This window comes from Ornithodoros turicata, chromosome 5 (genome assembly GCF_037126465.1).
Source record: "Ornithodoros turicata isolate Travis chromosome 5, ASM3712646v1, whole genome shotgun sequence".
Classification (NCBI taxonomy): Eukaryota; Metazoa; Arthropoda; class Arachnida; order Ixodida; family Argasidae; genus Ornithodoros; species Ornithodoros turicata.
In genome coordinates, this window is record NC_088205.1 from 49558644 (window position 1) to 49702822 (window position 144179).

The 144179-nt window shown below is 45.5% G+C and overlaps 2 protein-coding genes and 1 long non-coding RNA gene across 5 annotated transcripts; all 3 read right to left on the reverse strand.

The window, feature by feature from the left end:
- Positions 1-4075: 4075 nt before the first annotated feature.
- Positions 4076-87502, reverse strand: LOC135394454 (lysosomal-associated transmembrane protein 4A-like). Of its 3 annotated transcripts, XR_010422910.1 has the most exons (8): positions 87323-87502; positions 50636-50735; positions 49478-49563; positions 45362-45463; positions 37311-37355; positions 36184-36246; positions 27241-27373; positions 25664-26997 (listed from the first exon to the last, which is right to left on the reverse strand). XR_010422910.1 is itself a non-coding variant. In XM_064625186.1 (7 exons), exons 1-7 carry the CDS (start codon positions 87398-87400, stop codon positions 7326-7328), a joined length of 693 nt encoding a protein of 230 aa, XP_064481256.1. In that variant the 5' UTR covers positions 87401-87502; the 3' UTR covers positions 4076-7325. The 3 variants fall into 3 exon arrangements, 2 of the variants coding, with proteins under 2 accessions (XP_064481256.1, XP_064481257.1); XM_064625186.1 differs by lacking the exons at positions 25664-26997; positions 27241-27373 and adding an exon at positions 4076-7544; XM_064625187.1 differs by lacking the exons at positions 25664-26997; positions 27241-27373; positions 87323-87502 and adding exons at positions 4076-7544; positions 75766-75876.
- A 21523-nt stretch (positions 87503-109025) lies between these two features.
- LOC135395833 (uncharacterized) lies at positions 109026-109910 on the reverse strand. The gene has a single exon (XM_064626922.1). It carries the CDS (start codon positions 109908-109910, stop codon positions 109026-109028), a length of 885 nt encoding a protein of 294 aa, XP_064482992.1.
- A 12111-nt stretch (positions 109911-122021) lies between these two features.
- Positions 122022-122649, reverse strand: LOC135396010 (uncharacterized). The gene is made up of 3 exons (XR_010423245.1): positions 122516-122649; positions 122226-122363; positions 122022-122101 (listed from the first exon to the last, which is right to left on the reverse strand). It is a non-coding gene; the product is annotated as an uncharacterized LOC135396010 (long non-coding RNA).
- Positions 122650-144179: the final 21530 nt, after the last annotated feature.

The following is a 144179-nucleotide window of genomic DNA, read 5'->3' on the forward strand; positions in this document are numbered from 1 at the left end:
TCCACCTCAGCAAGTGTCACCTCTTCTGAGCGCTCTGCTGCGGAACTTCATATCCTACTTCCACAATTTTGGCTGACATACGTTCCCGTCCGTGACGTATAGGACCACTTTGGCAACTCCGGAGCACGCACCGCGAATGTGGTTGAGGGTTGGCACAATGGACTCCATGACCAACTCCCGAACCAGCACCCGAGTCTCGCGGAACTTCTTGTATTTTTCCATAAGGTGCAGCACGCCGCAAAGTACCAGCTGTGGCTTCTGCTGTGCGACCCTGTAGCGCTGCCCAAGCCACAAACGTCACGAATCCGGGAGAGGAACGCCCGGCATGCCGAAGAGATGGAACTATTCCGCCACTATTTTTTGTGTGCCCCCGTTCAATATAAAGACGTCGCAACGTACCTGAAACGCGTGATAGATGTTGGGGTTCTGCCATGTACATAATGTTACAGTCCGCGAATGAAGCACTGTTTGTAACTGATGTACCTACTAAAATATAGTATGCACTTTGCTATTATCAATTATGGCCGCGCTGCTCAAGAAACTGTGATCTTTTGCTGTTAAGTCACTGCTATACCTTTGGTAATCGTAGCGCTGTGCAACTATATAGCGAGAGCAGCACACAGATAAGATCATTAAAGACACGTTCATGCTTAGTTCATTTTATGTATTTTATTTTCAATGTCTGCCACACGCTGTGGACGTGAGGCTGGCAGGTCAAGTTAGTGCTTGAGCAGCTTCCCGTCGTGACGGGCCACCTTATGCTTGTAAAAGCTTTATTCTGTGTGCGTGTTTCTTTTCTTTTTGAGACTGTCTGCGGTTAGTTTGTACTGGTTTACGTTTCAAGTTCGTCCGGGAAAGAATGAGGTGAAAATGAAAGCCACAATTTGATAAAGTTTTCGCATCGAATTTGGATGCAGACGTCTGCGCGTCCCATGCCAGCGTATGTTTATTGAAAAAAAAAGCGGGAAAAGGTTAGTCAGGCATAGGCAGACTTGCTATTCCTTCCATAAAAAGAAAACGAAAAAAAGAAAGAAAGAAAGGAAACACACACACACAGCAACCGCCTGCGGGTTGTAGTCGTCTTGAACACAGGCAGGTTACCTGTTCACTCCTGTCATTCCTAATCCGGGCTTCTCCTCCCGTCGACCTTCTTACCTCCCATCGCCCCCATGGCGACCCAGATTTTTTGGCCGTTACGTCCATCGTGTCGTTATATCCATCGTGTCATTACATCCATCATGCTGTTACGTCCAACGCGTCGCTACATCCGTACCGTGCTGTTACGTCCATCAATGGACGTAACGACACGATGGATGTAACAGCTCGTTGGATGTAATGGCCCCGTACCCCCTGGAAGTATATCCGGTGGACATCCGTGGGACATAATTTTCTAACTGGGAGAACCAGGGGTAATTTTTTCCTACACCGAACAGGCTTATAGCATTTGTATTATGTTTACAGTTACGAGAGGATACAGAGGTAGCAAGCGAGCTGGTGGTATAGATCCATAACTTAAAAACCCGAGACTAGGGGACAAAAAAACGAAAACACAGACAAGGTCTCAAACACAGCTGAAAGTTTACTTAATAGCACAAACATATAAGGAGTTCAAGTGGGCGAGAATGAAGGGTGAGGAGAACGTAAGAACATCCCCAAAACCAACGGGAAGGTCAGGGAAGGCTTGCTGACACCACGGTCCCTCAATACTCTTTCTGGTCAGGAAACTCCCGCGAAAAGTTCGCATAGGGCGCCCCGACGACACGTGGCGGTGCATCGTCGCTCGGGAGGAGACTTTCGTGTTCGCCGCTGCCTGCGCGTATCGATTGCATGCGTTTCTGCGGGTGCTTTTTTGGTGCTTGCGTTTTGCGTGCGTAAACAGAGGTTCATTTTTTTTAAATATCCTTGAAATTTACTTCAATTTTTGCACTCTGTTCGTGTGTAAGAATGATCTACACAGATGAAGGAGACTGATACGAGCACGCAGCATTTTGGAATGACTATATTCCTCGGAGCCTTAACTTCACGAGAAGTGAATGAAAGTATTTTTTTCTTTGTCTACAAAACAGCGATGACTTGGTATACGGGAATAAATACAAACCTAATAGCCTTATTGGAGGTGTACTGCGATGAGCGTGATTTGTGGAGCATCAAACACTATAAGATCCGTAAAATTTTCAAACGATAGGTCTTTGAACATGATGTCAATACAATAACATTTCTTACGGTACAACTTACGAGGAAAGATGCAGCAGTAAACGAAGTTAGCTAATACCCATTTAATCGTTTACGCACCCGTTTACATACCGGCTTATATATTCATTTTTGCTGAATCGGAAGCGGGGAGAGGGAGGGATGTTGTTTTCACTTTTTACCTTTTCATTTTTCTTTTTCCTTTCTGATCTGCAATACGTGAAATTTTTCTGCGGCATATACACAACAGACTCTAGAGCTCGTTCATGGCCGTGTATAGTGCTACAAAATATCGTTTCTTTGGCTTCATCATTAGTTTCAAGCGAAAGACTGACTCATTAAATTTTCTGCATTTCTCCTTACTTATCTTTTTGCGGTTATTATATTTATTTGGCACCAGATACTGCAACGTTTTTCTTGTAAATGTAATTCTTGGCCAGTCGTAAAATTTATTTCCGAGCTATGAGAACAGTGGCCGCTCCCACATAAAACTTCATTCTGTAGCAGCACACGCCGCTACAATTTTATCATTTTAAATAGTTTGTTCATTGGAACGTCCTGGAACTGATCTGACTGATACACCGAGGCTATCTCCAACGCGATGAATTTGACACCTGTATCTCGTCAACCAATTTCTATAGCTGAAAAGTGCTATTAGGGCCACACTTCAGTAAGCGGAAATTCTATCCTGTTAATTTAGTAACCCGGCTTAAATCTTGTTGGAATCTCCTTATTACAACTGGTTGGTTAGTCAGTCCAAGCCGCAAAAATAGTAGGAATACTTGAAGGGTTCTTCAGATATATTATCATGGGATGATCATGTGCATTATGTTTAAAGGGAACGCATGAGAGCCGTTGCTATCTGAAGTCGATACATCTTCCCAAAGTGTGCAAAGATATCTACAATACGTTAATAGTGTAATATAGATCAGTTATTGTCAACCACATCGAAAAACAACATAAGATTATTTCTTCACCGAAAACGATCGAGTCATGCGATTTATAGCATGTGTATCCCCCGTCTCTCATACCACCAGAGACGACTTTCAGATGATCATGATTACAACGCAGGATTTCTATAAGTACTTCTCCTGAAGTCTTATGTCTTCTCTGAAATAGAATCACCTCGTAATTTTATCTCTGCTCAGATTGCAACAAACTGCATGCTACGAGGAAACCACGCGTTTGGAAAGTTTCGCCCTCACGAAATAACTACCGAAAGCGGCATTACTTTATAACACACCACTATAGTTTGTGTGACTGTGTAATGAATTAATATGTTTCTCAACCTTCATTGAGAGATATGAGTGAGAGTAAAATCAACATTTTCCGTGCCAGAAAAAGACAACAACGAAAGTTGCAATCTACGCGGCACATCTGCAAATTTACGCTAACTGAACTAAAATGTGCGGGCTGAACTCATGAACCTATTCGAGAATTATTTCTGCTCTAAACCCGAAATGAACTTTAAAAAGTAGCTGATCAAATCTTCCCTAAAAACAGGCAGCGCTATGGAAACGTCGTCTGCTCCACGAGGGTGTCTACTCCCAAACGATTGTGGGTGGAGGAGAACGAGGAGACGGGTGTCTCCTCTGGGTTCCGGAACAAATGGTCCCGAAAAATTTGGTCCCCGAAAAAATCCTTCCTGGTTGTGAGGGCGGAAATAATAATACCGCGGGGTTCCGTGCGCCGAAGTATTTTTCGTGGCTGGCGGCGAAAGGACCTATTATACGTAGGCCATGACGGCACGGCAAATCGCTGATTCCAGCCCTATGCAATGTCCACTTGTTTGAACGTACCCGTAGCCTATTGCTACGTGCCCCAAGGTTGGGGCATACTGAAACACTCTGCCTCCTGTTGCATATTAAAAGTTTCTGGGCACATCGTCAGGAAATATTCGCGTCATTTTTATTCCACAGTATCCAGAGGGATCAACTGTGCAGCTAGTGCAATCACACGCCCCCCCCCCCCCCCCCCCCAGGCACGTCTCGAATTAGGACGGTTTTCGAAGAAAAGAAAAAGTTGAAACTTTCCCGTAGAAAGCAATCGCCCAGAATATGTTCAACAGTTGTCACCTTTATGTGTACTTTCGCAATGACAGTGGAGCAAAAACAATAGAGACGTAAATTTTCCTTATATCCATAGGCTGATCAAACAGTACGTCAGCAACAAATTTTCATAACCTTGCACAACAGACTACACCCGAACCCGGTAAGGTTAACAGACTCGTAACACCTGAACAGCGAATGTAATTAGCCAAAGAGAACGGGGGCTCAGGAAAATACATAGGGCCCTCAGTTTTCGGGGTTTATTTTTTGTGAAAATCGGGGGTAAATATCGGGTTGAAAACCAGGACCTGCCAAACAGGGTAAAATCGGGTGATATACTGAGAAGTGATGTATTTTCGGGTGAAAAAAAAATACTTTTATGTGTTGAAATTAATTAATTAATAATTGGGGGTTTACGTCGCGAGACAACTGAGATCATGAGCGACGCCACAGCGGTCGGTCTGTGGAGTGTTGAAATTAAGTGAAAGAATATTTATTAAGAGACTGGATCATAATTCACTGTATAACCACTAAGGCTTGGACTGGCCCCTGTTTATGAAAAGAATAAGTGGCATGTTCAGTCTCATCCCTCGATGCATCATCCATCGATGAGTGTTGAGAGCATGCTCGCGGTCGCGTTGGTATGCCTCGTACATCGTTGGCTGTTGCTGCATCCTATATACTACTCCGCGTACTTTGCTGATACAAAAGACTCCCTACAAAATTTGAAAGTTGGCTTCACCTAACACTGCCGTGTATTGCGGGCAAACCCACTTCAAGGAACGCCGAGCGTTGCTTAACTCTTTGTTTCTTGTTTAGCGTGATTTTTCCTGAATCCTTTGCTATTTTGGTAACAGCACAAGAAAGGGTCTCATCAACGTCCACGGAAAGCACTAACAGTACAAAAATCCAACAGTGAAGTTTTCAACTTACTTATTGACACAAGCTTTCATGTAGCAGACTACATTTCTTTGGGTGTGAAAAACACAGGGCATTTTTGGTACGAAACCAGGGTATTATGCATAATGTAAAATTGTAATGTAAAAATAATGTATTATGCATCTTCACCAGCTCGCTTGCTTCTTAGCCATTTTTTCAGGGTATTACTTTGGTTGGCGTTGCCATGTTGCAAGGCGGCTTCACCTCATTATTTAAACGGATTTTGAGGGACAAGAGAAGCTGTCATGGCCCGATCTAACTTATCACTAAACTAACCGAGTTGATGATGTCTTAGGTTAGTTTAGTGAAGTTAGATTAAATTAATATGACCATGGCCGCTTTGATAATGAAGTTGGGAGTGCGAGGCAAGCTGCCACAGCCGCACTAATCTAACCTAATATATCACTAAACAAAGTGTATGATGTCATAGGTTAAAGATGGCGTTCTCGTAATACAAATATATGAATCGAAAAGTTCCGCTAAATATACAAACGTGCACTTAAAGCAACACTAAACATTCGTTGAAGTGGGCTTGACCGCTATACACGGAAGTGTTAGGTGAAGCCAACTTTCAAATGGTGACGCCTACCAAAGGAACTTTTTCACGCTAGAAATCGGACCTGCATGCAAGCGTCCACAAATCCAAACATGACGTGTTTTGTTTACTTCACCAGCAAGACGCGGCGCGGTCAGGAGCAAGCCGGGAGCGGTCGCGCGTGTGCGGATCAAGTCCTTGGTTCGCACTTTCGCATGCCCGGTTTACGGGTTTTATCGGGTTAAACCCGAACTATTTTGATGTAAATCGGGGGGTAAAGACGGGCTTTATCAGGTTTTACCCGAAAACTGAAGGCCCTAAAAATACAGCATTTCGTTAGAAAAAATATGCATTTTACTTAATTCTGCTAAGCATTGGGCAAGGGCTACAAATATAAGGCAAGTAGCAACGGTTAGGCAAACAATGTTTCTTCAACAGCACAACAAGTGAAGTATCATGCATGAGACATGCACTGCAGCAGTTTCATACATAGCATGAAAAGTTGTAAGGCAGTGACAAGCACGGTTTCCAAACCAGCAGCGACAGTCGGATGAGTCTGCTCAGCTGACGAGGTGGCTGTGTAGTTTCACAAGCGCATATTACTAGGATAGTGACAGCTATGGTGTTTGGTGAAACCATGGTGAATGACAGCGCTCGTGTCGGGGCTCTGTGTAGCTTCACCAAGGCTGGATGGAACCAACACTGGTACCGGCCCATATACATGCGGGCATTAGCAATATACGCAGACAACGGTACCTTTGTGTGGAATTCCACATTAATCCGTACGCGTAAAGCTTTGTGAAAGACGAGGACCAAAAATGTCATATGCAACGGATTGCAGCACCCGAGGAATACTTTGTCGTTCCATTACCGGAGCCATCAGTGCGTGTCCTCGTGTTAACTTGCAGGTGTACAAGAACTGTGCATAAACTGCAGCCTATTGGATGGCATTGCAAAAGCTGAACCTTCCTTAATAGCTTCAGTTATTTGTGCAGCGAACATGCGTGGAAAATGGCACAGAGTTGCAAAGATGGGGACGATGACTTGCTATCGACGGCGAACATGGGAGTATCTGCAAGAGTATGCTATAAGGGTATGTGTACTATTAGGTGACTTATCACAAGTGCTGTCAAAATGTTGAATTTGCTTCTCGTAGGTTACTGCGTCCCTTTTTCAGTTTCTCAGGCTATCCTAGACTAATATCCGCATCAGTATTCCTAATATCTCCCTTGTTTGTAAAATTTTAAACTTTCCTTAAGGTCACCAGAGAAGGAATGTCCGATTCGTAATCCTCTATCAACGTTTTTCAACGACACATAAAAGGAATAACCTAAACGTTTTAAGCGTGTTATCCAATACACTTTCCTCAGCAGATACAGATAATCGAAGAAGAATAGCATTACTGCATGCCACCACCAAAAAAATGAATGTCACTATTTGAAACATTCAAAACATGAGGAGAGAAAAAGTAGGCTCAGCATAAGACGTTCGCATCTCAAGGCAACGAAAAATAAATTCGAGGAACACTTATGCATATGCACACTTATAGAAGTACGCAATCACACTTGCTCACGCAGATAACCATATAACAGACAAAGCAAATATTCTTCTCTTTACACAACATCTCCCTTATGCTCAGGAAGAGGATGGCAGAAACCACCTTGGGGACCATAACCTGGAGGAGGACCTCCGCCAGGCTCTGGGTATCCTAGAGGTTGATAGCCAGGAGGGACATTGCCAGGCACACTGCAGTACGCTACAGAAGGCTGCGGGTTGCGTTCGGATGCCTCGATCTCCTTGTAGAATGACAGGACCACAATGAAATAATAGATCTGCAATTAATTGTGTAAACTGATTTACAGTCGTTTCTGAGACAACCAGAACTTGTAAGTGAACGCATGGACACTCAAAGGATCCGATGAAAAAAAAACGACGTCAGTAGAAGTAGGAATTAGGATTACAAGCTTCGCGATACACATTCGCACAAAAAGCACTCACTGCATGCATCGCGCAATCCTGATGCACCAGAGAGCCTTCAGTCTGACGGGTCAGAAGTCCCTCGGCTGCCTGTCTGCTACGTCATGTCAGTTGCCCAATGGACGATCTGCGCCTCTACATCATTGATTACGTAACACCACCGTGCAAAGCATTCTGGTATAGGCTGTATCAGCTTTATCAACCTATCAGCCAATGAGTCTTTCCCGCTTCTTGCCCACCACAGCGAAATCTAACTTCGAACCCGTCTTCTCGTGCGCCACATGTTTGTAAACACAGGATCGTCTATAGTGAAGCGCTCGCCTTCTTCTTTAACTTTTCTTTCTTCTTTTCGTGGATGTATTTCGCGCCACCAGTCTCGCGTGTGAAGCAGTGCAGTGGATCCGTCGTCTTGTTTTCTTTCGCGTCAATAAACGTGGTCAGACGTCACAAGACGCCAGAAGGACGTGAGAGAGATCGCCGCAGCTGCGCCCACTGTTGTGTAACCAATTTTCTCAGAAAACGCGCGCTTCTCAATAGACAGTTCCTGAGTATGTTCATAATGATCCATAAATACATACAAGGTGTCTTTTTTTATGCGATACATATTTTTCATAAAAAACTATAACGGTTATTGACATGCTGTTTTTACTTCTATCATCTCTGGGCCGGCGGACGTTCTTGGCCATGTGTTGCTCGACCGTCAAAAGCACACGTGTCGCCTCTTGCGTCCTTCAAAAAAGATTAACAGAAAATGCAACACAAGATAAGGGAAGTTCCGATAGTGTCACCCGATACGTGTGTTTTTGTTTTGTTTCCGCAAATTAAAGCTAATCTTCGACGCATGAGGCGGCACTGTGGCGGCATCTTCGACGCATGAGGCTCCTTCACCATCTCACATTGGGGGTGAAGGAAAGATGCGTCTCCGAATAAGCTTGTAAACGGCTGGACGTCAGCATTTAAACGTATCAAATCGTTAACGTATTGAATTGTTTGCTAGCACATTAACCTCTGTTGCACAACGCATCGCTCAATTACTGGTCGCCAGCATTTGCCAATCCGACCACGCTGGCATCCGCTTTCCGACGACTTCCCTGGGGGCCTCATTTGACTAGACACGCATTCGCTTTCACATTCTCTTCTACAGTTCTCATTTCATACGATGCAACGAAGACCTTGTCGTGTTACTCTCAAACCACTATCTCCGTGCGCTCCTTAGTCTTCTTCCCGGGGACGACACAACAGGAGTGGACTGCCTTCGTCGGTTTGGACTACGAATGGGTGAATGAAATTGACATCGAGTGCTCTGAAGTCATGTCATGGATACTTTACAGGGGTTACGGTTACGGTAGAATGCTTGTCGGTATACTATGACCCCTTTGTAACATTTTATCGTTCGCGCACATAAACTTAGAGACACATGTGACAGGTTGTGACTCTCTACAAATGTGCCGTATAGTGTTTCATCCGCCCAAACTCTCCTCAACTAAACAGCGACCCAAGGGGGCTGCGCAACGGCGCCTCTATCGGTAATGTAGCGCAACGCGTCCCTTGTTTGAAGGCAGCAAAGTTGAATACATTTACGTATTCGCGAGGGCAAGCGAAGTGGCGTCTCTTTTGTGGACAGGACACGAAGAACAGAAAACGGAGCCGTCGAGCGCGTTTGTGAGTGAAGGTGTTCCTCGATTTGCGTTGTACTCGTGCGGTGGTGCTTGCTGGCTAGGAAGCAGCAACAGGCATTCGGATGGGACGCGATCGCAGCAATCCAGCAAGAAAGTACTTTACTTATGACATCACGACAAACAAGTCCGTCTGTATCATGCGCTTCAAGACGAGAAAGCCTATTTGAACAGACAGACACCAACAGGAACCAGGAGCTATCAATTTCACAGCTGCCCATTAATATTAAATAGCATGTATGTGGAATAAACGGGTTTACATTTTGCAACATTGATTTTTTTTCTGGGAATGGATATGTCCACCAGAAGCGGAACCGGTTAAAACCGGTATGAACCGTCATTTTTTGCTCCGGAGCAGAACCGGTACTGGACCGTTTATGATAGAACCAGAACGAAAAACGTTTCGGTTCGACACCCTGGTCATTCCAGTGCCAGTCCTGGCGCAGGTAGCTCAAGGGACGAGAAATGCTAAGACTGCAAATATTGAGGGTCACATTCGTTTTGCTTTCTGGGCCGTCAGAAGAGACCCTCCCCTCCGAAAAGGCACCTTGATACTTTGAGCATTTACCGTGGAAAAGACAGAAAAGCGAGATTCTGTAGCACTGCTTTTGACTTTTGAAGGTCCTATACCCGTATGTCTCAAACCAAAGGAGTAACAAACGTTGCTCCGTAATGCTTGCGATTTGATACTTCAAGGAATTCGTCGCTTGAGTAGTGTGTGTTTGCTAAATGAAATTAAACTTCAATATCTCACCCTTCGTTTTGTGTCGGAGGCGAGCAGTACACTCGAGCCTACGGAGAATCGCACAGCAAGCAATGAACAATGTAAGACTTTTCTTTGGAAGGGAGTTCCAGTACCTTTCGAAGTGGGTTTGTCGGCCTTTGTGTGCTTCCGGCAAGCATTTTTCTCTCTCTCTTTTTTTTTTTTTTTGTCTTCTAGATTTCTGTCTTTTTAGGTCGCCGCGCTTATTTCCGTTATGGAAAGTACTACACATTGCGCGGCAGTTTGTCAATATGAATCAGTGAAATCAAACATGTTTGATTTCACTGATGTGTGGTTTCTGACGACAAAAAAATAAGGTACAACAAAATGATGCTACATTATGTCCCTGCTGCGTCATCACACTCCCCTACATCGGTCCTTGATGACCTCCTAGGGACAACCAAAAGAATATCGTAATGACATGTGGGAGTCCCATTTTCACACTTGAGGGATACTCTGAGGACCGATTTCGCCCTCCTGTGGACGTCCTGCCTGTCGTGGTATGATGACCGCAGGATATCCCAGGGACGACAGTGTGTTCTTAGGGTAGGACTTAGGCCGTATACAACCATCATCCCCACCTGCAAGTTTGAAGTGTTTGTCTGCATCGATGCATTTTTCAAAGTGAGTGGCAATACAGTCCGGTTGCTCCAATACAATCTAGCAATATGTAAGATCATTAATTCAGCCCTACACAGGAACATATGTTTCCTCGTATTTGAGCGAGCAAGCACTGTCTTTCTCTCTGTGTCACGTCCACCCGTCACCCACATTCCATTTCGCAGGAGCCTTTCCCTTTCCCACTACTTCACCTCCTCTCCCCCAGCCGGTATTTTTTATTGTGAAAAGTGGCAACCCTAGGTAGCATACAAAGGCCTTGGGTTTGGGAGGTTTGGGGACACGCAGGAAGAACATGAGGTCCTCAACGGTATGCGGGTAAACTATCCAAACCCTATCAGACAGGACTGATGTCCAGCCCCGAAACGTGACTTCAAACTATATAGAAAGTAACGCATTACTTTTAAAAGTCCTGAAGGTGGTGCGTCAGTTCTGCGGCGTCAAAGTTACGGCTACAAACAACTCTGGTAGCTGTAGCTTGCCAGTCGCGACAGTTGATTGCCTTCTCCTACCGCCGACGTTCCCGTTTGTCTTTTGGAACACGGAAGACAGATACTCCATCCAAGTGTCCATAACACGTATTTATCACAACACGTACACCACAACACGTATTTACTATTTCGTCGCTTAAAAACGATGTAAAACACCAGAACCTCACGGCGTGAATGCGACCGATCCAGCTTGTTTACATTTTCCGCTGCTCGCACGTGGTGCAATGGGCTTCTCCACGAATAGGAGCACATGATGGAACGTAATTGTTCTGAATCTAGAACATACAAAGAGAACACAAGCCTCAAGGTACCTGGGGATATAAAAAGTTTGTATATGGCAGTCCTCGAAAAAGCCAGACAGCTGGGGGATTTGAACCACGCATCTTTCAATTACCGGTCGAGTGCCTTCAAGTCGTCGGAAAGTGGATGCCATCTGTTAGCACGTCGCATGTTAGGGGTTCCTCGCTATGTCGGAAGGGCTCCCCGAGCTCAGAAAGTTTTGGAATCCCTGTTAGACCACCTTGCTTGCTGAAGGAATACGAGAAGAAGGTGTACCCAACGTAAACAACAACAATTGGCCGAGGCAGACCACAGTTAGGGATGACACAGACATGTATCATCCCCCAGACTACAAACGCCGAGAAGTTAACAAATTCACCCAACTGAGTTGTTTGAATTCGTTTCCTTCAGCTATTTGAAGGTGTACCCACTAGCAGTTATCGATCTCCTCGACAACTTTGTATCCGACGAGGAGTACCTTATACAACGGGTGATCCATAAAAGCAGAGCTCTTGCCCAACTCCCGAAGGGAGTTGAGTATCTACAACAATTCAAGAAGTCCAAGCAAGCATGCCTTTGCTATTCAAAACAGGTATGTTTCCCGCCATAAAGCTGCGGCAGCAGAGACGTCACCCACACATGTAGAAGTCGCGGATGTCCTTTTAGTATCTGCAACAAATTTTCATAAAACGACGATAAAACCTGAGACACAGAACAGAAAAAGACAACACGAACATGTCGTGTTGTCTTTTTTCTTCCGTGTCTCAGGTTTTATCGTCGTTTTACAATGTATCAGCTCGCCTGCACCCTTGCACTTCTATAAAATTTTCATACAAAGGGGAGTTGCCTTAGGGCGCGGTTTTACTTTTGGCATTGGATTACTTGACGGGTCTACTAGTAGGAAACCATTTTTTTTTGTCAATTAGGGAACAAATTAACATAGATATCTTAATCAACTTTTTAATTATTGACTTTAGGGAGTACATTGCAATTGCAATATTAAAGCCTGGTCACCACATGGTCCGCTCGATCCACTGATGGAGCACTAGTAGTCTGAGCACGTGTTATAGACCTCAGTATTTCACCTCGGCCGTCCGCTGGAAACAAAGTGATCGCTAAAAGAGCAAAGGTGATGTCGATATCTCCGCCCTCACTTACCATCACAGAAAACCGTAATGCTTCACGAGCTTTGTTTTCCTTGCAAAGAACTCTGCGCATTACCACTACATATCAGCGCTTATCGTACTGGGAAAGGGCAAGAGCTGTGTCCGGCCGAATGATACGGTAAGCGACTGCGAATACATGAAAGAACGAAAGGAAGAAGAAAAAGAAAACAAAGATTGTGAAACATACCGCTAAGATACCGCGATAAGGGTTTACCAACATCGCGTATGACGTTTTTCTGAGGGCGGAGATATTGACGTCATCATCGCTCTTTTTGTGATCACTGTCTGTTTCCAGAGGACGGCCGAGGTGAAATACTTGTGTCTATAGCACGCGCTGACATTACTTTAGTGCTTCATCAGTGGTTCGAGCGGATGATGTGGTGATCAGGCTTTAACACTACAAATGCAATGTGCTCCCTAAAGCCAATACATAATTAGAAAGTTGACTTTGTTAATTAGTACCCCAACTGAGGCAAAAAATGGACTCCTAGTAGCAGCTTCGTTGAGTAGTCCAATGACAAAAGTAAAATCGCCCTAAACACCCAGTATAAGAATATGCCTACCAAGAACTACAACGCCTAAAAGGTCTATAAAATATATAACGCCCCAATTTTTAACCTAACCTATCCCAACCCACTTGTTGACATACGTTATAGTTGGCAATGTTGCTTAAAGCAAGGTTGCTAGAGCTTAAGTAAAAGTTGCGCACGAACCCGAGTTTTAACTAGATCTAGACTATACTACTCTAGTTACACTAGCTTTCTCAACCACGGTTGAGTCAACTGCAGTCGAATGGCTCAACCACGGTCGAGTGAACTGAGCAACGAAACGCAAAACACGGACTTCCGTGAGCTCAGTTGAGATCAGCGCTAGCAGCGTCGCCTGATGAGCAAACAGAGAAACCCCAAAACATATAACAATTTCGAATATTACGTCGTCAGGAAAAGATAACGCTTTGGACGCTTTCCAGAGGTGTATAATGCCCCAAGAATGTGTGTTATTGTGTATTGGAAGGATTTCGTACGCAACTCGACATTTTTACGACTGTTTCGCATTTCCAAATTTACATTTCAGCCGAATCGCGAACTATGTTCACAACACTCATTCGCACGAACTCTTCTGCTGTACTACAGTGCCCCTAGAAGAGTGCAGTGCAGTGGTGTCGTGGAAAGAGCGGAACCGGTTTCAGCCCGATAGATGAGGAAGGACGAGCGGACGGCCGCTGTTGGATATCCTGGCGCTGCTGTCGAATTCCCGAGGAGAAACTGTGAAGCAGAGGAGGCACCATGGAGGAAGGAAACACAAGGAGCGGCCCCTCCGACAGTTATCTGTCGGGACGAGCGTAGCGTAGCCGGCATCGCATTACATTCTGATGGCGATTTCGGGTGATGCACCTGGTAATCCGAGCGAGAGCGCCCAGGTCCAGTGCACGCTCTACACGAGAGTCGCTCTGGGGCAGTCATCACCTGAATTTGTCGGACGCTCTACCGCTCTTCTACGAGGGTCGCTGCGCTCGCTAGCATTGTGCGTTCGTCGTGTTCGTGAACTTCCGGCAGCGTCGTTGGCGTCGTCGCGCACTTTCACCTGAAAAAAAGCATAGCTTGCGAGAAGCAGGTCACATCATCCTCTTTGTCATTCACATTATCGGTGTCAATTGAACTTTCATCGCTACTACTTTCGTAAAGATCCGTGCCGTCAATGGTGAACGCAACAAAGAGACAGATGACAAGACATGTGACAGGCAGACAGCCGCAGGAGCAATACGTAGCAGACGACACTTGTGAGGCGCATATATGCGCATGCTCGCCGTCGAGAGCGGAAGAAGAGAGTTGAGGGCGGTTTTGGCTCGGCCTCTCGCAGCAAGAGCCAAAAAAGTGCTCTTGGGGCGAGCAAACTGCTCCGTAGTGCATCATCCGAACACGCGGCTCTTGCTCGGACTGCACCACCCGAATTTACCGCTCGGGTTCGGGGCAGAAAAAAGTGCCCCAAATGCATCACCCGAAATCGCCATGAGATGCTCCTGTCTACCACGTGACCGCTCACGTGACCCTACAGACAGCATGGCTCCAGCAAAGCAGACGACGCGAGCTGTAGTTGTGTCGCAGTTCAGATGGCAGTATTACGTTGAACGCGTGCTTGCACTTCATTTCTGTGTGTTCGAACGTTTACTGTTCTATTAGAAGACAAGTCACAGTGTGCAGAACGCAAAGGAGTATGCGGGACCGGAAACATCACGTGTGGCAACTGTTACTTCCAACGTATGTACTTTTCTTGACTAAGTGGTAAAGAATGCCGTCTCATTAATCAGATTTGTACAACAACAGAAGATATCTGCGGCAGAGTTTGAGGTCCGAAATGAATAATTCAAGATGACTCGGAAGACACACGGGCGACTAAAGCAAGTTACCGTGTACGAACAAAACGCGTTCCCGTGACAGAGCCGCTTTCAGTTCAACGAGAGCCGCAGCCGGGACAGGAACACATTACCATACGTCGTTTCTACGACGGTGCTCACATTTTCACAATAAATTACTTTCAACAAGCAAAATCATACGGAGAGCTGCGCGAGAAACAAAGCCTTACAAAACCGAAACTTTAGAGGGGATCACGTGGTGGACAGGAAGCAATGGAGATTTTGACTCGAGCGACCGCTAGAGGGTGGCTACGCTAGTCTGGAGCAGAGCCGTATATTAAAAGAGTCAGGCCATTGGGAGGAGTCACAAAAAGAGGCTCGACCTGTCAATCACAGTTTCGCTCCTCTGATTGGTTTGCTTTTTACCAAGGAGGTCGCCATGACACCATACTGCCACCCAAAATGGCGACGAAAACAAACACAGTGAAGCGGGGATTTCGTGACAAAAAATTTTCACAGACTAACCTGATTTTACGCTGCAAATGTACATCCTAATATAAATTTCTCGGAAATCAGTTTCAACTTATGCTCATCCATCAATATCTAACTGAAAATAATACGTTTTGTCGCCGGTGTTAGGCCTAGTGAACACGGCGATCACGACGAAATCGTAACAAAAACGGCGCTGTGCTGTACAATCTTATTTTTAACAGCTGGATTTCATGGATATAAACATTCTTGCCTCTTATATTCCAACTATTCATGTAGATTTGTTTAAAAATCATACCGACAACAGAATGTGTCCCAGCAGGTGGTTCTGCCGGCAGCGGTACAACGACGGAAGCAGACGACAATTCCCGACGTGCCTTACGCTCCCTAGGTGTCGCTTATCAAATTTGCACCAACAATCCACTACTTTTGCAGATTGCGAGAGGTATCTATTTCAATCCTATCCAATCCATTTGCCACCCAAAATGGCGCTGCCCATGTTGGATAGGGGGGGGGGGGCAAATAGTGAGGATAGGCTGATTGATAGCGCCCCATATTTCAAGACTTCATTGGTCGGAAAGCTGAAAAAGTGGGTGGAGCTTCAGGTATAGGCATGACCCATTAATGGCCAGACTCCCTTTTAATATACGGCTCTGGTCTGGAGTAGAGTCACTGTACCTGGGGGAAGAGTATCGCATTCGCTTTCCCCGTGCCGCCGCCTTGCTCATTCGCCGAGGCGCGTCACGTGGTGCGTTTTCCTCCTCTTTGCTTCCAACCTCCCGCCGGGTCTACGGGGAATGCATTAGCTGGGACGCATGTGCGCGTAGTTCGTGTGCCGTAGTTGTGTGTTGAATGTGTCTGATGTTTAATACACTGGTGTGCATGAAAAGGAATTTTGTCATCAGTCGACATTAGGCGCGTAACGATAGCGTGTCTTACAGAGCGTATTCAGCCAATTAACGTTGCCTGTGCTCGGGTTTACCATATCATTAAGAGGTTCTTTTTTTTTTTTCATTCAGACACCGACAGCTGTTCGTGGCCTTGCGATCCGCGAGCATGTGGCCCCTGTCACCAGAAAATTCGACAGTTGTGCTGGGATGAAGCGGATGGCTTCAGCGACTCATCACGTGCTATACAGGGTGTCCACGCTAACTGTGAACATATTTTTCAAAAATATGTATACCACTTTTTTCCAAGATGAAATCATTGCAATATAGCATATGCTAAAGGGCACTCCGTAGTAGGGCATTAGCAAAGTCCAAAGGCAATGTCTTAATTAACTTTCATTAATTAAGTTTTTAATTATAAAAGCTACAAAGTTGTTTCAATGAGAACATCTGTTCCTTTCGGTCACCTGATATCGTAGCCGTTTTCAGAACAAAAATCCGTTCGATAGATCGCCCGCAAAAAAATCGTGAAGGAACGCCATTTCTTTCTTTATTTTGTTCATTGCGCTTCTTAGAAGACGCGTCTTTCTTTCACCCCCAATGTGAGAGGGAGAAAGAGCACACTGTCGCCTCCCGCATCCTGTAAAAAGATTAAAAGGAAACAGAAAATGCAACTTAAGATAAGGCCAGTTCCGATAGAGTCACCCGATACATTTGTTTTTGTTTTGTTTCCGCAAGTTAAAGCTCATCTTCGACGCATGAGGCGGCACTGTCCCGAGCAGCACAATGTACTGAAAGTCGAGTGCAATAGGGGTGGACGGGTAGGTGGAAGACCTTGAACAGACTCTTGAAACTAAGGAACATTGATAAGACACATACCGTCCACCCCTATTGCACTCGACTTTCAGTACATTATGCTGCTTGGGGTGCTCCTTCCCACTCTTCCGTTGGGGATGAAGGAAATACGCGTCTCCGAAGATGCGCAATGAACAAAATAAAGCAAAAAAAGGTGTTCCTTCACTAATTTTTTGCTGGCGATCTATCGAACGGATTTTTGTTCTGAAAACGGCTACGATATCAGGTGACCGAAAGGAACAGATGTTCTCATTGGGACAACTTTGTAGCTTTTATAATTAAAAACTTAATTAATGACAGTTAATTAATACATTGCCTTTGGACTTTGCTAATGCCCTGCTAGTGAGTGCCCTTCAGCATATGCTATATTGCAATGATTTCATCTTGGAAAAGTGTTATACATGTTCTTAAAAAAATATGTTCACAGTTAGCGTGGACACCCTGTATATGTGTATAATAATATCTACTTTCTCCAAGCCGAATAGGTTCCCTTAAGGATTGTACAATATGATAGTCACGCTTTCTGTTGCTCGGCACTATTTATTCTTTATTTATTCTGCAGTATTCTGTAATAATCGCGTAGATTTACTTGCATTCAAATGTTGCTTCTTGTTTATATGTTTACCGTGTCAATAAATTTGTACATGTGAATTCCTTCCTCTTCTGGATTTTCATTTTCTGCTTCCCGATAATATTAGCAGATGGCCTGGCGAAGCGCTCGGAACAGGAAGGGGGGGGGGGGTACAGAATTCGAGTGAGAGGGTGTGGAGAGGGCACGTAGCGCACATGCGCAGTTCGATCAGCTAGCGCGCGCTTTTTGGCGCCGTTTTCCGGCTACTTTGTCGTGATTCGTTACGGATGATCACGTGGTCAAGGGGGGGGGGGCGGTGGTTTTCGTGGCGAAACTGTGGAAGCTACAGCTGCACTCCACTGCTGTGAAGCGCTTATGACCGCTGCAGTGTTTTTGCTGCGTTCGCGTGGTTTGCGTGATGCTTAAGGTGGCTCAGAAAGAATGCGATGTGTGACGCATCAAAATAGAGAACCTTTCTGTAAATTTTGCCGGTTTTTAAGTGTGTTAGTCCTCAATGGAGAAGAAGAGGGTAGAGAAGCATTGCTTCGTGCCCTGCTGCAATGCTGGCCCGATGTTGCCGGAAAATTGTTGTCTAAATCAAAGTGTGACCTGCATAGAAAGTTGTTGCTTAGTGACAAGAATGATGTACAGAACCTGCAGGCAGCTCAGCTGAAAGATAAGCGGGGCAGGGATTTCCCTATGTACACCCTTTCTGCATTTTTGCGACACCCCCCCCCCCCTGAAATTTCTCAGGTGACCCCACCCAGCTCGGCCACCAACACGTTCTGGTATAGCGAGTCCCGCGCAGCGAATTACATCATGTACTGTCAAACTTATGCTGTAGGACCACAGTCATGCAGGTGATCGTACCATGCATTTGTCCAAAATCATTTGAAAATGACTGTTCAATGCATATATTGCGCACATATACGAGCAAAAATGCGTGCGGGCACGCAAACTCAATGTGGATCATGAAGAACCATTTGCGCTCAATCAAGCAAGGTATTCTGCTTTTTTCGTAAGCGGAACCTTCACCAGGCATACCCCCCCCCCCCCCCGGCAGTGAGTTTCTGGGGAAATCATTGAAGGGGTGCCTGTTATACCCACTAGGCGTTATGCTTAGGTTCGTGGAAATTTTGGAAAACGTGTTTACGAGCTGCTTCAGTACGCAGGAACTTTTCAGGAACAGGATTTTCCCGAGGGGTGGGGTCCGCTATGGACAAGTGCCAGGTGCATGCTGGGATTGAGCCCCGTGTTCAAGTGCGGAATTGAGGGGGTCCGGACCCTTGGACCCCCCCAGATCCGCGCCTGATGGATGTCATTGCCCTTCTTCGTAGACCTCGATAGGATGCCATTGGTTGCACTGAATATTGCAAGCAAATGAGTGCTGAAGTAATGGCATTTTATGTTACCACTAAGCTTCATTTTTTTGTTGAGTCGCTGAATCGAGCCAAAGCACAGAAACGTGACTGTGCAAAATCTCTGAAGCTCAGTCGCTGCACATAACTTGTCTTTTTTACCTGCCGGTAATTAATGTTTATTGTGCTTTTTATATTCATGCTCTGTGGAGGTTATAATCTTGTGTCTTATACTTCTTGCCAGCCCACGTTACAGCTTCGGCACAGCTCTGCGCTCTGGGAAATGTGTCGTGTGGGAACTTCTCAACGACGATGATTTGGTCACGTAGATTTGGTACTGTGAGTGTGTCTATGTTGTGTGCCTGCTCGAATGCGGATCGATTTCGCTTGTGGATCTTGTCATCATAATGAACGAAAGGGAAATGGCAAAAGCAAGACTCCCCCCCGCCTTCTTATTCTTTCTTTTCATACCTCAAACGGCGAAACTCGACTTTTTCTCTCTCTCTCTGGAGTGAGGAGGTGGCAGGGCTAGCTTATAGACCTAGGCTGTACTTCTGCTCTTTCGTGCGTCGCCGTGCATTTTTCTTATCCGAGTTACTTAGTCTTTTATTTTGTTGTACATGTCATTGTCCTCGTTGAGTTCTACATATTTCGTGTAAATATTTCTTGTGCTGCCGTGTCTGTACTGTGCGTGTACGTTCTGTTGGACAAGCGAAACCGAAGTACGATGTGGTGTGAGAGAGGGTCAGGAATATTTTTCTGTGCCTCCCCTACTTCCAGTCTCGACTGAGGAAAACACAGTGTGAGCTGGATGCTGTGCGCGCGCGATAGATGATAAGCGACGAAAGCGGAAACCAGCACGGCAACAGGTGAAAATTCTGACAGCAACAGCCCTGCGATTGTGCACAAGGGAGAAGCAACTGCGCAGCTACCGACGGCCAGCGTCTTGGTCGGAAACCACACTGCCCAACCTCGCTGACGAGTTCTTTAAACCGAAACGGGACTATCGAGTCACCGTGCAACGTTCAGCTACATGGTGGACGTTTGCCAAAGCATGGCTAGGAGAGACACGGACATGAGGCAGGCTGTGCCTTTGCAAAAGAGTGGCAGGTGCCCTTTATCGCTTATCAGCATCCGCAGAAGAACCTTTTTGCAGGCATTTTGTGAATTAGGTGTACCGGGAGTTTTGCTTAGTGATTGGACAAACTACAATCCCAGTTTGTGAAGCTCACAACACAAGCAGAACCACCTACGTCGGTTTGACGGAGTAACAGGACTCTCTCAAGATTCTGGACGGACGCCACATTGAGATGTGCCCTCAAGGCACCAAGACTCAGACTATTACATCTACAAGGGCTGGTACATGAGACAGTGCAAGGGTTTATCGGGGGTCTAGTCATCCTATGTGACCAAGTGTTTCCTTTGCAGCAGTATATGATGAAGCCATACTCTGACAGCAGTTTAATGCTTGACTGTCAGATGCAAGACACGTGGTTGAAAATGCCTTTGGGAGACTGAAGGCACAGCTCTGCATCCTTCTAAAGGGGATTGAATGCGCCATCAATAACCGTGACACGATAATTATGATAATTAGAGGTTGCAGCATTCTACATAACATGTGCAAAGACATGAATGACAGTGCGTAGGTAACTGAATGCAGGACTACCGCCATCATGTCAGGAAAATGCCACAACATTCGACACCAGTTTCCACTGAAGGTGGGGCATGTGTACGGGATGCCATCGCATACGGAGCAACACCTTCATGCAGTTGACATCTAGCATGTCACCCCCGCGTAGAAAAAGGGTCCCGAAAAGGCCAACAGAATTGTCTCCACCAAAGGACATGTCAGCATTAAACAAACCCTGCTTAAATGCTAAGCATTTGCTTGTGAAGTAAATTATTAAAATGCCCATAAACCAATGAGATTGATTTGCATAGCAAAGCAGTGCAGTCCTATTGAAAATTTTTCCCATAGCAAATAATCATGATTTTAAATGAGAGGTGCTGAAAGCGCCCATCATGCTTCAATAACATGGACGATTCCCCCCCTCCCCCTCGTCAGGAAAAAACACCGTAGCTTTACGAGTTGGGAAATTTTGTACAGGTAGTTGTTAAAGTTTGTTGGGTTTGTAAACATTGACTTATCTCGCGGCGGGTGCAGCCGCTTATCGTCCGTTGATATCATACACGTGTAGTAGTAGGGGGCGCTGAAGACTGTCATCGGTACCCTTAAAAAGGCGGGCGTGTTTGCATTGTGACACTTCCCGGGGGATCCTCGAGCTGGTCACGGATCGTTGGCATCGCAGGGTATGCAAGTATGGTAATAAATTGTTGTGTCTCTGCTATTTGAATGGTCGTTTCGTACTACCTCCGGCGAGGCGAACGGACGCGGAAGGCCCCGGGAGTGGGAGCCCTGTGCCCAGTTGGGCAGGGGCGGTAGTTTTCCCACAATGGCGCCCAACGTGGGGCCCGAGTCCGTTCGGTGGAGGGTTCCCGTATGTCATGTGCCACGTATGTTGGCGGTTTGGGCTGGCAAGTTGTTTCCGGCGTTGCTAATTGTTTTATGTTTGTTCTCCGTGACCAGCTCCTCCCTCCCGGTCAGTTGTAGCACGGTCCCTTGATAGCTTCCTGGTCACGCAGCTTCTCCGTAACTCTATGGGGAAGCTTTGCCCAGGGACCTGAGCGCCCGCGTGGCGGCGCTGCCATCGGAACGCGGGAGAGAGACGCCTGCGTCTCCCATTGCAGTACACGTTTTTCGGCTGTTGTCGCGTTATAACCGTGTGCTAGCAGCATGCCAGAGACATGCTGTGTTACCAAATGTCGCTCTGGGTATTCGGGGGGTGGCAAGGGGGTGTACATGCTCGCTTTTCCTGCGAATTCTGACAAGCATGAGAAGTGGAAACGTGCCATCCATCGCATTGATGGTGGGCAGTTCAGTTTTGACTCTCCACACACACGCGTCTGCGAGGAGCACTTTGACCACAGCGATGTCGTATGGCACGACGAACTCGTCATCAACGGCGATAAAGTGCTGCACAAGCGTGGAAAGTCAAAGCTTCGAGAAGATGCAGTGCCGCGCATATTCGACGGCTGCCGTCGTATCTGAGCACGCCGAAACTGCGAAGCCGTTCCGTCAGACAACGATGCCCGGGAAACAACCCCGTAAAAAGAAGGCGTCTGCCGTAGACACCAACAACGAACTCAGTGCTGTTATGGATAGAACCTGAAAGAAAATTGCTATGGAACTGGGGCTTTTGAGCTGATTTGGCTCCCAGGGATGTCAACATTTGTAATAATCATGTAATCGCGGTCGAGCGATCGCGTCAAATACTAAGGCAGCGTTCACACGGAGCAGCTTTTCCCACCAACTCTGAGCAACTTTGGAGTTATTGGCAGTCGGTCGACACCGGCAACCTCCAGCAACTCAAGTTGCTCGTAATCGCTCCTCGAACGAAAACTTGAAAAGTTGCTCGCGCGCTGGCCAATCGGCGAGAGGAGTACTGTCATGTTGCTCCCGAGGGCGTGGATTCACGTGTTCAAATCCTGCACGTGCAGCTCAGAAATAGCTTGATTTTTCTTTCTTTTTTTTACGAACGTCACAAAAATATGTCAATTGCCATTCTAGAAGGTAATAATGATCTATTCGCGCAAAAAAAAAAAGACTGTAATTTGACAAACGGTTGATAAGGAAAAGACTCCACCAGTTGGATTCGAACCCACACTCTCCGGTTGCCGTAAGGTTGCTTGTGGGTGGAACTGCCGAGTTGCTACATGTGAACGCTCCCTCTCAGCGGTCATGCAACTGTCTGCGATTAACTGTAGTAAGTCCTTTACACGCTAAATAAAGTACGCATTATTAAAGTCTTTTAGCATGGCAGGATAAAAAGGCCGCTCGAGATTGATTCACGGAAGCATGTCGGATACATGGCGGTTCCTTTCAGTCTCGTAAAAGAAATGAGGTCCAGACGATAGATGACTAAAACAAGAGATGACGGGACAAGGGCACAGCGGTTAAATTTCGTGACATGTCTGTCAGTCGGGATCTTTTTAGACGCTATACTTTTGTCTTCATCAGCTTCGTGGCAACAATTGAGAGTAACTCATCTGGTACCTCGTGAAAGGACTGGTATGATTGCGATCGGCCGATCGCGTCAATTAGTACGCCGTCATGGGCGCAGCAACTGTCCGCAATTAACTGTAAAATGTACTGTACCCGCTAAGTAAAGTACACCTTACCACCGTGCCCTATGCACATAAACTGCGCTAGGATCTCCGGTTGAGGGTTTGAAGATAGGAGACTCGCGACAATACATCCGTGCCACTCGAAGTGGTCGGCAGCAGCTTTACGCATAAAATAATGCCGAACAGAAAACGATTATTCGATTATAGTTGCTGCAACGTAGCAGAAAACCATTGCAACAAATAATTTTCTCGTAGGATGTCTGGAAAAGCGCAAAAACAACACTGAATCTGCCGTTCCCATGACTGGCCCGAGCGAGAGATTCTACCGCGTTCCGATCGCGGCGCCACCACGCGGCTCCCGTTGTCCCTAGGCCAACTTTTTAACGGAGCTGCATGACCAGAAAGCTATCAAGGGACCGTGGTTGTAGGCTGCTACGTGGCTGCGACTCTGGAGCAAGACTGAGGCACTCGCACTTCCCCGGCCCTGCTCTAGTAGGACGCCTGACTTGGTCGCAGTAGTACCCGCAGGGCTCGCGCGGCAGTCCGACGTATCAATGGCGTCTCATCCACGACTCCGCGCAGGTTAGCGTCCGCTGTGCACGCGCTACCGCTACCTGACGCCGCGTCAGCTGCGCTGGCGGCACGATCGGAGAGGCCGTTCGCGGGCATCGGCTGCAGCCGAGTTACACGTCATTCCATGACTCCCAGCACGGTTCATGAACGAATTTCTCCTGCCGGATTACGAACGCCGTTTCCGAAAGGAGCTGCATAAGCGTTCTCAGCTTTGCGACGAAAGCCATGTAGAATTCGTTCGGGCTTCACTTCGGCCGTTCAGTAGGGTTGCTTCCTCTGCGACTGAAGCGCGGAAGGTCGCATCGGCTATCCGTCAGTGCCACTCACGCGTTCGCCCAATTTTCGAGCCCGTCACTTCACCAGCCGGGAAGGATGGCGTAGGAGGTTCGTGCTATACAAGGCGACCTCTTCGCTGAACTCGAATACCATCCCCGCCTACGCCGGATCAGGCGTTAGAACCGCGTTCTATGTGTTCGACGGGGATTAATTTCGGTTGAGCGCCGACACGCAGACGGACTCGCGACCGATACAGTGCTGCCTACAGTATGCGACCTTACAGGCCATGTAGGTGGCCGCCGAAACGTCGGTCACTAGGACCTAGTGCTCCTGACTCGTCCTGGCATCCAGTTCGCTGTCATTCACACGACCGCGACTTCACAGTGATTAGAGGGTCCAACAACGCCTCTTCGCCAGGAGATTCCTTCTGGTCACTTTCCTGTATTACCTTTCCTTTTTATTTTAGGCGTCCCAGCAAACTCGGGATCCAGCAAGTTCTCGTCGCAGGAGGTCCCTACCCCCAGGTCCCGACACCGTCCGTAGGAACCCCCCGGAGGCGAGCTCCGCCCAGTCTTCCGCAGGTAGTGCCCGGTAGTGCCGTATTCAGAAGAGGAGCGTCGAGTCCTGTGCCCCACTTGTGACACTTCCCGGGGGATCCTCGAGCTGGTCACGGATCGTTGGCATCGCAGGGTTTGCAAGTATGGTAATAAATTGTTGTTTCTCTGCTATTTGAATGGTTGTTTCGTACTACCTCCGGCGAGGCGAACGGACGCGGAAGGCCCCGGGAGTGGGAGCCCTGTGCCTACTTGGGCAGGGGCGGTAGTTTTCCCACAAGTTGTAGCCAAGGGCAACTGTGTGCCCTGCTGTATGGTGTTCGGTCATGTCCTTTGCACTTAGCTGAAACTTTAGCAAGCAAAAACTGTCCATCATAAAAAAAAAAAAAAAAAAAACGTGTCCACATTATCAAATAGAACATAATGAGGAAAGCAAAACCAATGACATTTTAGTCTATGTTCATTTGAACTCTTATTTCATTTACTGGACACATCCATCAGGTGGACCCTGTTCGTTTTTTGTTTGTTTGTTTTGCATTTTCTTCTGTGCCTCTTCGTCATCTTGAGGTTGGTTTTGCTACTGTTTTCTATCACGAGTTCTGGAGTAGCTGACCTGAACACCTCCATATTTTTTAAAATCTCAATCAATCAAACGTTCATGGCAGCATATTTATTGCAGGCAAGTACATTCCTCGAAAGTGGATAATTTTACTGTCATGTTTCCATATATATGTAGATTTTATAACAATACGGTAATATGCCTATGTGTTTTTTTTTATTTTGTTTTTCACGCAACGACCCTTTTTCAACTTTAGTAACAAAAGCCGAGAATCACTGACACAATACATTACACATATACATTTAATGAGGCGTTGCAAGGACAATGCACTGTTATAAAGCTAAACAAACTATGCAAGATTTCTTTGTTATGGGAAAAAGAATGAATAAAGGAAATAAAGAATATGGGAAGAAGAAAGAATATGTGGTGGTGATGATGGAAAATAAGTCTGCATCGAATGAAACATTTATTTGAAGGTGGAAACATTTCCTTGAGTTTTGAGGAACACACAATATGAACTGTGTGTTCCTCAAACTGAAGGAAATGTTAGCTCTTTCCACAGTACACCATCTCGCTTGCACCATTTTAATTTGCTTATCGAAGTAGTATTTCTTGTAGCATTCTGTTTACTCCTTCCTGCAGCCTCAGTACTTTTCTTTGAAACCTTTGTTCCTTTTTTCAGCTTTTGTAGCTCTCATTTCCACAGCTTTTTAGAGCTCTAGGACCTGCATCATCACAGTCTGGTTTTTGGGCTACTTTCTCTGTGAGGTCTGTGCAGGTTCCAAACTTGTCTCTTGTTGCTCAGTTGTTTGTTCTTTAGTCTGGGAAGCTGCAGCAATGGTTTCTGCACCATCCTGCTGTTCCTGTACAATTGGAACCTTGAAGATACACAAGAATGTGTGAAGCATGCAGTGAGACGACACATCACTGAGGAAGATGCCTCGATGTTTCCTCTGCAGTTGCTTGCAACTTTTTTATTTGTTTTGTGCCTCCTTCGAAGTTTATCGGGACTACTTCCAACATAGCATGCTTATACATCACATGCACATACACAGGGGATAAACAGTATGCATAACAAATGATATACAATATACACAAGCTACTGTTATTGTCTTTCCTCGTTGCGCATGAATGTCCTGACTATGAATCCCCATTCATTAGTTGCCTTGCTATGCTTAGTTAGTAATATGCATGATTACATGCAGCATTGCCAGCACTGATCCTCATTTCCAGCTTAGTAAATGTCGTCCCTCCGATCATCCATATTTATCATTTTAGTGACTTCAGAATTGTTGCTCTTTTTTTTTTTTACCGCTTAATAATGCCTTTACAAACTATTACATGTTTTAAGCACATGCTTCGTTCACATGAGTTCAGAACAAGCAGTGATATACTAACTGCAACACATATTCTGGCGAAGAAGACATACAACACCCCATTTCCATATCCCCTCATCATCCTGAAGCAGATCAGTCAGATGCAGAGTTCCACACATCATATCAGCACACAGATTCAGATTGCAGCTGTGGTTATGCTTAGAGTCGCTAAATAGTGACTCTAGTTATGCTCACCAGTCACGACTCCACCGTTTCTGAAGTAGGCGTTTTGTAGCAGTGCGAAACTGTGCAGTGTAGCTGTAGTTGTCATAGGTGAAGCTGGAAATTCAAGTACGACATGTCATCAGTTATACTAAATACTATGAAACATCGAAAAGGACACTAAACAGCATGTACATCATACGCGCTCGCTGGAATGCGACGAAAACGCCACTGATCGCACGCGGGATCATCTACCAGCATGTTGTGGTAGCTTGATAAAATAGGCCTAAGTAGCTATGATATACACAACAAGCAAGCAGAAGCAAGAAATTTACTACTACTACAAACTGTGTTTCGTACCTGTATTCCGACGAAAACCGCAGTAGCTGTCTCGATGCGGTCGTAATCGGCGGCGTTTCCCTTCCGGCTTCTTTGGTCCTCGATACACCGACACTGTCTTCCCAGGGGTTTATCAACTGCATCGTCATGGCATCTGACCAAACGAAGTGTTTTTTACTGCACGGCAGCTCACTTATTGCCTCCGACTACACTACAGTAGCTGAAGTGGAGTCCGCCATCTTGCTTTTCAGTTGACCCGACTGTGGTTGAGGAGCTCAGTCGAAAACTCAACCGTGGTTGAGAGCGCTAGTGTAACTAGGGTACAGGCCTGTCGATGTCACGACCATCTCTATAATACACGACCATAACACTCGCCCGTTCGCCTATGGGACTTCCGTCTGCGCCTCAAGGAGCGGAAGTGCCGTATTTACGCGCGAAGCGCCCGCCAGGGGCGCCACTTGTGGGACGCAGAAGAGCGCCTGTAGCAGGCCCCCATAGCTCCCCCTCTTCGCGGCTCTAAAAAAATGTTTATGTCGTAAACACGTGGTATTACTCCGTCAGGCATCATAGTTGACACCCATTGGCAGAAGGACGTTGCGCGCTCTGCTATTGGTTGGCAAAGTTTCAAAAGAGCATTCTTTCGCGGGCTGCCTGTCTGGCGGGCAGTTACGATAAGAGAAGGGAGAGAAGTGGCAGCGGCGTCTCGACGATGTCAGTTGACACCACCGTATGATGACATTGTTCAAAGAGAAGTCCCAGATTTGTTAGTGTGTCAGAGTGACTCCGCGCGTGTTGTGATGTTTCCCGACACAAATATCTTACGTAGGAACAGTCTCTCGAGTTCAGAACTGGAATGCAGCGGTGAGCTGACGCCTGAGGAACACTTGTGAGCGCCGTCGCATTTTCAAATGCAGTCACAACGGAGACAGGATTCGGTATCCGTGCGACAAGCATTGCCCGCTTCGTTGAGACCTTCGCACTGCAATTAAGGAAAGGAGATGCCCACCGTGAAATCGCATGCGCTCGTGTCAGCGTCGCTCACTTCTGGCAGTAGAGTGTGTGTGTGTTTTTCGAGTTCGAACTTGGTCAACGAACGCAACGATTTGGACTCTGTACGCACGGTGAATATTTGTGTCAGACTATTGAATCAGTACGATGTTTCAAATAAATGTGTATTTTGTCAAAAATTTGCCTAGTTGTTCTGGAATATGGAATAACAGGCGTCGGGCATGAAAACCAGTCAAAGTAAAAGCCGATGGTAGCCAGTACCGGGCCGAAAGGCGAGCCAAACTGAGAGACTCCTGATTGGCCGAATGGTAGGCATCATAGTTCATTTTCATTCGTTGCATGTCCAGTGTTGCCTGAATTATCTCAAACTATGGGCTCTATGGGAGCTGTGGGAGCCTGCCTGTAGTAGCTCGAATGTGTGCAATATGAGTGGTCCTTGTGGTTAATTCTTCGTGCGTACACGTTTGTGTATTGTCGCAGGTTCTGTGTTCGTGTAGAGCTAAGGGTTCTGAAACTAAATACTCAGAAAGAAGCTGTGCTCTGAAGCGTAGGTGGCATGTAAAACTGTGAAACTCGCGCACTATGTGCCGTACATCGTACACATAAACTTGGCAGCAGCACCTTGTGTATTGGGCCAGTTATCATGCGTTTATGATTGTCAGACGCAAGCGGGTTCAGACTTTACGTTTCACATGAGAGGCGTTCCGTGTTAACGTACAGGGCAGTTACAGAGAATGGGTGAATGCGACCGTAAGAAGAAACTGTTCCTGGCAAAGAGATGACTGACACCTGTTACGACGTCCAACAGAATTTGTTGTATAAGCAAGCACTTCAGTTTTAAATCAGCAGTTGCTTGTTTTGTTTTCCTACTTATTGGTCCCTTTTTATTTTACTTTTACACTTTTTTTTTCTTCTTTTGCGGCTTTCCATTACAGTGCTCTGCTAACCTTTGTTATGCTGTTCGCATAGAAGCCAGTCTGCGAATTTTTCTTGATGGTGGCTGCGACGCTACCTTTTGGTGCCTTTTTTGTGTTCGTTTGGCACTCCTGGGAGATGTAAGGCTGTGTAAACATCGTGATCACTAAACGTAGGTACCGTAGCCACGGTGCCACGTCTGAGAATTTTGCGCTTTGCGCCAATGCTAAAGTCTTCGGACTTAAAACGCCGAGAACACGCAGAGTTCGAGCTAGCACGCAGGCGAAAAACGATTTTAGATGGAGAGTTTTTCGCTGTTGTTGCAGAGAATGGTCGCGGCTGATTACTTTGTTGTACGAAGCATCTTCATCAAATTTAATGCAAGCCTTTGCTCATCGGCACCAGTGAAGATGCTGTTCTCCTTTGCGAATCTGATTGTACGGTGGAACACAAAAATCCTAAGTGATGCAGTCAAAAACTTCTAATATTAAAATTATTGTGATAATCTAACAAATAAATGCTATTTTTCCTTGCTGACTTATGTTCATCGTTATTTCTGTAATTCCAGATGACATCTTCATCACAGTATTTATGGTACTAGTTACAGCATTTACATACTGTATATTTTATATTTAAATACTCCTATCGAAGAGTATTTATGAAGAGTATTTAAACACCCCTTTCAACAAAGTATTTTGTATTTATATTTAAATACTAAAAAAAATGCATTTATGTCCACCTCTGGTCGGAGGCCACGGTTCATTATTCGTTTTTTTCATATTTCAGAGAGAGTTGCGTAAAAGGTACTCAGCTATATTAGATAAAACTATTTATGGTACACACTCCCATCCAAAAAGTGCACCCTATATGAAATGAAACAATAGCAATTCGCAATGAAGTTACTGGTGTCAAGACGCCGCAATATATTTCGAGCCACTTCTCCCGTAAGACAGCATGTGAGCGCGGAACTCGTGGAATGAAATACTTGTGTTCAACACTGCTTTCTTCGCCTTGCAAAGCGGGACGGTGCAGTACACCATCACGTCTGCACCATGCACAAACCATGCACTGCAGACAAACACTGTCCACCGCGTGAAAACTAGCAAAAACCAAACGCGAATGACGGCAGCAACGGTATCCGCATAGCATGCGTCGTCTGCCGAGGGTCCCGTATTCAGCGCCACAAACGTGCGGCGGCCACTTGGCAAAACCACATCAGTGGCGCTGGGGCTAGGTGCAAGTGTGATGGTCGTGTATTATAGAGATGGTCGTGGTCGATGTACAGACCCCGGCCCGGCCCACAGGGTCAAGCCCGCATCTGACCTACAGGCGCGCCAAAAGATGCTTTACTCGGCCCTCTGGCTGGATCGGGCTAGGGCATTCGGGTAATCCTTAGCCCGTGCAGTGTTCTACGAAGAGGTGATAGCAAGGGGATGAGACTCACGAGTTCACTTGCGGACTAAAGTGAGGCACTGCGAGCTTTTCGCGTCATCAAACGTCATGAAACGTCAGAATTTTTACGTCGAAGCGCGAGTTCTCAACCATTACGAGCCCATTGGCTCCCGAGGCCGCTCCCCCGGTATGCGAGCGCACATTGGTTGGTTTGAAATTATGAACTTTCCTTGGCGCAATCATGCCGGCGACACCGTGTCCCGTGTCGGCAGTGCCGGAGCCACCGGAGCTACTCGCCGCAAAGTTTCGAAATGTGTTGGGTGTAGCAGGGACGCAAGCAAAGCATTTATGCCGGTACCGCTTTGGATGGTTTTTAGTGTCTTTCCCTAACATGTTGTTGATACGGACTCTGAAAAACTCGGTGCCTCATGGATACTTCTGCAAGTCAATTGAGTGGTAGATAAGTGGAAGGCAAGTCCGCTTCGCTTGCTTGGTGCGACAACGATTCAAGAAGGACGAATACTGTGTTTTTCCGCTACTCACTCGATGACCGGTAAGTCACTTCCTATTCAATTTTGCCGCTTAGGATAACGTAGCGCCGCACCTGTGGCATATACGCAGCATTTTGACAGGTAGAATTTTTGGTTTTCACGTTTCTGAACCCTATCTTTCTTGTTCAGGTATAAGCACGCAACTCATATCTGCTTCAGAATAGCATCTGCATGGCTACAGTAGAATGGATAAGACACTCCACTGGATGGATGGAGTGGTTGGATCATCATCTTTCGGCATAGCAGCTTCACAATTTCCTTTGTGACGGGTCAACCAGGCGCCTATACACAAGCAGCAAAGGGATATGGACATGTTCTCTGTCATGCTGGATCTGTGAATGTGTGTGTCTGTGCAGCCAATATAATGTTGTTCTACTGTGAAATCTTCCACGTGAGACATCAGCTAACAGTGAATGCAAAGTTGCTTCGGCATTTCATTCGAACTTCAGAAACAATGTTTATATCATGTTCGTGTTCTGCACAGCTACAGCAGACTTCATATTTGTTTCTCTCTTGTTCATATTTGTGCTTTGGAAATACCTATCCCGGAAAATAAAGCACTTTGTGTAACAGAAACAGCCAACGCTTCCGCATTTTGTTATTTATTTCACTCGACGCGAACGGAGATGCACAACCACCCAGAACTGCCCAGAACCGCCAAAGCGGGGGAGAGGGAGAGAACAGATGGGAAAGGGAAAGCCTCGCCAGCGATCACGGTCACCCAGGGAGACAAAAAAAAGCAAAGCAAAAAGCTACTCAACCGACGTCCAACGATTGGCCCAACGCTTGAGGTCACGTGAGTTTTTCCCAACAATAGAATTATACTACACGTTCATTCCCCTGGTGATAGTATTGCCTTATCAAAGGAGCCTCATATCTGGCTTTCTGCAAGGATCAGTTTTGGGACTGCTCTTATTTGTGATTTTCATCAATGATATCACCAATGACATTCCAGTGCACTTTCGCATATTTGCAGACGATTGTGTTATCTACACTGAGGTTCGTTCCATACATGACCAAATCATGTTAAATGAGTGTCTGCAAAAAAAAATGTCTCTAGTGTGATGGATGGCAAATGGTATTCAATGAGAAAAAGTGCGTATGCACGAAGATTACTAGAAGGAAAGACGCTTTTAAATTCCACTAGAGGATCATGTACTTTCAACAGTGGACTATTATAAATATCTTGGAGTCACAATTTCAAGAGGTCTGAGTTGGACTTTGTATGTCAACAACATCGTTCGCGAGGCTTTGGGAAAATTATGATTTTTAAGGTGGACTCATGTGGTCTAGTTAACGTTCGCTTTCGAAGAGAGTTGGCTGCACTGTCGCAAAATTGTTTTCTTCACTTTGCTTTCGTCCCGCGCTTTGAGAAAGTAATGTAATTGGAGGCAGCTTGCAGAACATATGTGATAGCAAACGACAAAGCCATTATTTTCATTCGCAGGGATATGGAAAACTGCAGTAAGCTTGTCCAATTCGGTGATTGCAAGATATTCCGCGACTGTTACTCTAGGGAAGGACACCATTTTGGCCAAAATATCGCGGCCCATATACAGGGTGTCCCACCGAAAAAGGGCCAGGGGCTAATGAAAAAACAGAGTGATCTACACAAATGGAACCAACTGTACGTGCTTGGCTGTTGTGTGGTCTATCCAAAAATATATTTTTCATTGCCACTTGTCAATTAATTAGCGGTAATTAATTTTCCAACTTTTTAATTATCGGTTTTAGCTCTCAGATGTCAATGAGGAAGTTGTAGTACATGTTGAAAAAGACGCAACTGAAGTGGTTCGAGGATGCTATGGCTTGTGATTTAGTTTTTTCCCGGGTTTAAAAATTGGTTTCTGAAGCCGCGCGCACCACAGAGCGCTTCCCATAATTCGGCGCCCGCATGCGACGATTGCAGTGCACTCTGATAGGTGTGCCGTGAAACAGGTGAAATATCTTCCTCTTGTGTGAAGTGGCCCAAGGATGGCCTCCAAGTGCTAATATCAAAGTCAATGTACGCCGGAGGGCGCTGGAATCGTCGCGCGCGGGTGCCGGATTGCCGGACTTTTAAGCTCGGGAAAAAAAGAAACCACAAGCCATAGCGACCTTGAACCACTTCAGTTGTGTCTCTTTCGACATCTACTACAACCTCCTCATTGACATCTGAGAGCTAAAACTGATGATTAAAAAGTTGGAAAATTAATTACCGCTAATTAATTGACAAGGGGCGATGAAAAAAAAATTTTTTGGATAGACCACACAATTGCCAAGCACGTACAGTTGGTGGCATTTGTGTAAAGCACTCCGTTCGTTTTTTAGCCCCTGGCCCTCTTTCAGCGGGACACCCTGTATATGCAGAGAGAAGCGATTTTGATGAATCTCCCATAGACCCCCACGTATTGAAAGTTTGACAAAATCAGTGGATCGCAACAGGCCTTCAAAAAGAGGCCTCGAGGAGAACACGCCTGTACCTGTTTCCCGCAGAAACTTAGCGGAGTTTACGAGAACCCTGCGAACAAAAATTCTCCATAGACTTCTTAAGAAGTGAGTCCCCCTTTAAACGTAATTTGAAAAATGCCACGTGGAAAAGAACTTCCCAATGCTGTCACAGCGGTGCTGTAGAAGATCTAGAGCATATTCTTCTCCTGTGTCCACACTGCCAATCTTCCCGAACCATACTCTCTGGATCCCTGAATCCTTTAATGAGCTGGACTCTTGCCTCCTCTCTCTTACAAAATTCCTCAATCCCTGGCCACACCCAGCCTAGCAACGCTCTGCCCTCAAAGCTCTCTTCACCATTCTGGATGCCATAGGACTTCGATCCTTATTGTGAAGGGGCTCATTATTTCATTCTCCGCATCACCACCGACAACGGGGTAGAGTATCGTCCCTGGCGATGAAACTCCCCATTCATCATCTCACAACAAAGTTGTTGTTATAGCTAGGGCCTGACTTTTTCGGGATTTATTTTTGGCCAAATTTGGGGGGTAAATATCGGGTGATATTTTTCATTTCAAAATTCGGGTGTAAATCCCGTTACGGCATATTCTGTTGTCAGGAATTCGGGTGTATTCGGGTGATTTTTTTTGTTTAATAAAAATTTGTCTTAACATGGAACTAATGTTTAGCAATGTTATCAAACTTTATTTTAATGCACGCTTATGAGTGTGCCACGCGACCCGGATGTTTTCGGGTAGATTCGGGTTAAACCCGAATTTTACAGATTTCGTTCGGGGGGTAAATATCGGGCGGATACGGGTTTAACCCTAAAAAGTCAGGCCCTAGTTATAGCCTACAAGACATATGTCCGTCCGGTCTGAGTGTATGCAAGCATTGCCTAGGGTGTTTTTACAACTCGTAACACCACGAAGATCGAGGCAGTGCGAAAATAAATTGCTGCAATTTATATTTAATAAGTACAGATGAACCAGTTAAATTTCTGATTTCTATAATAAAGTGGTGTGGACATGCCAGATAGAAGACACTAACAAGCCCGGCTAAAAACTTAACATATACAGTAAAACCCGCGTATAGCGATATCGCGTATAACGATATCCCTCATAAAACGGTGGTTCATGATTTTACCGTCAAAATATACATTGGTTCTATGGAGAAACGACCCGCGTATAGCGATGGAGACCGCGGTTCCGAGTATTCGTTTAACGATGTTGGACGCTGTCCCGTGCGCGTAACTACGCGGCGATTTTCGCAGCGATAAGATACAGTAGAGTCTCGATGCTATGAATCTCACGGGGTAGCAAAAAAAATTCACATCAAAAGAATTAAACCAAGATAAAAATTGAGGCAAGAAGATAGACAGCGACTGTTCATTTTCCAATACTGTCAGTGAGAGAGGTAGGTGGTATCGCTTTTATGTCTTCGTATTTGGCTAATGCTGCTCAAATTCGCGAGATGATTCAAAAGGCCTAGCACGTGCTTTCCACCCGGGAGTCGCGCGACACTGTTCTAAAGCGAGCTTCTCCTAGAGCACGCAGGCGTTAGGTGAAGCCGACTTGCGGAGTGGTGACGTGTAGTGTTGCCAGAAGTTGTCCTGCTATGTTGTCTGGTTCCCTCCACGAGTTCTGATCGCTGTTTTCCGAAACCACTGCGATGTCACACAGCTTCGCGTGTGACATTTTTTAGCATCTGTTTCTGTTTCTTTTGCTACACGCGGGGTGGCACGCGACTTTTCAGGGACGCGCTATTTAGGTCAGCCCTCGTTTACCGATGTACCCTGTATAGCGATGGAATTCGCGATTACCGTCAATATCGTTATACGCGGGTTTCACTGTACAAGGACTGATATATAGCTTTACCTGACAGACGTCCGACAGGTAATTCAAATTCACAGTATATCGAGACAGTACAGTTCGAGGGCTGATTCCTTTACATCATCTTTTTTTTTCCGCGAACCATCATGGAATGGAACTCTCTACCAGACAACGTTGTGACAGCGAAAAGTGTTGGGCATTTCATGTAAAAAAATTTAGCCACACTTGTGATTGTTGAAGTGTTGGGTGTTTATTTAAGTGTGTTGGTGCTTATTCCAGTTTTTTCTCTTTCTTTTTTGTAGTGTGCTTGTACTTTGTACTTCTGTACACTTTACTCCTATACTTGGGCCTCTATATAGAGGCCAGTAGTATTTGAAAATACAATAAATAAAAATAAATAAAACGTTAATACCTGTAGCTCACTCTGTTGTGTCTGAGAAACGATATTGTCATTCTACTACTAATAACATTGTTAATGTGTTGAAGGCGACATTCATATGAGCATTTTTTGCGTACGCGAAGACAGGCAGCAGGCGGACCACTAAAATCTGTGGGCTCTTCAGACGCGATCTGTATACGCTGTCCATTAAAAAATGCGGTGAGGGTACTGATAAGGGAAACTTTCTTTTTTATCCGCGCTAAGTAAGATGAAGGAAATAAAGTAGGAAGTGAAATCGCATTGGTTCTTGTTAGTCCTAACAACACAAGGACATTCTCGGTTTAGCTGTATCATGTAATAAGACAGTAGAAGAAGAAATGTGTCAGAAGGCACACATGCAATAAGATATCGAAAATGCCTACAGGAGGCGCAAATCAAATAATCCACAGATACTTACGGCCATGAATAATGTGATGAGTAGTGAAATAGCCAACGATGCCACGAACGCAATAGTAACCGACTGTGGAAACATAAGTAAATAATGTTAAAAGTGCACAGCGACGTTGGTGGAGGTTATTATAAAGCATATCACAAGAACAAAGTAGGTATTCAGGCTTATTATCTACCGCTATCACGACTGACTAAATACTACGCAACCATGTCATTTCCACCCCACCCCAGCACTGTAATTTTGAAGCCATGCAGCCGCAGCGACGCCTATCTTTGTTCAGCGTGCCTATTCTTTAGTTCTTATAATGTGGCGTAATTAAGCCTAGGCTAGGAATTTCATACCATCAATACACGTCTAGGGAGTGACTTTTTCGGGTTAAATGCCTTTCTCAGATTCGGGGGGTAAAAATCGGACGCTATTTTTAAATCTGTAATTCGGGGAGAAATCGGGCGATAATTGTGCATTCGGGTGTTATCGGGTGTTTTTGTTTCTCCTCTTGTCTATTAAGTCCTTTCCTAATCTCTTTTTGTTTTGTTTTGTTTTGTTGTTTTTTGTGGGATCGTGACCTTCCAGCGCTAATCCCCGAAGGCATAGACAAGTGACCCATTCTTACATGTGTTACACGTGGTGACCGTTGTTCGTCTTCAGTGGAAACGTTACGGGACGATTTCATAGTGACAGGAATTCGGGGAGAAATCGGGTTTAACCCGAATTGGTCGGAGGTCAGTTCGGGGGGGAATAATCGGGCGGAATCGGGTTTAACCCGAAAAAGTCACTCCCTATACATGTCCCATGAGACACGGGTTCTATCAAACGATGATGCCCACTTGAGTGCGGCCAACAACGGCAAGCTACTTCGACATCCCTCACCCAACCCACCCCGGTTCTAGCAAAAGTCGTACATTGATAATCATCTTCATTCTCGTTGCTGTCATCTGCTACCACTGTGTGTCCGCATTTGCCCGTTCATATTTGGAATTTCAACACTCCAGTAACGATGGACATCCCCCGAGCCAATGCATAGAGGCCCTGTCGGATCGTACTGAAGCGTATTCTGCATAGGAGCTGCTGATTATGACATGGCCGCTATAATATCATAGGCTGTGACTGTTACAAGTGTCGAAGTTACGTACCTTTGTGAACGTGGCACCCTCATCGCCTTCCGTATCGACTGCAGCCTGAGAGGGAAAATGGACTTAACAAGAGCCATTCAAAATTTGTATGAAGAAAGTCAGAGCTGGTCAGTGACTAAGAATAATTGCTCCCCAAAAAAATCAATTTCTTCAGATTGAATGCCTCGCTGGAATTTTACGCATGAAGTTTCCGGTAACCCAGCGTAAGAGTAAATACGAACGCCAGCTTTTCATCGCTGTCTCAATCTTGCTGCCACATTAGTGACCTGAAGAAACTTCTGAGCCCGGTAAATAACTTCCAAATTCATACCAAACTCGTTGCGACTTTTGAACTATCTTCCGATCACTGGAGGTTCTCCTTCAACTGTGGAGCCGCTATACGGGGAGGCACGCATCTAGCGAAGCCAGCACCTCACAGTTCGTTTACCGCCCCGTACAGGTAGTACGTGGTAACATTCATAGTGTCATTTGTAATATAGCCTCTTAGAAAAACGGCAAGGCCAGTGTTGGCGGAAGTGAGCACAACATTCGGTATGAAATACCAGAATTAGAGCCAGCCATTATTTAAACCATTCTCTTTTCTCCGAAAAAAAAGAAAAACTAAAACGCACCCGCACTGTGAGTTATTCATTGCCAAAGTTTGCTATATAAGTGCGGTGAAACTGAAACCATGAGCCTCGTTTGAGCGCAGGAAGAAAAACATGTATTCCGTGTCGGATGGCCACGAGCTTTGAAGCAGTGCAGCTGTGGAGTAGGCACAGTTCTCATATAAACCATTCTGCGGTCTAGATACGACGTTAATGCCTCTCTACCTCCTGCGCCCCTGAAGCTGGTGGTTTCGGTTTCAGCTATTCACATAGCAAAAGTTGTCGGTGGATATCTCCAAGTAGTCGCGCCTTTCAGGGAAGTGCCTCAGAACGAGAGCCACCAGTATTTCGAACATAGACTGTTCTTCTTCTGGGCTCCGTCCTCGTCATTGGCATGAAATTTAAAGGGTTATGGATTCATAGGACTCAAGGGTTCATGGGTACTGTAGGTCAATAACTCGGAGGAGACTGAAATCCCATCCAGTATTTTATGACAGAAGTGAACAAACTATTTCTGTAAGGTGCTTTGTTGGCGTGCTTAAGGACATTATGGGAATGAATGAATACTTTGCACTAGAATATGAACTTGTATATGGGATAAGAATGCTGTCTGTCGCATGTTGATCTAAACACGGTTCCCAGTATGTATAGTTTAATGTTGTCAAAACTGTGACCAGGGACGTCAAAGTGTTCGAAAACTGCTTTGGGGAGTTGTTGCAGGTGCTCTGTGACCGATAAGACGGTTGTTCTTTGTTGGCCGATTTCACCGATATCTTAAATCGAGCAGTCGTCACATTCAATGCAGTATATGACATTGGACCCTGTGCATATGAAAACGTGGTTAACAAAGCGGGTGTAGTTGTTGGCTGTGCTTTTGACAGAATTAGCCTGTAGAACGTGCCTGCATTTTTTGCAGCGTGGGAGACTGGGGCATCTTCCATTGTACTGGGTGTCATTTTCGCTGATTTTGGCGTTGACAAAGACGCCTGCTAGGTATTTTGCGCGTCAGTATGCAACCTGTATGGGATGGGTGAATACACTATTAAGTGTGTTGTTGCTTTGGAGGAGCGGCTTGTGTTTATGAAGGGTGGCTTTGGTCCTTTTTGCAAGTGTGCTGCGGAGTTTGTGAACCTTTTCAGCATAATCTGAGTCGTTCGAAAAAATCCTGTGCAGTTTTCACGTTGTCCATTAGGAAGCCCAACCTTACAGTGGTGGGGGTGAGGCCTGCTAAAGAGAAGGTATTGTTCTTCCTCAGTTGGATTGTTGTAGAGGGTTGCGGTAAAACTGTCGATGTCTAGCAATACTGTAGTGCCAAGGAAGTTGATTGAGCGGTTGACTTCTGTGATGTGAAGCTTATAGCCTGATCTGTGGTGAAATTTTTAAATTTGAGTTCCCGCATTCCTAGATTATAAGTATAGCATCGATGTGTCGAAGGCACACAGTGGGATTTAATGTGAGGGCGCTAACGTCACTGTATACAAACATCCCACACAAAGACGGAATCACGGCTCCCTGCAGTAACAGTACATCCCATACCATGAAGGACTGAGAAACCCCCCCCCCCCCCCCCTCACTGTAACAGACTTAGCTCGTATACTAAACTAGTAGCTAAATCACTCGCTAAATGAACTTCCTCGGCACGACAATATCGCTAGAAAACGGCAACCTTACCACAACGCTCTACAAAAACCCAACTAAAACCACAATACCTCCCACACATGCCACTGTAAGATTCGAATTCATAATGGACAAAGTGTAAGACTGCCCAGAATTTGTTCGAAGGACTCACATTATCCTGAGAATCTTGACAAACCCTGCAGTGCACTTCCCCAATGGGACCATCCAGACCCCATTCTAGGGCCCTCACACTGGACAGAAACAATGTTCTTGAACGGTGAAAATATCCTGACAGATGTCAGATAAACTTGATCACTAGAGTAACTCCAAAGGACTTCCGAACATCAAAGCCATCACGAGCCCCTCCTCCTAGCAGATCTAGAAACCTAGTCAACATCTTGGTCAATGACAAAACCACCAAAAACAACACCCAGTGCAATGGAACACGCCCATGCAACCTCTCGCACTGCAAAACATGCAGGCACGTTCAACACGCTCATTCCACCAAAAGCACAGCCACCAACTACGCACACTTTGTTAACCACGCATTCACATGCACAAGCTCCGATGTCATATACTGCACTGAATGTGGCAACTGCTCAATGCAATAGATTCGTGAAATCGGCCAACAAATGAACTCCCCAACCGCCTTACCGGCCACAAAACCGACACCTCCAACAACTCCCGCAAAACAGTTGCCGAACATTTTGAAGTCCCTGGTCACAGTATTGACAACATTAACCATACATGCTGGCAACCGGGTTCAGATCCACATGCAACGAACGTGACAGGGAGTCTTATCTCATCTACAAATGCAACATTATTCACCCACCCGGCATTAACAAGCCACAAGGCACTCAGAAACACTCCACAAATAAAACACCTCAGGCCAGTTCCTTCCTGTTCTTTCTCTGGCGTTCATCGTTTACAGACGTTGTTACGCTTTGCATGGCCACTACACTCTTTATTGCATGGCACAATTATACAGGGTGCCTTTTTTTTTCGATACAGATTTTTCATTAAAAAACTATAAGGGCTGTAAACATCCTGTTTTCACTTCTGTCATCTCTGGGCTGGCGGATGTTCTTGGCCATCTCTTGCTCAACCATCGAATGACTAGTTACCTAAAAATCTTTCATTAACTTTTTCATTATAAAAGCTATGAAGTTGTCCCAATGAGAACATCTGTTCTTTTCTGTCACCTAATACCGTAGCCGTTTTCAGAACAAAAATCCGTTCGCGAGATCGCCCTAAAAAATTTGTGAAACAACACCATTTTTTTCTTCATTTTGTTCACTGCGCATCTTCGGAGACACGTCTTTCCTTCACCTCCAATGTGATAGGGTGAAGGAGCACAGTGCTGCCTCACGTGTCGAAGATGAGCTTTAGCTTGCGGAGACAAAACAAAAACACATGTATCGGGTGACGCTATCAGAACTGCCCTTATCTTGGGTTGCATTTTCTGTTCTCTTTTAATCTTTTTCCAGGACGCAAGAGGCGACAGTGTGCTCTTTCACCCTCTCACATTAGGGGTGAAGGAAAGGCACGTCTCCGAAGATGCACAGTGAACAAAATGAAAAAAAAAAAAAAGGTGTTCCATCACAAATTTTTTGCGGACGATCTAGCAAAGGGATTTTTGTTCTGAAAACGGCTACGGTATCAGGTGACAGAAGAGAACAGATGTTCTCGTTGGGACAACTTCGTAGCTTTTATAATGAAAAGGTTAATTAAAGATTTTTACGTAACTAGTCATTCGATGGTTGAGTAAGAGATAGCCAAGAACATCCGCCAGCCCAGAGATGATAGAAGTGAAAACAGGATGGCTATGGGCCTGTAGCTCTCGGCCAGGCGGCGTTGCGATCAGCGGACGACAGCGCCGCATGTGGAAGCAAATCGAAACAATGGTCCGCACTCAAGAGTGTTTCGGTTTCGCGGGTTTTGCTCTGGCGCAAGCAAGCAATGTATCGCATCCTGCGTGGCTTTGAAAAGCTGGAGGCCAGTGACGATTGGACCAGTTACTAGTCAATGTTTTCGGCGTCGACGAAGCATCCGGGACGGTAACGAAATCATCGTTAAAGCGAAGTGCATTTCGGAAGAAGTGAAGGACAGCGTGGTTTATAGCGTCCGGTTCGAGGTGAGTCGGCGTGATCGTACGTAATATTTGTTAACTGTACATCAAAATGATATACCTGATCAGTTAAACATTGAATGCACATTTTACCCACACTGAAAGTTGATTTAACTCGATTTCGGTACCTCTCCATCACAGGTGTCCAAGTGTCCGTGAACAGTTTATGTTGCGTCGTGTACCTGTAAAGCGCGAATTGCGGGAAAATGTAAGCACGCGGCAGCAGTCTGCTGCTACCTGAACAAGGAAGAAGACGACACATGTACGGGCAGCCACAAAAGAGGGGCAAGCCAAGCTCAAAGCCGCAGGCGTGACTTGACAAAGGGTGTATGTATGTATAATGTTGACAACGTGCTTTCCTTTAGACAGGAGCTCGGGTGCAGACCTTTCATATTGTATTTTTAGAGCTGATGAGGCTACAGTCATCTCTGCTGCATCGTTGATCATTTGCCAATGATCTTTCTCTACGGAATGGTGCTGCTGTACACTGCTGCATCGTTGGCTATTCTGTTAATGGTAATTCTTCAGCATTTTATATGTTTCATCAACCGGTATTGTACAGTGTACTTTATTGCTCTTGGTAATAAACAGCTTGCATCTGATATATTTCTCCTTATTTGTGTAATGTTTACCTGTACAGGTATATCAACCAAATCTCTCCCCGCTGCAAAAAGAAAACAGCCTGGTGATATCATTCACGCGTACCCAAGCATAGTTTGTCCAGGTCCTTGAGTATGAAGAGAGGGGAGCCTTAAAGTGGGACTGTAAAGAGGTTCTGAGGCATTTTCGACAATGTAGTAACGGGAGAGCAAACGGAGAATCTATTTCATCTCCTAAAGGTCATGAGAGGGACACGCACGGTGTTCCATTATAGCATTCCAACAAAAATGCCAGGGGGTAGCTTCATAGCGGGTCTCTTGGAGAACATAAGTAATAAGTAAGTAAGGTGATTGCTTTTTTCGAAGTAAACATCACACTGCACGAAGACCCTCGAACAATGCAGTAAGAAGAACCGGCGGGAGTCGATGCCCACAGTAAGCCTTTCATATTTCCCACATGCGTTATGTTAGAAAGTAATAACTGTTTGGCAGAATTTGTGATATATCCAAGTAAATTTCTACCGTAAGTTGTTTGGATATAACTCTACATTATCTCCAGGTAGAATGCAGAGCGGAAACTTCGAGGCGTTTTTACGGTGTACGGACGCAATTAACGCTTTCCGCCTTTCTGTCTCTCTCAAGGGTTTCCGATGAAGCGATAAAACCTTTTTTCTTTTACGTTTTGGAATCTGTTATGGTAGCAAACGACACAACAATACTGTGTGCCTGATTTGTGTTGTGGTTTGCCGTGCGTTGGCGATCTGAAAGGCGGCATATTTAACCACGATACATATGCTTGGCTGCCTGACTGTCCGGACCAGTCAATGCTCCCGCTCCCGCTTGGGTCCCGATTGGCGCCCGCGTCGCCGGGCAAACTTGAGCGCAACAGGCCCATAGCCCTTATAGTTTTTTAATGAAAAATCTCAATAAAAAAAGACACCCTGTATGTTACAAATATATACTGGGTCTCAGAGCTAATCTGCACCGGGATCCAAAAAAAGGGCAAAAATGCAAAGTATAGGCCCAGTGCGCTAACCAGAGGGCGCAGCGAAAATTCGACACGCACACCACTTGCGCGCAGCACAAATTTGCGTCTGTCACCGATTTGCCACAGTGGAGGATCAATCCTAGCTTCGAAAGGAACTAACAGAAGCCTTAATGTTTTCAACACCAGCATTTTTTGCTAAGATGAAACTTTTGTGCAAACAATATGTACAGCAGATCACATGTGTAAAGAGGTTTTACCTCGATGCTTTTGATACACTGTAGGAAAATAAATGACATGCAGACTGCAGAAATTAAGACGTTCACAATTACTGTAGAACAGGACACTTGTATCACAGGAGTAGAATTTGCACTATAGATTGGGCCAAATGACATCTATACAGCATTACCTGCGGCCGCGCTTGTACAGCCGGGCAGGGAAACGATAAAACCTCATACTTTCCTTGGTTCTTGGAACTGCAAAGATGCAGCAACATGGGCCATCCTGATTTGGGTACCCGAAACGTACTAGCCATTGCAAAAGTAAAAAAAAAAATCAACAGCTGCGACATACGGCAGGAAGGAGAGAGCGGATTCACCTTCAGTGCCATTTCGCACCTCCGCGCCGCTTGGGGCGCTGCCTTCGCCTCCTCGAAACACTAGCGCACGGAGCCTATTGTAAGGAATCGCGTGTTCTACTCGCCTGTATTTTTTCACGGGGGCTGATGAAAGGCACACATAATTAGATTTGCGCTTTAAAATTATTCGTCTTAAAGGTGATGTCCGTGAGGAATCCGAAATTCTAAAGTTAATGTGATATCCACTTGGAGCTGCCTTTTTTGTTTTTTTCATAAAACATTAACAACATCGAATTCGAAACCAACTGCCAGCTTCTAGCTGAAACGGTCCTTCCCTGTTTCGCCTCTTCCAGTGATGTAAGTGGCATTGCCGTCGAGAATCCCAATTGCTCACCTGACGGTGTCATCAGGTTGGTTGAGACTTGATACCACCGAAAGCATGAACATAGATGTTTCTAGCAACTGTTCGGTATTGCGAGTCCGAAGACCACATTTTGTGACGGACAGCCTGCCTTGATGAGACTCCAGTGACATAAGTCCACACACTGTTGCCTGAATTCAGCCAGGAGCACGCAGCCGGCTGCAAAATCCAATTCAATTCAATTTCCAATGTTCGACTGTTTCACAACGAAATATTCCAGTTACATGTATTTCAGGCACCCACTATTCCCGTTGCGGCTTCAGTTCAACTGCGTCTTTTGTCCGGACACCACCATTAAGGCCGAGATGTGAACTATGTATGTAGAAAGTTGCAGAGTGTGCAGAAAAACACCCACCGCAATTGAACCCCTGTATGCAATAAGGGGATAAGTCGAAAGATCCCAAACCGAGAAAATGGGCCTGATCTGATTGTCGGTCCCACTGACCCACGTGTATTTCCCGTTTCCAACCCTCCTATAGCAGGTCAATAAATTGCAATAAAGTCTGAAATTCTCTTTGGCAGGTTCGTACTGGTATGTAGATGTCATTGCAGCAAAAATAGTAAAAAGGGGAGAAGTTGACTTATCCTCTTATTGCATACAGAGGTTCAATTGTCCCCTCTACAACATACGCCTTGCGTGGAGTTTTTTTTCCTGGTAAGAAAGAACGCACATGAAATCAGAAAGTGTACCATGTAGTACCATGAAAGTGTACCTCGATTTCAGAGTTCTCGAGTGCACAGAGGAACTACTACATCCGTTATGTGCCGAGAAGCGACCTTCAGGTCAGAGCTCACATCAAGACTTGCTTTAAAGAAATGGCTTTCAACAAGGGCTCTCTCTCATTGTGCTATCATTTTTTCTTGGAAGCACCTAATTAAAGAATTCATTAATGAATTTTAGGGAATTATTCAGTGTACGAAGTGTTAGTCAGTAGTGTGTGAAGTGTGTCAGTGCCCAGCTGCTAAATTACCTGCCAACCAGTGCAACTTAAAAGAAGAAAAAAAAAACAAAACTAGATTCGTAACATTTACTATTCTACGATACATTAAATATCAACAGAATAAGTAGAATGGAACCACCACATAGCCGTCTTGGTAAAACAACAAACTCTTTTGTAAGTAAAAAGTTTCACTTACGACCACGCCACAAAGGAGACTGAGCAAAATGATGACGATTCCAAGTTCAACGAGGATGATCGCTTCAACCACCAAATAAGGAATGATGAAGTGGCGCCGCCTCTGGGAAGGAGACATGAGAAGGATGAAAATCTAAAATGCATTTAAACTTGGTCTTAAAAGCGATAAAACCCCGGTGCAGGGGACACAGAGAGACAAAACAGACGAAGCACTGTCTCTACTTGGTCTAAACTTGGTCTCTACAGGTTGCATTGTACACTGTTTCACCCCATGAGAAAGTGTGGACTACCAGACCAAACCATACTGACTGCACGTGTTCTGCAATGCCTGAGGGATAATCCCATAAGTTCCCATAATCCCATAAGTTATTGGCCTGACCCAGAAAGACTCACCTGATGTAAATGAGATAATTTTTAATGTGTTGGCATCAGAAGTGTCAAAATGGAAAAAGCTGTATGTACGTGTGCATGTCCGTGTACGAGATCGTGAAGCCTCACCGAGGCAGCGGTATAAGTGGGCATGTAAACGGGATATCAGGGAGTAAATGTAAATGAAGGTAAATGGTTTGAAATTCAATTAGTTGAGGGTAATTAAGAGTAAGAGGTAAGGCAACTGAAGATAATTAGAGGTAATTGAAGGCAATTAAAGTAATACAGTTGAGCTTAAAGGTAATGAATGTAAGATAAGAATGTAATGTAAGATTAATGATAAGATAAAGGTAATGATCTTCGTCGTCAGCAACGATCTTCGCTCGTCTTCGAGTTCCGTCGCCTGCTAACCCATGCGAACGTGGACGTGCGGGCCAAGGAGGGTCCTCTACACCCTTGCAGTGAGGATGCGACGACACCGGATATAGCTGGGCAATCCGCTGCGCGGTCACGTCGAGGCCGGGCGGAAAACGTCCTAGCTGGCAAATTCCTGGCGATCGCAAAACCCCACAAGAACACAGGAGATTGCTAAGTTTTGAGCAAATGAAAGCAATTGCTTGGAATATGGCAAAAAAATCTGCCAGGAAATGGCCACGAGAATTCGCCATTTCACAGAGGTGTGACTTGTTGGGTAAAAACAATAACGCATAAAATATCAACCAAGGCACTGGAAGGGTATACTCGACGTTTCAGAGCCTGCTCGGATTCTTTCTCAGGGGTGACTGTGGTGGCCACTGCAACATCACCTAGACAGAGAAAGCTGGCATACTTGTCGATGTGACGTAACAACTAAGAGTCAGCCAATCAGGATCATGTTTTCAACGGCGGTAGCCAAGCACGAACATAGTTTCAGTGGCCGTCGCCATGGAGACCACCATTCTCCATTACACCGTCGTCTGTGGGTAGCGAGTGAACGTCCCTGCGTACTAAATTGGAAACCTTAAAATAAAGCGCAGAAAGGTCCCATATCTTTCTGAAGACTTATTTTCTGGGAAGGGTGTTGCACTTTTTGTCTACAGATTCAGGTCTACAGGCTCAAAGTTAACTGCAACCATTTGCAAACACTTGAATTCGCAGAACAGCAAAACACAGTAGCAGATGAATTCTGACTTCATACGTCCACGTAGCAAAGGAGGCAATAAGCAGGCCTTCTCTGTCTAGGTGGCGTTGGCCGTTAGCAGGAGCATTCTTGTCGTGGTTCATGGGATTGTCTTTCAGTCACGTGACAGAGGCCGCTGACATATAGGTGGGGTGCTATAGGTACTGAGGTCAGCCAGGGTCCAAGCATCCACAGGCAAATTTGAAAGCGCTGCAACGAAGCAGGCATACAATGTTATACTGTTGGCTCATTTGAGAGCCTGGGTGCTCCGTATAAAAACGTCACAAAGTTCGTTCAAATCCACCTCATAGTTTTTTAAAACATTCAGATATAATATTACGGGCAACCCTGTGCCTAGGACCCGACACGAACTGCGCAATTCCCGCATTGTAGGGCGGAAAATATAAACATATCAATAACAATGGGACCGTATAGCGAAATCTGTGGTTGGCTACCAACACTACGCAAGCCCGCCAGACGCGGTGCATTTTTGCGCAGGTGACTCCCACGGTGATTCTCGTGGCAGTTCCGTTACTCATTTCCATGTACCAATGTTCTTGCATTTTGAAGGAATATATGCCAGGAACTATCTCGTTTGAACTAACTTTTCAAGGAAAGTTTGAGAAGCCAGCTACTTAGCTCGTGCCTTCGCCAATAGAGGGTTGCGGACATCTAGCACTGTTGCTCGACAGATGGGCGATTGTTTCCCACCAGGCATCGCCCCGCGTCTTTCCACCACAATTTCAGTCGTGATTAAAAAATATTTAGAGTTTTCAGTTGCACATAAAATTAGCAGTGTGGGTTTCTTATGGAATAAGCTTTCTAATGCCGCTGCCAATATTAACAACTTGCCTGCAGCTTTACAATACCTTTAAGCATCTGGGCATGTCCCATGAACGTGCTTTGTGGGTGATCCTGGTGGCTACCGGGGGTGATGCTCAACATATATACACATCCGGGCAGTATGTACACCTTTTGTGTCACCACGTCAAAGACGGGGAAGGAAGAATCTAGAACTGAAACCATGCTCTCTGGTCCTTTCACGCAATAGGACAGCCCCAGCCCCATCGCCACAGCGTCGATAAGATGAGAATTTCAGATTTGAAACACCAACGTCGTCGTCGTCATTGCGTCGACATAGAACTGTAACAGAACTGTTTTGCCAATGTCTCAAAGACCATGCAGGTATTTCCAGGGTGAGCAGTACGAGGACAGCTTCGATTTTGTGAAACGTTCAAAGAGTATGCCTCTTGGGGAATGAATACTCTGCTAGTAAACACCAGTGAGCCACGAAGATGCAGGTAAACTGCGGAGGGACTTTTGTGGGAGTGTCTTCATTTTGGACTTGTTCTCCTGGTCACCTGGACAAAATTGACTCACGGTGTGCTTTACATATTCTTTCAGGTCTCTCGCTTTCAACATCCACCATGGAAGTGTCAGAGGCTTTGCAGTTCTTGGTGTCAGTGTGGAATTATCTACAGTCTAATGCGTTATAGGCTTGAAAGCAACATATGGGTGGATTTGTGTCTCATGTTTATGTGCAATTGGTGTATCGCTTTTAACTACAGAACTTCAGCGCTGGTGGCAGAACTGCAATTTGCCAGACACAGAAAAAGATGTGACAGGGCTATGGTTATCCTTTCACAGTGCGAAAAGGGATGACAATCTCAGCTGCATTTCCATCGATTCAATGAGCTAATACTATAGGTCAGCAACATCGTTATGTTGCCTACTCCGCAATAACATATGGACCGGAGACTTCATCTTCATGGAGGGTGTGCTGTTTGGAAAACTAACAAACTTGCAGGTCTTTCGCTTTCAACGTCCTCGCCGGCGAGGGGCTTCGCAGCTTTTCGTGTCATTGTGAAGTTAGTTACTGTCTAATACTGGTTACAGTGTCTTGGCTGGTTCGAGCTGTTCTGTGTCCGTCTGTCTTCTGTGTGCCCACACTCCTGCTTCTTCTACCCTAGATAACCACAAAACGCTGATTTGCTTCTTCTTTATCCATGACACTGTATTAGATACTGTAACTTTCACATCAGAGGTTAGGCTTGTTTGGCTAGCCATATAAAAACATATCTCTCTTTATATTACGTGCCTTTTTTTTTTTCAGAGATGTGTGTTGGTTATCTATATATCCATTCGATCCTGAGTGTTCCTATATATTGAGGCTATACAGTAGAACCCCTCTATAGTGAAGTCGTCCGGACCATGAAAAATGTTCACCATATCAGGGTCTTCACTGCTCGAGACGAAGGCCACCATTTTTCTATTTATTACGCAAGCGATACGTAGACACAAAATAAGAATTGGTCAGTGTCATTAGAACTGAGGATTTGCCGAGAAAAAAAGAGCTGATGAGGCGAGGCGTTTGATCGGGTCCATCGCCTCAATGCCCATCAGACTCTCAGGTCTAATCTACAAATGCTGCGTGACTGCTTACTATGATGCATATAGTAATGGCATTGCACTACAGTGCTTGTCCTCACAACCAGACGATATACTATGGGAATGTGAACCGCAGACTCCGATTAAACTGTGCGGCACCGTGACTTCGGTGAGTACAGTTACAGTACTAATCTATCTCACCTGGAAAGCTCCCACAGTGCAGAGGATGCACACAAGGAGACCAATTGCAGAGAAGACAGCGTGGGTCACAACGAAGTCATGAAGTTCTGAAAAAGAATCAGAGAACTTTGGGTTATATAGGGAGACCTCATACTGCCAGTCATGAATCTTCATGCAGGCAATTTACCGGTAATTATATATCCAGCAAAAATCCCTACCATAATCTTTTTTGATCACGTGCCATTTCAGTTCTGGTGGCAATGAAAATGGGATTGAGTCCACTGCTCTGTGGAGGCTTAACTGTTTACTCATCTAATGAGCTAACGAGGGGGAGGGCGCTCATCAAGACAGGCACGTGACACATTGCAACTGATTCATGACGCGCCCCTCAGGTTACAGCTCTGCATGGGCCGACTTTTCAGCGCCCAACCTGCCCGGGCGCATCGAAAAATGGCCCGGTCCGGCCCAGGCCTTCCAGCTTTTATGCGGCTCGGCGCGGTGGCCCGGGGAGATAGAGCCTGGTGTAGAATATGCAGCAGTGACTCGTGCCTTTCTAGCACTAATCAAACAAATTTATAGATTTATAAGAAGAGAACACAAGATTGCAAACTTGTTATAACTGGCGGTTGAACACCTCAACGGCACGAGACTAAAGCCCAGAACACACGCAGGCAAGCGCGTTAACGTTACACTACAAGTTTTTGAGGAGTTAGAGGATGTTGTCAACAGACTCCTTCTTTCAACCCTCTCACCAAGTTTTGCAAACGTGATTGTGAAATATGTAAGGAGCAGTGAGCAAGGCGAAGTGGCATTGGTGATGTTCTACAGGGTCGAACCGTAATGCAGTGGCCATTGTTCGTTTTTACAAATATATTCGTAAGAATGACGCAAGCACGTGATCATATCAACGAATAGTCCTGTACTGTGAACCATTAGCTGCGTGAGCATGTCCGGTTGGGCTCACGGAAATATGTTTGTCGGCCCAGAGCGCACTGCAAATAAGATGCCCGACTCGGGCATGGGCCGGGATCGTGCAGGGCTCTACCTCAGGTATCCATATCACGCGCCGTTCTTGACGAGTGTCCTGCCTCTCGTTGGCCGTGCAAGCGAATATCTGGACTACTTATTTAGTTTATTTAATATTTACTTATGTAATTTAATTTAATTAAGGAAACTTACTAAAAGGCATCTTCTCAACTGAGACGAACTGTGTCAACGATCTGTAGTGATCGTCCATCGCACCGGAGATTGTGCCGAATAGTTGTGAAGTGAATGATATCTGAAAAGAAAGAACCCGCACTGATACAGCTTCGAGGGGCGCTCCCACAGATCCTGAGCTACTGAGAAGGCACATGTATTATCACATCAGAGCTCCCAAAAGAAAGACAAAACAACGTTTCGAATTCTCTTGAGCTTTCTTGAGGGTACTACCTTCAAAACATGCATAGAAGAATGCCTAGGCTCGAACAAAAGCAACTGTCTCGCTCAACTTGGAAGACCAGGACCCAGCAGACACGTCATATATGACCTTTCGCCTCAAGTTTGGTCGAGCGACCACGTTTCTCTCCTGGTCTGTCGTGGTACGTGAAGGAGAAGTTTTCAAATGAATTCATCGATCAAAGTACGCAAATGCAACGTGGATGCACTAAGTCATGCGCTGTGCACAGTGTCCCGCCCGTTTCCATGCAATGCATGATAATGTGCACATCAGAAGCGAGGGCCAGTTCACCGTTGTGTCCTAAAGAAAAAAAAAAAAAAAGCAAAAAAAAGAAAAACAGAGTGTCAGCTATTCAAAGTAGAACTGCGTCTGGGATAATACTCGTTTATTTAATACCTATGCCCTTCTTGGGAGACAAAATTCGCCTAATTATACTGATGAACAAGTTCGAACATTGAGGTACTTATTTCATACATGCGTTTCTGTGAATGTCACTTTAAATATGGCGGCGTTGCAGAGTCGACAGAGCTCGCTACCAAGAATAGCACTTTTGGACCCTGCGCTATTTCTTGTCCGATATCAGTTCTCCAACTTTCTTGGGTTACTCTTCGGTTACTATTTCCGGTAATGAAACTGCTCATGAGGAGCTGGGCACCCCTTTCAGTTCTGTAATCTCACCTCATCAGCACCGATTTAAGTACCTGACATGTGTACAACTCGTACATATAATTTAGATTCAAAATTTGTGTAACTTTGTGCTCCCTCCCCAGCACCGTTGACGGTGATGCGTGTATTACCAGATTGAACTTTTATATGTTATGCACACAACAGCACCTCACTCATTCCCATAGCTTCGACAGTTTTGAAATATGAACGTTTTACATTTCTCCCAATTTCCTGATATGGCCTCGCCGGTCTGAATACGTAGAATAGACGTAGTTCTGCGTCCAAAATGTTAAATATTAAGCCACAGCATATGTCAAATGCAAACCCATGCTATGCACCACGCGGTTCTATTGCAGTGTGTAGCGTGCATATGCGTGTTTTCGTGTTTCCAACTTTTCACGGTTGAACACATCAAAGTACCACGTCATATTAAATTTTCCGCTGACAGCTACTACAGTTCTTATGACCTGCTAACAGTGTAATTTTCTTTTTAAAGGGACGGTCGCACTAGGAAACCTATCTATGAAACCGATAACATAATGCTCACATCGGCCAACAATCTACCTGGGTATATGCATAATGTAAAACCCCGAGACTAGGGAACACGAAAGGACAGACACAAACACGAAGTCTCAAACACAGCTGAAAATTTTACTTCACATACAAGAATTATATACAACCAGAGGGAAGGGAACAACCAGGTGAGGACAAAAAGGGTCAGTTCGGGGGAACAAGAGGTCTGCTCAAGGCCGGACCGAGGATTACGGATGGGTTGCTGACACAGTTCCCACAAGAGGTTATGCATAGGTAGACAATGGTTGTATATAATTCTTGTACGTGAAGTAAAATTTTCAGCTGTGTTTGAGACTTCGTGTTTGTGTCTGTCCTTTCGTGTTCCCTAGTCTCGGGGTTTTACATTATGCATCATCTTCACCAGCTCGCTTGCTTCCTAGCCGTTTTTTCATTGTCTACCTGGGTAATTTTTTCATCCGAAGAGTGCTCCAATATTAAATAAACAAATTTTAAAGATCAGCAGCTGCAGAAGCTCCAGCAGTGCGATGTCACTCCCAATTCTTATTCTCTCTATTCATTAACGATCTTTCTTTTATAATTAAACTTCATTGTCGAAAGTTAATATATCGCGCGTTTGAGTATAGAAAAAATTAAAATTGCAATACTGCAAATATTAAATTAAAAAATTTAATATTGCAATATTGCAAAGTAAATACTACGATATAAGCCTATTAAGATATTGCCTTAGGAGTTTGCTGGTGCCCTCCTAAGAACTGCACTTCAGCATATATTTTTGCAATGCCTTAAAGGCTCTATTTCCACTCCCTTACGCGGAAGACACACGTTTCTTCTACTCTACTGTTCGTTAAAAATTTAGACCAGATTAGTAAAACTATAGCCATAATGATAACAATATATTTTCTAATATATATAACAAGATATATATATCAGAAAAGTGGTTATATATATATATATATAATTATATATAAACATACCTTAAACACATCCAAACACACATACATTATATTTCACACTCCTTCGCCCAGAGAGATGCAAATACTTTGTTCTGTGACTTTATGCAATACCGTAATACTACAATCATATCAAGTCGAGTTCCTTGGTATTATTTTTGATAATACACTATTATGGAGGCCACAAGTAGCATCAGTACAAAATAAAATTGCATACGACTGCCATGTATTGATTAAATTAAAAATAAAAATATATCCCACTCAGGTAATGAGAATATTGTATTATATTTCAGTTATGTTCAAAGTCACATCACATACTGTCTGGAAGCATGGGGTTGCACATATATGTCCTGTCTGACTTACCTTGTACGTTCACAAAAGCGGTCTGTAAGAATCATCATGTTCGCCAAATATTCTTCTTAATCCAAGATATTTACGCAGTGAAACATCTTAACAATTGAACAACTGATAGCAGAAAAGTGGGCACATCTCATGTACAGCATTGTCAGAAATAACAAACCTATTCATGTATCATTGCTGCATCATCACAACGGATCAATCCGTACACAAACGGAACGCAACTTCAACCTCCCAAAAGTAAGGAATGTTTATGGTACTTGTATTATTCGATACTTCAGAGTTCGAATATGGAATCAACTGCCCCTCCAGGGAAACTGCACCCCCAGAAGAAGAACAGTCTCTGTTCGAAATATCGGCGGCTTCTGTCCTGGGGCAACTCCCTTCCTACATTCTACCGGTTCGCTCGATTTCTACCCATCTACCTCTAGGGAAAAGATAGTCAACAATTTTTAGCGGCATGCCGCCAATACACTATTAGTGATCATTTCAGTGCATTGTAGCAATACTGTATATGTTGTCATGGGTTTCGCTGCCACAGGTTTGTAGTCTTTGGCTTACACTTCTGAAAGAGCTCTTGATGTATGCAAAACTATGTATTTTGTGAATTTCCTTCTTTCAGTACAAGATGATAACCGTGTACTTATAGTCTCGTGTTTGTAAACAAACATTTTTCCTATTGTTGTTGTGGCTTCTGAGGCATTACTGTAATACTCTATTTATTATATGGTAGTTGCAACTAATTCCTGAAATTATCTGCCCGACTGCCTTTACTACACAATGTACGAACTTAGTGGACCCGTCACTAGCATTACCTAAGGGACCACACAGTTTTCGGCAATTGTCAATTGTAATATGATGAAATAAAAGAAGAAGAAGAGGAGTGAGCTCTTATTGTTATTCATCCGAATAACAGACAAACTATGCGGGTCACCCTTTCGCGTAGAATTTTCAATATAGTGGTAACAGTACAGGAGGAATAAACTGACACTAGAGTTTCAAAATCGACAAGAAAGGAAAATCTCTCCCCCTTGCAGGTGAAAATTATCTATTCGTTATTATGGTTTCCAACAACAACATGAATGACGATGGGATGAGGTGTTTCACAGCCGCAATTGCGATACCAGACCGCAGTGCACATGGGTTAGTCAATGGGATGGCGATGAAAAAGTTACTCTTTTGCATTACCAGTTCGGTATACTGGTATATATACTGAAAATATACTGATATAGTTAGAGACATTCCAAAACTGTAATCAGTGCTTTTGCATTTACTTTCATCCAGCCTCTCCTAAAGCTCATTAAATTAAGGCATGTTCTCGGGTCACCAGGTGTTCAGAACAGTGCCTTTCTTGTTTGTATAGGAACATTTGAAAAATCAAAATGTTCCACATCTATCTCAGTAATTAATTATGGCAACATTTTTATCGACATAAGGATGACTTGATAAACTAACATTAAATCACGGTCCTGTGACCGTGACTAGACTAAGAAATTAGAGGTTGTGTTCAGTTATTGGACTTGAGCAACTTGAGAGTCCAGAGAATCGACACTACGCTTTATTCATTAGCGCTGCCATCCCCCTGTCCCTTTGTCAAAGGCGAAGTACAATGTCACCTTGAGTGTTCGCAAAAATCACCCAGGGTGCACTATTCCACGCGCAAAACATGCCGCTAAAATAAGCAGGCAACTGCACAGAATGATGCATGTCTGCGAGCATTTCCTTAAAGGAAGGAAAAAAAGCTCAAAAGGCACGCTTCTGGCAATGTATTAAGTTTCTGTACAGGTACGCCGCCATAATTTGCAAGAAGTCAAGAGAACATTGACACAACACGATTATATGTGCTAGGTCCCAGTTGTATGGGACGCATTTAAGTGAGTTGAACATAGAGGCATATGCCTTACTTAGATGACATACACATTTTGTTCGTGAATGACGCTCCCCCACAGCACAGGTGGAACAGCTCGCCATGCACAGTTGAAACATGGTGTCGCCGAGACAAGTGTATGCATGAAGAAAAGAAAAAGAGAACTTGCCTTGCCTTTGCTTCTCCTAAATAGCGGTACATAACGTCGTCAGACAAAATATACGATTTTACAGCCCCCCCCATTAAGGTACCCATCAAATTTCATACTGGTGGCAACCAAGCTTCCCCGTGGTGCTGCGAGGCAAAATTAAGAAAGAGTGTGAAACATAAAAGTAAGCATACACTGTATACATACAAAAAACATGACAGTCACAGATAAGATAAGATAAAGATAGAAAGGACATCATCGGCGGGCAGACCACAATGCAATAGCGGTACACTACAGCCGTAAGAATTTTTGTACATCTTTTTAACATCATAACTACAATGTCAGAAAGAGTTTAAGAAACTGATACTAAGAAGAAGAGAGCGTCCGATTTCCCAAAACGTGAACCTCATGGGAACGCAGTATGTGCAGCCTTGTCTTTTCTGTTGTTAAAGCAGAAGTCACCAGAAATGTTCTTCAGCGTCTTTGGCTGTGAAAGCACACCTTTATTTTGTAGATGTTTTTATCAAACCCGTGCTGGTTATCAGTGGAGAATGCGTGCCCTGAACTCTGATAATTCCCCTCCCTATTCAGTTTTATTCCTCCTCCCATTTACACGTGCTCAAACGTACCGTCGGTTTTCCTACATGCGAAAGTGTCGATAGGCTAAGCCCTCATTAAGTGTGATGTCGCACATTTTAGTCGCAGTTTGATGCCTTTGGGAACAAAATTGGCTCGCTACAAAACCAAGACATTCACTTTAGGTTCCAGACATCGTCCCCCTAATTGTGAAACTGCATCGGAAAATTACCTGAAGTGCATGTATTTTGGTGTATAAGACTGAAATTACGATGGAGCGCGAATTTTACATCTGTCCCATTGGGTACAATGTGTAAGATTTCAAACGCCGGGGGAACAAAAGACTTTATAGATGTACGGATAATTCCGTTTCGGCATAATTTCTTGTATATAGATCTCACAGGATCCAGTGGCGAACCAGTGAAAAGTGTCGGCGTTCTCCGTCAAAATGAAATTACAGTCGTGCCTCGTTAATATGGACACTTTCGTTCCGAACCAAAATCGTCCATAACGTGAATCGTCCATATTATCGAATACCAAGGAAATCACAAGAACAATTATGAAGGTTTATGGAAAATGCTTGCAGGTATACTTGGCTGCACACCGATTTAAGCGTAGCAAAACGTCGGCAACACGTAGAGGCTGCAACTCATCACCATTGTCTTCAAAGCATTCAGGAGCTATTTCTAGTCCTGCATGAGCCATAGCAGATGTGACCGCACGCTTGGTGTTGCTCATGTCGTCGACGGCACAGCCTGACAACTTACCTAGACAACTGTACCGCTTTTGTTCTCGTAAGCTGTGAAGAGATTGCACTATGTTTAACTAAAAACACAACTCCTTGCACGAGGGTCAATTCCTTGTGCACATGTTTGGAACAGTCATGACGTCATACGGGATTTTCCAGGCCTTTCATGTCGAGAGATAACCCCTTTTCCTCCTACAGTTCTTGTGGACAGCCGCGAAGGGAGGACCTAGCTCCCTAAGCAACGGGACATCATTCTATCAAAAGTTCTCCTGTAGAACGTGGGGCGAGGGTTGCCCTCCATACAGATATCGCACATATAAACGAGACAAAAATACATGGACGACGTATGGTTCGTACCTCGCTGGACAGTCCATTGTCCGAAAAACGAGTTTCCATATTAACGGGACGAAAATGCATTGAAAAAGTTTGGTCCACACAAAAATCGTCCATAATTCGAGTTGTCCGTATTAACGGGGTCCATATTAACGAGGCATGACTGTATATGTTTCTTATGCATCGCGTCTCTGGGTGTAATGCAGGTAAAGCACGCTTTAAGTTTTTGTCCGCGAATCTTGGGCATGCAATTGGAATAATGCAGTCGTCGAAAAAGCCAGACAGCGGCGGCTTGTGTTGGGTTCGTTCGTTCATGTTTCAGCCTCAGAACAGCTACTTTCCATCTTTCTCTTGTTATATATACTATTCCATTTCTGGTCTTATAGAAATGTGGACCAGCTGCTAAAGGCAGCTGGACCAACACAACATGCAAGCAAAAATGAATAATATAAGTAGCAATCAGTGACTATTTACAGCAATATGCATTGCAGAAAGGGTATTACTGTTTCCGAACAATACATATATACATCAAGTGTACTGCATACAACAAGCACCATAGTGAGCTCTGAATCATTCGGAACCAAGGTTTTATCAATCATAGATGATAGCTTTACTGTTGACGATGGTGATAGTATAAAGGCAGTTTAAAGAGAAGTGTTGACATTTCCTTCAAAGTAAACGCGCAACATGCGTTTAAAGTGTGCATCCGTATAGTGTTGTGTTAGAAGGTGGTTAAGCTTATGCTGAAAGAGTGGTATCAGATATGACATGATATGTTTACCGTAGTTAGTCCTTAGGACTGGAGTCTTGAATTTTCTTGCTCTTCGAATGGGACATGGGGTCGTCCTATGTGTGAGGCATATAAGTCCTTCCCGTACTTCCTTATAAATGCGTATACCCAACTTTGGTATATAAACGTCTCCAATCGTAAGGACATGAGCATTCCAAAAAAGTTCGGTAGAGGACCTAAAGTTGTCAGGATTCATCATAAAGTGGATAGCCCTTCTTCGGAGAACGTGTAGTTTGTTCAAATTAATTAGTCGTATTACTCCATATTAGCAGACGATAATATAACTTTGTACATCAAAGCATACTAAATGTCTCCTAACAAAGGCATTCATGTACATTACTTCCCATGTTTCAAATGAATTAATTTCTAAACCCTGTGTTGTGCTCCGATGCCGTAGTGCCGTAGTGCCAGGTTAACTTTTCTCTTCTTTTTGCCATAATAAACATACCCCCCCACCCCACCCCCATGTTCCAATCTTCGGTGTGGTGCAAAGACAGTATCAGAGATGGCGTTCATTATAGGGCTAAGCATTACTTTGCCATAGGTCTTGATTAGGGCTTTGGCAGTTGCTTAGCAGACTGCGCGGTGTCAACATCTGATTTACGAGAAGACAGCGTGGGAACTCCACCATCAAATGTGTGGTAGGACTTTATGCGTTGAATCCCGCGCTCGACATGGATGCAATCTTCTGTGTTGCAAGGACTACTTCTTTTGCAAGTTTGCACCCTGTAGTGAGTGGAGGTATGCTGAGACTGATTTTTAGGAACCCGAGGAGCTTGTAGAGAAAGTGTTGTCCCTCTACACCACTCATAACCGGCGATGATGGCATGTCCAAGTGGGACAAAAAAAGTAGAAAGCTCCGACTTAACATAACAAAATAACAAAGTTTACTCAGACGTTTCGTCCGTCATGCGACCGACATCATCAGTGCCAAACTGAATGAGAGATTCCACAACCGGTCCTTATTTAAGGAGATGGGAGTATTGTTCGGGAAGGGGCCACGGTTTTTGTTACAAACCGAGGGGTCACCACGTATGTGCCAAGACTCTAGAAGCTTTCTGGGTCCCCATCTTTGTTCTCGAGCCAAGGTCACCACGTTGTCGAAGCCAAAACAGTGTCCCGTGTCCCAACAATGTTCAGTAAGCTCTGTCTTAAACCGTGTGTCATGCGTCGCACTCGTTATGTCCTGCTTATGTTCTTTGAAACGAGTGTTTCATTTCCTGCCTGTCTGGCCAATGTAGTTTTCTCCTCGGACGGCGCCACACCCAAACTCTACAGTCTCCCCAAGATACATAAGCCAGGGTGCCCCTTGAGGCCTCTTGTCTCATTTGTTGGACCATCGACATACAATTTGTCGAAATGCTTGGTGGAACTCGTAGCTCCAGTCACCGGTAACAACAGCCTGATGGTTCGTGACTCGAAGGAGTTTGTAGAGTTGGTGCGTTACGCAAGTTTTCAATGAAAATGAGGTTATGGTGACCTTGGCACTTGTTGACCTTTACATGCTGTTGTGACCTTTGATTTGGTGTGTCTGTTCACCAACATTCCTAAAGATCTTGCAGTACAGGTGGCAGAGGCACGACTACGCCAGCACAGCAGCCTGCCAGCTCGAACGTCACTCAGAGTTGAAGAGGTGGTTATACTTTTGAGGCTTTGCTTCAACCAGATACACTTCACCTTCAATGGCAGGACTTACAACCAGATCGAAGGTTGCACCATGGGTAGCCCCGTGTCAGTCATGTTGGCAAATCTTGTCATGGAGCATACTGAAGAAACTGCCATGGAACGATTTTGCCACACAGTCAAGTTTTCGACGCTATGACGACAACACGTCCGTGATTGTGAACAGTGACCACGTTGCTGAGTTTCACTCGGTCCTAAACAGCATTGAGACATCGCTCAATTTCACTTACGATATGGAACAAAATGGCAAGCTTCCTTTCTTGGATGTGTGTGTGCACCGATGTAGCTCGGGAGGCATTCAAACGTGTGCTAACTGAAAGCCTTGCGATACCGGCAGGTTCGTTGGTTTTGACTCACCCCACCCCATGGAGCACAAACGGAGTGTGGTTCGAACGTTATTTCACCGATCTGAACAGTTATCATCCTGCACCGAGTTATGGGCTTCTGAGGACACGACTATCGCAGATTACTTGGACAAACGTGGCTACCCACGCAGGTTGATTGAGAACACTCGCAAACGCATGCAAGCATCTGGACCACAAGACGGGAACTGCACCCGTCAGACACGCGTTGTCATCCCCTATGTCAAAGGCGTTTCTGAATGTATCTACCGGGCTTTGCTTCCGTCGGACATCAACTAGGATCGACGCAAGCGGCAACTGTTGAATAAGAGAGAACTGATGTTCTGAGGCTCTCTCTCTCTTGTTCAACAGTTGCCACTTGCATCCATCCCGTCGTATGAATGTGTGTATGAGTAAGAAAAATGTGAGAGTGAAAGGAGGATGAGTGGGAGAGAGTGGTTGGTTTGTCCCTTCAGACGTACCCATGGAAGTCGCTGATGATGCGTGTTAGCTTAGCTCAATTGGTAGAGCCCTGGACCGGTAATCCAGAAGATGTGGGTTTGAGTCCTACAGCTGGCTAACATTTTCAGTGACCTTCATCTTTCATCGTTCATTTCTTAGACAGTTTGAGGCTCTGTATGTATTTGTCCTTTCTATGTTGTTAAGCCTCAGAACATCACTTCTCTCTTGGTCATTTCTGATGTAGTACTGGCGTCAAAACTCCTGGCAGCGGTGCAGTACGTCTTTTGGAGGCCTTGGATGGCTATCGAGCTAACTTCGGCGTCTTCAATAGTACACACAGCTGTTCTGCCAAGTATCGAATCAGCTGCATGTATTCTGCGCCTGCTTCTCCATTCCTCCACTTGGTACGACTGAGATCACGCTTCGATGTGTGATTCTGTCCGAGGACATTTCCCTTGTTAGCGTCTTCTAGCTTTCTCCAGACAATTTTCACAGTTACTTGATTGGTGACGTAAATTGTCTGATTTGTCCCGAGTGACTGTACGATGATGTTGAGTGCTTCTGCATCGTCCTTCTGCTTCTGCATCCTTGTACAGTCCTTTGGTCTTCAGGTAAACCGTTAGCTTGAAGCGCCGTACAGGGTAGTTGCTCTTTTCTAGATTCTTCAGCTGACTCAGCGCTTGAGCCATTTTCGGGATGTTGTGAATGCCTGTCACAGGGCACCAAGTTGTTGTGCGAATTGGTGTTTAATTCTTTTTTTTTTTTTTCAAGTTAATTTAAAGAAGAGACACTGACTGGGTTGGCCATGACAGCTTCGAGATCCCCAAATTGGGTGCTTCGAGATGTTTTGTCGGATGCGTTGGAGGGACAGTCGGAGTGTGTTCCATTTGTTCTCGGCCCCCTGTGGCTAGACCAGGCATGCCATTGTCGGGTCGTTTGGAATGTTTAACGGTAACCCAACGCCACGTGTTTTTCGTCCAGAACCTTTTGGCCCACAAATCCTGGGGATTGTCTTTGCACTCTGACATTTGAAACTCAAAAGCAAACCATTGTTTTTATGTAACGCGGTCAGCCGTCTTTTGTGTCACGTGTTTCGTGTGGTGACACTTTTTCCGCCCAAGAAAAACAGGGATGCTCCGTGGAGTTACGTGTGTGAGCCCAGTTTCCTTGGGTTGTATAAGGGATGGTTGGATGAGACGGAGTTGGATGAGACCTTCCGTGGTTATGCTGGAAGACTGAAGAATGTGAACACGAAGGGGGTAGTCGCGGTTTTCACCCCGGGGAACTTTGAGATGAGTGGCGGTGACGATAGATTGTTTTAAGTAGCAGTATGGCTCAACGATCGGTCTAAATTGTCTAGTCCAGGTTGCTGCACAGCCAATTTGTTCATTTGTGTGACATGTGCAAGTGTGTGTGCTACAGGGTGACGGCGAAGAAAACACCGGAAGACAACCCTCCGACGTCAACCAAGACAACCAAGAAGACGTCTCAGGCCTATTCGAAGAATCTTCAGACTTTCTCACCACTAGAGCAAGGTTTTCTTTTTCATCCGTGTTAGCACCGCGAAGCAACTGTGGCCATGAACGGCATACAGACTTGGACAGATGGAGAGAGGACAGCAGGAAGGAGTGGGGCACAGTGGGGTTAGTATGCATTCTGGGCTACCACCAACGAACGGGACACCTTAACCCGCTCGGCCATGCTGCTGGTCTAGAGCTAAGTGATTTTTGACGATACTGACACGCAACTTATTTTAGGGTAGGGACACTGAGTAAGTGTAGTAGGGCATGAAACATGTGCAACGGTGACCAGAATGCTTCTTTGTAATTATCCTAAGTCTGCATCAACACCTAATTAATGCTTTAACATTTCTGACATCTCGGACCATCACATACTGTTTTTTTAATTCAAGCTATCCTCTACAATGTGATTATCTGCTGGATCCAGAGAGAGCTTCTGTAATGCCGAGAGCTTTCCTCGTTTGCTTGAAGCATTTATGTAAACATTTCGTACAGACAGCAGCACGCGAATGACAGAAATATGTAATGCTTTTCCTTTTCCCCCATACTGTATAAGTGGTCAAATTCGCGGGCTTAATAATTCGCGAATTTGTGAGAAGCGAGGATCAGGCTATTATGCACGGAACCTTAGATTCACCGTACTGCGGTGCGTCGACCCTGTCTCTTTGGGGCCCTCCACCAAAGGTATCACTACTGGGTAGCTCGTTCAAATTGTCTTCCTTTTGAGAATTTCTGAATGAAAGGGCTGTGATTAGAGGGTCCTAATCGGCTTATATCTGTATCATTGCCGAATTGCCCTGTTTCCTGTCATTCTTGTCATCGCATCGAGCAGGTGCGATTGGCACTCGATAGTGATGCGGCAACTTCTACAAAGGGTATCCGCGTGGCAGAGTGCATATATATCCTACCGCCGGCTGTGCTGTCTGAGGTTTTCCCTGGGTTTTCCGAAGACTTTCCAGACGAATGTCGGCACAGTTCCCCCTGAAGTCGGCCCAGGACGCATACTAATCCCTCTGTCCCCCACTCCTTCCTGCTGTCCTCTCTCCGTCTGTCCACATCTGTACGCCGCTCATAGCCACAGTTGCTTCGCAGCGCTAACACGCAATCAAAAAAAAAAAAAGAGTGCATATATACACGCTTGATGGACGATCCAGGCTTACAAGGAACTGGTATCACGGCACGCCTGCATTCGCGTGGGATTCATACGTGAAGGCTGAACTACTGTCTCCAGTTGCAGCGGCGAACTTAAGTGCGAGGCGATGCAGTCTAATAGCGTAAGAAACCCCGTGTACATAAGTTGCCTCAGCGTCCTAGATAACATTTCTTACATATTTCGTTCTCATATTTTTCTGTCATTGGTTGAAATATTTCGCGGGACTCTAAATTCGCGAAAAAAAGTACGTTCGCGAATTTCGCGGAAAATAGGTCCTCGTGAAAATTACTACTCATACAGTATTTCATGCTCTTACAAACTAAAGTTTTCGCTTGCTATTATTTCACACACACTTAAGCCCATTACTCTAAACTGAAAGGTACTGTTAGACTCATAAACCACCACATACATTACATTACTTGCTTACATACATTACTCCCTTACATACACCACGTATAGGATCATTTAAAAATCAACTGAATCAAAATTATTAAACTTATTTCCTTATAACTGATTTATTCTTCTTATTTTGACGTATCCTGTGCTCAATGTCCCTTATTTAGTGACTCTACATGTTACTACCTACTACTCCACCTTGTTAGCTAGAGAATGTCCGCTTGTGATTAGCTGTTCCTGCGTCATGCACACCGCAGGCGCAGTGCGTCTATTTTGGTAACCTCCTTTTCCCTTACAAACCAAACTGAAGAAGAAGAAAGCAAACAACAACTAACTCGAATTGATGCTTGAGTGCGCTAACATGATCATGTTATGTGCTTTTTAGACACAATGCAGCCCATCCTGTACAAGATCTATTAACGCCTTCCCACCCACCAGCACTTCCGTAACAAGACGCTTGCCTCAATGCGTCCTCGATGGGAGACCGACATCATCGAACCTCATCGACCAGTTACCTACTCTCATGTGGTACAACCTTGTCACGTGAACTGCCCTCCTCGGGCGTAGGTTCAAGAACGGGAGGCTCAGCTTCTCGAGTTGCTCCCCGAAGTACCCTTTACTATTCGTCGTGGCGCAAGCATGTTCACATAGCAAGTTCGCATACGCAGGGGAGTAGGTGTATCCCACATCTAAATGCTGCTTTCTGGAGAAAAATGGCACCTTGTTGGCACTTTTAACGATAAGGCTGCGTACAGTGCCCACCACCAATGTCCAGTTTAGATGCAGCATGTACATTGAAGTTTTCATTTAATGCAGCAAAGGTGAAACGGCCCAGATGAAGGACTAGCAAAATGTTCGGCTCTGGTCAAAAGCGGCATCTTTTATTTACAGAGACGAAAAAAAGAGGGACCCACCCAAGTCTGCCCACTAGAATGGCACGCTTAAAATAGAACACAGCATTGCTGACTGACATGGACCAACCGGGGATAAAATATTGGATGCATGTCAGCGGCCACCAAGTCAGATATATCCTACGGCAAACGCAGTAAAGACACGCTATCTGACGCGGCAGCACAGAGAAATGATAATAGCACTAAATGAGGAGCTTCCATGTCCACTGCTGCGGAGGCTCACGCGATAAGTGCACTTGAACCTGAAACACTAAGTTCCGATTTCGGGAAAGTAGGCACTGCGATATTTCTCTTCCATGTAGGAATCCCCGTTAAAACTATGGGGAAGAACGCACGGGTCATCTGCTTCTAGTCAGTGTAGTTTTATGAAACTACACACAGGAAACAAACAGACTAAGAATCACGTACACAATGCAGCACCGACTCACAACTGAACAGATTATTTTCATGGAAAACCAGCTGATTAGATGTCATTTTCTACAATTCGTTTTCACCTGCTTTAGTTGCAGTGCATTTGTATACTCTCTTCTTTATTGATTTACGAATAGCGAGTCGACAGACGTTGGGACAATCATTCTTATTTGATCGTAAAGCTATCCCTATCGAATTATCTCTTGAATGAGCATATTATTTTTCAAAGACAACATCATCTTGGCCTTAGATTGTGTATTTGATGCTGCATTCCGTCGGCTTGAACAAATTTCTGTACACCGTTTTTAGATATACGTATTTTGTAAAATGTGCCTGAACGACGGCTTCACTGCAGCTAAGAAATTCCGGAAACGTATTTCCGTTGCTTTTACGTGGTAGCAGTACCGCGCTAGCATTTTCAATTTGTAGCTACACTAATACAGTGTTTGTTTTGGGTGGAGTGGCGCTTTGCCGCTACAATGTATTCCCCGAATTACTTTACTTCGCCGCTATCCTGCTGCTTAATTTTGGTGACGGGTAAAACACTGTCCCACATCCTCTAGTCTGCTTGTGTTTCATCTAAAAGAGACCTTCATATATTATTTCCAGACCCCCTAAACTTTCATGTCTGCATGTTTTCCTGTTTTTGTTTCACTTCGGTGGACTTCATAATGTACCGTAATTTCGCGCGTATTAGCTGCGGCTTATGTGAATTTTTTTTTTTTTTTTTCACCGGCGCTCTGCGGCTTATCTACCGGTGCGGCATATCTGATGACGAGTTTTCCCTTGTTTTTTTCCCCACACGACGGTTTTAACGAAAGGGCCGACACTGTCTCTGAACAGCATCGCCCTGCCAATGCACAAACAATGTGTAACAGGGCCTCGCCCACATTCCAGTAGACCTGGTGCCTTACGCCAAGCAGCTTTAACGAAAGTGGTTACAGTGATACATGTCTTCGGGAAGGCCAGTGGCTCGTCGATCCATGAAACACACACAACAACGGCACAATCCGATCTTGATACAACACTAGAACTGGCCTCCTTTATTGTACACCATGCCGACCCCAGAGTATGGACCCCAGGGTTTATGGCCTTCTCTGTGGTCTCCTTTGTCGCACAATCGGTGGTGTTGTATTGCCCGCGGCTGATCTGCGAGCGCGGCTGATCTGCCCGAAAATTTTCCGACTATCCTTGACTTTGCTGACCAAGAGCGAGGGAGGCTCCGCCCCCAAATGGCGCGCCAATAGGGGGACTCGGGAGGCGGAGCGCTGCGGCCTCTGCTCTTGCCTAATAGATGGCGCATCGGTAGCGCTCGGATCGGGATATGTGAGCCGCTGTCGTCTGCTTCTTCCGGTAGAGCTACGACCTTGAAGCCTCTGCTCTCGCGTAAGAGATGGCGCTACATTGGCGCTCGGTAAGGGCACGTGTGGTCGTCCCAACTTTGAGCCTCGACCTTGAGACTGGCCGGTAACCTAAATTCCGATGACGCGGCGATTGCAAACCATAGTGCGTAGTTTTGACGATTATGCTTCATGGATGTATTATTTTGGCCAGTTCGACGTTTATGAAAACGGAAAGAAATGAAATAAATCATTTAAAATAATTGTACAGTGTGCTTCTCTTTTTTTCTTTTTGTAAGTAGTTACGCAAGTGTACTGCGTAGTTTTGACGATTATGCTTGATGGATGTGTCATTACATTACCAAATTTTTGGCCAGTTCGACGTTTCGCTCCGCTCTTCATTTAAAATAATTGTACTGTGTTTTTCTTTCTTTTTTTTTCTTTTTGTAAGTAGTTACGCAAGTGTACTGCGTAGTTTTGACGATTATGCTTCATGGATGTGTCATTACATTACCAAATTTTTGGCCAGTTCGACGTTTCGCTCCGCTCTTCATTTAAAATAATTGTACTGTGTTTTTCTTTCTTTTTTTTCTTTTTGTAAGTAGTTACGCAAGTGTACTGCGTAGTTTTGACGATTATGCTTCATGGATGTGTCATTACATTACCAAATTTTTGGCCAGTTCGACGTTTCGCTCCGCTCTTCATTTAAAATAATTGTACTGTGTTTTTCTTTCTTTTTTTTTCTTTTTGTAAGTAGTTACGCAAGTGTACTGCGTAGTTTTGACGATTATGCTTCATGGATGTGTCATTACATTACCAAATTTTTGGCCAGTTCGACGTTTCGCTCCGCTCTTCATTTAAAATAATTGTACTGTGTTTTTCTTTCTTTTTTTTCTTTTTGTAAGTAGTTACGCAAGTGTACTGCGTAGTTTTGACGATTATGCTTCATGGATGTGTCATTACATTACCAAATTTTTGGCCAGTTCGACGTTTCGCTCCGCTCTTATGCGTGAACATTGTCTCAGCTCATGAAAAAGGAAAGAAATGTTGCTGCTTTTGTTCTACTCCTCACACTGAAATAAATCATTTAAAATAATTGTACTGTGTGCTTCTTTTTTTTCTTTTTGTAAGTAGTTACGCAAGTGTACTGCGTAGTTTTGACGATTATGCTTCATGGATGTGTCATTACATTACCAAATTTTTGGCCAGTTCGACGTTTCGCTCCGCTCTTATGCGTGAATATTGTCTCAGCTCATGAAAAAGGAAAGAAACGTTGCTGCTTTTGTTCTACTCCTCACACTGAAATAAATCATTTAAAATAATTGTACTGTGTGTGTGCCTCTTTCTTTTTTGCTATTTATTTGCATTAACTGCTAAACCTGCGTAAGTTGTTACGGAAGTATGCAAAAAGTAAAGAAATGTTGCTGCTTGTTCTACTCCTCGTACAGAAATAAATAATTTGAAATAATTGTACTGTGTCTGTTTCTTTTTCTTCTTTCTTTTTTGTAAGTAGTTACGGAAGTACGCCAAGTTACCAACGCCTTTCTTTTTTCTTTTTCTTCCCTGTTGTCCGCGCACCGACATGTTGCACCGACATGCTGCGCACCGACATGCACCGAAATGTCCGTGCACCGTAATGTTCGTCGCCCGGTTGTAATGAAAATGCTGCTCTTGCCCTTCGGAGATAATGATTGAAGCGAAAAGAAACAAACCACAAAGAGTAGGTAGTTAAACATCCGTTTATTGACTAGCAGCTTGGGCACATCCATGTCTTAATGTTGTTACTTGCTACTGTACAATGAAACTGGTGTTTTGCAGGGGGAAAGCCACACCGCCATGAGGGACGTTAAAACCCAGGGGTAGTGGGTGTTGGTATCCGAACCCGGGATGCAAAAGAATTATGGGCGTCGGCATTACCTGCACTGGGAAAGGTGCGGTGGCCAAACTTACAATGACGGGAACGTTGTTTCTATTGCTTAGAGTCGCCGTAACAGCTGGAGCCGCGCTTGACGCGTTTGGTCGCGAGTAAGGTGAGACCTGCTGCATCCGATGTCTTCGTGCAGTTTGTACCCGTCGAACTGCCTGCGCGTTCGAACCTGGGCGTGCAGAAACCGTTACAGCTGTAGTCGCGGCGTTGGTCTGTGGCGGAGAAGGACCCGCACGCTCTGATGGTTGAAAAATAGGAATGATGTGAGATGCCGGCGGTCAGATTTGCTTACTGAACAATTGAACAAACAAATAGCGACGAAAATGAAAAACATACCTGTAGTACCGACGACGCCTGCCATGGAAGTTGGCACACGTGGTATGACAGCCGTAATAGTACGCCTGTGGCTAGGTACAGTACTGTGTCGTCGTTGAGAGCGTGCTGGATGATGGCCCAAGTTCTGGTTGCGAGAGACGGGACGTGTTTGGTATCGGAGCCCCTCTGTTCCCGAGAAGACGCGACTTTTTGCTGTACCAACACACTCCAAGAAGTTGATGAACGGGTCAAGTCCCATCCTCTGAACATGCCTCCGCCACAGCTGTTCGTCCAAATAGCGTTGAATGCAGTTCTCGAACACTCCAGGGTTAAATACTTGTACGTGTGCCGGTCATGAGCGAAGATATGCATCAGCTTCAGGGCGAGTCTCAGTGGAATCTTATACTTCCTGAACATGGAATCATGAAAGACAGATTCCCCCCAGTTGTGGCCGTGGTTCCTGCACCTCCATCTTGCCGTACCCGTAGCCGGGCTGAACAGCGTCGCAGGACGATTGCATAGTCTGCAACGCATGTCGCTACGCAGTGCACCTTGCTCCATGAGCCATCTGATGACCTCAGGTTGACCTAATGCAAATAAATTTGCAATTTCATAAAAATGCAATTTCATAAAAACCGGGAGGAATAGATGAGTATCACTCAACAATATCAGTGACCATTTTCACGACTTTTCATTTAAGAAATGATGAAACTGATTATCTTACTTTGGGCAGCGATATCCTGCAGCACGTCTGAGCTGATCTCCATGACAGTTAAGCAGCAACGAGACTCTTCGGATGAAACATGTTCCAAGACAAGAGTGACACTATATGCGGTCACGTACGGTCTTTATAGTGCATATCCAGACGGAGTCTTCGACCTCTTCGGGAGGACGCTTGAAAGAAAGCGTCCTCCCGAAGAGGTCGAAGACTCCGGCTGAGAAGACACCGGAGACATTCGGTTTCCTTGTGCACAATGGTCAATGTCGGCATGTAGTCCAGACAGTATACAAATGGGTGAAAGAAAAAGAGAGCAATGAAGGAAGGTTCCTAAACGGTCTTACCCCTTTAGGAACCTACTGTCTGGACTACATGCCCACATTTACCATTGTGCACAAAGAAACCAAGTACGAAGGGAGTCGTCGGCATACGAAGAACTAGGGCGTAAGTTAAAAAGAAAGAAGGAAAAAATATACCATATTTTCCGGTGTATAACGCACGCGTAATACAGCAAAAAAAGTGCTCGGAAGAAGTCCTGCGCGTTATCTAACGGTGCGCGTAACACGCGGAAATATTTTCCTGCAGAGTTCCTTTTCAGAACGGTGCCGTACTAGCGTCTTCAAGGGTGTGCTGTGAGTTTCTCACAAATCTCTTACGGTCAGTTGACAAAACCGGCGAAAGGGCACTGGACTTCATAAACGGTTAAAAGTGTGTGAGATCTGGTTGAACTGAACTCACCAACAAAGAATATAAAACGCTGCTCAGTTTTGTAAACGCACTGGCCGCATTTGTTTTTGAATTGGGTTTTTCACGTTCTTGGACTTCGCGCATGGCATGATTGAGAAGTGGCGCGAAACGGAAAGCGGAGAGAAGACTGAAGTATACTATGACACCGACTCTGTTGCATCGGTGTGTTTCAAATAAAGCATATCCATCAATGATACACCGCCTTCTTTTATTGTGCATGCTGGTGGCAGTAAACTTGTAGCAGCATTGCGGTGCGCGTCATGCACTCGTGCGCGTTATACATCGAACGTTTTCCAAATTCGGCCCATTGCAACCGGTAAGCATTGTTGCTTGAACGTATATTGTTGGAAACAAACTCAGAAAACAAAGTGTTTTCTTTTACTTTTTCCGGTTTCAACTCCGATGTCAACTGCGTATTTAGAGATCTTTGGCCGTGAGACATGGATCGAAGCGCTTTTTATTGCGTCTTGTCAGAGGATAATAAGTATATGCGGTCATAAGAACATTTTTAAAATCGAACCTTGTACTGCTTCTTGAAGCTGCTGCTTCTCGGTAAAGTAACCGAAATATCTTTAGGATTATAGACAAGACAAGAGTATGGACTTTGCGACAGGTCATTACCACATGGCTGTCGCGCGTAGTTACTTTTCCGGAAAATTTTAAAGTGCATACAGGGAAACACGCACACACACACATATATACAAAACAACACAAAGTTTAATCAGCGTATCTTAGTAACTCTTCGTCCCAGAATGGTGAGGACGCTATCGTTCGATAGTACGAAAAAGACCTTTCATGTGGCAATACCCAATATTGCAGATGTGCCTCGTTTCTTTCTAAGCGTTAGATCGTGCAGGGTAAACAAAATTTCAACATATGTATGACAACACTAATCTTATAAATACGACTTAATTTACACAAAAAATGGATGAAACAAAGTCCACTTGAATCAGAAGCAGACAAAAGGGGGGGGGGGGGGGGGGGACCGCAGCAGCGGCGGGTTCCGAAAAAAATGATCCCGCGTCCGAAGAGAGGCTCGATAGCTAAATGGTACTTAATTAAGTATCTTTGCTTGAACTGATTTTACTTTAAGTACTGTCGGAAGAAAACGGGTTTGTGTCCCTTAACTCAGACAACAGTCAGTGCCACAGGCTGCTCTGCACCGGGTTCCGGAAAGAATGCACAAGCACTGGGCTTAGCCTATGGCCCCTGGTTGTAGAGGGCTGAAATAATGGTTCGGCGGGGTTCTATGCTTCCAAAAATACAGGAGCGGCATTGTGGATAGCTCATGAAACAGAACACCAGGGATGGGCAGTATTTAAACACTTTGTATTTAAAATATAAATACATGTATTTAAAATACGTATTTAAATACAGGCAAGAAAAATGTATTTATATTTAAATACCGTTTTAGGCGTATTTATATTTAAAATACGCTTAAGTACACTTATCTCATCCTCCCATATTTGTGGGCTTCTCTCGAGTTCCACATTGTAGCCTCCAGCGGTGAAGGGTGTCATGGTTAGAGGCTACAGGTCGCTCATCCCATGTGTTCAGGGATTTCCGCCCGTCTAGAAAACAGCACAATGTGCGAATGAGGGCATCGCCACCCCCGTTGCTTAAGTCTTGGAAGCGAGAAGAGAAATTAGAACTCCAATTTGGGAAAGTCTGTATGATTGTCTGTGTGTTCTGAGAACACACAGACAACGTGACAAGATTAAGAAGCAATTCTCCAAGGCCCTGATACCTTCTGCATATTTCCGGTAGATAGGTTAGAAAAATGCTGCGAACAATATGTCTCACGTTAGCGTGGGCGTAGGAATAAATTGTCCCGGGTTGCGGAGCATTTTGGAAAATGAAATGTTTGGGCGTACTTTTAGCAATGCGCTCAGGCAGTATCAGCCACGAGGAGGAGAGTGGAGTTAAACGTCTAACTTTACTTTCAAAGCTCGTGCAAACGCAGTTTCAGCACTTAATGCAAATAAATAGCAAAAAAAAAAAAAAAAAGCACACCATCAGATCGCTTTCTGGATGCGAAAAAGTGGATTAGGATGACGAATGTGTTTATGGGCGAGCGGATTACACAGAGTGAAACATCAACCCTCCAAGCGAACGAATAAAACAATCGATCAAACGACCGCTGCCGTCTCGATCAAACGGTGTTTGATCAAATGCCTTTCGACCAAATGTCCCGCGTTCGATCAAACGGCTTTCGACCAAACGACGTTCGATCAAATGTCCCGGAACCCTTACAAAAAGGAAACACACACAGCACAATTATTTTCTTCCGTAACTACTTACAAAAAGGGGAAGAAACAAGGAACACAGGGTATAATTATTTCAAAGGATTTAGTTCAGTTTGAGGAGTAGAACAAGCAGCAACATTTCTTTCCTTTTTACATACTTCGTAACTACTTACAAAAAGAAAGAAAAAGACACACAAACAGTACAATTATTTTAAATGATTTATTTCAGTGCGAGGAGTAGAACAAAGCAGCAACATTTCTTTCCTTTTTCACGAGTTGAGACAATGTTCACGCATAAGAGCGGAGCGAAGCGTCGAACTGGCCAAAAATTTGGTAATGTAATGACACATCCATGAAGCATAATCGTCAAAACTACGCAGTATACTTGCGTAACTACTTACAAAAAGGAAAAAAAAAAAAAAAACCACACACAGTACAACTATTTTAAATGATTTATTTCAGTGCGAGGAGTAGAACAAAAGCAGCAACATTTCTTTCCGTTTTCATAAACGTTGAACTGGCCAAAATAATACATCCATGAAGCATAATCGTCAAAACTACGCACTATGGTTTGCAATCGCCGCGTCATCGGAATTTAGGTTACCGGCCAGTCTCAAGGTCGAGGCTCAAAGTTGGGACGACCACACGTGCCCTTACCGAGCGCCAATGTAGCGCCATCTCTTACGCGAGAGCAGAGGCTTCAAGGTCGTAGCTCTACCGGAAGAAGCAGACGACAGCGGCTCACATATCCCGATCCGAGCGCTACCGATGCGCCATCTATTAGGCAAGAGCAGAGGCCGCAGCGCTCCGCCTCCCGAGTCCTCCTATTGGCGCGCCATTTGGGGGCGGAGCCTCCCTCGCTCTTGGTCAGCAAAGTCAAGGATAGTCAATTTTCCAAACGTTCCTAAAAACGGGTACTGCGGCATATCTGCAGTGCGGCTTATACGTGTGAAATTACAGTAGATTTAAACCACCAACACCTTCTACTAATTAGGAAAATTATTAATTTTGGAAACTCATCAAGAGTGGCACTGGCTGTTCCAACAACACCATACGAGTGATTAGTCACATCAGAAATAAGTATATGCAACGCAATTTTGTGATGAAAAATGAAACATGAATTTAGAAGACTTTTGACCCTATTGTCGTGGATCGCCCTAAATATTCAAAACATACCCAAAAGAAAATGTACAGGAGTCGCTATGTGGCTGTCCAATACACTGAGGCACGAGTATAAAGAGAAATGTATCGCAAATGTAACTGTATGAATGTTTTCTGTCTGCATGCTACTTACTGTCGTGCACGAAGGGAAGAAATGCGTTTTCCTTCCTCGGCCTATGCTGTACATCGCTGGCCACGTGCCAAGGAACCGCCTTCATGGCGTGGGCAATTTAGCACTGCAGCATGTATTAGGGGGAACACAGCTCTGTCCACTTCGAGGCAGATGGATGCACGAAAAAGGACTAGCTGAAGCGGGAAGATACGTACGTCGATGATGACGTAGCGTCTAGACTGCTTTAATCAACACTAGCGAGAAACCACCATCCCTTCGCCCCTTCAGTATGTTCCTGCGACATATCTGCCTCTGTGAGCACGCCTCAAGGCAATAAACATTTGGAGTATTGAACTCAGTACGGCCAATATTTGTGTATCAAAGCTGCAATTCATCACGCATTTCATGAGTTTCACGAACATATCGTGGAAAACAACGAGCTCGAAGAATGTTCATATTTCGCGTCCAGGGTGGCAGCTCTACTGGTCGGAATTGGGAAACCTCTGCACGTTTGGCAACCTATGTTCGTCAACGGAAAATTGAACACGTCTTTTGGTTTAGGAACCCTCCGAGGCGCTTGTGTTCCAGTGGTCAACAAGCTGCCTGGTGAAAGTTGTCTCTCTGAGAGTTATTTATGGCACTCCGCCACAGAAGTGTCCGGGAGAGGAGCCCGGTGGAAAGTAGTTGTTTCAACGCATAAGACATTTTTGCTGTGCACTAAACAGGACTGAGTGAGACTTGACCGGCACGTCTCAGCAAAGACTAGAGCCTAAATCAGGCTTTGTTTTCGTTGAAAATCTTGCTCTCACTAAATCTCGCTGAGAGCTTCATTAGAGCGGACTTCATTAATCGTGTGTAGTCTGTGTGGAATATTCCTGTGTTTATTTAGACTACATTACCCTGTATGACACATTTTGCCCCCCCCCCCCCCACTCCCTCCCCACTGCGTTCACCCGTATTCACTAAATTTGTCGACAACGGTGTGTCACGATCACCTTGCGACGGAACACCTTGGCTGCCGGACATCCCTTATGACAGCATCATGGAAGCTCTTGCTTGCATCCCATCTTGCTTTCTGCGTTGTAACAGCTAGCTTCCTTTGGCTCGGCATACTAATAACAAAATGACTGTCTTTTGTACAAGGTACGTGGTCCTTGTTAATGACCTTCAAAAGCAGAACAAACATGTGAGGCATTCTGCTATCAGAAGAGCCGAGCCCACTGTCGAGGCAAAGTGGAAGATCAGTCTTTATAGGTATTGTAGGTGGCACTGCAGATGTCCCCATCTTAAGGCTTAGGATAGAGGGGCCGCACGCCGAATGACTGTGACAAGGCACGTGTTGGAAGCAGAGGCGGAGAGCATTTGCTAACAGACGCCACTCTTAGGATATCCCTTGAAACATTCATCTTGGGTGTGAGCTGGTAGAGTTCCGGGAGGTGTCTCGAGCGATAAGACCCTAGCTGTCCTTGCTTTGTTTTCGTCAAAAATCGTTTCGCTGTATAACTCGAATAGGATTTGATTAGTGTGTGATTTGTTCGATGATGTTGATGTTGACAAAAAAAAATCTTATTTAATTAGTCGTGCAATCTGTGTGGGGTATTTCTGTTTTTCACAATATAGTATAGCCTGTGTGACACAGTGCTTTCTCATTCCTGAGTGTTCCTGCAATTAAATAAACATGCTTTGCTGATTTTTGAAACAATGTAGTATATGACACTACTTAGTCTAACTGCCTGCTGACAATCTACCGTGCAGTGTGAATTCCTTCTCTACAAATCACATGAGCTAGCATATCACACGTCATAATCTGCCAGTCACTTGACACATCTGGCCAGTGCCATAGCTAGGGCTCTGTAACTAGTCAAAAGCAATGCTACGACAGCAAATGGCGTATACGATAACAGAGTTTTCGTGACATCAATCTGACGCTGTTCATCAGAAATGCATGCGGTTGCAGCAGGATGTAACAATCTGTCACTCTCCACGCGAAACAACTGAGTTCAATTCCAACATCGGAGACAACAAGGATGTCCGGTTTTCGGTTACTATACAGGTTCTTCAACCCAACGTTTTAAAAAATTACATTAAAAATGCACTTCCCCGGAAATGGGGGGGTTCAATGGTATTTAGCTCGGGAGCTTCTTCCATTATATTCGAGCACTTTTATTACTTTTATAATGCGAGAAATTGAATTTTCTTAAGTGAATACGGAAATTTGCCATGTCAGCCCGTTCTTCTGATTTTTTTATATAATTTTTTTTGCCAGAAACAGAAAACGCATGTCGCATTTTGTCTCATTCCGATGCAACATACATCCCCTACCACAATGGTAATAGCTTAAAAAAAGAAGAAAAAAAGGAAGAAGAAAAAGGCGCCGTGTCGATGCATGCAAATTGTCGGCCGAGCTCAGTTCTCCGTCAAGTTAGTGGAAAACGAGGCGGAATAGAATGGTGCCTTACCTCTTCCTGTTCCCTTCACTGTTGTTTCAGGTAACTTTGTTTTGTAACCAAGCATCCGTTAGCAGCAGAAGTACAGAAAAGTGAAAGGGCATTTCCATGGCCTCCTTGCATTGCTTCTTCCCGAGACCTGAAGCCTGACTTGTACACGTTAATGGAAAAAGTGAACGAAATACGTTACCCGCTATCAAAGCTGCAAAAGGAACGCGTTCCTATTACCCGACAGTAACGAATTACTCTTACGTTACCAAGCTATTGCAGAGCCACAACCATATCAAAATCAAAATTGACACGTGCTTTATTCGGTCTTGTAATTTACGTGGAATTCGCTTCGAAGAATACTTGGAGTATAGAGAGCCTCTGTGGCAAGACTGAAAAATAGCTGTGGAAAGGCATGGCTGCATCAGATACAGTCACTTTTGTATGAAGCATGTATTGGAAATAGGATGCGCTTGATTAGTAACGAGGCTGACTTCCTTTGTTGTTTCCTGTAAATTCAATGTCGGCGACTGCTTTTGTACCCTTATTTTTGCATCCCCGTTAGGAGGTTACACGACGTCAACGTGATTGTGCGCTTATGTGAACTGATAATCGCTACACCAACGTATATAAGCTGTTGTATCAGCTGGTTCTTTGCATGGCTATTCCGCAGTTGTAAACCATCAAATCTGACAGAGCTCTCGGGCTTGCTTCTCACTACACGGCATTGGCTTCATGAGCTATTTCATTCATTAGTGAAAAGCAGCGCCTCGATACGGTAACAGCTACAGCTAACAAAAAAATTGAAGACGCTTACCTGAGCACGCTTCTTGAAATTCGAATACGGCGTGTGGGATCTACTGAGTCATTTCACTTAGGTAAGACACAGAAGACACTAAAATACTATGTTCCCGTCACCTTTTGTCACCTTCACGTGGAACATCTCGTCCAAATCTGGCCACACTGATGTGATTATCATACGTGCCATGTTGTGATCCAACGAGTGATCATCACTGGAGCCCACATGTGTGGGGGTGGGAGAGAAAATACTGGGACTAAGGTTTCCTCTCGGGATACGCTGCTAGGCTAATGACACGCACAAGCTGCATACAATCAGGCCGGGATCTCGTAGTCCAGGTCAGGTGAACACCCTGTACTATAACACGGCGAATCAGTAGAGAATCACAATGCCATCTCAGGATCCGCGTTTAGGCGAGAATTAGAACAGAAAAACAAACAAACAAAAAACAACGAAAAACAAACAAAAAACAAACTATCTAACTAACTCGTCCATGTTGAAGCCGAGCGTAAATAAAGGAAAGGAATGAGTAACGTGAGTAACGAGTTTCCAATTTTTATAACAGAGTATGTTATACCTTAAAATTCTTATAAAAGTAGCTACATCATTACTTCATTACCAAAAAGGTAACTGGTTACTGGGTAAGAGTTATAATGAGTTACGTACAACTCTGCTTGAAGCGCAGTCAGCAGTTTGTGCACCTCAAAGCAAAGATTTTGTTTGTTTGTTTTGTTTTTTTCAGCAATTTCCATCCTGATAGGGAATGAAGTTTGCAACGAAATTTGGGTAAATCCGACACGCACTTCCCGTTGCTGGCAAAAAGACAAAAAGAACAACACGCACGAGGTTGATTTGGCCATTTCGAATCTTAATTCCAAAAATTAAATTTCTCACTACTTACAATTGATAAAAGTGCGTACAAGTCATGGCAAAAGCTCCCCTAGATAAATAGTGTTGACCTCACAGCTTTCAGCCAATTAGATTTTTAATACGATTTTTTAACACGTCAGGAGGAACACCCTGTACGTAGGGTTCCTCGTTTTTGATGTTTATTTTTGGGCATATTCAGCGTGTGTTTTTCGATGTTTATTAATTTTCATGAAATCTATGTTTTTTTCGATGTTTTTCCTTCTGTATACATTGTTTACCCGGCAGTTATCGGCGAATAGCAATTACCATGCAATTTCAGTGCACTGTGCTTCTAACGCAGCCTTAACAACAACCACCAATGCGAATTACCAGTTTGTGAAATCACAAAAGAAACTTTATTGCTCCACAGCGAGGTGATGGCGCATTCACGAAACCAACGAAAGCACAATTTATCTAAGCTTATTGTACTAAATGCAAGCATACTTGCCAAGGTTCTTGTCAGACATTGTTGCGCGCTCTTTAGTTCGCGAGTTCTATAAGTGCTGCAAGAAATGACCGGAAGGCGTTTGCTCACATTGTTCGTTACGAGGATTCTTCAGATTCACGTGGCGCCGCGATTGCACATGCTCCGATATGCGCGCTGCGCCTCTTCCACAGTCAACATTAACTGTCACGTGAAAATACTTGCATACGACAACATCTTCCTCGCCTGAGAGGTCAAAATCTTGATTTTTGCAAACGTAGCCCGAGGCCCTCTTCCTTTTTCTTCCAATCTCGGGTGCCACAGAAAGACAGGACCGACGTACGTGGAAAGCGGCGGTGTATGTACTGTCGTAACCTCTCCACTAAACAACTACGGGTCGGTGACCGAGATTGTACTTGACGTCACATCCCTAAAAGGCTCACAAGCGAGGTGGGGCACATACAATGACAGAAGAATGGGTTTGCGACCAGCGCACCCAATCCGGGACAAAGGGATTAACCCTGGAACACTCAATATGGTCGCAGGTCATCCAACCATAGCAAATACCAAGAAAAGAAGAGTAATAAGCGAAAGCCTGCTTCGGCATCTTGGAATCTTAAGCTGGGCATGTGCAGCAATTTATCTGTCTAGGTTCCTGGAATGTTTCTCTGTATTCGATGTTTTTCGATTAAAACCGAATGAGGGTAAATTTAACCGGCGTATGTTTTTCGATATTTTTCGATTAAAACCGAAAATGCGGAACCCTACCTGTATGTGACAAAATTCATGGGGAAGTGTGGAACTTTTTGGGAACCTCGAAGCGGTGATTTTCGGCATATACATTTCCAATTCTGTCTGGCACGATGAATTGAGGTTAAAAAAACAGAGGTACGGTAATGAAAGGTTCAATTTACTTCAGCGAGGACAACCACATCTAAGTCAAACGTACTGCAGTAGATCGCCATGTACGGACTAACATACTTGTACGGCATTTTATCCCACATCGGCTCCTATGATAGGCTCTGTGAAGCGTACACAACATCACTCCCTCCCCACGAAAGCAACCAGTGACATTTCCTTCCTTCACAGACGGCCTCACATGTGGTGAGTAACGTTGTACTTATCCAAATGCTGCCACGCATTTTGTGTTGACTGATACGCCAATGCCAGCTACGAAGATGCATTGTGCAACCATGGCGTGCGAAAAGCGTGAAAAAAAGCAAAAAGACGCAGACACGATGACATGGACAATCCCCAGTGTGTCTTTTTGCACTCTTTATTTGTTTCTCTCTTTTTTTTTCGCGCAGTGTATGTGTATCCTTACCAACTAACCCAACTCTCTACGCTTAACTCTAAGAAGGCCGTTGTCTTTCCATGGAAATATGAATCCGATGTCCCTTGTGACCAATTCCAGCTCCTCGCCGAGGACAAAACCCTTGACTGCACACTGAATTTAGCCAACACAGAGAAATGTAGGAGAAGTGACGTGTGGCATACACGTCATTCTGTGCGCTAAACCAAAGAAAATTCACAGCTGCTGGTCACTGCCATACGTTAATAGCAAGCGAGCCAGCGGTGCCCCGCAACAAAGCTCGACTCACTTATATACTGGCCCACTTTTGGCATACGCGCTGCGCGTCCCTACTAGACTTCATTGCATTTGCAAGGCTCATCTCTCCGAACACCTAAAAAGCAAGCAAGCGGATTTTTCTCACAGCGTTCCTCGTCGTTACTTGCTTTCACCGAATGCATGAGGGTTGCTGCCGAACAACTATCGGCCGTTTTCCAAAAGTAGGGATACACAGAAACCCTAGGATTGGATTGGATTTTCAAAAGTAACAATATGAGCACCATAGAGATAATAAAATAATGCCTTCTCTAGCTAATTTTTCTTACTATCACAAAGACAGGGAAGGTCTGAGAGCGTCCCTGACGTTGTGAAAAATCATCCCGTCTGTTAGAGCAGAGCCAAGAGCACCTGCTGACACACTGCCAGCACAAGCAGCTGCTGGTATAGTAGTCGGTTATGACCAGACCGTGGAATTATATGCACTAAAGACCCACTAAATATTCATGCAATCATGCAGCAAAAAACGACGAAACATGCACGAAACATGCAGCTAAAGTGCCGAAGCAAGCATTAAACATGCAGCAAATGCGGCAAACAGTGCAAAAATATACAAAATGTGCATGGTTTATTTTCATGTGTGTTGTACAGGAATTCAGTGTACACTCTACATTTACGACATCAACAATGGCTAGAAGGTTGAATCATCACGATCGACTACTTGTAGTTCTGGTGACGGAAGACCACGATATACTACTCCACCAAGGTGCACCAGTGCAACCGAAGTTTCTATTTCTGTTCTATTTCTATTCTATTCCATTCTATACTGTTCCAAGTTTTCGGGGCTGAAACTTTGACATCTCAATGAAAGCACAAGCTTGTATGCTGAAAGGCTCCCCTCAACAACTTTGCTTTGGAGACCAAGGAGATAAATGCTGTAATTCTCTTGTACCTAATCCCCTGGGGATTCACCTGGCAATATGAATAGGAATTGTTTTCTGACGAAGGGGGTCGGGCTATTGACAAGCAAGGCCAAGCGTGGGACCAGCCTATTGTACCAGATGACCAGATGCCCAAATTCCCCCCAAAATAAATAGAAAAGTGGGTTAAGTTCCACTGAGCTGAAAAGCTGGACACAACGAGGAAGTGTGCTGGATACGGCTTGACACGGAAGAAAAGTATTTTGAGTAGTGAGTAGCAAATTCTGAAAAAAAGTACTTTAAATACTTTAAAGATACATGTCACAAAATGTGTTGAGTACAGTACCAAAATACCGGAAAATGTATTTAAAATACTGTATTTTGAGTATGTACTCAAGATATGTACAAGTCTGAGTCGACTCCCATGCAGGCTTGGCATGCATCTGTAGCAAACGCAGCCTTCCGCGCGTCTTCATGTGCCTGGCGTCCAAGAAGGTCGCACCAGCACAACGCATGTCACTGAACAACACATTGATGCACAAACATGCAGTATTCTTACAAACATGCACTAACGTCCGTAACGTGCATTTTCATGCGTTTTAATGCCTTCACTAATGCATTCATATGGCCTCAAAACATGCAAATATATTGCACTTGAAGCTCTGCATGCCCGAAGAAGAAACATGCAAAACATGCAAATCCGCGGTCTGGTTATGACTTGTGAGGTAGGCAGGCAGCAAAACAAAATGGCAGAATATTGGAGCAGATGATGGGAACATGCCACCTTTTGTTCTTTTGTTTTTTTTGTCTCTGTCTCTCTCTTCCTTTTTTTTTTTCGTTCAGGATTTTCGTTCATTCTGGCATATCTTGCAATGCTGGGTGCAGTTAGAAATTCGATAACTGTCAAATACATTGGCAAGTGAGCAGTCACATAAGCAGCCGGACTAATTAATTTGCACAGCAGCTGTTCTTGCCGATACAGTAAATTTGTGAGCGCAAAACATTGCTGCTAATGTGTCAGCTTCGCGAGTCAGTCAGTACGTTATGATATCACCAGAGGAGACGATGCCTGATCTCAGGCGACAAAGAATGTTATTCTGCCCGCGATAATCAGGAAAGCAAAGATTACTGCGCGTGTAGAAGAACACAACGTGAGTTATGTATTGAGTGAAGAGGAAGCATTATAACAACCATGATTCCATTATGATAATTCGATAATAATACCTTGACATCACGAGACAACTGTCGTCATGTGCGACACCACAGCGGTCAGGATTAATTTTGCCCACCTGAGGGTTCTTTAACGTCTGCCGAAATCTCGACACACTGTACATCACATCTGACGCCCCTGAGCAACTATCACAGCAACCATCTGAGCAACCTGTTGCCTTCCACCAAGTTGCCACCGTCCTTAGTCGGGTTCGAGCCCGCGATCTTGTGATGAGCAAGCGGACATGCTGCCGACTGAGCCACCGAGGCCGGCTATGATACATCGAAAACTGTAAATACCCCGCGACATAATGAGGGGCTTTGATGAACGTTTCATTTACTTTCAAAAGGCACGCTTCCATGCCAATTAAACGTTGAACTGTCGAAGCCCCTCAAAAGTTTCGGAGGCACGGCAGCGTACAGATTGCTACTCACAATTAGAAGGACGACAAGGTCTCCGAACCTGCAAACACGGCCGACTGATCGAGCCACACCATTGGCCAGATTCGGAACTGTGAGTCACGTGATTGCTACAGACAGAGCCTAGCAGTCGGGCAAGAGAAATCCGTTACCGCGCTGGGTCATGTGACAGATTATCGGAAGTGATTGGAGCAGCACCGGGATACGATCCTATATTCCTGGTCACGTGATTGTCAGTCAGGAAATGATCAGGGCACCGTCGTGGGACAATCTTATGTTCTCTTGCTCTCTACCTCCCTCTCTCCTACACGACTGGGAACCAGTTGGGCAATACAGCGTGCTCAGAAGACTATGGCCCCATTGTGTTCCCATTGTTTCTTTTGGTATACGAAGTCTTCCAGCTCTACCTCACATGGAAAGGTAGAGACAACAGTTTATTCTGAGGCCGGTCCCTTGTTCTTTCTTTCTTTTTTTTTCTTTCTTAGACACATTGTTTGTGCGAGGCATCAAAAGTTTCTGCGGTCCATAGTTTGTCAACAAAAATACAAATTTAGTACAAACCACAGGCTCCAGTAGACATTCATGGCCGTGCATAGTTCCCTTAAAAAGTATTGCTTCCTTGTTTTCATTCTGAATTTCAAGCGAAATGCGAGAACAACTCGATAAATTTTCTGCTTTTTCCCTTGCTTCTCTCTTTCCAGCTCTCATGTACTGTATAAGTGGCTAAGCTCGCGGTCTCACAAATTCGTGAATTTGTGAGGAGCCAGGATCTGACAATTGTTCGCAGGACCTTAAATTTGCGGTACCGCAGTGCGTTGACCCTGCATCAGGCGTTTTAGGGGCCCTCCATTTTAAACTTCCAGGATGGAGTTAACAAAATGTATCACGACTGGTTAATAACCTGTTGCATTTGTCTTCCTTCTGAGCCCTTCTGTCTGAGAGGGCTGCGATTAGGATGTCCTTGCTCGGCTTGTATCTGGGTCATTGCCGAATTACCCTGTCTCCGGTCCTTCTTGTTACGACACGGGGCAGGACACTCAATAGTGATGTGGCAGGTTTTATAAAGGCTGAATAAAAGTACTAAAAGTAAGAGTACTAAAAGTACTAAGTAAAAGTAAGTAATAAGTACTGTAAAGGAGCAGGCATACAATTTTCTACTAGTGGCACATTTGACAGCCTGGGTGCTCATTATACAAATGCCACAAATTTCGTTCAAATCCACCTCGTTGTTTTTTTTAGAAAATTAGAATTTAATATTACAAGCACCCCTGTGTCTAAGACCCGACATGAGCTTTGCAGTTCCTGCCATGTAGGGCAGCAAACATAAACATGTCAATAACAATGGAAGCGTACAGCGACATCTGTAGACCACTATCATCACCACGCCGGCTCACTGGACGTGACGAATTTTTGCGTAGGTGACTCTCATAGTGAATCTGCTGACAGTTCTGCATTAACTGTTGTATCTATCTGCTGACAATTCATTTCCACGATGTACCAATGTTCTTGCATTTTGAGAGAATATATGTCAGGAATTACCTCATTTAAACAAACTTTTCAAAGACAGTTCACAAAGCTGGCTACTTAGCCAATGCTTTGGGGTTGGGGACACTGAACACTGTTGCTCGACGAATGGGCAGTTGCTTCCCCCAGGCGTGCTTTCATCACAACTTTCGTTGTGACTAAAAAATACTTTGAGCAATATTTTGCAATGTAGATTTCTTTCTGAATAAGCCTTCAAATTCAGCTGACAATATTAACAGCTTGCCTGCTGCCTTATACTACCATAGCCTCCTAAATTTGACAATGCCCGTTCCGCAGCGCCAAGATCAAAGAGAGTTGCCTGACTCCTCGGTTTCTGGTGCCCAGCAGGACCACGCCAGCAGGAGTCTGGGTGGTGATGATGGAACTGCATGCCGTTGTGGCCCACGCTTAGGCGGACAACGTCACAGCTTTCGTAGGGGGACCGTGCGTCCGGGGCCGACATCACGGGGTACCGTGCCAACATTTGTCTCAGAGTATGTCTGAGGAAAAACCAGGTAAAACACCAAGACAGCACAGCCGACACCCGGATTTGAACCTGTATCACCTCCCGGTCTTGGCGTAGAACATGCCATCATTGTAACCACTAGGACAAAAGAGCTGGTGATAGGATTCCGTGGTGGTGGAGCCGATGAAAGAGCTCGCCGTTGCCAGGGTGGTTAGCCTGCTCAGGGGTTGCGGCTCCGTGCACAAAGGGGAGGGGGAAAGACTATTGTGGTATAGGACAGGGAGGGGTGTGCAGCGGTCCCTCATGCTCTGTATTTGGAATGGTTGTGGGTAGTCCCGCAAAGCTACCCACCACAGAAACTTTGCGATCATCCCACAGTATCCTACACTGGGATGGTCCCTGCCTCTGCCATATCAGATTAGTGTCAGTAGCCAACACTAACGTGGTAGGTACGTTGCACTTAGGTCCCTGCCCCATGGTAACTGCCAGGATGTATTGTCATCAACGTGTCGTGCGTTGTCACTATACATGTATATTAGGATGATTGGCGAACTTACCCCATATTGATACCTACCAAGCACCAAACTCAAATGTCAAAATGAAATGAATCCTTTCTGAGTCGCTGTTTTGCATTTGTTCACTACATTTTTAGCTCAGACTCGAGGAATGTTCCCTTCAAGCCATGCCCGGAAGAGTGCCGCCGATGTTTTCTCATTGTGAACAGGGAAGCCAAAGAAACGTGCGTACAGAAGAGGGAAGCGCCCATGACGAAACGATTGCTACGTCAGCTTCAAACACATTCCGCACAGAGATTTCCCTACACCCCCCTCCCCCTGCATTTTTGCAACACCCCCCTGAAATTTCTCAGGTGGCACCACTCTGCTCGGCCACCAACACGTACTGGTAGGAAGTCGGGTGCAGCGAATCACATTCTGTACTCTCAAACTTTGGCTGTAGGACCACAGTCATACAGATGCTCATACCATGCATTTGTCCCAAATCATTTGAAAGTGACTGTTCAATGCATAAACTGCGTGCATATACGCCCAAAAATGCGTGCAGGCACGCAAACTCAATGTGGATCACCAAGAACCATTTGCGCCCAACTCAATCAAGCGAGGTATTCTCGTTTTCTTCATCTAAGGTTTTCGCCGTTAGTTGCTAGGTATTCATTGAGCTTCGTGAGACAAGGTGCTAGTCTTTTTTTCTTTGTTGGTCATATGATTATGCTTCTTAATGTTGAAATGCCACTCATAATGAATCTGTATTCTAATGTACTGTGTTCTAACGTAATAACATATACAGATAAAACAGGAAAGCTGTGCAGAGATGTCTCCATTGGGCCACGATCCGTGTCTAAGAAAAATTCCTTAAGTGGAACCTTCATCAATCATACCCCCCCACTCCCCCCGTAGGAAAGGTTGGCACCCCCCAATAAGTGAATTTTGGGGGAAATTACTGGTCCCGCATTCAAAGAAAAAGCTGAAATTTTGGCTGTGCCCTTTCCGTACACTTTCCCTGGTAGCTAATACCGTCGCTGGAAACACAGTAAACGTGCAAGGTTGCCCGTGAACAGAGAAAACAAATCCACACAGCCAGAGCAACAAGCGAACCACTCACAAGAGCGTCTAACAATACAGGGTGTGTGCAGAAAAACATGACCCACATTTAGGCACATAGCTTGTTGTCTACCTTGCTAACGAACTTCCGGTGGCGCACGATGGCACATTTGTGCGTGCCAAATCTGCAGAAAATTTGTGGAAGCCATATTCAGCTTAAAAAATAAACGGAGCAACGAAAACGTCGGCCTCCGTGCATCGGAATAGGGCAGCATCGTGGACGTAGTAGAGTTGTGTTCTAGTACCACTAGGGGAGCTGTCGGTGCATAAATCGAAAGATGTCCCACAGAGGCGGAGAGTTTTCTTTTTCCCGGGAAGAGGGGGGGGGGGGGGGCAAGGGCGCACCGCGAAGTAAGTACTCTGGCGGGGGGGCTTTGTTTATTAGGAACAAAAAAGAAAAGAAATGTAAGACAGGTGGATGTCGGCTTGCTATTCAAAAAAAAAAAAGGTGAAAGGGGGAAGACAAGAGAGGCAAAGAAAAAAGAAAGCGAAAGAAAACAAAATGAAGGAAAGAAAACTGAAGAACACAAAGCTAAAGCTGAAGAATCACACACTCCTGCGGGATCCTATGATGTATGCAGAACTGGTATAGAAATAAGAGGAAGGAAGAACAGAAAAAAAAACAGAGAGAATGTAAACAGTGAACATGTGCACAACTGAAGGCATTACGCCTTTGAAAACTGAGTGCAAAAGGAACAAAATGCATTGAATCCTCGATGTTTGACCCGAAATGCGCGCAATATAATGAATATGGTCAATGAAACGGAGCAGCGGGAGTTGAACCCGCTCCCAACGGATATGCGTTCCGAAGATCCTACCGTACACCTCACTGTCAGCTGCTGGTACGTTTTCGTCTGCTTCGTTTCATTGATCTGATTGCTTTGGGCGAAATTCAGGGCTATGTGTTGTGTCATCCTCTGTTTCTTCGCCTCACCTACTACTGTGATAATGAGTATGGTGGGCGGATACATATTCTACAAATTGCAACATGCATTTTTGGAGTTGGTGCCGCTTCGCTCTTTTGACCCGGGCGTGCCGAGCCCCAAAGGTTGGTGTCAGTCTCTTAGCGGGACTTCCCAGGGGAGGCGCCTTCCACCCCCACCCAGTTCATGTTCCGGGGGGGGGGGGGGGGGGCAAGGTCCCACGCGCCCCCCCGCAGTCGGCGCCTATGATTGTCCCACATGGATGCTTTTCGGCAGTACCCCTAGCGGTGCCTGCACATAACTTTCCTGAGACCGAAATGCACTACCATGCACTGTGATGACCGCCCTATTCTAATGCATGGAAGCCCATGTTTTCGCGCTCTGTTTATTTTTTTTACGCTAAGTATGGCTTCCAGGATTTTTTGTAGCTTTCGCACGCATAAATACGCCATCGTACGCCACCGGAAGTTCATCGGGTAAGTAGACAACGAGTTACACGTAAAAATGCGGGTCACGTTTTTCTGCACACACCCTGTATATTGATCCACGTGTGGTCACAAAGCAGACGAGAAGAACGCCGCTCTCCGTTCAGTGGTGACACTAACGCCGATAACCTTCTGTGTCGTGCTTTTCTTTTTTTAGCTGCTTCAACGGCCTGCAAACAACCTCTGTTTCGGACACCTCCTCCTCATGAATTTTCGTTGTCAACATATAGTGACAGCTGCCAGAGAAGGAACTCGCAGCTGTGCGATAAGTGTCTCAAGCACATGCGGATATACGCTGAGAGAGAGCTGCACTTACAGCTCCGAGGATGCCAAGTATTTTGGTTCCAGTCTCAACTGTACAACAACCACAACAGCAGGTTTTCATGAACTTCATGTTTGCGCTCCTTATGCGCGTAATCAATGTATTCAAAGGCAGGAACAGCACAACCAAAACACGCCGCGATGATGATGTTGATGATGATCCTGGATGCTTGCTGTCCGTGTTTCACACTGATCTCGATTGTAAAAGGCTGGATCGCGGATAGGGAGCGCGAGCGTGAAGAAACCGGCCGCCATCTTACGGTGCCCACAACAGCCGCCGCAGCGATCATGGCAACTTCTTGCAATTACGGTCGTACCAACCGTACTGGCAAGGCTACAGGGCGTAAACTTATACAGGTGAGTCACTCTTCATCAAGGAATAAATTGGCGTCCATTCTGTACATTTATTTGACCATTATGAAGTGTTTTTTTTGCCCAAAACGAGCACTGGATGCAGGTTGCTTGATCGCTCTTCCGACGTTCAATCGAGCACACTTGCATTTTACCCGGCGGCAAATACAGTTTGAGTACATAATATGCTTGAAAGAACATGTTACACTACACAGGTACTATTGTCATCAATATATGTGCGAACACTCGAGCGCTTTTTTGCATGCATTGCTAGCATGGTACACGGTGTTCTCTGCGGAAGCAAGTGCCACATTCATTTCTCTGAATTACCTTCGCGCACAAGTTCGGTATTACGTCATAATAAGACCACGATTGTCACATTTTTTTCATGTATTGGTATTGTTTTGTGCCTTGCTTTGATTTGTGACAAAGAATCCTACGTAACGGTGGTGTGGCGCGACTTGAATAACGCCTTTGTGTCTGAGCTGTATCGTCAGCTTGTTACGATAGTAATAATTTGTAGCGTGTCGTGCTATTTGTAGCAGTTTTAAGGCAAAAGTGGTCTCTCAATACAGGTTTCGTCATGAGGGCTGCCCAGTGAATAATCTGTGCAGTGTGATACGGCTGGGTGTACAGGTAAGTATCACGTTCCTCATCCACTGGTTTCTACTTTACAGGAAGGAACAACCTCAGTGCACGCACTGTGGTTAGTCTCTCTCAGTTTTGCATATTTTCTTACATGTTCACATCAGAAACACACCTTACACTTTAGGCTCCTTAACCCAGCAATATAATGATTAGAGATTATAATTCTTTTTAGAATAGTTTTTAATCTTTTTAATTATTAGAAGATACAGGGATTGTAAACCATGTTTTAAACTGATGTTTTAACATTTGTCCAATGCATTTATTAAACAACATATTCATTTTTAACTGGTTGCACCCAAACCAACGTTCTGATGTATTATTTCCTTTGTTGTCTATGCACCATAAAAGTTGGAATAATCATCATCAATGCAGGTTACTTCACAGCTGCCTCGACATACTCAAGAAATGGGTGCAGAACCTGCGGAGTGCCCGCAAGCTTTGACTACCACAGCATCTCCAGAAAGTAAAGGGATATGTGTCACATGGGATTTTTAAAGGCATTCACAGTATATAATACCTTGTATGAACTGTTGTAGATCTAAGCAGCTTCTACAGTACACTCTCAGAAATTAAAACTTGTCAGGGAACTGTGATAATTGTTTCAGTTAATAGGCATGCACATATACGCTATAAGAAGACAATTATTTATTGAGAATGCACTTCTCTGGCTACTCATGTTGTTTACATCTACTGTTGATCACATTCATTTATCACATATTATATTCTTATATATTATTATTATATTATCACATATTCGATCACATTAAATTTAAAATTTAGCATTATGAGAAAATATCAGTGGGGAAGTTGCTATTCATTGCTCATTCGACTACCCTTGACTTTGCTGACCAAGAGCGAGGGAGGCTCCGCCTCCAAATGGCGCGCCAATAGGAGGACTCGGGAGGTGGAGCAATGTGGCCTCTGCTCTTGCCTAATAGATGGCGCATCGGTAGCGCTCGGCTCGGGATATGTGAGCCGCTGTCGTCTGCTTCTTCCGGTAGAGTTATGACCTTGAAGCCTCTGCTCTCGGGTAAGAGATGGCGCAACATTGGCGCTCGGTAAGGGCACGTGTGGGCGCCATAACTTTGAGCCTCGACCTTGAGACTGGCCGGTAACCTAAATTAAGCCGGTAAGCAAACCATTACATTACCAAATTTTTGGCCAGTTTGAAGTTTCGCTCCGCTCTTATGCGTGAACATTGTCTCAGCTCATGAAAAAGGAAAGAAATGTTGCTGCTTTTGTTCTACTCCTCGCACTTAAATAAATCATTTAAAATAATTGTACTGTGTGTTTCTTCTTTTTTTCCTTTTGTAAGTAGTTATGCAAGTATGTAAATAGGAAAGAAATGTTGCTACTTGTTCTACTCCTCGCACTAAAATAAATCATTTACAATTGTACTGTACTGTTTGTGTGTCTTTTTGTGTGTACTGTTTGTGTGTTTTGGTGTCATGTAAATGTATGTATGTATGTAATTTGGTAAAACAAATTTGGTAATGTAACGACACAACCATAAAGCATAATCGTCAAAACCACGCACTATGGTTTGCTATCGCCGCGTCATCGAAATTTAGGTTACCGGTCAGTCTCAAGGTCGAGGCTCAAAGTTATGGCGACAACTCGTGCCCGAACGCCAATGTGGCGCCATCTCTTATGTGAGAGCAGAGGCTTCAAGGCCGTAGCTCTACTGGAAGAAGCAGACGACAGCGGCTCACATATCCCGAGACGAGCGCTACCGATGCGCCATTTATTAGGCAAGAGCAGAGGCCACATCACTCCGCCTCCCGAGTCCTCCTATTGGCGCGCCATTTGGAGGCGGAGCCTCTCTCGCTCTTGGTCAGCAAAGTCAAGGATAGTCATTGCCATTGTAGCAAGGTCACAAAACAATAAATGTAGCCTGTGCGTAGTAGTGCGACCTCCCTGCACGTTCATTGTATCCTGAAACGCATAAGTGCAAGAAATAAATCTTGAACTTGAATAAACTTGATGTTGTATAAACTTGACATAAAATGTTGAATAATATAATGAATGATATAAAATATTGAATAAACTTGAACTCGTATATTCTCTTTACTCATCACCAGTGATCTTCATTACAAAAGCATATCGTGTTAGACTTTTTTGTTTGCGTTTCAGAGACTGGGTACACGAGGGCCAAAATGACAAAATCACAACTGTTTCAACGTCCAAATAGTCCTGTTGCAATTTGAAGACCATACGTGGAGCTGCATTGTTTGGAACATGCTCCACATAACAAGCATGACAAAGTCAGCACTGGATAGCAGGACCCCGTCCCCAAGCAGCTTTTCTCGCGCTGCAGTTGTATTCAACAAAAGCATGTGAGTGCTGCAGAAGGACATTCAGTTTGGCACAACCGCGCCTGCTAATAATCAGAACAAATAAAGGAAGAAGCAAAGAAACACAGAAGGGCTGTACTTCAAAAAGAGATAAGTCATGTGTCTCAAGGAGGTGTTACCACTTTCTAAGTAACTTAATTGATTAAGCTTACATCACTACCTGATTAACTGCCCTAACGAGCGTGATCTAATTGCGTGAAGTATTTAGGGCTGCTTCGATGTGTCCATATTTGCGAGGCAAAGCACCGCTGTCGTTTACTAAAAGACTGTTTCTGCGGCGATGCTTGATATAAATCATACTAAACCCATACACGGCTAAGACAACGGCTGTGATTCTACAGTACGATCTCTTTCTACCATGCGAGTATATATCATCCCGGACCGTTCTTTATAGAACAATTTTTGTCCAGAACGCAGTACGGGATATTATATACATGGTTGTTGTTAACCTCACATCGTTTCTTATTGAAATATTGGCTGGGAAACGTACTGTAGTACAATCCCCAGCGCTGCACTGCCGTGACGGTCTAGTTTCGGAATGCAAAACATAACGTAATTAAGAATCGAGAAACAGGACACCTGTGAAACACTGTTAGGATACATCAGTATACTGGCACCTTACAAAATTGTGACGACAAACAACGATCAACGCCTGCAGCGCAATAAATACTCACAATCTCCGTTGCCCCCCATTGTTTTCTATGGGCGCACACTGCGTTTTAGGGCCTCCCAACATGGCGGCCCGAATGCACGCCTCTCCCCCACGAGCCCCTCTCCCATGCGCGATCCAGCCTTTATACATAGAGATCAGTGGTGTTTCAGTCCCACTAGTAGCGTGTGCGCCGAAGCGCCGCCGCCGCCGTGCCAAAACTGTCGGCGAGCCGCCGCCGATGTTGAAAAATCGGCGGCGCAGCTGTATAATATGCCCATTTTTATTCATTTTCTATAAAAAAACTTTTCCATACCTAACCTTTCTTTTCTTTTTTTTTTTTGCATCTTAGGTCCCAGGCTCCATTTGTGGTGTTTTTAGCAGTAAGAATTTCATCACTAATATGCTGTTTATGCTTTACAGTTTCGTTTCACAGTCGACCCTGGAGGCACAACTCCAGGCAAACTTGTCATTCGATTCCTGCAGGTTGTTTGCCGGTCATCCACCAACACCATAGCACTTGTCATTTTCCATATACAGGGTGTTTTGTTACTTATTCGTTACAGAATTTTTGTTAAAAAAAAACAAACTAGCGGAACAAAATAGATGCTGTTTTTTAGTTGGTCAGGCGAATATTATCTCGAAGAAAGTATGCAACTACAAGATCATCAATTACCTAAAATTCATTAATTCCTTAATTAGGGGATTTCGCACAAAAACGAGATAGCAGAACGGAAGATATTCCCCGTTGAAAGCCATTCCATGTTTAAGAAATCCTTAAATGCGCACATGTATTGAAATATCCGACGCTGAATGTCGCTATGCAAATGAGCCGAAACAAGAAATACATAATTTCCGAGCGCAGAAATGACGCGAGCTCCGCCTTACTGGGTTGGAAAGCGATCTATCTGGCCAACAGATTAGAACCTACACCAATCAGCTCGATCGCTCCAAAGCACGTGGTCCTCTCACGTGGATTGCCTGTCGCTCTTTCTGCGCTCGAAAAGTGCGTAGCAAATAGTGCGTTTTGTGTGTGCCGGCGAAAAACACCCTGTCAGAGAGGGTGTTTTCAATCGCGGGATTGCGGGGCTGCGCGCGAACCCAATCGCTCTGGACAAGCTTATACTGTAAAACCCTTTGATTTCGCGAGCCCCTATTTTGCGAATTTTGCGAATCAAATTTTGCGAATCGAGAAAATTTATTAAGGGCACGGTAAAATTTCATAGCAGAGAAGGAAGAGCTCGAGGAGTGCGCGAAATTTTGTTGCTGTGAATACATCCCTACTCGGTTCGCGAAAATTTAGGGCTGCGAAATTAAAGGGTTTTACAGTATTTATTCATGATAACTACAGCCTCTGCAAAAATACTATTTAATGTCGTGGTGAGGCGCCCTATGTCATATCGTTTTCTTACGTTTGCATATTTACATATATTTACTATTTGTCGAAAAGAGTCAGTGGACAGAGCTTTACGCGTCGTCGTCCTGTGAATGTCCGGCACTCGCTATAACTGTTACGTGTGTGGTTACCATTAAAGGGATGGCTCGTCGTTCTGATTGTCTAGCTATGTTGTTTTCTCCAGCGATTAACGGGCCCTGTCGAATTTCTTGGGCGACGACCTCCTTGAAGTGCTTTACTTCTCCTAATATTCATTTGTGTATTCTGGTTTTCTTTCACAATGCACTCTTATCCAGTGCTGATGTACTTGTTGGACGCAAGGTACATAAATACTGCTATTAAAGGGAATTACCTGCTGCAAGGTAAATACTGCTACCGTCTCGGTATTTATGATGGAGAAAATACCACCGCTCTGAGGTGTCGGTACGTCCCCGTCGGAGAAGAGAACACATATTGACAATGAAAGATGAGGCTTTGTATGTGATTGTCCCTTCTATGTTGTTCCAGCCTCAGAACTTCAGTTCTCTCATGTTCAACATATTGACAGCCCACGGGGCCCACGCCGATAAGACAGCATCGGCGTGACGCCGCTGATGCCGCCGCCGCCGTTCCTTCAACGTGCTCTATGTCCCACTTGGCCTTCGGAGTATGCCATACTTCGGAGGAAAATGAATTGCGCTGCGCATGCGCCAGGAATGTCGTCACGTATTGTTCTGTGCTGCCACCGCCTTGCCGTCTGCTCGCTTCGCGTGCGCATGCGTTAGCAGACAGCGGTTTGCTCGAGGATGTGATTTGTAGTAGTGGTGAAGCAAATTTGCTGAATATTCCGTTCAAGTTCTTCACTAGACGCCCGTCGATGTTCAGCAAGTGAGGGAACGTTTTAGTAACGCGTGCGAGTTGCATGGTCGCTTGAAAAAATGAGAGCGCCTGTACAAAATTGTTCGAAGATAGACCAAAAGCCAGGGGGCATCATGAGGAAAACTTACACACACTGGCTTGACGTAACAATGAAACAAAAAGTAATATGACGTTTCGATGCCTGTTCAGGCACCATCATCAGAATGAAAAAAAAAAAAAAGTACGCCATCCGCGTACTGTTATAGGCGACTAAGCTATAAGTACAACTCGGATGGCGTACTGTTTCTTGTTTCATTCTGATGATGATGCCCGGACAGGCATCGAAACGTCATATTACATCTTGTTTCATTGTTACGTCAAGCCAGTGTGTGTAAGTTTTCTTCACAAAATTGTTCCGTGGGCCGCTTTGTTACTACAGATATACAACAAGTTCACTTTTTTCAAACTGCACGCTCAGCACAGGCAGCAGCAGCACCTTAAAGGAGCAGTCTAAGACCGAGAAAAAAAAGTTTCCGATCACTGAATAACGTTTTCACGCAAGAAATATGAGCGTAGCAGAAAAATATCGCGCGCAGCAGTCGATTGATTCTCACGAGTGCAGAGAGCTCTCTCCTACTCCTGTGGAAGAGACGTGAGAAATGACGGGCACCTCCGTCACGATGTGACGGTGTACGTTGCGTCCACTCCTAGGGCTCGCAAGTGACCTCGGCTGCGACCTCGCAAGTGACCTCGCGCGCGTTGTTCTGCTGAGAGACGCATGCGCATCAGGAACGGCTGCCTTTCTATTTTCTTTTCTTTTTTTTATATAGAACATGGCTTCGGAAACATTGGTCGTTTGATCAGTCTGCCGCCAGTGAACTTTCTTCGATTCTTTTCGGTTGCACGGCGAAGACACGCAGTGCAACGGGAACTCGCGTGTGGATTGAGGTCAGCACTTCTCCAAAAGGGAATGGGGACGTGCAGGTGCGACCGCACGAAGTTGCGATCGTTGAACTAGTTCAATAAGTTGCAAACAGAAAGAACGCACTTTGTTTGTCTTGTTTTCCAGGAACGAATGCGAGGTGAGCCGCGTTATGTTGCATCGCTTCGCGAACAGCACGAACTGCCACCCTGCGTATTGCCTCATGTGAGACGCTGGTACTTTTCGTTAGTTGGAGACGTATATAATAAACAAAAACAATGACTATAAGACACACGATCGCGTTACCATTATGAGCGTAATGTTTTATTGTTCGTTTGCACCTCTGTTTTACGCCTCAAACCATGTACCGAGAACATAATGTACCGCTGTCAACAAGGAGCATGTCGTCTCCGAAGCAGACGAATTTTCCGTAGCGAATGGGAGCACTTTTAACGTTTGACGTCACAGTCAATGTGGCCTGTGGCTGGCGCGCGCGAGCCTCCCGCCACGGAAGCGATTTTATAAATCGAATTGCGCTGTAACAAAACATTGTTCAGCCGAAATATTTTACGAGAATGATTTTTACACACTGTTTGACAAATTAAAAACGGTATTCAGCCATTCAAATTTCTTTTCCATGCTCCTATAAGAGGCCATACTAGTCGTGGAGCAACTCCGATTCACGAATTTCCCGATTCTAGATGGCGCCGCGCTCGCCGTCCTTATCACGCTGTTCGCCTCCGACTCCGAAATAATCCCCATTGTGCACGGTCGAGGTCGCGAGTTTAAGGCGGAGTGACCCCAATGTATTCTCTATGGGCATTGCTTTGTCCAGTTCATCTCGAAAACTACTGCAGTAATGAAGCAGCACGCCGAGCTGGTAATACATGGGTAAATTCTGCACGTCCCGACATATTTTTTATCGGAATACAGCAAATAGTCGAATTTATACGATTTTGTGTTTCTGTGAATGCGAATACATGGAGTCCTATGGGAGCAGCAGAAAACACTTCCTCAGACCTCTCAGCGACGAAATAAACGCCTGAAAAATATGTCAGGACGTGCATCTGTGTCCATTGATGACAGTACAAGCTAATTTGCAGCGTTAACCTTCGTATTATTCAAGATGAACTGGAGAAAAGTGTGGACATTTGTCTTCTGCTAGCATGGATTGCATTGTGCTGCCACCACAATGGGCTTCCGCTCCGGGAGAGAGGGATACATCGAGATGGGAGGAGCGAAGGGAAGGCAAACAGCTAGGAGCATTGCGCGAGGTTGTTGTTTCAACCTGCCTCGGCGACGGGCCAGAATGACGCGTGTCTTATCATGGTGAAAGCTGATTAATAACCAAGACCGAACGGCAGATTCGCCCACTTTCTGCCGAACGAAGTGAGTTGTATGCGCCCAAATTCGTTGCTCGGAAGAGGATCCAAGATGACTTTGCCTGCTCTATCCAGCGTCAGCGTCTTGCATCGATATTCCTCAGCATGACCTGTTACTGCGACCTCGGCTGCAATCAGTAGGACATGAATTGGCGTAATCACTTTCCGTGTACAATACAAATAGGTGTTTAAGAGAAGGTACGTCTTGTGCTTTCTGTGCTTTCTGTGCGTGTTGTTTTCGGGGGTGCACTTGTTTGATTACACTGGTTCACGACCCAGTGTAGGCTTCAGCCCAACTATGGAGCGAAGGACAGATATTTTTCAGTATTCACAGCTGAATCTGGCTTCGTCAAGATGTGCTGACATGTCATGCAACCAACACAAGTGCACGATAACATGAGGTGTGCATGTTGAGATGTCGAAGATGTTACTAGGTGGCCGCTACGGGCAGAGCCCCTTTAAATGTGGCTTGAGGACGAGAACGCGTGTCTTGATTTTGAACAAGTTTGTCGGAAAGACGCGCGAATTGTGTACCATTCCACTCATGAGGTCTTTTCGAACGCCGTGTGCGGCTGTCCTCGTATGCAACAGCAGGTTCTGTCCGTCATAAATCAGATCATCTGTTTATGGAATTTTATCGTGCATGTGTTTCTCTTCGTTCCTTAGTGTCATTTCTATGTACTCTGAGTCATCCCTAAGTGTGGGAGTGTGTACAAGTTGTCAAGAGGACAAAATAAAAGTCAATCAACTGGACTGTTCATCTGCATAGACAAGTGTTATTCAGTCCTGCTTAGTTGCAGCAAGGACACACAGGTGACCAGAAGTAACGTTCATGCAGGTGACCGTAAGTACAAGAAGTACAAAATATCCAGCTAGTGTTATTAACATATGAGACGACGGTTGATCTTGCTTGCGTCTTGCTCGTTATGGATGTCCGTTGAGTTTTTCCGGGTCTAGCTACAGGATTTGTGTGAGACCAACCACACGGCTTCATCCACAGTTATTCGCGTGCTTGCATCGATGGTGCACCACGTCATATTTTCGGCCGTGAACTTATGTTGAATTGTGCGATTATGATATGTGAAATAACAGACGCAGACAAATCATGGGGATATTCCTGCCGTCACCCTATCCCCATGGTGTGATTTGCACAACATTTCGATGGGGGGATGGGGGCGGATATATTTCTCGCAAAAAGAATGAAAGGGAAGCGCCAGCCATGCACAGTCCGATTGCTTCCGCAATGCGCTCACCAACATGAGCGTATAAAGTTGTACATAGTCCGGGATTGCATTCCATGTAGACTAAGTCAGACGTGTACAAGATACTCAAAAATGTATTTAAGAAAATGTAATAAATACTAACGCTAGATTGTAATTAAGATAGAGTATAAGCACATGAAAATTGAAGTAATTAAGATAGAGTAAAATACTTCAAATGGTATCTGAAATACAATTAAGATACTATTTATCCTTGAACGCAAAAAGTCACTGGTCAATGCGGCAAGTCGCTGCTATGTGACATGAATCACCTAAACCCCGCGCACTACGCTAGCCGCTGCTGTGTGATAGAAGTCATCTAAACACAAGTCCTAAAAAGATGACAAAGAGGTACCACATAACTCCATTAAGTATATGTGACCCAAAACAAAGCCAACTTCTAGCAGGTCCGTGCTCGGCAAGGTCAGAATTTGGCGTTACCGCCTCAGGGCGCACATAATTGAACCCTCACTGGCCAAGGATTGGTACACACAGGGCAAGATCTCTAAATGGGGACTTCCAAGAAGGGCCAATGTCCGGATCAAGTACGAGGGACTCAGGAAATTTCCACTGAACAAGCAAGGTAATGGAAAGACGAGACATAAAAAGTTTGAGAGGGAGATCCAAAATATGTAATTATGGTATTGAGTAGAAAATACCATAAAATGCATTTTAAATAGCGTACAAATACACAAAACAAAACGTATTAAGTAGAGTACCAAAATACCGCTAATTGTATTTGAAAGACAGTATTTTAAATACAGTACTCCAAATACGTACAAGTCTGGACTGACTGTATACACACACGATATCTATACTCACTGCACGCGAATAGCATTCGTATGCAGCTTGCCAGGATGATGAAGTTGCCACAGAATTTAAAAAGTTCATCCAGTTCGCTCATGTCCACTGCTTTATCCCGTAGTTCCATGTGTCTTGTGACTCGTGGATCAACTAGCTCAGGAATCATATATCCTAAATAAAAGTTTCTAATGTCAGGCAATATTTTTTGCCAGAACGCAAGATTCCTCTTGATGGTTACAACTTGCATGTTCGTCGACGATCACACTGCGAGTTTGCAGTAGCTCCTCTTCGCAATGTTTAGCTGAGCTTGTATTTGATAGAAGTACTTGTGTGATTCTGGAAGATATAAGCTGCCGTCTTTTGATATTTTTACGCCGATGGAATGGTTGCCAGCGGTTTCTGCGATGGTCATGTAATTCTGTGCTGTTGCAGGGCATCTTATTTCGAGGATTCCGTCGTTGTCGATGAGGCGGTCATGACTCAGGAGTGGTGCATACGTAGGGTACATCAGGGTCGACGAAAAGGCCACATTTTTTTCACTTCAACGTTCGGGTATCTCGCTTGGAATGCTGATGCTGCGTCTTCCTGGTCGATGCCGTACTGACAATCTTTGCTGCGGAACGACTTGGGATTCATTATGGCCTTCACTAAAGAAGGGTGCTTGAATGTTTTTCTATGTGGGCGACATATACTATGTATTCAGGTTGATGGTATCCTCACCTTTCTTTGTGAGTGCCATAGGTCAGACTTGTTCTGTTCTAGTGTAGACTTCTGCAGACTGTCAGCTTGCTGTCTAGTCAACTGTATGCAACGCACAAAGTCTTTAGCTTTCTCAATAAAAATTGTCCTGTCCAGATCTGGTCTCTGAGACTGTCCTCTATAGCCCTTGTCTTCAACGGTGCTTGCGAATTTGGGTGTTCTCGACATTGGAGCCTTGTCGAACCGCAACGCTCTTTTGGATTTTCGTTCGTTGCGCTTTTGTCTCGATGTTATTAGGTTCTTTAGAGCGGATGATGGACTTTTCACGACGAACTTGCGCAGATAGAAGTCGTGCCATCTTGCACCTCCCATGTTGTATGCAAGCGCTGCGACGCGACATCTGTTACCGTAACTTTTACCCTTTGCATAGTCAACGCGCTTGCCACCGACTGTACGCGCCACCATGCTCATGTAGATCTCAGCGGCATTACTTGTTGCGTCGAGGAGCAGCATATCGGATCTGTCTGCGAGTACGTCTATTGCTTTCTGGATTTCAGTCATCATGTTGGATCTTAGAAGAAGATTGCCCTTTCGCGTTCTGCTTTCAAGTTCCACAGCATCGCCACTCTTGACGGAGCAGTGCTCGCTTGGACAGCCGCTGTGGATACCAAATACGTGGTATGGGCCGTTCTTCAGTTGATGGCGCAGGCTACTGACCGCAGCAGGCGATATACTGCTGTGTTCTCTTGTGCATGCCGTCTTATTGCGGATCTGGCAAGACCTTTTAGGGCTTCGGTGTTAGCGGTAGACAATAGCTTCCTGGCGTCTTTGCCCTCACCTGTGGCGAATGTTTTAGTATCCTTTGCTAGGTTATACAGCCGTTTGGTATAGTTTTTTACTATGTGATTGACGCATTCTACATTTCTCACTGAATGGCCGTAACGAACCTGTTCCTGGACTGCAACGAAAACACTGCTATCTCCGTCTCCCATCAGTGTAGTGTACCTAAGGCCGTACATTTCTTCACTTTCTTTGAATCCCTGTACAATAATGTCTCGCTCCATGGACGTTGAAGACGATTTCCAGTTGCAAGAACACGAGCGTGGTAGAGGCTCCTTATGCTCCGGCTCAGCGCGTCGACAAGTTGTGCAGAACTTGTTGCGTACTCCGATGTAGAGAATCTTGCGCGTGTAACGACCGACAATGACAGCCACCCCGCTATTCGCATTGTACCCATGGCCGAAAGATCGCTTGCTCCATCCATCCTCCATCTACAATGACTGGGATGTTCCAAAAGCCGTCGGGATCGTGACACTTCCGTTGTTTGGCAAGCTCAACCTTTTCAGCCGCGGCTCTCTTCATGGTGTCTAATGTCGCTGTTTGAAGGTTTTCCCCAACTTTGTTCTCACATTTCTGGTAGAGCTTACGCGACAGGAATGGAAGGCCGACTGATGCTGGTAGTTCTTGAGCCTGCGTGTACCCGATCCCGATGGAAAGGTATCCTCTAACAAAATCAAGATTTATGCTGTCGTTTGTGGCGGTCACTTTTTCCATCCACACGAAGTGAGTGAAACTGCAGAGATGACTTGGAACAACGATACTCCAGAGTGGCGATAAGTCCAACCCTGACTTCTTTGTTCCCAGACAACCCGAAACTTTATTCGGACGTCCTAAAAATGTCCCAACGTTCCAGATCCCAGAAGTTGCGTTCCTGGGTGTCCCTTGCCAACGCGGCTCTACTTGTTGTTTTTCTTTGCTAAGGAAGTCCCAGAAACGTTAGTGGGAGCGCGAAGCAGCGCGAGCTCCTCTCACTCTCCCAAGTTGTTGAGAGAAAGAGGGAAAGAGCAGATGGTCTGATGGTATAGTGAGGCATCCGCGCGACAACGGACAACGGATCCCTGATGCCATTTGGTTTGATGAGTTTCCATCATCGCATTTCCGAGCAGAATACGAAGCACCGCTGCGGTCGACATTAATCTTCTCGATGATGTTTATGTTTGTGGTAATACTTCCTGGTGTTTGCTCACGTTATGAGGACGAGTACAGACGTGTGGCTTGCTGAAACTGATCTTTGAAAGTGGCGGGAAGGCAAATTTCCGTTGGCATGTTCTCCATGTTAGCAGTGCGTGTGCCGGCCTATAGCTTGTGAGGTACAGGCGAGAGCAGGATGGCGAGTAAGGTATGTAGCCGATTCCTACATTCGAATTCCTTAAATGTGAAATTATGTACTGTTGTTTGATTAGCAATGATCTGGTCGCTCTACACAACATTTTTTGTCCGACTCGGCGCGTGTATGAGCTTGTGTGCGACGGCGCTTGGTTGATAGGACAAGATTCCTGAAATGTGCAACACATAAATTGGGTATGGATTTTGCAAATATTGAGTACGTTTTTACTTTGTTTCCAGGCTGCTTGGCAGAATGTCAGGGTGCTTCTTCAATGATGCCACCCTTGAAGAAGTTCAGCCAGCGTTCAAGCAAGTTCAGCACGGTTGCACCGTGCACGTTGCATCACGCACGACAAGTTACTGTGGGAGTGCAACACACAGTCAAATCTGAAGGAGGACAGTGATGATGTTCGTAGGCATCGGATATTTTTTCGTATTACTTTCTGATGGGGATTTAGTGATGCAATATTTATTGTGTGTGCTTACAGTAGTGATCTGTGATGAAGTAGGCCAATAGCAAGCTACGATGCTTGATGCAATCCTGGTTTTATACTCTGGTAAGTGCAGTGACGTTTCTGGGAGAGGGGCGGTTGGGCTATCGCACCCCCCGAAAAAACAACATTGGTTTATGCATTGCATTTCCATTTCTCCCCTCCCCACTACGCGCTTCGGCAAAGGGTCCACCCTCTTCCCTAGCCAATGGTCTGGACTCGCCACCGCCTTAGCTATTGAATTTATCACTGTTATTATACATGTAAACTAGTTTGGGGAAATAATAAAGGACAAGCGTTGATTATGTCGGAACAAGTGAGCATTTTCTGTTGTTTGATGACCGTAATCTCTTCAACAAGGCTCCTCTCAAACAGCATCGATCAGCACATGTCCTGATCGATGCTGTTCGAAAATCTCTACCATGTTGAACGCGGTAATAACAATAAGGCTACCACCTCTGCAGAGCTGACGTGCTGTCCAGGGAAGCCCACTTTGAGTGAATGCATAACGTCCCAAAAAGGACTCCTGGAAGTCAAGTAGAAATCACAATGGACGTCCCTGTAACATTTAAGCGACATCCATCTGAGTTTCATAAAGACGTGTTTCGGACTTTTATTGAACCAAACTCGCACATCGCTCGGACGTCCTCAACATCCGCAGAGGGACGTCCCAGAGACATTCCTCGGATCATTTTGTGTTATATGGTAACTGTATCTCACCACAATATAGACAGTTTTGCTGGTGGTTCAAGGCAAAAAAAAAAAAAGAAAGAAAGAAAAGAAACTATTAGTATTAGTTAATAATATAAAAATATGTATGGAATAGAAGAGGTCACCCTGTACATTGTTCGAAAATGCATTGTTGAAAGCAGAAGCTGTCCGCGGGAACAGATACAAATCTGTCGCAGGCGCCTGTTGTTTTTCCATTCTGACCTTTATGGTTACATATGCGAAGTGGGCTTTTTTTTTTTTTTTAAACCTCTTCAACCTCCTCATATCAATCATTGATGCCTTTCATTAGTGCAAAAACAGTACGGAAGAACAAGATTACTTCGTGTTCAGCCATTTTCCTGTGCACTTGAAAAACGTCCACACATTCCGTGAACTTCCCATTCCACCGTCATTCCATTATTACGTGTGTGCGCGCGTGTATGTGTCAAGAAAGAAGACCGCTTCGTTTCATCATTTTATTTTTTATTTATTTGTTTTGTGTTCCACTCTTCTTAAACAGGCACGCACATTCAAAATGAGGTGAGGCGCATGTCACGTGAAATCATAGCGATAGTGCGCCGCTGTGCAGCATGTACTGTGTCTCCAGCCATAGTCAGAATGTAGTGGTTGTTTCGTTCCCCAAATTCGCTATCTCCAACGCGTGGGCAGTAGAAGAGAAAGCCGGATACCAACAGAGACAGCAGACATGACCAGCGACCATGTCCCTTCCTACCTTTATTGTTGCTCATGAAGCCATATAGGTGTGATTCCAACCGGGACTGCAGCAGACAGGTACATAATACTGTGCTTTCTCTGTAATACGCCACGCATAGCTACTTGATAGATTTGTATCGCCTAATCCGCATGCTGTAAATGTGCACAATGTTATCATCACCCAAATTACCAAGAACGAAAAAATCAGACACAAGTTGGTAGCTCGGTTTTGCTCAGTTCCGTCTCCCAAATTAGCGTCCCTCATTATGTAAGCAAGTCCAAATGGATTATCACTTCAAGCCGTTCGCGAAACGGTCAGCAAAGCTGCAAAGCGATGGCAAACCAGCCGAGACGACCGGAGCAGTTGAGCCATACACGCCACATCTCGAGCACGCGCCGCCACTAAAAACAATAAAAGCATCGACAAATGTAGGAGCAAACGATACATGAATCATAGCTCAAGGTCAGGCCTCACCCCGCTTGCTCTCGACGGCTCCGAGCTTACGAGGAGGAAACCGTCATTTCCATAAAGGAGAGCAAGGAGCGTGAAAAAAAAAAAAAAAAACAAGAAGCGAAGCATAAAAGATAGCCTTTTATACACAGATTGATTTTTTTCAATCTACAGCCTTACATCTCAAGCCTAGGGGATCCCTAATATTGTTCACTTACAGTTCGCGTGTTCGAAAGAGCGATTCTCAACCGAAGCGAGCAATGGCCAATGATTGGCATGAGATTGGGTGGTGCGTGGCCAGCCAATCATCGGCCAGCCAGTGGTGGTACAATGTTGCGCCATGCTAGGCATGGCGAGCTTGGTACCTGGTTGGCCAACGTGCTTGGCACAAGCATGTTGACCAGCGAGTTGTTCGACACATTGTTCCATATACCGGTCATGGGATGTTGAAATGAAACTTTTCTATTAGGGTTAACTGCGGCACCCTCCATCTGAGCAATGACAACCAAGCATTTGTTTTTGTAGCTGTTATCTCAACAGTGTACCGATCACAGCTACGTCGCTGCGGACACATTTTCTCACCACAAACTAGAAACCTTCTCACAAGTGCTCGTGAACCTTTATTTTCATCTTTCCTGCTATCCTTTCGCTTCCTCACATCAATCAACGTGATATATTTCACCTCCGTCGGTCACATGTCGCACTAGTTATTGTAGACATGACCCTGAGTTTGGGTTTGAGAGCACATGTTAACAGGACTGGACTTCGACATCCGCGTCGTACAGTATATATTATTATATTATATTATATGTTCCATCCATATACTTCTACAGCAAAACTTATCCTTGAAACGATCACTGGCACGCGATATCACGACACAGTATCCAACCAGCGGAACATTAAATAAACTCACTCCATCTCGCACACACAGCGGGTATGCAGACGCACGTCCGCAGCTACGAAGGGTGCGTTTTTTTATTCTATCCGAGTAACCCCGTGTTACGCACCACGTGACCCGAGTTAGATGTCACGTGACCTGTGGGTAGGTACCCTCGTTTAGAAATTTTCGCCCATTAGAGTTACTCCTGGCTCAGCGAACATGGCGGCAGAGGCAGACGACGTTCTTGACGAGGACATGATTGTAGAAGTTGCAGCACTTGTGCTGCTTAACGCATTTGACGAAGGGGAAGATGATGACGGAGGAAGAAAAAGGCAGGCATCCAACGAAACAACAGTCGTGCTAAAGCCACCGAAATATGCTCGGGATCCGAAAGTTAAAAGACGCGGGACTCTCAGTTGACGTCGTGGGACGTCATAACCCTCTGCTACAAACCTGCTGAGCTGGGTCAGTGAGAGTAGGTACCCAGAGTAACCCTCGAGCGACGAGAGTTGAATTTTCGCCGGTAGGTTATGACATCACATCCGTCACCCTCGATTTTTCACCGAGTTACCCGGTAGAATAAAAAAACGCACCCACAATGTTACCCAAGATTACACTGGACCGGAGCAAAAAATAAATAAATAAATAAAAAGAAAAGTAGTTCGAACAAAGCAGAAGTGTAGACATCAAATGCCAGCAATGGAGATCCTTACAGTTTTCGCCATGTTGTCAGGTTCCTCGAGTAAAGTGTTCAATTCTTGGAGCTCTGAGAAGGTCGTGGCTGGCAAATGGGACAATTTTCAGGTAAATGCACAGTTACTATGCCAGGGTTGTGCTTCATTTGTAGTTCTTTCAGATTATTCAACATTTCTCTGCGTGCGTTTTTTTTTATTCTACCCGTGTAACCCCCGGGTTACGCACCACGTGACCCGAGTGAGATGTCACGTGACCTGTGGGTAGGTATCCCCGTTTAGAAATTTTCGTCCATTACGAGTTACGCCCGTCTCAGCGAACATGGCGGCAGAGGCAGACGACGTTTTTGATTAGGACATGATTGTAGAAGTTGCGGCACTTATGCTGCTTGACGCATTTGACGAAGGGGAAGATGATGACGAAGGAAGAAAAAAAGGCATGCATCCAACGAAACAACAGTCGTGCTAAAGCCACCGAAATATGCTCGGAATCCGAATGTTAAAAGTCGCGGGACTCTCACTTGACGTCGAGCGACGAGAGTTGAATTTTCCCCGGTAGGTTATGACGTCACTTCCGTCACCCTCGATTTTTCGCCCAGGAAGGGTTACCCCCGAGTTACCCGGGTAGAATAAAAAAACGTACCCTGTGCCAGGAGATTTCCAAAGTAATTAACCAGTTACTTCTTGTTTTTTGCTCTCAGGTACAGTTCTTTCCATCCGTCAAATCCTCAAGGGCCACTTGAAACACACTCTTGCCGTGAAGTGTAGCTGGAAAAGGTCACGAGGAGAAAAACATGCATTTTCAACACTGCAGAACGTCACAAGGCTTGTCCTAGGTAAATACCTACAATGTGCTTCGATATGAGTACCTCGCATATTTTTAGTATAGCTTTTCCGGTGCTCCTCAATGTCTCTTTGTATTTGTGTCTGTAAAGGCTTTGGGTCGACACACATGAAACCAGCAAAGGTCGAACGGTGGGGCTAGAGTCGCTTGTTGGGAGCTCTAAATAACGACAACCTGTTCGGTTAGTGGCGAGAGCCCAACTGATGCTTTAATGATTGTGCTCGTGAGATGGTGCCTCGTACCAGTAGCGATGTGGATGAAGGTGCTGCACTGTTACATGGCCCTCCCCTTAGCGAAGCGGTCGACAGTCATGGGCAAGCGGTGGCAAGGGGAAGGTCCCAGCGGACGTGGCGAGGTGAGCGGGTAGTAACTGACGTGGCGGGCCTGGGAGACGGTGAGCAGGGAAACTCGACGGGGGAAACCACTTCTGAGGTGGTTGCAGAAACCGACGCGGAAGAGGAAGGGGAATCTCCGGGCTCATCCAAGAATGCCGGCTTCAAACGGTCGATGGACACTGTGTCCTGGCGGTTTCCGAGCTGAAGCGTGAAGTGCTTCTGAGAGCGCTTGATGACACGGAATGGTCCATCATAGGGATGTTGCAGAGGCTTGCGGGTGCCATCATGCAGGACAAATACATGGGTGGCGGACTCAAGAAGTGGGCGCTGGAAGGAGGGTCGTGTGCAAGGTCGCGAAGGTTGAGGGCGAAGTTGGGCCATGGTGTTGCGCAAGCGGTCGACGTAGGAGGTCAGGTTAGGGAGGGGAGGTTTGGCTGGAGTCGGGAAAAAGTCACCGGGAATACGGAGCGTGGCGCCGTAAACCATTTCCGCCGGCGTGCAGCCCAAATCTTCTTTAACGGTCGCACGAAGCGACAGGAGCACGAGAGGCAGCACTTCGGTCCAGCACGATCTGCCATTGGCCTTGAGGGCGGTCTTGAGACGACGATGAAATCGCTCTACCATGCCGTTCGCCGCAGGATGGTAAGCGGTGGTTCGAGCGCGGTGAGAGCCGAGTATGGTGGTAAGGCGGGCGAAGAGGACGGACTCGAACTGCCTACCGCGGTCGGTCGTTATGGTAGCCGGGACGCCAAATCGGGCGACCCATGGCTGGACGAAGGCTGCAGCTACAGATGAGGCTGTGATGTCAGGAAGCGGGGCGACTTCAGGCCAGCGGGTGAATCTGTCTATGATGGTGAGCAGATAGCGAAAGCCTTGCGAGGGTGGAAGTGGCCCGACGATATCTATGTGAATATGAGCGAGGCGAGAGTCCGGTGCCGGGAACTTTGCAAGTGGAGATGACGTGTGCCGGGATATTTTGGAGCGCTGGCACGGCAGACAGGATTGGACCCAGCGCTTGACGTCGCGTTGCATGTTGGGCCATACGTAGCGAGCCGATACCAGCTTATGTGTAGCCCGGACGCCGGGGTGTGCCGCGCCATGGAGTTGGTCGAAAATAGCACGGCGGATCGTTTGCGGGAGAAAAGGGCGGGGAGTGCCGGTAGACACGTCACACCAGACGGTTGACGAAGCTCCAGGCAGCGCGACGTTCCTGAGGTCAAGACGTGTTGGCGAGGAGCGGTAAGAGGCCAACTCAGGATCCTGAAGCTGCAGATCGGCGATGACGTCGAGTGACAAGGCAGGGGTGGTAGCGGCGGCGATGTCTACGCGACTGAGAGCGTCGGCAACGGAGTTTTGTAGGCCGGTGAGATGGCGTATATCGGTCGAGAACTCCGACACAAAGGCAAGGTGGCGTTGCTCTCGTGTGGTGTAGTTGGCACCGGACGAACGGAAGGCATAGATGAGGGGTTTATGGTCCGTGAAGATGGTAAAGACACGGCCTTCGACAAAGTGCCGGAAGTGTTTGACGCTGAGGTATATGGCGAGCAATTCGCGTCCAAACGTACTGTAGCGTGTTTCCGCTGGGTGCAATTTGCGTGAAAAGAAACCGATGGGAGTCCAATCATCCGAGTCGTCAGACACCTTCTGCTGGAGCACGGCACCCACGGCAGTAGCCGAAGCGTCTACCACCATGCAAGTTGGGGCATCTGGGCGAGGATGGGCAAGGAGGGTGGCGTTTGCCAAAGCCTCCTTGATTCTGTCGAATGCAGTGATGGAGTCGGCAGTCCAGGCCAGTGGTTGGGACGCTGGAGACTTGGCGGTGAGGAACGGCTCCAATGGGCGAAGGATCTGAGCGCAATGCGGGATGAAGCGGCGATAAAAATTCGCTAATCCCAGGAATTTGCGGAGCTGGCTTAGAGATGTTGGCCGGGGAAACTCGGCGATTGCCTTGACTTTCGATGGGAGTGGTGTGAGGCCATCCGCAGAAATCCTATGACCCAGAAAGTCCAAGGAGGAGACGCCAAATTCGCTCTTGCTGGCGCTAATAATAATTCCGTACTCGGAGAGACGAGAGAAAAGCTTGTGTAGATGAATGATGTGCTCCTCTTCGGATTGACTGGCCACGAGGATGTCATCGATGTATGCAAAAACAAATGGCAAACCTCTGGTGACGGAATCTATGAAGCGCTGGAATGATTGGGCGGCATTCCGTAGCCCGAAGGGCATCCGTGGGAATTCAAACAAGCCAAACGGTGTTGTAATGGCTGTTTTTGGTATGTCGGCTTCCGCAACGGGTATCTGGTGGTAAGCGCGCACCAAATCAAGCTTCGGGAAAATCGTGGCGCCGTGAAGGAATGCCGTGAAGTCATGAACATGAGGGATGGGATACTGATCGGGGATGGTAACTCGATTAAGCGCTCTATAGTCCCCACATGGCCGCCAGTCACCGGTTTTCTTGGGGACCATGTGGAGAGCAGAGGCCCAGCTGCTTGATGATGGACGAATAATGCCCATTTCCAACATGTGGTCAAATTCGTCCTTCGCAATTTTCAGCTTCTCCGGCGGTAGTCTACGGGGGCGGCAGAAGACGGGAGGACCTTTTGTCTCGATGTGGTGGACCACACTGTGCGGGACAGGCTTCGACCAATCGGGTGGGCGCGTGAGTTGAGGGGACTCCCTGAGGACGGCAAGGTAGGGATTACCGTCAGCTTGGAAGACTGACACGCCCAGAGACTGATGGGACGATCGTATGCCGGAGACAGTGAGGCTGGTGGCAGAGTCAATGAGTCGGTGGTTGCGCATATCGACGAGCAGCTGATGGTTATTAAGAAAGTCTGCGCCGAGAATGGGGTGAGAGACAGCCGCAACCAAGAAGAGCCAATGGAACACACGGCGGAGACCCAGGTTCAACGTGAGGGAGCGTTGACCGTACACGGGGATCTTAGATCCGTTAACAGCGGTGAGGTGGAAGAGAGGTGGCTGTCGTCGTTCGTTTCCGCTCGCTGGCAATACGCTCACCTCTGCGCCGGTGTCCACAAGGAAGCGGCGGGCTGATGTTTTGTCCCGTATATAAAATAGGCGACTGGACTGGGAGGATGGACCATTGGTCGCCATCAATGGCCCGCGGGCGGGTTTCCCTGCTGCCAAGAACATGGTAGTAAGCAATGATGGGCCTCGGCGTCAAACTTGCGATGGTACCAGCAAATCGTCGTCGCCGGGCTTCCGTCGCGGTCTCTGCTAGTCGAGCGGCTGGGAGAATAGCGCCGTGAACTCCGACTGAAACGGCGGCGACGGTAGGGTTGACGAGTTTGCTGCGGTTGAGCATGCGATGCTGCAATTAGAGAGGCAAGCGCGCGGAACTCGCGGCAGAGGTCTTCTAATTGCGGAGAGCCAGAAGGGCTTGCCGCTGCAGACGGTGTTTGAAGAACGGGGTGTTGTAGTGCAGCGGTGGCAGCGATGGACGGGGTGGCGACCTCAACAACCGCATCTGCGAGCGTAGCCAGCTGGTCGAGTGACATGTTCGCTGCTGTTGCCAGAACCATTTGGAGGTTCTGTGGCAGACGTTGTAAAAATAATTCACGGAGAAGAACGTCCTCCATGGCAGCGGAATTGTCGCCAAGCAGCTGCCGCATTCGGCGAAGTAGCTGTATGGGGCGGCGGTCTCCCAGCTCTTCAGCGGATAGCAGTTGTTGAAGGCGGGACCGGCTGGAGGAGGCGGTGCGTTGCAGGAGGGCTTGCTTGAGCTGGTCGTAAGGTGTGGTTGGCGAGGGGTTGGCGAGGACGTCGTACACCTCATCGGCCGCAGTTGGGGTGAGGGCGGAGGTGACGTGGTAAAATTTCGTCAGTTGTGATGTTACGCCAGCGAGATGAAATTGCGCCTCCGCTTGGATAAACCACACGGCCGAGTTGCGGTCAAAAAATTGTGGGAACTTGACAGCGACTGCAGATAAGGATGGGTTCGATGGAGGCGGCGGGTGGGCTTGATGGTCGATGGACATGGCGGTTAAGGACGATGTTCGATCCTTACGTTTCTGTTCTTCTGTATTTAGTGACTCTAGGCAGGGCCTCGCAGCGGGAGTCGCGATACTTCCAACAGAGGCTGTTTCCTTTTTTCCCCTGGACATCAAGAGGAACGATGCGACAAATAATAAAAGGACATAGAGTAAAAAAAAGTAATAACGGTCGCTTGACAACATAACATGTTGTCAGTGTAGGAAATAATGCAGTTCGACCTCCTTGTATTTCATGTGAAAAAATGAGTTTGTGCTTTTTCTTTTTTTTTTTGTTGAGAACTCTGAAGCGTAAATTAAATAATACATTGTTAAAATTTGTCCACGTTCGACGCGAATAAATCATTCAAAAATATCATTTATTTATTTGATTGATTTATTTGTCAAAATGTTCATTATTTGACAATTGACATCAATTATTATTTGACAAAGTGTTGGGGGACTAGGGGTGCCAGGCATGGTATGTGGCTGCACGGAGGATTCAGAAAAAGAAAAACAACATGACTAATAGGATGTTGCTGCCCAGGGAGCCCTGACCGAAGACGTGAGCTGTTAAGATCATAAGGTTCTGTTGTGAAGTGAGAAATTTTGTAGTAGTGCACGAATGTTAATTCGTGCACTACTACAATATACAACTACTACAACAATAACAACACTACTACAATATAAAAAAGAAACCAGAAATGGAAAGTTATGCATGCATCATTTCATGAATTGTAATGTATCACTATTTGATATTCACATGTTTCCATTAAGGGAATGAACTAATGAACCTAAATTCATATCATGGTCATGCTCTGTGTTTACCTGGAAGTCACATTTTTAAGGCTTGTCATTCTCTTGTCTAGATGAAGATTTATATTAACCTTGTATGAAATAACAGACACATATCAACATGTGTGCAGCTTGTGCACATTAAAACCAGCCATGTAGAGACAAATGCTTGTTTTTTTTTAAATATTCTAGCCTATTCATGGTTGCTCTTCGCTTCTTGCAGGTTTACTCATTCCAGAAGCAAGAATTGTACCATTGTAAGGCGAATGGAAATAAACTGACATCGACTGAGATAGGTGTTCCGACTTGGCCAGTGACTGAAGGATGGCTCCAAAAGCGTTACAACAAAAACAATATTCATCTAGCTCTGTACAAGTAGCTAACTCCGCATAGTAGCCTGCTTCACAGCAACATCAACACTACCTTGTGGGAGTACACATTACACAATATGTTGCATTGTGCTGTGGTATGATAACATACCGTTTGTCTCGCAATATGTGTATACAAATATGATAAGGGCGCTAAGGGCACAGTGCATGGCTTATACCCTGCTGAATATATATCCATACCTGGCTGCGACATTGCATATCAATGCAGGTTACAATACACATTTTGACATTTGGCCGTTATGAGACATCTTCGGCCGTAATGAGACTGCCTTCTGTCGTAGTCGAGCGGTTAGAAAGGCGACCGTCTCCAAGAACGAGAGAACGTTTAATAATGAAAGCCACGCGCTCAGCTCGCACATACAAGCGACGGCCATGTCCCAACCTTGTCGTCGTCTTTATATTACACCTCACAACACACCACAAAACATATTTACACCAACTTACGAACAGTCCCCATACCTGTAACGTTCTGGTTTTTTCACCACTCGCCCTGATCTGGTTTGGGTCACTGATTGTCCGCTGTTTTGTCCCCTTGTCACTGCCGGTTGTCCTGACGTTCTTTCGGCATGTATGGAGGCATCTCCCGTGGGAGTTGTCTCCTGCAGGTGTATTCGGGTCCGTCTTGCTAGGCCAGTTTCGGTCCTGACCATGTACGATCTTGGTGTATCCGCATGTCCGATCACGGTGCCGTGTGCAGCAGCGCCGGCTAGGATGCGCACCGCTGTTCCTGGTTTTAGTTGAGGTCGCTCCGTTGCGCGATGTCGGCTGTCGTACCCCTGCGCCTGGCAGCGTTGGAGCTTCTTGTACCGCCTCCGGTACTTTCGAACCTGGGGCCATGGTGGAACAAGTGAAGCTGGATTGACTGGAACGTTGGTCTTGAGACGTCAACCCATGAGGAGCTCTGCCGGAGAGTAGCCACATGCCCCTGGTGTACTCCGATGCGCCAGGAGCGCTCTGTCAATATCTGGAGCTTTGGACAGGGGAGCCTTAGCCGTTTGTACTGTGCGTTCCGCCTGTCCGTTACTTTGCGGAAAGTGTGGACTTGACGTCACAAGTTTGGCACCCTGGGTGACCAAGAACCGTAGGAATTCCGCCGAAGTAAACTGTGGCCGTTGTCCGAACGGACATCTGGAATTTCATAGCGTGCGAACATTGGTGCCAACTCAGAGATGACATCGGCTGTCGTGGTAGTCTTCAGCCTGACAACCTCGAAAAACTTCGAGAAATAGTCTACTACTACCAGGTAATTTTTACGGCTGGCGTAGAAAATGTCCATCCCTATCACTTGCCACGGACGCTCTGGGAGAGGGGTCTGCAGCAGCGGCTCCGTCCCAGGTGCCCTGTGTGATTGGCAGGTCGGACACCTCTGGATGTAGTCCTGCAGGTGATTGCTGATGCCAGGCCACCACGTCGATTCACGGGCCCTGGGCCTGGTTATGCCCTGGTATGGGCATGGGCTGGTATGGGCCTGGTATGGGCCCTGGGCCTGGGGCCTGGTTATTCCCTGGTGTCCCACCAGGGAATAACCAGGTGCAGAGCAAGGGCCCGGGCCCGTGCCCGGGCCCGTGGGAGTGTGCAAACGCTCAAGAACTTCGTTTCTGAGGACTGGTGGTACGACTAAGCGGGAGCCTCGAAGCAGAAATCCCCGTACCACCGAAAGTTCGTCAGCCACGCTGACGTATTTCCGTACGTCTTCTGGAAGAGTACTAACCTCTGGCCACTGTGTCTCACAGTACTCCATGACTTGATGAAGGGTCGCATCTTTCTTCAGGGCGTCCCTTATGCGTGACAGCATGGTGTGAGAAGCAGGTAAAGACTCGACGGTGAGGATGCCACTACAGACTCCAAGTTGCCGCCAACGTCGTCGGTGCGCGAAAGTGGATTTCTTGACAGGACATCCGCTGTGTATAGCTGCTTCCCCGGTACGAACGTCACAGAGAAGTCGTATTCCAGAGTCCGCATACGCAATCGTTGTAGGCACGGAGTGAGGTCGTCGAGCCTCTTGGTGTTAAAGATTTACACGAGGGGTTTGTGGTCAGACTCCACTTGAAAGCGAAGGCCCAGGACATACATACGAAACTTTTCGCATGCCCACGTCACCGCAAGAGCTTCTTTCTCTACCTGTGCATACCGTTGCTCAGTTGGAGTCAGGAGCCTCGACGCATACGCAACTGGATGACGTCGACCGTCAGTTTCCTCCTGGAGCAGCACCGCTCCGAGGCCGTAGGACGACGCGTCCACGGACAAGGTGTGTGGTCGCAACGGAGAGTAGTACGCGAGAACGGAACTGGTTGTGAGTTCCTTCTTGATCTGTTGGAACGATTGCTCGTGCTGTGGACCCCAGTACCAAGCGACATCCGAAGAAAGGAGTTCACGAAGTACTTTCGTCTTTTCGGCCAAGCCCGGAAGGAACTTCATCAAGTGCGTAAGCATCCCGAAGAGCGACCGTAGCTCACTAGCAGACTCCGGTGCCCGCATCTTGCGCATGGCTTCGGTCTTCTGAGGGTCAACATAGATCCCCCGTTCGTCCAGAACGTGACCCAGAAAGTGTATCCTGGTCCTACTGAACTGACATTTCTCCTCGTTGAGGGTGATGCCCGCGTCTGAGAGTTTACGCAACGCTGCATGGAGACGCCTGTCATGTTGTTCTTGATTTTTCCCGCAGATGAAGACATCATCCATATGGCGCACAGTGCCGTCGAGGTCTTGAAGTATCCGTGACATCTCTCGTTGGGAAAATTCCGGGGCAGTCGCGATACCAAAGACTTAGCAACAGCGGCCGGCGAACCTACGACTACGCCTGCGCCATCTGCGTTCAACCCGTTCGCGGTAGAACTTCCGGACAAGTTCGATTTTCGAGAACCGGAGGGGTGGAAGCGCTGGGTGACGAGATGGGAGCGGTACCGGATCATATCGGGCCTGCAGAAACAGGACAGCTCGACACAGGTGAACACGTTCCTGTACGCTATGGGGACCGGGGCAGAAGATGTCCTCGTTTCCATGCGTCTAACGGACGAAGTAGCCAACGACTACGACAAGCTCAAGTCAGCCTTCGACAAGTACTTCGTTCCAAGCCGGAACGTGATCTACGAGCGCGCGCGCTTCAACCTGCGCTCTCAGTTGGAACACGAAACTGTGGAAGAATTCGTTCAGGAGCTACACCGGCTAGCAGAGTTCTGCGAGTTTGCTTCGCTCAAAGAAGGACTTATTCGAGACAAGCTGGTTGTTGGCCTCCGGGACAGTCGTCTGAGTGAACGGCTACAATTGGATTCCCAACTCACACTGAAGAAAGCGGTGACAATGGCCCGAAACTCTGAGGCTGTGAAGGGCCAGCAGAATCTTCTTCGCGGGAACGAACTGCCATCGCAGGCACGGACGTCGAATACCATGCTAGACGTCGTCACTCCTGGCAGGCCAGCTTCACACAAGGGACGGCAGTCTGAAGCCCGGCCTCCAGCTCAACGACCGGCACAGCCAAAGTCCGATCCCTGCAAATGGTGTGTGTCGATGCGATCCCACCCGAGGATAGAATGCCCTGCACAGGGGAAAGTCTGTAGCCACTGTGGGAAACTGGGCCATTTCGCGTCAGTCTGCCAGACTACACCGGCGCCAAAGCCAGCATCCGGTAGCGGACGGCGTGGTCGCCGGCCCAAGCAATCGCGGAGAGCGCTCGAAGAGGTATTCCTCGATGGTCTACAGCATCCCTCATCGTCAGACGCCTGGTTTATTACGGTCCTTGTCAACGGCAGACCAATCAAGTTTAAGGTTGACACCGGAGCAGATGTCACTGCCGTGCCAGAGTCAGCCCTGTATCCAGAGACGCGACGCCCTGCTACACGTCCAACGAAGAGGCTCTACGGCCCCGGCAAGTCCCTGATAAATACTTTGGGTCAAGTACACGTCGACATGAGCTGGAACGGCCAGACGACCAACCAGGAAGTCTTCATCGTCGACGGCCTGCAACACGCTCTGCTAGGTCGACCAGCCATCAAGGCCTTGGAGGTTCTCCCTCAAGTTCTCGAAATCGGACACTATCACGGACACGACTGCATTGCGTCAATGTACCCCGAGCTCTTTGGAGGCCTAGGACTGATGAAGGCAACATACAGCATTCACCTTGTTCCGGGACCGAGGCCATATGCAGTAACTTATCCAAGACGTGTAGCACTTCCATTGCTACCAAGTGTACAAGCCGAAATACACCGAATGGAAGAGCTGGGCGTAATTCAAAAGGTAGAGCATGCCACGGAATGGTGCGCTCCGGTGGTAGTTGTAAGGAAAAAGAACGGCAAGCTACGCATCTGTGTTGATTTCGGCGAGCTCAACAAGCAAGTCGTCCGTGAGCGCGTGATCTTGCCGACGGTAGAAGAGAACCTCAGCAAAATCACGGAAGCTAAGGTGTTCAGCAAGCTCGACGCCAATGCTGGATATTGGCAAGCCCCCCTATCACGAGAAAGTCGCGAACTGACCACCTTCATCACCCCGTTCGGAAGATACCAGTTTCTTCGTCTGCCCTTTGATATCGCGACTGCCTCGGAATTTTTCCAACGAGAGATGTCACGGATACTTCAAGACCTCGACGATACTGTGTGCCATATGGATGATGTCTTGATCTACGGCAAAAATCAAGAACAACATGACAGGCATCTCCATGCAGCGTTGCGTAAACTCTCAGACGCGGGCATCACCCTCAACAAGGAGCAATGCCAGTTCAGTAGGACCAGGATACACTTTCTGGGTCACGTTCTGGACGAACGGGGGATCTATGTTGACCCTGAGAAGACCGAAGCCATACGCAAGATGCGGGCACTGGAGTCTGCTAGTGAGCTACGGTCGCTCTTCGGGATGCTTACGCACTTGATGAAGTTCCTTCCGGGGTTGGCCGAAAAGACGAAAGTACTTCGTGAACTCCTTTCTTCGGATGCCGCTTGGTACTGGGGTCCACAGCACGAGCAATCGTTCCAACAGATCAAGAAGGAACTCACAACCAGTCCCGTTCTGGCGTACTACTCTCCGTTGCGACCACACACCTTGTCCGTGGACGCGTCGTCCTACGGCCTCGGAGCAGTGCTGCTCCAGGAGGAAACTGACGGTCGACGTCATCCAGTTGCGTATGCGTCGAGGCTCCTGACTCCGACTGAGCAACGGTATGCACAGGTAGAGAAAGAAGCTCTTGCGGTGACGTGGGCATGCGAAAAGTTTCGTATGTATGTCCTGGGCCTTCGCTTTCAAGTGGAGTCTGACCACAAACCCCTCGTGCAAATCTTTAACACCAAGAGGCTCGACGACCTCTCTCCGCGCCTACAACGATTGCGTATGCGGACTCTGGAATACGACTTCTCTGTGACGTTCGTACTGGGGAAGCAGCTATACACAGCGGATGTCCTGTCAAGAAAGCCACTTTCGCGCACCGACGATGTTGGCGGCAACTTGGAGTCGGTAGTGGCAGAATACGAAATCCTCACCGTCGAGTTTTTACCTGCTTCTCACACCATGCTGTCACGTATAAGGGACGCCCTGAAGAAAGATGCGACCCTTCATCAAGTCATGGAGTACTGTGAGACACAGTGGCCAGAGGTCAAGCACTGGACAAGCAAGTGGACAGCATGAAGCAACTTAGTTACAGTCCTTCTTAATTTGCACAGTACTATGATCCGGTTTGATCGAAGCAATATTCAGTCTTCGAGATGAATATCCTCTTGATAGGACTAATACTGCTTAGCTAGACGATGCACGTTGTCTCTTGTAGTGGGCCACCCTGAGGTCGTATACTTGTTGAGCTGTTGTAACTCGTCATCTGTATGGGTCGCTTCCTTGATATCGCGAAGCCTTTCTTGCGAGACAGGCACGAATTCCAGAGCATTCACATATACATTTTCTTCAAGTTCGACCATCCTCTGGGTGTCTGGAAACCTTGACAAAGCATCCGACAGAACTTGTTCCTTTCCTGGCCTGTACTTTACTTCGATCGAGTAGGCTTGTAGTCAGAGCCGCATACGCTGAAGCCTCAGTGGGCACTGATGAAGTGGCTTCTTGAAGATATTCTCTAGAGGTTTGCGATCCGTTTCCACCGTCACTACACTGTGTCCCAATAGGTACTGGCGAAATGTTGTGCATCCATGAACTATCGCTAGCATTTCTTTTTCTATTTGAGCGTAGTTCTGCTGAGTCTCAGTCAACGTTCTCGATGAATAGCTGAGAGGCTTGCCATCTTGCAGTATCACTGCGCCAACACCGGTCTCGCTTGCATCTACCGATGACGTGATCGGTTTGGTCGACGTATAGTATGCTAGTACGGGTGTCATCGTTAGACCCTTTTTGAGGTCTTCAAAGGCTTGTTGGTGGCTCGCAGCCCACACCCACGCTACGTCCTTCTTCGGTAATTCTCGTAGTGGCGCTGCCCTTTCTGATAACCGCGGGAAAAACTTGGACAGGTAATTAATCATTCCCAAGAATACTCTGAGTGTTCTGACGTTGGTTGGCTCCGGAATTGCTTCTATGGACTTTGTTCATTCGGGGTCTGTCTTCACGCCGTCAACCGTGAGAAGATGTCCGAGACACTTCACTTCGCTTTTTCCAAAGTGGCACTTTTTTGGGTTCAGCTTGAGATTGACGTCTCGACACCTCTTCAGCACGTTCCGAAGGTTTTCATCGTGATCCTGCTTTGTGTCACCCCAGACAAGGATATCGTCCATGACGACTTGCATCCCTTTCAAATCATGCAAGATGTCGTGCATTATTCGCTGGAAAACTTCAGGAGCCGTGCATATACCAAAAGGCATTCTGTTGAAGCGGAGCGCCCAAGCGGCGTGCTCATAATGCACAGCTTAGAACTGGTAGGATCCAGTAGTATTTGCCAATACCCAGAAGCAGCATCAAGTGTCGAAAACCACTTCGCATGACCAACTTTCTCCACTACATCTAACGTCATCATAGGATAGTTTTCTCGCAATAAGGCCTTGTTGAGGTCGACTGGATCAATGCATATCCTGACTTTGTTTGGTTTAGCCACCACCACCATGTAACTTGACCATTCTGTTGGTCCCTCAACCTTTCAGATAACACCATCCTGCTCCATCTTCTTCAATTCTTCGTATACTTTGTCTCATAGCACTGGAACCTTCCTGGCTGGCCGAACGACGCCTTGCACTCCAGGCTTTAATTTCATGCTGTAAACGATGTCTTTTACTTTTCCCAATCCGTGGAAAATATCGTCGGACGTTTTTGCTACTGGATATTGCACTTGTGGATTGGTATCCGTCTCTGATATCGTTTCAGCAGTCCGAGTCGTCCACACAATGATCCACTGAGTGTAGTGGGCACGTCTTCCTGCACCACGTAGAAGTCTTCAGTAATACAACGACCAGCATTCTGCACCTCTAGAGCCACTTTCCCTACAGCTCTCTTTCGGTGTCCGAAGAACGTACTGAGCGTTGTTGAGCAGTTCTTAACCTTCTTTGGAGTATAAGCAACTTCACAAGTCTTGATGGAATAACTGAACAGTTGGCTGCAGTATCCAATTTGCAGTGCACGCCGTCTTGTTCAATTCGCAATGTTATTGACCAGCGATCATGCTTCCTTACGCCCCCGATTGACAATGATTCAAAAAATAATCCTGACACTGTCATCTTCGGTGTACTTTGGAGTTGCCTCACCCTCTCCCTTTCATGGGTCTTGCGAGCAGCTGCCGGTTTCCTTGTGTGACCCTTCATTATGTGCTTCGTTCTGTGCTCTTCAGGTGGGTTGCGACGAACTTTGGCGAAGTGGTTTAAGGTCGCACACTTGCTGCAGATCTTGCCTGCTGCAGGGCAATAATTAGTACGGTGCTCCAGGTATCCACATCTGGGTCAGTGTGAGGTCTTCCGTTGCAGGACGTTGACAGCTGCACATGCCTCGGACTTTCTTTCGTCGCCGGAAATTCTTTAAACTGTTCATGTGACCGCTCTTTTATGCGGCACCTTCCGAGAACTTTCTCGTAGGCCGGGTTTCCAGTTATCAACTTCTGTTGCAATTGTTTATCGTTCGTTCCCACTACAATTCTGCTCTTCAGCATCCGGTTTTCGAGATCTCCATATTCGCAGTTGCGTATCATTGCTTTCAAATCCGAGAGCCAGTCATCGAAACGCTCATTCGGTCTCTGGTCTCGTTTACCGAAGGCATACTCATGGTAGGTAAAATTTTCAGCGGGCTTCAGGTAGGATTGAAACTTTCATTTGAGCACTTTCAGCTTCTTTTTATCGTCTTCGCTGTCGAACGCGAACATGTTGTAGATTCTCCTACCTTCTTCTCCGATGCAAGTCAGAAAGGTGGCTGCCTGCACGTTGTCAGGCTGCTGCGCGAGGTGTGTCGCCATCGCAAATAAGTGGAATTCCATGATCCACCTTTTCCATTCTTGCCATGTGTCGGCCGCAGTTGTGTCCAGGGCTTTGAGTGGCGGTAGTAAACTTGATATCATGACGGGATTGAGGTGTTGTCCGGGGCTGGACTCGCAGTTTCCATCGGCCATTCCAAAATCGAATGCTTCGCAGCTCGCGACACTTCTGACACCATGCAACGCTGCACCATGTAAGATGGTGCATGAAAGAATGAATCTTTATTGTCGTCGTCGTCTACACAACAGTCTTGCTTCCTCTTCCTCAGTCGTAACCCATGTTTCAGACGACACAGCTCATCTTCTGTTTGATCAGTATTCCACCTCTGACTCGGCACTTCCATGGCACCCAGCAAAGACCACGACGGCAGATTAAGTTGTTCATCACCGGGACAAAAGATTGACTTTTAAATTCTTTCTTGCGTGTATGCGCAGGGTGATTCATTTTGATCGGTGCACATTTTTAAAATATCGACGCGTTAGTTTTCGCCGCGTGACGAATTTGTATTTGTGACTATTTGTAGTGTATTTGTATTCCTAGGTGAGGGGACTACAACATGAGTTCAAAATTAAGCTTCCGGGTGGAAGCCTTAATTAGTATTTACTAATTTGCCCCACTAATGAATAGAAAAAGACATGTATTGTGACATTAAACTTGGTTGATGATGTCAAACCTCTCAGATAGTGCAAGAAAAAGCTTTGGCACATTTGATGCAGGTTACAGTTGCATCAAATCAACGACAGCTACACAGCTGGGTAATTCCATTTTAAATCGGCCAAGGTCCCCCGATGACATTTTTGATTTCAGTGAAAAAAATATATGTTAGAAACGACCTCAAGTGAAGACAAAAGCAGGTTCTTGGAGCTTCTTACGATCAACCTGTCCACAGATGGAGAGGGGGTAAGGTGGCGCCGCCTTCGCGAATTGATTATTTCTCACGACTTTGCAGCCTTACTGATGCTATTTCATTCTCGTCACAGCCCTCATCGCTAGCACACGTAAAGTATTGGTACTCTAGTATATCTGTACGGAGTGAAAACGGTGTCACCTTAAAGGGACGCTGAAGAAAATATGCCAAAGTCAGCAGATATGACAAAAATTGCACATCTTTTAGCGCTCATAGCTCCTCGGCGGCAAGTCAGATATCCGTAAATGAAGTATGCTATTAATTTGCAATCTTTCCTCGAATGTTCTATATATAGAAAACCGTTCTAACCCATTTCGTTGCCAAAAGAGGTGTCAGTAAAGTAAGGTGAGAGCAGAAAATTGCCTATGTTTTGTATGGCATAGCCCAGCCGCTGCAATACTTATTCCAATAATTTTGCGGTTACTGAAAGGCCAACGTATCCCCCATATCCACATGCAAAAATATGTCGCACTATCTTAGTAGGGGGAACGCAGCGATTCTTTTTCTGTGCCCATGTCTCGCCGTTGCGGCCTTGCACTCCGACTCCACTTTCGAGTGGCACGCCATCGCGCGTTTCCCATTTCACAGGGACTTCGGTCTCCCTGATGTTACATTGATTCCCGCCGCTGACACTTATTTCTGGATATGTCCACGTCGGCATTTTTATTTACGTGGAAACCTTTCATGTGCTGTTGCGAGACGAAGAGATGACGTCTGTCTATTATGCCGCAGCGACATAGAGTGGAGTACTGACTGACAATATGTAGCTGGGTATAGCAACAACTTTTGAAAGAGTTTTGTCGATACTGCACAGCGTGTGCGCCAAAAAGAAAAATATGTACTGGGAAGTGCTACCAAGTGGCTCATTGCTGGAGGTGCCGTCTTTATTACAGCCGCAAGAAGAAGTTACAAAAATTTTGATTAGCTTAACTTACATTACATTAATTTACGTTAAGCATTAATTTACATTATGTAGGTAGCATATGCATCCCCTGAGCCCCGACATTATTTGGTCAATAAGAGGAAGGTTGCACCATGCCAGACCAGGCGAACCCTTGTCGGTAGAATGCGCCCCTCATTATTTTTTTATTAATATGTATGTTACTCGTATGTCACAAATAGATGTCACGATAATTTCCATCGCAGAAAGGCATGGTACCTATGCAATGTAGGCTGACAGTTTTTGTTACTTCTTTGTGCGGCTGTACACTCTTAGCCCGGTTACTTCTAGTAAAGGTAAAAAAATTGCAATATTGTTACCTGTACACTAGATGGGTACAGCGTTACCTCTGCCGGGGTTACCTCTCTAAAAGTAACCAGATGCATCGTGTATTTAGAAGTAACACCGTTCCAGGCGCTCCGGGGCTGCACCCGCCCGTTCCTCGCGTCCGTGCATGCATGCAGCAAATTGCATGCAGGCACACACGAAACACGACACGGGTGACATACCAAAATTCAATGACCATGGGCGTTCCTGGGCACGTATTTTATTGTGAATATCAGGAAAACACAACCCAGCATTGGCAACGTAAGATAACGAAGATATCGTTTCTCAATGTGGTGGCATATGTGAGACTATGTAGAATGAACACATCTCCAAAGGGGCTTTGATGTGTTCACAGAATCGCGTGAAATATTGTGTTGTAAAATGGAAGGGGCGGCATGCATGCATACGGACCTTGTCCTCATTCTTGCTTGTTGCTGTGGGGACGGTGCCGCTTTCACCACCATAAATATCTAAAATGGAATGGGCACTCCTTATTTATCGTACTCAGGTTGTTTGGGTACATCATTAATAGCAAAAGCAGATCTTAATTACATTTGTGCAAGCACGAGTAATGAATGCAAAAAATGTAGATACCTGATATGTTGGAAGACTCGGTGTTCGGTATCGTAGCGTCGTTTGCCGAAAACGGGGGATTTTCCAATTCACGAGCTTCCATATTTGTACATGTAGCGGCAGTGATGAAACCAGCCACAGTATGGAGTTCACATTGAACTTCCTCAAGGCAAGGTGTAATGCAGCATAATTGTGAGACCAGCGATACATGCACATAAAAAGAAGAGAGTACTGAAATGTTAACTTCCAACAAACACAGATGGCAAAATATTTTGTGGATGGCAGGTCGTTATATGTAAGAAAATAAATACCATGGAAGACGTCACAGCTATGCCCTGTTTCCTCCTGTGGCTGCAAGTTCACGTCCTGAACATGTTCTTCACCACCTGAGGGAAATCAGTCGACATTAGTTTGCAGGCCCTTGACATATTAATTACCACCAGCCCACCCGCTCCTCCACTGCCTGACTCATCGGGATGGGGATTTAGGTTGCCTGGTAGATAAATTCATCTGAATGTAATTCAGTAGCAGATGTGATCGATTTCTTATTTTTTAACAGTTTACTGACTAGTCGGTGGTATTGACTGATTGATTGTCTTGACTTTCTTCATTTGTATAATTCGCGAGATGCTATCTAGTGGTCAGTTGTACTAGCAAACCACTGATAAGAACCAATTAAGGCATCAATGTGGGCAACCATTCCGGTCAATTAACCACATCGACCAATCACAGTGGCTCAAGTCATCAGTCGACCCATTCACCACGAAGTCAGTGAAATTTAGGAAGGCAATCAGCCAGAAAATGACTGAGTCAATTCATCAACCAGCCAGTAAGACGACGAAATAACCTGTCATTGACAACACGACCCTGAACAAGTCAAAATCAAGCCGTATCAAGAAGTAAAGAAAATACTAATCGCCCACACACACACCTGGGCATAAAGAAACGCAATCATAAAATTACTGCAGTGGTCAATCAGTTGCCTATTCATGAGGAATTCCATATGGCGCATCGTTTCATTAGTGAGTCGACTAGGCTTTAGTTTTTTAGCAATTAGCCCATACACCAAAATCGATTAAGTCCGTCAGAAAAATAAAAACGAAATGAAAAGTATAACCCCACGATAAGACAACTAAATACTTCTCAGAACAATGTACAACGAAAAATCCAGTTTCTCTTCGTTGTAATTGCTACGACACACAGACTATAGCGCTTATCACTCTTCTTCAACGCTGAATGGAAACAATTTGCTCGTAGTTAAATTTCATTACACAAAACCCAATGTCAAAATGGCTCTATAGGTATCGTATACCTTTCAGCGTATGAAAGATGCTGGGACAAGAAGGCGACACGGAGAGATACAAAGTAAAGTCGATGTAGAGAGCAAAGCTGGCAAGAGAAAGCAGAATGCGCTAAGGCCGAGCGTTGACACTGCGACCAACAGCTTACATATGCGCAGACAGCACATCATGTATGACTTACCATAGGACAGGAACCAAGAGCGAATCTACTTAGAACGATCATGACGAAATACGCACTTACCTATTTCACGTATCCTGTTATGTGAAACCGGGCTGTGCGCACAGTATTCATATTTTAGATGACGACTGGCGCCGGACTCCACTATGTATTTCTTGCAGTCCTCGCACTCTTTGCATCTGCCTCTCGGCACTCCCCAGAAGTCCTTGTTTGTAAACGTCATTTGGAAGCAGTTCACAACACATCTACAACCACGAGCGTGATTTAACTTGTCAGCCACAGAGGCGTCACATTTCAAAAGATGCAACAGACAAAACACGAGGACGCGATGTAGCGTCCCTTCTCGTGTGATACTGTAAACTGTTGCCAGATGACCGACCAAAAGCGATCAAAAGCGGCTGTGATTGTTTGCGAACGCATTACGACGTAGAAGTAACGGACTCCCACTAGAAGTAACACGTAGAAGTAACCAGGAGAAGACAGGTGTTTTCCCCACAGGTTACCTCTGCCCCAGCTCTTCGAGACCCAATTTACTTCTAAAACTCGCAATTTCCTGTGTTACCTCTTCCCTTGAGCCGATGTTACTTCTAAATACACGTAACAACGGTCTAAAAGTAACAATAGAAGTAACTCAGGTAAGAGTGTAATAAGGACGGCACCTCCAGCAATCAGCCACTGGTAGCGCTTCCCAGTACAGAATTTAATTTAAAAAATTAACAACTTGTGCGGTATTGACAGAAGTTGCTGCTATACTCAGCTGCTCCAGTCAATACTCCACTCTCAGCCGCTGCGGCATAATAGACAGACGCCATTGATGTTGGTCTCGCAACGGCATATAAACGGGTTGCTCGTAATTAAGAATGCCGACGGGAACATGTCCACAAACAAGTGCCAGCAGCGGGAATTAATGCAACATAAGGAAGACCGAAGTGCAATTTCAAACGCGCGACGGTGTGCCACTCGAAAGTGGGGTCTGAGTGCAAGGCCGCAACAGCGAAACTTGGGCACAGAGAAAAATTCGCTGCGTTCACCCCACTTACATAGTGCAACATATTTTTGCAACTAGATGTAGGAGATACGTTGGCCTTTCAGTAACCGCTAAATTATTGGAATAAGTATTGCAGTAGCTGAGGCATGCCATACCAAACATCGGCGATCTTCTGCTCTAATTTTACTGACGTCTCTTTCGGCAACGAAACAGGTTAGAATGGCTTGCTATATATTGAACGATAGAGAAAAGATTGTGCATTAAAATCATACTTCATTTACGGATATCTGAACTGCCGTCGATGAGCTATGAGCGCTAAAAACTGTAAATTTTTTTCCATATCTGATGATTTTGGCATTTTTTCTTCAGCGCCCCTTTAAAGTAACACCATTTTCACTCCGTACAGGTATAGTAGAGTGCCCAGACTTCATGTGTGCTAGCTGTGAGGGCTGTGACGCGAATGGAATGGCATCAGTAAGGCTGCAAAGTCGCGAGAAAAAATCACGCCGCGAAGACGGCGCCACCTTACCCCCTCTCCATCTGTGGACTGCTTGATCGTAGCAAGCTCCGGGAACCTGCTTTCGTCTTCACTCGAGGCCGTTTGCAACATATATTTTTTTCACTGAAATAAAGAAATGTCATGGGCGGACCTTGGTCGATTTAAAATGGAATTACCCAGCTGTTAATGTAGTTTCAAGTTCTTCCTCCATAGGCATATTTCAGCACGCCTTTAGGGAGTGCTGGGTCCTCATCACTGCAGCATTGGCGTAACTCGCCCATGCTCGTGCAACGCGACGTGCCCGAAGCAGACGACGTACGCTTCCTGAGGTGGCCCATAATGCCGCTGTTCGCCTTCGCTACTGCTATTGGCCCCGAGCAACCACATCGGTGGCGCCTTACGTTCTTCGCCTTCTGCTGGGTGTTTTGTCGTGACCCGTCAGCGATAGGATGCTACGTGAGGAAGTTGGGGTGTGACGCTTATTAAAGTCTTGAATACCTCGTTCAGTAGGTTTTGAAGATCTCTATTATAAGTTGAAAACGTACACGTTGTGCGTGTCTTTAAAGGAACAGTCTAGGAGGCACACAACTTTGTTTCTGTTTTTGGTCGGTGTGGAACGTTAGGCGCCCGAAAACAGTTTTCCCACAATTAGCGCAACCTTAGCGAAACTGGGACGCATGGGACGCTAGCGAACCTGGGACCTAGCGAAACTGGGACGCTCACCAAATCCCCAGTGCGCGAAACACCCTCCTTCGCCTTCACGATAGACACTTGATGAGCGCCGCCACGCGCATCACTACTGTGTGACGCGAGTGGTAGGGACGCTCCTAATTGTACCTGGGATCACACGATCGAGGTGTGCTACACCGCGCAGGCCGGAGAGTCTGCTGCCGCTTCGGAGACGTCTGGCTTTCTCTGGCTGCGGCTGGTCAGGATTTGAAGGCTGTCAACGACACGACCTCGATTTTTTGGGGGACCGCTGACAGCACGGGAAGAACGAGTGGTGCAGCCCGAAATTAACTTTGTGTTGTACAGCGATCCCCTAGTGCTTCCCGACAGTGTGCAGCCCGCTGATCTCTATAGTAATACTCCGCACATGTCACAGCAGAACATGTCAGCTCGACATCGGTAATAACAGCAGAACATGTCACAGCTTGCATGCATTCCTATGGGCTGTAATCGCTCTTTTGAGCACCGCAATATGGCGGCCGGTTGGCGTTCTCTTTCCCACGATATCTTCACCCATCCGCTATCCAACCTTCTAATAGAGATCAGTGGTGCAGCCTCTCCGACCGTTTTCACCGCACAGTTAGTTCAGTGGCTAACAGGTGGCACCACAATATCGCCATCATCACTTGCTTTCTGCTACTGTGAGTTCTGAGATTGCACAGAAGCCACGGATATATTACCCTTGTGATTGCAACCTTATTTTGTCAGGCTGCATATATGCTCCTGACATGTGCTGCCTATATGCTATACATATGGCGGCTCCTGTCCTGAGGCAACTCCCTTCGTACTTCTCTACCAGTTCGCTGGATTTCTACCCATCTGCGTATATGCCTTTTTTTTTTTTTTTTAGAAAACGTGATATAAATAGAGAATTGAAGTCAACAAGAAACAGCTCGCAATGTTCGTAGCAAACGATTTTTCCTACAAACGAACGAGGGGCTCTCTACCACAAACGTCACACTAGAGTGGGTGATTTAAGAGAGTGGGTGGGCAGTTTTGGCAAATTAATTGCGCCGCGGTGATACAGCTTTGGACAAAAATATTTTGTGGGAATGCTTTCCACATACTGCTTTACAAGATGACAGCAGTTTCTGACCATGTTAGATACACTTTAATGCTTCTTTAAGCCGTCTATGTCAGTTCCTATGTTGTCCCAGGACGTTAACGCAGTACACCCTTTCCTCTGCAGAGACTGAAAATTCGGTCCTGTGGATATCTATCAGATATGCCTTTTTTTTTACCCCAGCCACAACCATAACAACCCCCGTACGTTTCATTGTCCGTTTCTCCCCTTCCTTTGGTTTTCGTATGTCCCATGGCGTTCCAAAAGGCAGAGTGACAAGAACAAGACACCGGGTGTGTATTCTGACCAAGTAGGAGATCTATACCCAGGCAGCGCATGGTGGGATAATAAATGTCTGTGCGACATCCAAGCCTAGACATCTGGGATAACTACTGTCGAAGGCTACACCAAATGTCCATTAACCGTCCAAATAGTATACCAATAGACATGCAACTCAACTGACCAACACTATACAAATGTCTACGACCTGAGACGTGATTTACACATTTTTTAGACACGATTCCTAAAACTTGTCATGGCTCTTAGGCATGTATTAGCACTGAAGCTTAGACATATAGATTTATTTTATACCTCGATTTCGGAAGTAGGTCTAGGATTAGACATTTGTTATACCCAGGGAAAGGTGACGGTATTGGTAACGGAAACAGAAACGGTATATTACTGAAATTGGAGATGGTAACGATAACGGAAACGCATACCACGGTCCTCCATTACCGAAAACAGAAATGGAAACGAAAATTCACGTCCGGTATTCAATTCGGGTAACGACTATTGCTGTTGTGCGTTGACATCTGAGTGGTCTTTCATTGTATTTTTGTATTTTGATGACTCCATTCCCTGTAGTGCTCTAAATACTACACGGTGGCATGGAAAGAAAGAGCAATATTGGATCTCTAGCATAGAAATGATCTCGAGGGTGCATCCCTCGCTTACCTACACGTGCCAGTCCTCATAACTCGATAACATTAACACATGAGACTTACGAAACATAGACTCCACGCACTCCACTCCGCCATAGCACGAGGATAAAAGCAAAGGATTTTTATGTATCTTTCTACTTCTTTTTCATTTCACCGTGGCTATGACAGTATTGTTTACTACTGAGAGCGTCCGCCTATGAAACGCGACATTGGATGAAGGTCATCCTGTAACCCATCCTGGACTGAAGTGACTGAAGACTGAGGACATGTTCCTACTTTAATTTTTTATCTTGCAAGCTGTGCGCGCCCCAGTTACGTAAAGTACTTGTGTAGTGTGTACGCGTGAGTAGTAATAGATGGTTGAGATGGACCATGGGTGAGAAACTACGGCACCCCTACCCCTGAGCCCTGCGCGGCTCGTGTGCGGAGGGTTGTCCACGTGATTATCGGCGGGGGGAGGGCTGCGTGCGCGCTTACCCTCTCACATTTTTCAACCTGAGCCGACTTCTTTCGACATTTTTGAGCCTTGGCCAACTTTTTTCGCGAGTTTTTCATGTACGCGACAGGCGGCGCTCGGGTGGAGGCGCTTACCGGTGGGCGGTGCGTGGCCGGAGGGCTGCGTGCGCGCTTACCCTTCAACCTGGGCCGACTTCTTTCGTCATTTCGTCTGTGCCGACTTGAATCGCTAATTTTTTGCCAGCTACAACAGGTGCGCAGTAGGCTGTTTACATGCAAAGGATAGCCATACACAAAAGTACAAGTGAAAATATCATGTCATTAGTGTCAGAAATTATGTTATGACTCTGTGTGAACAATAGCATTGAATAGGTATCACAAATCAAACACAATATTTTTTATTAACAGTAATCATACACACAAGTTTTCAATGAATCAGAACGGACACCACATTTAATCAAAGAAGATATTCTTAATCAATATGATTACAATCAAAATTACAAGTTTTTTTATAAAAATTCTGAGACGTGAGAACATGATAGATGTAAGTAATTTCGAGCACAATAGCTAAGTTTAATATTGCAACATGACACAAATTTAATTAATCAGTTTCTTATGAAGTGAATAGCGCAGACATAAGGCAATAATTCGAATCAACACATAGCATTAATATAGAACCCATCCTCCAACATGTAGGGAAATAATAGCTACACCATATCAAAACGAGAAAACGATCACCACATTTAATCAAAGAAGATATTCTTAATCAATATGATTATAAACAAAATTATAAGTTGTGTTATAAAAAGTCTAATATTCCTATACGTGAGAACCATCAGTGCAATAGCGGGAAGTTCTGATAGTTGTATGTAATTAACTGTGAACAGCAGAGACCCTGGAAGACTATGGGACACGAACACAAGAGGAAATAAGATCTATACCAATACAAAGAAGTTATTCTTAATCAAAACAACATAGTAATCTATCATTCAGAAAATCAGAAAAAAAAATCAAACTCATCAGAAAATAGACATGTTAAAAATGAACTTCACCACATAGCACGCTCCTAGCCAACAAACAGAACGAAGAACGACACGAACACAAGAGCAAATAAATTCTATACCACTACAAAGAAGATATTCCTAATCAAAACAACAGAGTAATCTATGATTCAGAAAATCAGAAGAAAAAATCAAACTCATCAGAAAATAGACATGTTAAAAATGAACTTCACCACATAGCACGCTCCTAGCCAACAAGCAGAACAAAGAACGACACGAACACAAGAGGAAATAAATTCTATACCACTACAAAGAAGATATTCCTAATCAAAACAACAGAGTAATCTATGATTCAGAAAATCCGAAGGCAGAAAAAATAGGCGATGTCAAGTTGCCGGTGGTGAGTAAATCAAAGAGTAGGAACAACTTATTTATTTACACATGGTAAACAAGACTTTCGTGCACGAGACTGCACTTCTTCAGGTTACAAAAATATAAACATGGTACAGGCACATAGGGTCCAGGAAGAAATGTCCCCGGAAAAAATGTCCCCGGAAGAAATGCCCCCGGAAAAATTGTTCCCGAAAAAAATGTCCCCTGGAAGAAATGTCCCCGGAAGAAATGTCCCCTGAGGAAAATTCACTTTTGGTACGCGTGGCCTGGTTGACTTCGGACGTCGACTTTTTACTAGGACGGTATGAATATTTGGATTTTTGAGCACCGAAGCGAGTAATCGTATATCATATTCCATTTCCTAATCAAATATGGAATTCAATGTTCGAATTCCAAATCGAATTGATGTTTCTTCTAAACCGAATATATTTGAATAGTCCCGAAGTTGCACACGTAAGGCCGGCTCATGGAGGGCATAGAACAGAGCGAGCGCTATACTTACGCATACGGCATACCGTACATGTTTATATTCCAATATATGCTGTATATGAATCCAATTACGGTTATTCGACGAGTCGCTTAATTTATTCGTATTCAATTCCGTTTTAAAATTACTATTCACACATAGCATTTCTTTGCCTAGGGAGTCGCTGCGGGTGACCAGGGTCAGTTTTGGTGAATTTACTTCGTTGTGTCTTGCAATAAAGGGGCCTGTACAGTCAGGGGGCTCCCGAGACCCAACGCATGACACCGCTAGGCATATTGAAATACATTTTTGCCTGTGAATTTTGTTGCTTTCCCCCCGCATTTTATTTTCCTTTTTACACATCACCCAGCACGTCGTTCCGCGCACTTTTAAAAAAGAACTTGACATGCTCCTAGCCATTCCGAATGACTTCTTCTCTCCTGATTTGTTGAAACTGGGCGGCGTACGCCTTTCTGCGACACTTCACATTTGTGCGAATTAGCAGAGAAAATGTTTTTCCGTGTTAGCGCCGCGAAGCAACTCTTGCTGTACGCGGTGTACAGGCGTGGACAGCAGGGGGTTAGTATGCGTCCAGGACCGACTTCAGGGCTAGGTTTGCCGACATTCGTCAGGAAAGTCCGATGGAAAACCCAGGAAAAACCTCAGACAGCACAGCCGTACGGGGATTCGAACCCGCGCCGCATCCCAGTCTCGGCGTGAAGGCGATCATCCTAACCGCTACTCCACGCGAGCTGGTACAGAAAAATGTACGTCTCGCTTTTAATTCCCTCAAATCTGAAAGGATAGCTGTGTCATCAGGTCCAAAATCTACAGTCGCAAAATTCCGGCGTTCTGATTGCACACGAGTCAGTGTGACGTCATGCAGGATATACTTTTTAGTACAAGAAGAAAGAAACAAAATAAGAATATTCCAGCCAAGTATGCACGTTGTATCAACAAACGTGACAATTGATTGCAGTGTATTCTCTACGCGAAATCATAAGTGAAAGTGGCCCAAGCTTTCAAAGTACAAACACTTAATAAGTGGTTAGATATTTTCGTATTTATTTTGAATCCGAGGACTTCAAGGCCGGCAATATCGCAACCGGGGATTGCGCAAAAATTCCACGCGTACCAAAAGTGCATGTTTCTCAGGGAACATTTTCTCCAGGGGACATTTCTTCCGGGAACATTTTTTCTGGGGACATTTCTTCCGGGGACATTTTTTCCGGGAACATTTTTTCCGGTTCCCAGGCACATATATACAGTTGAAAGGGGAGTTCTGGCATGAGAGGGTAACAGGTTGATGGAAAGGATGCAAACACAGATAAAAATCAAAAGAACATAAATACAAAAGCAGGGGTATCAGAAGCGAAACATAACGCGAGCCCAAGGGCTTATACACAGGAAACGAGAACACTTGTTGGTGACGTTCGAGGAATTAAGGATAAAAAAGGGGGGTTATGGCGACGGAATGAGGACACAGGTGCGGAGTACAAAGGTGACCAGTGGACCGTGAGAAAGTGAAGACGGAGGTGGTCTCAGGAGAGAGACAAACGAAGAAAATGTGGAAATTGGGGTAGCACCCCGATTCGTCCAAATGTTTATTTCGTCCAAGTATTCACAACGTCCAAGTACTCAGCACGTCCGAAAAAAACTGGACATAGTGGGTATTGGACGAACTGAACCAAAGGGGGGGAAACTTGACCAACCCGTCCAAAGAACCGTACCGTCCAAACACTTGTTTCGTCCGAAAAGGGAGGGGGATCTCCGAATGCGAGTGAACAATTGCTTCGTTTACGATTGAAGGTAGGATTTAAACATTCACACAGAAAGATGCCACGCCATACACCAAGTACAACGAAAAGCAAATGCTCAGCCTGCTCTGTTTAGTTGTTCTTTTTTCTTTTTTTCATTTGAACAACTAGCTTATTAGTTAGCATGGCCCAGCAAGTGGGACATGCGCTGCAGGTATGCCTTGATGACATGAGCAAACTGCTCTGTTACGTCTGTGAAGGGTGCTTCGTTTCCCAGCATCATTTCCCCTGAGCTGTATTTTCTGTACGCCCATGAGAAGGAAGAGCGAGCCTCTTGTATCGTCTCCTGCTTGGCAAAGCCCCGTTCAACAGCAGCCGAATGCGTACCTGCAAATGGCGGTAAGAGGCATGAATACAAAGCGAGCAAGCGAGGAAGTATATATGCTATATTCTATTAATTATCATGATGATGTTCCCTGATTATGCGAATTTGTTGCTTACCTGGTTGTGCTTACATTGTGTACGGTTGACTCAAATTCGACGAGGAACTTCGAAAACGTCATGTGGGGTTGGCTCTTGAATTTCATGGGCAGCGAATTATGCCACCCTTCGGCGTGATTGTTTGTGCGGAGGTCGTCCTCAACCGCAAACTAATTCCAGAGATGAACGTTGGTATGCCACTGCCGCTTGAAGTAGTCTACGTAAAGGCAAAGAGCCGCAAGTTTCCTTTCAGATCCCTAGATGTTTCCAAGATCACTGACATTGGGAAACGCGGTACGTAGCGAGAACACAGTTATGGAAAACAACACATCGTTAACTGGACGGTCACTGTAGGTCAGCGGTCTTGTGAACGGGTTTGGGTTTTCTGTGATTCCCCGTTTGATCGATAATGCGTTTGCTTTCATGAATACAGTAACCTGCCATTCACCCAGTGTCAAAATGGCCTGTGCTTTCATGAATGCAGCCAGGCAGTCGCCTGCCGAAAAGAGCAGAGCCTTAGGCAGTCGTCTGCCGAAAGGAGCAGAGCCTTTGGGAATTCCCCCATTTGGACGAGACGGGCTATTGGACGGTACGGGTATTGGACGCGCTGGGCAAGTTTCTCCTCGCCTGTTCATTTCGTCCAAGGGTTCAGTACGTCCGATTTTTTTCGGACGAATTAAATATTAGGACGTTGTGAGCACTTGGACGAAATAAACGTTTGGACGAAATGGGGCGTAACCGAAATTGGAGAGTTGTGTGTGTGTGTGTTTATCATTATCTTTTTTTATTTGAAAAATTATATTTACGGGTTCAATAATTGTAGTGGGCCTGCGTGGATGTTCAAACCATGAGGCTTCAGAGACTGGAATTTTGCAATTAAAAAGGATTCGCGATTTTTGTGCTTCATGTCACTGTTATAACCCGATTCAAGGATAACGATTTTGAGGTCTGTACCTAGGCTGTACGCCGAAATAAATCTTTTAAAATAAAACATTAAAAAATCCACGCTTAAAATTCCACCCTTCGAAATCCATTTTCTGAAATAACCCAAGCAGCACAATGTACTGAAAGTCGAGTGCAATAGGGGTGGACGGTATGTGTCTTATCGATGTTGCTTAGTTTCACGAGTCTGTTCAAGGCCTTCCACCTACCCGTCCACCCCTACTGCACCCGACTTTCAGTACATTTTGCTGCTTGGGAAACCGTTTAAAAACACACGTCCTCAAAATAAACGCTGTTAAAATAAATCATGGTTAGGCTTAGGAAGGTAACGCTCCGTATCAAAGTAGTGATAGCCGTATGGGCGACACGATGTTCTTTTCGGCGAAACATGCTATTATGATGTTTCTTGCTCATGCTTGTATTGTTATCAATTACATAACAACTTAAGATTTCGAAATATCCAGCTTAAAGGTGATGACGACGATGCGCGTATGGATACAGGACACGCACACTTGATCATACCTGGGTAGTAATAGCATTATTGTAATGAAATTACAGCAGTGAATTACTTTTTCTGGTAATTTGCAATGTAAAGCATTACTCTTGATATTAGGTAATTTGTAATGTAATTGAATTACATTTGGGCTGTAATTTTAATGACATTACTCATTACTGTTACAAAAGAATCGAGTGTGTGTTCTGTGTTGGCACTTGGCAGAAAGAGAGTTAGGGAACTGGCGAGTGAAAAGAATTCCAACAGCACTATGAACGGTGACGCACTCAATCGGCACGTGGAACGTCAATTCCCTTTGACGAGCCAGTTGCCTTAGGCAGGGCACCCACAAACAAACGCTGCTAGGTCAACGGTTTGTAGCCCTGGAGAACCATTGTTTGCGGGCCCCATCCTCCTGACAATCTTCCTGTTGTCGTGATATACAGGGTGTCCCAGAAAACGTGTCATTGAATTATAATAAAAAAACTGCACCCCCTAGAGTCATGCGGTCAATGGCATTTGTTCTTACTGGGTTTTTGCCACCTCCTCGTGTGAATGTCGTGTAACGTAAATTTAATTATGTAAATTTTTGCGAGCTTAAGTCGGAAATTTGCCTAGTAAAGGTCACTTTTTTACCCCGCCAATGTGAAGAGCGTGTCTAATTTAGTCAAATTAATGATAATTGACAGCGATATTCAGGAGCTATCCCATCGGAAAAAATACCCGAACATCATGCTCTACGGAGGTCGCACAGAATAGCGCACGATGAATTTTTCAGCGCAATCTGTGTCAGTCCGACGAAAGGAGGTTGGAAACCCAGCCCACCATGGCATCGCAGAAAGAGATAACGCAGGCATGTCTTATCACGTCTGACTTTCGCTGGGATAATGCTTTCCCTCTCCCAATTTTAGGAACTGTTACTTTTTCTACTATCACTCTGTGGGCTGGCTCCGGAACCTCCTTTCGTCGGACTGCGAGCGATTGCGCTCAGAAAGACATCGCGCGTTATGGTCTCGTGCTCCGAAAAGCATGATATTCGGCTATTTTTTCCGATGGGATAATTCGTGAGTATCACTGTGAATTATCATGAATTTGAGTGAATTCGGCACGCTCTTCATATTGGTGGGGTAAAAAAGTGACCTTTACTTGGCAAATTTCCGAGTTCAGCTCGCAAATATTTACATAATTAAACTTGGAGTACATGACATTCACATTAGGAGGTGGCAAAAACCTAATAAGAACAAATGCTGTTGACCGCATGATTCTAGGTGGCGTAGTTTTTTTATTATAATTCAATGACACGTTTTCTGGGACACCCTGTATTGCGTAACCTTCGTCTCATTGTGTCTCTGACATTGTAATGTCATTACTTTTTCGTAGTAATTGTAATGTAATTTTATTACGTTTCAATTGCAGTAAGGAGTAATGTAATTTAATTAAATTCTAACTGGAGTAATGTAATTTAATTACATTTTAGAAGTAATTTACCCATGTATGCTCTTGATCCTTGAGTCAGCTGAGCGCTGTGGACGGATTGCGCGGCGACGGTCATTCCCACTGGTAAAAGAAAGGCCAAGAAAGCGCGCACGCACACGAAAATGAGAAACGCAAAATCAGAAAACATACCAAAGAATGGCCAAACTCTCCTGATAGTCGGCTCTATATTAGACTATATTACACCGATGTCGCGCGTTACTTGCACTGCTAAAACAGAACCTCACCGAATAATACGCTCCCAGGCATCCGTCATTCTGAATTACCTATATCAGCCCCCCCTCCCCCTTCTAAGTTAGCAAAACTGGTCACGAACACATACAGACAGACAACCTACTTCCGGTGTATCGAAATCCTCGTTCACAGTTTTAGCCCTGGCTGGCCCCAAGCGCGAGGAGGGTACTATTTTCCGCGGCGGACGTAGAGCCGTCGGCTGTCCACAAATCAGGGACAATGGATGTTAGAAGATTTATTTCGAAGCGTTTATTCTTCAAAGTTTATTTTTCGGAGTTTATTTCGACAGCGTGGATTTTCTCATGATTTATATTGAAGAGTTTATTTTGCAAATTTGATATTTAAGAGATTTATTTTTGAACGTTTTATTTTTACATGATTTATTTCGGCGTTATCCCTGTACCTAAAGCGTGTCCAGGAAGGTTAAAATGTGTAGAAACGGGTGTAGGATGGTTATTAACAATATCGGATTTATGGCCGTAAAACCTTTCCCTCATGGTGTTCGAGGTTTCTCCAATATATTGAATACAACATTTAGTGCACATAATGAGGTAACATACGTTAAAAGAGTTGCAGTGCAATCCCTGTCGGATGTCGAAAATAAAAGAGTTTGAGGTGCTCGAAATAAATGTACATGGGCTAATGAAATGACATGTTTGGCAGCGTTTGTTACCACAAGGGGAACACCCAGGATTTGGTCCGGATAGACGGGATGAAACTAGTAAGTTACGAATGTTACGTGATCGACGGAATGTGATATTGGGGGAGGAGGAAAAATTATTTTAAGTTTTTCGTCGCTGTGGAAGTATGTTGAGATGGCGGGTGAAGATGGACCCTGCGCCACTCAGTGCTTTGTTATAGGCGGTAACGAAGGATAAGGGGTTTTGTTGCTGCCGCGGTTCATGTGAAAGTAATTTATCCCGATCTAGAGATTTGCACGCGGAGAGAGCATTGCTTATAAGGTTGGGAGGGTAGTTTCGTTTTCTAAAATCGTTGGACATTTCTTCAGCGCATGCCTCAAAATCTTCTGGGTTAGAGCATATGCGTTTTAGACGTGTGAATTGATATAAGGGGATGTTCCTTTTCTGAGTATTAGGATGGTAGCTGTTAAAATGAAGGTACTGGCGTTTGTCAGTGGGTTTCTTGTATAGATTCGTGACCAGCTTACCAGACTGTATAGAGACAGTCACGTCTAGAAAATTCACTGATGCGTGGGAAAGATTACACGTGAACTTGATGGCCTGATGTACGGAGTTAAAATGCTCGAAAAACACAATTAAGGATGGTTCATCACGCGACCACACGATGAAAATGTCGTCAATGTACCTTAAGAACACTAATGGTTTGATCGGGAAGGATGCTAATGTTTTTTCTTCGAATTGCCCCATGAAAAGATTCGCATAGTTGGGAGACACGCGTGACCCCATTGCTGCACCTTGAATTTGGACAAAATGTTTTTCGTTAAATATAAAGTTGTTGTACATGAGCACAAGCTCATGGAGCGAGAGGACTACTGATGTCTGGAGAACTTCAGACGGGAAAGATTCAAGAGAAACTTTCACCGCATCGAGACCCTCATCGTGTGGTATGGTATGTTTGTATAAAGGGATGTAACATCCATAGTAGCCAAGATGACGTTGCTCAAATCGCTGTTCTGCTTATTAATCGAATCGACTTTGAGGAGAAAGTCATTGGTGTCTTTTACGTAAGAGGGCAGAAGCGGAGGAACGTGTTTGATACAATGGTCTAAAAGGAGTGAAATGTTTTCGGTGGGTGTGTTTATTCCTGATATTATAGGCCTGCCGGGGTTATTTTTCTTGTGTACCTTAATCAATAGGTAAAATGAACCTGGAGTAGCATTTTTGGGTCTAATGAACTCCGCAATGTTACGTGGAATTGAGTCGTTAGTGATTAGCGCGCTGATCTTTTGGTTAATTGTGCGACAAAATAGTGAGGTGGGGTCAGAGTCAAGAGGCTTGTAGAACTTAGCATCACTGAGGTGCTCATTTGCTTTGCTGACATAGTCTGAAGTATTCATCACGACAATTCCTCCGCCTTTATCAGCGGGCCTGATTATGATATCATCACGAGACTTGAGATTCCGTAGTGCTATCCTTTCTTGCTTAGATAAATTAAATGATCCCCGGTAGTCAGAAATGTTAAGAAGGCCTTTGATGTCATTGGATACTGCTTTAATATAATTGTCGATCATAGGGCTAGTTTTTGATGGGTCAGTGGTCCAGACGGAAGGTTTCTTAAATGGCGTTACTTCAGTGCGTGCACTGCCGTGAAAAAATGTTTGCAAGTGCATTCGTCTACCTAAATTTTGGAGATCATTTAGAATTTCGAATTCATCAACACCATGGGGAGTGCGGACAAAGCTCAGTCCTTTGGATAAAACGCTGGTTTCAGCTTTGCCTAACGTGACGCCTGATAGGTTAAAAACAACATTTAGAGGTGGACCTACAGAAGTCCGTGGGTGGTCTAATAAAACAGTACAAAGATTAAGGCTGGTGATGTCTGTAAGGTGGATATTATCACGACAAGCTTTCTTACACTTCGTACGCTGTAATTGGGCGAGCTGATCGGAAGAAAAACGATTGAGTGTGAGCAATTCTTCTGGTGTTAGAGCGTGAGCTAGTTGACGGAGCTGGTTGTCTATATCTTTGATTATGTAAGAACTTTCTGTTCGCAAAATTCTGATCAGTTCTATAGAAGCATGCGTTAATATGTTACGCCATCTCTTGGAACTACGCGGTGAGTGGAAATTGAATGTTGGGTTAACGTCAACCATTAAACCTTTGGGTACAACATTCTGTGCTATACAATCAGAGTAGAAATGGAAGTGAGAAACAAATCTAGTTTTTCTGTCTAATAACTTACGTGCCCTAAGGAACTTGTAGAGTTTACATTGTCCGCACATAGTCAGTGAGAGCTCCTTGTGTTGTACCTCCGTGTCCCACGTTGTTGCTTCTTAGGCTGGCGTGTCCGCACCGAGGGAGTCGTGGCGGCGATAGGGGTGTCAGTCCGAACGGTGACGTCCGCGCTGCCAGGCGAACACGGTGGGCTTCTGTTTGGGGCTACTCTGGGTGTATGGGGATGAGGGCTGTGCACAGGGTTAGCACAGGACGTGGACTGGGTAGCACAATGATCACGGGGAGCATTTCGCCGGGTAGGTGACCGTGATGGCGAATGTGGCAAATTAGGACGGTTCCCGATGGAGGGGGATTCTTCGAGGTGGAAGCCGCTGGAGCTGTTGAGGTTGCGGTGTGGGCTTGCTGAGTTTGGGCGGTTCCTCCTACTCGTTACACTGTTACCCTCTGGGGATGGTTGACTGTGGTTGGAGCTCCCGTTTGGTGCAGCAGGGGCAGCAGACGGCTGACTGATGGGAGGGAAATCTTCGAGACGGAGGTGAAAGCCGCTGGAGTTGTTGAAGTTTCGGTTTGGGCTTGCTAAGGTGTCAGCGGTGGGAGGAAAATGCAGCCTGATAACGCTCCTATAGTGGGAAGCTAGCTTCCCACTATTCTTTTCTTGGTTACTTTTTTACTTTTTTACTATTTTACTAGTACTTACTTTTACTTTTTTACTTTTACTTTTACTTACTATTACTTTTTCCTTGGTTGGAATACAAGGTGCTTGCCATCGCTGCCGTTTACTGGTTCACTGCATTCACTGAGACCGGAGTGCAAAACGGTCCAAAAATGTATTTCCTTCCCTACCCGTCAACACGTCGGGTGACCTCATTTTTGATCAGAGAGCTCTGATTCCCGCACTCACCGCGGGTGTTTGTTCCGTGGGTGAGGGCTTGTAACCCTTTCCCCCTCGTGTGGCGTGTCAATGTAACCTCCTTTCTCCGCAGCTCAAACTTAAAGCCGTCAAAAAAGAGGCGGAGCCAAGGGCTCATCTCCACGAATTTTCGACGAATTTATTTCGGCAATTGTCATTGCATTACGAGTGGGATTATGTGCTATACTGAGAAAAATGACCACGGGGAACCCATTTCCGCAAAGAAAACGTCAGGTTGCCTTGGAAAATTTCGGAGTTCAATTCAAGAAATTAACTTTCCGTCAATTAAAATGAAATAAATGTGTTACCAATATGTGGCAAAAGTTATTGGCAGAAAAAAAATTCCTTGACCGCATGTTCTCCGGGTCCAACGTCTTTTACTATGAATTTCTATCATGGTTGGTGGACCACCCTGTATATGGAGGAATGAAACCTAAGAACGGAACATGGCGATCCTCGAAGATCCTCGAATTTCCATTGGCCCTTCGCGCAGAGTGATGTCATCTGCCGCACACCTTCTCCAAGCGAGGGGATACAGTGGCTTCCCCTTCATCCGTCAGGCTCTTCAGGAATGGACCCATGACCTCATCCGTGAGGTTCCTCACGAAAGGCCTCACGGCCTTATCGGTGAGGTTCCTCACAAAAGGCCTCACGGCCTCATCGATGAGGCTCCTCACGGAATACGTTGCACCCTCACGTATTGATGGCCTCACGACGACTGGCCTCATGAGGGCCCTCACGGTGGGCCTCATGAGGGACAATGCCTCACGACTGTCCTCATGAGGAACTTTCAGCGTGGTCTGGCCTCACTCACCCTCACCTCATCGTCGTGAGGTGAGGGTGAGGCGTCCTCATGAGGGTCCTCATGAGTGAGGCCGACCAGCTATGCATACCACACGATGAGGGTCTCGATGCGGTGAAAGTTTCTCTTGAATCTTTCCCGTCTGAAGTTCTCCAGACATCAGCAGTCCTCTCGCTCCTTGAGCTTGTGCTCATGTACAACAACTTTATATTTAACGAAAAACATTTTGTCCAAATTCAAGGTGCAGCAATGGGGTCACGCGTGTCTCCCAACTATGCGAATCTTTTCATGGGGCAATTCGAAGAAAAAACATTAGCATCCTTCCCGATCAAACCTTTAGTCTTCTTAAGGTACATTGACGACATTTTCATCGTGTGGTCGCGTGATGAACCATCCTTAATTGCGTTTTTCGAGCATTTTAACTCCGTACATCAGGCCATCAAGTTCACGTGTAATCTTTCCCACGCATCAGTGAATTTTCTAGACGTGACTGTCTCTATACAGTCTGGTAAGCTGGTCACGAATCTATACAAGAAACCCACTGACAAACGCCAGTACCTTCATTTTAACAGCTACCATCCTAATACTCAGAAAAGGAACATCCCCTTTGGTCAATTTACACGTCTAAAACGCATATGCTCTAACCCAGAAGATTTTGAGGCATTCGCTGAAGAAATGTCCAACGATTTTAGAAAACGAAACTACCCTCCCAACCTTATAAGCAATGCTCTCTCCGCGTGCAAATCTCTAGATCGGGATAAATTACTTTCACGTGAACCGCGGCAGCAACAAAACCCCTTTACCGCCTATAACAAAGCACTGAGTGGCGCAGGGTCCATCTTCACCCGCCATCTCAACATAGTTCACAGCGACGAAAAACTTAAAATAATTTTTCCTGCTCCCCCCAATATTACATTCCGTCGATCACGTAACATTCGTAACTTACTAGTTTCATCCCGTCTATCCCGACCAAATCCAAACATGTCATTTCATTAGCCCATGTACATTTATCTCGAGCACCTCAAACTCTTTTATTTTCAAAATCCGACAGGGATTGCACTGCAACTCTTTTAACGTATGTTACCTCATTATGTGCACTAAATGTTGTATTCAATATATTGGAGAAACCTCGAACACCATGAGGGAAAGGTTTTACGGCCATAAATCCGATATTGTTAATAACCATCCTATACACCCGTTTCTACACATTTTAACCTTCCTGGAGACGCTTTAGGTACGGACCTCAAAATCGTTATCCTTGAATCGGGTTATAACAGTGACATGAAGCGCAAAAATCACGAATCCTTTTTAATTGCAAAATTCCAGTCTGAAGCCTCATGGTTTGAACATCCACGCAGGCCCACTACAATTATTGAACCCGTAAATATGATTTTTCAAATAAAAAAGATAATGATAAACACACACACACACAACTCTCCAATTTCCACATTTTCTTCGTTTGTCTCTCTCCTGAGACCACCTCCGTCTTCACTTTCTCACGGTCCACTGGTCACCTTTGTACTCCGCACCTGTGTCCTCATTCCGTCGCCATAACCCCCCCTTTTTATCCTTAATTCCTCGAAGGTCACCAACAAGTGTTCTCGTTTCCTGTGTATAAGCCCTTGGGCTCGCGTTATGTTTCGCTTCTGATACCCCTGCTTTTGTATTTATGTTCTTTTGATTTTTATCTGTGTTTGCATCCTTTCCATCAACCTGTTACCCTCTCATGCCAGAACTCCCCCTTCAACTGTATATGTGTGCCTGTACCATGTTTATATTTTTGTAACCTGAAGAAGTGCAGTCTCGTGCACGAAAGTCTTGTTTACCATATGTAAATAAATAAGTTGTTCCTACCCGTTTAATATCACTCTTTGAACTCATCAGAAAATAGACATGTTAAAAATGAACTTCACCACATAGCACGCTCCCCAAGCTGCACCCCGTTATCGAGCCGACATCGGCCCGATGTGCTCCTGCCGACACCCCCGATATCGGTCCAACGTACACTTTGCAACACCGCCCAGAGTTGGGCCGATGTCGGGTCAGGATATTGGCCCGATATCATTTGGACATGCTGCTGATGTCATTTCGACATGCTACCGATTTGTGACCGATGTTGCGCCAACATAATTTTGTATTTATATTCGTGTGTGGGCAATCGTAACTACAAAAACAAAGACTGTTATTTGCTAGGAAACAACGTTTTATTTCTGCCATTATTTCTTACTCGTTTCATTTTCCGATGGTTTCTTTTATTCCTCGTATTTCCCATAACGGGTAATGAGCACGGCGTTACAAAAAGCAAGACGAAAAAAAGTTTCAAAGCTCCTAGGACCACGAAGTGTAAGAAGCTTTCAAAAGGTACCGGCATTCCTTTCGAAGCGAGAACAGATACTCTATATTTCATGTCTTACGAGCTTCCGCAAATTCGAGAGCCCTGTTCGTCTCGGAATCAAAATGGTGGAGGTGACGTGTCTCAGTTTAATTCGCTCAAGCATACAAACAAGGCTTAAGTGAGGAATTGCTTCGAATAGTAACTCGACATCAACGTAACGAATGTGTTTGCTACTTGCTTTTGGCGCGGGACACCAAGTCAGTCTACGGAAAGCCAGTGTCAGCGTCATGTCGTTGGCTTCGGTCAACATCGAGCCGACATTGCCAACTTCAGTGGGATGTTGGTCGCAAGTTGGCAATGTCGGCGTCATGTCTCTGGTTTCTATGATAATCAAGGCGACATTGTCAATCTCTGTGTGATGTCAATCGCAAGTTGACATTGTCAGCGTCTTCTCGCTGGTGTCGGTCAACATCAAGCCGACATTGCCAACTTCAAAGTGATATCGCTCGCAAGTTGGCATTGTCGGCTACATGTCGCTTATATCCGTCAACACCGAGCCGACATTGCCAACTTCAGCGTGATATCGGTCGCAAGTTGGCAGTGTCGGCTAGATGTCGCGTTTTTCCATTAACATCGAGCCGACATTGCCAACTTCAAAGTGATATCGGTCGGAAGTTGTCATTGTCGGCTACATGTCACTTGTTTCGGTCAACACTGAGCCGACATCGCCAACTTCAGCGTGATATCGGTCGCAAGTTGGCAATGTCGGCTAGATGTCGCGTTTTTCCATCAACATCGAGCCGACATTGCCAACTTATGTCGTTCATCGGTCACAAGTGGGCAGTGTCGGGGATATGTTGGGCCGACACGCCCAACTTGCTGCCGATATCGGCCCGATGTCGTGTGCTGCCTGAGTCCTAGCCAACAAACAGAACAAAGAACGACACGAACACAAGAGGAAATAAAATCAATACCACTACAAAAAAGATATTCCTAATCAAAACAACAGAGTAATCTATCATTCAGAAAATCAGAAGAAAAAATCAAACTCATCAGAAAATAGACATGTTAAAAATGAACTTCACCACATAGCATGCTCCTAGCCAACAAACAGAACAAAGAACGACACGAACACAAGAGGAAATAAAATCTATACCACTATCATTCAGAAAATCAGAAGAAAAAATCAAACTCATCAGAAAGTAGACATGTTAAAAATGAACTTCACCACATAGCACGTTCCTAGCCAACAACCAGATCTAATGATATCTGCCCTGATTTGTTGAAGACAGGTGCCGATAGATGGATAGATGGATGGATATGGAAGACCGCGGAACACGAACGACAATAGGAAATAAAATCTATACCACTACAAAGAAGATATTCTTAATCAATACGATTACAATCAAATTACAAGTTGTATTATAAAAAGTCTAATATTCCTATACGTGAGAACCATCATCGCAATAGCGTGAATATCTGTCATAACATTTCGAGCGCAATAGGGAATCTCAGTTTCATATTCCAACATTACTCAACTTTTAATTTCTTAAGTGAATAGCATAGACGTAAGGAAATAACGAGAAACAATACAATCAACAGCTACAATTATTAGAGAGCCAAACCTGCGCACCATC

What these genes read in the sequence shown, in the direction of transcription:
- LOC135394454 (XM_064625186.1), bottom strand. Translation starts at nt 87,400, where the DNA reads ATGAAGTTCATGAAAACCTGCTGTTGTGGTTGTTGTACAGTTGAGACT. An exon ending in TACTTGGCATCCTCGGAGCT is followed by an intron (nt 50,736 to 87,322) that starts GTAAGTGCAGCT and finishes CTTTCTTTTCAG; the next exon opens with ATATCATTCACTTCACAACT. An exon ending in AGGGTGCCACGTTCACAAAG is followed by an intron (nt 36,247 to 37,310) that starts GTACGTAACTTC and finishes ATGTTTCCACAG; the next exon opens with TCGGTTACTATTGCGTTCGT.
- LOC135395833 (XM_064626922.1), bottom strand. Translation starts at nt 109,910, where the DNA reads ATGTCCATCGACCATCAAGCCCACCCGCCGCCTCCATCGAACCCATCC.